Source organism: Acanthopagrus latus, chromosome 4 (assembly GCF_904848185.1).
Source record: "Acanthopagrus latus isolate v.2019 chromosome 4, fAcaLat1.1, whole genome shotgun sequence".
NCBI classification, from domain to species: Eukaryota; Metazoa; Chordata; class Actinopteri; order Spariformes; family Sparidae; genus Acanthopagrus; species Acanthopagrus latus.
The window spans coordinates 25,365,665-25,479,293 of NC_051042.1; the positions used below are offsets into that span (position 1 = coordinate 25,365,665).

Genomic DNA, 113,629 nt, shown 5'->3' on the forward strand with positions numbered 1-113,629 from the left:
ATCTACTGGTGGGAGTGTTCATAACAACATACACTCCTAAAAAGTCTGTCATCTTCCAGCCCTGGACCAGAGGGTCACTCGACACAGCACACATCTGCTGCTGCTCTGGAACAAGACGGGCAGATAGAGAGGTGAGGAGATGGGACGGGAGACAGACGGACAGATATTTGAGAGTGAAAGAGAGAGATTTAGAGAGATAGAGAGATAGATAGAGAGATAGATAGAGAGAGAGATAGATAAGTCATCCAAACACAGTCTGTAAGCCAGCCACATACTAACAGAGAGAGAGAGAGAGCGAGAGAGCGAGAGAGAGAGAGAGAGAGAGGGGGCATCCATTCAGCACCATGGACAGCTCCATGGCTCAGTGTGGTCAGGCTGCCATCTACTGCTCAAAACTAAACTGCAGGGAAAAGACGCCTTTAAGGACTGAGCAGAATGATGTAGAATAGGATGAAGCCCAAGTAATCTACATTGCCAATCATGATTTAGACTGAATTGCAATAAAATGTAATTTACCATTACGTCCCAGTAAAGTTAGGGATGTGAATGTGGCAGCCTTCAGGTTGTTGGCACAATGGATGATCTATGATGAGGAGCAGCTCGGCAGCACAGCGACGGACTTGTTCGCATTCACACCCGGAGCAGGAATCACAAGTACAGCAAACGCCGCCGGGCGTCATGTAGTAGCTCAGGGTCAGGGCCCTGATGTATGTACTGCTCTGGTGGACGCCTCTTCAGAAGTGTAAAGAGGCAGTTGCATTGAGTAAAAGCTGCAATACCCTCAAGGACAGTCAGTTTGCTGTAACTGCATGGCCACAACAGTAATGTGTTCAGGCGTGAGGTGCAGCGCAGCCAAGAATAGTTCTGCCGCAATATCAGATGGATCAAGCTGGAGATCTAACTTTAGATCTGTACTGATGTGGAGATAAGGCAACATATAAAAGTCAGTAACCAAGGAGACCATAAACAGCTTCCTCTAGATACATATATTAATGAAATCATCCATGCTCCGTATTTTGTACTTTATTGAGAGAAGACGAAAACCTAAGTGAAGGAGGAGGACTCATTTGCCCTCTGCTGCAAGGACCTGAGAGCGTGTGGGGGAGAAATGAATTGCAAACCGGCGTCTGCACTGACATTAATTGAAAACGGAAGGCATTTTTAAAGAAAGTATTGCCTACCACTGCAGATATATGTGTTTGTTTTTGTTTTTGACCTCATTATGCAAAAACTGAAAAGTACATCTAGGCCTAAAGCGTATTCTTCTTTAATGATTCTTATGAGGAAAAAAAAAAAGAGAGATCGTTCGCTTTGATAATGGTGTTTGCAACTTTTTCATATGAGGTGTGCCAGTTTTTTCGACTCGTGTATTCATCTTTTAAAATAGAGAACGTTCATGCATCTGGAGATTACATAAAGCAGGGACTTGAATTATTTGTAGCCAAACAGAAGGAAAACAATTATGTCAACAAAAAAGTAAAATATAGGAAAATTGCCTATATTGATATTGATTACTGAGTAAATACAAACACTGAGGATATGATGCCTGCAACCCATTTTGTGATTATTAGTTGTTAGAAGGTATATGACACCGTGAAGCAACACCAGGTAATCTCCTCATTGCCATGATGGAAACATAAGTGGTACATTACAGCAGCTGTGGCTCAGGGGTAGAGCCAGCATCTTGTTATTGAAAGGTCCCTGGTTTGATTCCCCTGGTCTGCACGTTGAAGTGTCCTTGGGCAAGACACTGAACCCCAAACTGCTCCTGATGTGCCGGTCATCTCCTTGCATGGCAGCCACCAGCCATTCAGTGTCTGAATGTATGTATGGATTACCAAGTAGCTTTGGATAAAAGCGTCTGCAATTATCGTTTGCAATAATCAGTCACCAGCAACGTGCTTTCAGTCATTTGCTTCGAAGGTCCCACAGTCCGAGGCTGCACCTCTGCAAAAACCCCTGTTGTGCTCTCTTCTCTTCTTCAGGGGAGAAGACTCTGCAGAGGTTTAGAAATGAAATATTTCAACTTTCAGTAAAGCAGCGCTCTGCATCAAAATGAGTTTTCAATAGTCTCTGAGCAACAGCAGGAGCCACAATCAGCACTTGGCCCCAACATCTGTTTAGAGCTCTAGGAAGATTCACTGTGTAACCGAGGACGAGTCAATAATTGCTGTTTATCTCCTATTGTTTTTGTTTTGTTTTGTTATTTTCTTTTGTTTTATGGAGTGTGTTCTCCACAGACAGAATCAGCAAAGCATGTTGTGTTAACGATTCATATGTTTTCCCAGCTGAACAACAGTGTAGTTTGGTTCAAGATTTTGTAGAAGTCAACTTATAGCGACAGCGCTGCAGTTTGACATGTCCATAATGTAGGTGTCATCATTGCAGACACCAGAGACACGTCCACACTACTCTCTGAAATGGTCAACTTTGTCCCCATCAAATACATTTTCAAAAACATAATGAATCAAATGAACGGATTAAAACGTAATGAATGTACAATGCTAAGAAATATAGCTTGGGCAAAAATAAAATGTCAGCTAACAAATGTCATTTTAATGTGCCATTATCCATTTTTCCACGCTGTAATGATCTCGTCTGACCTCACAGCCCTTCCTACAATATTGCCTAAAATAGCATATGTTGAATTTGTTTGTTTTTGTTTTTTTTTCCCTTCGGAGCCCTTATTTCCACACCACTTTTCGACACAAAGTGACACCTTTCACCATGACACCATCATCTCACATCATTCTCATTAAAAATAAGTTAGTTAGTTGTAGACCTGCACATCAATCCCCAATTTACTAATCTACCTAATTTTCTATCTTGATGTGCTTTCAGTAATAACATACAGCCCAAAAATACTGTGTGTGCTACCTTTCTGCATAAATGCATGCCAAGCACCCAGTCTCATAAAGCAAAATGATGGAGGGAAGACAAACAGCACTATTAACTCCCTTTGTTCAGACAGAAGATCACAGGCAGGGTATCTGTCGCCATTATCCTCCACAAGACAACAACAACAGATGAGAAAAGATGCTGGAACGGGTTCTTTTTTCAGTCCCATGTTCAATTGTCCTTGAATACCCCCGCCTGAACACACCCTAAGCCCTTGCAGTGACACTTGTTATCATCAATTATGGCATGTAAAGGCAAATGTGATGCGGCAAGGACAGTAATCAAATTCTTCATTTGATGCGTAACTAAAAAATGTTTGTGTTAGATCAATCACAGCTTGAATCCTGCATATAGACATAGTAATTAACTCAGACTTGCTGTGGTGCTTCTGTAAAAAAAATCCAGTCTGACAACAGTCTTTCCAATCATCTAAAATCAGTACACCTAAATTTATTTCTACAATTCAGTTGCTTATAGCTTTGTATAATGATCCAAAACAGTTATTCGCCTTGGTTAAAGTTTTAATCAACAGCCATCTTTTGGAGAAACAGTGCCCAAGGTCACTTTGCGGCAGCCAATTGGCCATAAGCTGGCGATCAGACTTGCAGCACGAATGACTGAAACCACAGTGGATTATAACATAACGTGTGATGTGCACACACACAGTTTGGCATTGTGCAACAGTTTAAAATGCATCCGTGGATGCTGATGATCACTGTAGAACTGGCATGCTCAACCAACTGAGACATGACAGCAGATCATGAGCAGAGCGGGTCAGCAGCGGGTCATGCTATGTGCAGTGATTTGGTACTAGATCATCAGCAAACAGTCATGTTTTTTTAAATGAGAACCCATTTTAGGCAGGTGATCACATCTGCCACATAAAATTAAAAAAGATTAAAAACAAACACATAATTGTTAAAATAAACAGATAAATCGATGCTCAGTAGCTTGAACTGCAATAACAGACAAGAACAGTGACAAACAGCAACCTTAGATAAATATGAATCTTTATAATAAAATGTAAGGTCTCAGAAAGGTCTCTGTTGTTTCTCACTGCTGCTACTGATATAAACACCTCTTTTGTGTTTTTATGTAAAAGTTCATGTTCATAAATGTTTGCTCAGCCTTGTTGTTCTTGTTTTTAGCTGTATGTCTATTTCTGTATTTCCTGTAGTTGGTTGATTTTGATTATGATATGCAATGTTTCTTCATCATAACAAATAATGGCAGATGCCATGGCTTCTCATTAAGCCTCTCTTCCAGAAACTTTGGAGTGTGACTGTCACCATGTTTTCTTTTTGTTTTTTTTAAATGAAGAAGTGCAAAAAGGTAAGCGGTATCAAAGGCTTCACAGTTAAACCAGGCTACTGTTATCTACATCCAATTATGTTATACTTTGGGTTCAAGCACAGGCTAAGCCGTGGGACGTTTTCACAATGGCTACATTATGTGACAAAAGCACGACTACAGTATGTTGATTCAAACAGCTCTTTTTGTATGAATCCCCAGGAGAAGTAGTAGACTATGGAGTATCTCAGTGAGTCGGGTCAACGGAGGAGAGCCTTAATTGACTCAACTCAAGTCCCCACAGGTCAAGAAAACCAGCACATTTTAATGAGCACAGGTCTCAAGGTGAGCCACTATATTTATTCAACTTGACAGAGAAATTTTTACAATGTCTCATTCGTATGAGAACAGAATGCTGAATGACTTTCTCGTGCTGGTTACCCAAGTTGTCTTCCAGTGTCTTCCCTTACAAATATAAGGGCCCTCTGTCGGGACGTGAGGTATGTGCTCTGAGAGTATGTGTCTGACAGTATGTGTGTGCATGCATGCATGCGTGTGTGTCTCACTGTGAATTAATAGAGAACACACCTGTTCTCCTCAGAGAGCTCAAAGTCAAACATGAAGCCTTTTAGAGAAAATTACAGACGAGGGGATAGAATACAAAGGACAGGAAGGCAACAAGGCGAAAACACAGACAGAACGACACAGGAAAGTGGAAAGACAAGAGACGGAATTTGAGACAAAGATGAAGTACTATGTTACAAAATGACGTGAGAAGAAATTTAGGGAGGCTGAGGTAGGACAAGACAGACACGGGGGACAAGGGGAGCTCAGTGGCGGAGGAACTGGGGAGGAGGAAAGAAAAAGATGACAAGAGACAGGAGAAAATACGCACTGAAGAAATGTAAAGAAGGTGGAGGAGAAGAGAAAAGAAGTCCATGGGGATTTCGGCAAGTTCTCAACAAAAACATCTGGCTTCCTGATTAAGGCTCCAGCTCTCCATCTCGTTTAGCTTCCCTCCTCTCCAGCAGTAAAATGAGCCTACGGTGACTTTTCAACCTTGGAGACACCTGCTGATTTTAAATACGACATAAAGTCCTTAATTAACTGAAGGAAGGAATTACTAGACCGGGATTGAACTCCTGTGCATATTTGGCACTCCCTGTCGAATCACAGTTGCCCTAGAGGTTTTGTACCATCAGGGTTTATTGGCTCCGAGGCTCCATTATTTAACATCTTAGCTTTAACTGTGTGGAAAAGATGGCCAGGCATGATATTTATCCTGGGCGGTTGTAGAATTAAGCTGTACCGTCAATCGAGGTGAAATCACTTATAATGAAACATACTTGTACCGGGAGTCAAATGATCCATTCATGCAATCAGTGGAATGGGAAAAACAGGAAAACATCTTTGTGTTCTGACTTGGGAGTGTTGATGCATCATTCCAAAGCCTTGTAGTCACAACATTTAAATAGCCTTTTTTATATATATTTTTGCTGGTTTACAAATGAAACTAGATGTAACTGCCAGGGATGGGGGTGTTGTGACCACTCTGCCACAGGCTTGTAGGCACATCCATAGTTCTCTTCACAGACTGCCAAATGGGCGACCGCAGGTGGAGTAAGTGGGGACATTTCAAAGAAGTTGGACCATCTCCAGCTGTTTTACACAAAACCAAGTGATTTTTTTTAAAGGAGACCTGGGAACATTTCCAGACATTTTGTGCCAACTAAAATGCTTATTTTGAACCCAACCGCGATGGGTTTTTTGTGACGAAACCTAAGTACAGCATTGTGACAAGAGAGAAACAGAAAATGTAACCCGAATAAACGTAAAGTTTGAACTTTTTTTTGTGGTTTTGCACAAACATACTTAGCCAATATTTATTCTGGGATTAGGTCGGGATGGAAATGGTGAGGTATAATGGCTTAGATGAGGAGGCGATTATGAAAGAGGTCAAAGAAAAAGAACATGAAACAAGGAGGTTTTAGAAATAAGCACATAAAAAAAAAGAAGTGTAGGGGAGGAATAAACCTTAAGATTGTCGACATTGGGTTTCTCCCAAAGCTACAAAACCAAAGAGCCTGCACTGTTTTGATGATGACAGTAAGAGACAAAGTCTGAACCTGGTCCACTGATAATGAATGGGAGACCGACTTTGTAGATGCATCTGCAGAGTGTTTTGGGGGGACACTGGCACATTTTACGCTCTGAGCCATTTGCACAACACTGGGGAGCAAATGGAAAAAAGGTGTAGAAAAGAAGAAGAGAAGAACTTGCGAATTAGGATGCCACTGAGTTACTGAGTGAGGGAGGAAGGGAGGGAGGGAGAGTGGGAAGCTGAAAGGGAGTGGGGGTGGAGAGAGTAAACAGATTGGGAGGAGGTGGTGATGATAATGATGAAAGCTGTGTGAGCGTGAGGGCTGATGGGAGGGAGAGAAGTACTGTAAAGAGGAAAAGAGGAAAGGGATGCAGGGGAGTGGGGGGGGGACGTGGTAATGATGATGGTGAGGGATGATGAGATGTGGTTAAATGAGAAATGATTTACAAGACGAGGAGGGAAGAAGAGGGAGCAATGAGCTCTTACCAAGAAGGCAGGTTTGAGTATGGAGGAGGAGAGCAGTGGAGGTACTCAACAAAAGGGAAGAGGATGCCGGAGGGATGGAAGGAGGGAGTTAGAGGTGGGGGAGCAAGCAAAGGAAGAGTGGAGGGTAGACGAGTTGTATGAGTGAGTACACACAACGTGCTATTGACTGAAGGCTTTCCCAGTTAATTGCATATTCCCTGTGATTGCACTGTGAAATGGTGAGCTGAATGAGAATCACTTTCTGTCACTCTTCGCTTTGAGAAAGAGACAGAAGGAAACAGGTGGAAGTGAAAGAAAGAAAGAAAGAAAGAAAGAAAGAAAGAAAGAAAGAAAGAAAGAGATTAGGAGACTGAGTCTAGGCGACAAACACTTAATGCCACGGTCTTGGTTAAATAATTTTTAAAAAGTCAGCTCAGAGTTGTAGAAGGCAGAGTGCAGTGACCTTTTCAATATGTAATCAAAGTCTTAACCTTAATCAAGTTTCCCATGATCAACAACTCACTTCTGCATCTTATGGTGCTAAAATGTGCTAACAAGCATCAAGACAGAATTCGGCTGACAGAAATTTAATTGTCCTGTTTTGAAGTCATAAAGAAAAAAAATGTGTTAAGAGTTGACATTTTGACCAGTATATGGTGATACATGAACAGTTAAAGGAACATCCAAGTTATTACTATTAGTTCTGATGGGAGCATGAATGTAAACACCAAGCTTAATGACAATCCACCTGTCAATTTTTGTTGGGGTGTTTCTCATAAAACCAAAACTGTCAACCTCATGGTGGCACTAGAGGGCACAAGGTCATCAAAGTCATTAAGAAAAATCACCTGGAGTCTGTGAATGTCGGCACCAAAGGTTGTGCTGGTCCTTCCAGTAGATGTTGAGATACCTCACTGGAAATGCGAACATTTAAAAGGTGCCAGACCAAGGCATCGTCAAAAGATACTCACATGGGCATCCTGTGCGACATTTCATCCAATCTATGCAACAGTTTTTTAGAATACTTCAGTCTGCTGGACCAACAGACTGACTTTCCATCCATATGCTACACAATGCTAGCTAAGATCGCGAAAATATATTATCGGCTCTTTGAAGCTAACCATAAACCTGCGTTTTCCACAGTACTTGGTCTTATCATTCACTTCACCACTGTTATTAATGTTTTTGATTAATGTCTTTAAAAAAACTACTTAGGTAACGCAGAAAAAGCATCACAGCAAATCAACTGTCTAATATATGCAAAGAAGTGAATTGTTTATGTGATCTACAAAGACGCCTTGCTGACTCTTGCACTTATTAAAAGTAGATTTCAGAAACAAATGGAGAACAGTTTTGTGATTCCGCCCCTCTAAGGTTTCTGGATTTGAATAAAAAAAGCTACATCATGGTGATGGGTGGATGGCTGGGTTGTTGGGAAGAAATCGTGCTACACAGTTTAACCATGAGAAGACGTTTTAACTTTGCATACTACACATCATTTTGCAGTTAGACTGCGAACAGCATATTATTTGCACCAACTACTTACGTGCTGTTGTCAGAATTGATTCTGCGTTTATTGTCTCCCTCCTGAGATGTTCTGTGTTGGAGAACAGCGAGTTGTAAAGGACTGAGTGGACAGGTTAACAGTGTCCCCTGTGCTCCCTCTGATAAGAGAAACAAATCATGCAGTGATTAAGCGTATGCACATAATACTGGAGATACCGCTTGTGATCAGCACCTCCTTTGTGCAGGTCTGAAAGGACCCACGCATCCCCTGGGGAAATGATAATTCACAAGTCATCAGTAGTAACATGCTGACAGGGGAGATTAATATCCTGCTCCTCATGTACGTCAAGTCGACTTGCATGCTTATAAGGTGAGGGAGCCGTTACATTGGCGGGCGCAGAGCAGCGAGCAGATCTGCAGATCACAGTCCAGCTTCAGTTTGTTTTCCATCAAGAAGAAATACAGTGATTGTGTGTGTTGTATGCTGATTTATGTCCTGTGTACTTAAATTTCCTGTCTTTTGTGTGTCATCTTCTGCAAAGAGGCACTGCTTAGCATAAGCATTGTTTCTACTTTAATGACAGGTAGAAACTGTAATAATATACAGCTTATGTAAAAATGAAACCACTGTGTAGCCACAGGAACATGTTTTCATAGAGGGTCATGCACTAAACCTGCCAAATCAGGTCAAAATACTATTGATATATCAATATTACAGGTGACCATCTGTAAAATGTGTGTGATGATTAAAGAAAAAAATCATGGGTGACATTTGGTAAAGCCTTGAAACAAAGCAACCTGGAGGTGCTGCCACATCCTCAACATCCACATTTGCTTTGAGCAGCTGTCAGGCCTCATTCAGACCAGACCAGGCAGCACTCTCACTCATTCGGAGTGTGGCTGGCACGATGGTGCAGACCACAGGGACCTGCCACGGCGAAGAGTTAAATCACTATCAACTTCTGTAGAAACACATCTCAAGGTCACGTCGGGGTGGCCAATAGCAATAAGTCACCAATCAGACCAGCTGATCAACAGTGTTGTTGTTATTGTTATCATAAAACAATGTAGCCTGAAATGATGATGCTTATGTTTTCAGTATTGTCTGACATAACATGTAGGGGGTCAGGGTGAAACCAATAAACCAAAAAAAGAAAAAAACATGTACAAACATTCAGAGGTCTACCAGATAATTCAGAGATTCTATTTCTTAGCGCCTCAAACAACATGGTGCCATTAGGAGCAGCAAGGAAAAACAGTGCGATTTTTACATAAACATTATTTTTGATTCACTAAGAAAAACATGGCAACATCCGATTTGTGAATTATTGACACATAACAGGATATCTATCGTAGGATAGAACACAATTCAGGAGAAGAAGTGAACACAGGTGCTGGAAATGATCTGTGTCACAATGACTCAAACAATCATCCACTTTATAAACATCTGCCTGCAAAGGTATTCTGGCTTTTTAAAAACCAGGTGCTCTGTGTTGAGGGAAAGCTATTCATGCCCATGAATACCTCCAGTAGATTTCTCAATATCTTTCCTACTGATCTCTCTTGTACTGGAGGAATTTGTACCATTGCTGGGTAAGAATAGCTTAAAAACCTTGCAGATAATGAGAGAATTTCTTCATTCGATTTATGACTTCACACGACCAAACAGCCTTGACAGCTCAAAGGCACGGTTAGATTTCAACATGCAGATAGCCGCGCTGATCAATTTCTCTCTCTTCTCTCTCTTCTCTCTGAAAGAGCTAAAGAGGAAATTAAATCCTGCCAGAGTTTAAAATGTTTGACCTCGGAGTTTAAGTATATAAAACTCAATCAGATGGTATGTGACCCAGCAGCAATAGCCATTTGAAAATATTTGACCCCTTACAAAGTCCAAATGCATGTTTTAGTGGATCAGCCTGGTGACCCATCCCTCCCTCCATTATACCTGCGATAAATCACACACACACACACACACACACACGCATACCACACAAAGTTCATACAAGCGTGTGCCTGTACGGTTGCATACACACTTCCTGACATGACAGCCACCGACACACACGGCACCGACACACACTTGTCTCCGAGATCAATTTCAATTCTCCAGTTAGGGAACAAATCAGCAGAAAGCCTTTCATCTCTTCAGCCTCTCCCACTCTTCCTCTACACTGCCCACTTCTCTCTATTGATCTCTTTCACTCTCTTGTTGTCTTGGTTTCCGTCTCCCTCTCCCGCTCCTCCTCCATCCTGTCTTCTAATTCTCCTCTTTTTTTTTTTGCCTGACTGTCCTCCGTTCCGTCTCTCATTCCTTCCTCTTCACCGGTCCTCCCTGCATCTGTTTCTGTTGCAGTCTCTCTCCCTCTGCCTCCCCTATAACCCCCGTGTGAGCTCACTGTGTCTAATATCCACCCACCCCCAGGCCCCCGACATACACACATCTCATTAAACGAAGTTAATTTCCAATCACTGAAAAGCTATTGACCGTCTGCAGAGGTTGCACACATTGTCAAGTCGTATTGAGCAGGGGTATGTCTGAACGTCTCTTTGATCAACTGTCTAACTGACCTGTAGCACGTCCGCGTAAATATTATATGTGAGTTTATTCCCTGATGATGGATGTGGAATTATTTCTGCTTAAGTGTGGTAATCCCTGAGTGTTTTCCTCTTTCCTCCATAATGTTTGCTGATAAGCTGTCACCGCTGTGATGCTGACACTCTGCAAACCCCTTAAGATCACCCATTAGTCAGCACGGGCAGCGTTCACCGATGTCTCGTTCTCCACATATTTTTTCACTGTTGATCCTGTTTTTCTGTGGTGGCTCACGCAAGCGTCAAAAGCAAGAATCAAATGTTTGAGAGGACAAGACTGTCAACGTCTCTGAGCAATACTGATAAGACTCCTTTAATGAACGCAGACTTCATAAATGAACTTCAAATAAAAGTGGCACAGTGTCTGAATGTGGAATGAAAGACAAAACAGTTTGCTCGAAGACTTTCGACAAAAAAAAAATAAATATTACTATTAGCGACTCTGAACGCCCAGGCTTTGTTTTTGGAAGATAACAGAAAGCAGTGTCTACATGCAAGTGTGTGCACATGCATGTTAGTGTGATAGTGAGAGAGAGACTGACGTGACAAGAGACGAGAATAACTAAGACTAAGATGCTGATGGAGAAAGGAGTGAGGAGTGCCAATGACCCTTTGAAAGACTCGACAATGAAACACTAAAAGACAAAAACAAAGTTGTGGTGCATCCGTGATTACACTTTCAACTTTCATAATATCACTATCAAGGGTTACTGGAGTAATTAAGAGCCTGTTTATGCCCAGACTCTTCTACTGCTGCTGTGTGAACCACATTAACATCACTCAAATATTGTGACATGCTGCAGCAAAAAAAAAAAAAGGGGGGGGGTGTTACAATATGTGACTGTGTTTGTAACATTAATTGTTATCCTCTCATTCAATTCTTCATATTCCTCCTATACAATATACAGCAGGCCTGACACAATAATTAGGTTATCTAGTTATAGTGTGTATGGTATCTTATGGAGTTATAGTAGATACGTGTAAACAACCTTGACATCACCTCTTGTATGTTAACATGCAATTTTTGTGCACCGATCCATATGTTTATTTTGTTTATTGTTTAGGTCAAGTGGTTTTGTTCAGGTTTCATTTAATATTTTTTGCACATACTAGTTCCACTGTCTGCATATTCTTAAGAATTAAGATTGCTGCTCTTTGAAAGGGTGTACTGCCATGATTATGCTAGGATATTGTGATGACTATGATTATTATTCTATCAATGGCATATAATACCCTTAAAATGAGAATTATATTGTCAATGCATTTATTTCTAGGGTTGATATGTCGTCCAGCAAAAGCAGTTATCGTGACCGGCCTTTGTGTGTTTAGAAGGTCTGGCAGGTATCATCGAGTGCACACAGGACACTCATGTGTTCTCCTTCTTTTCTCAGCTGTTCTTGTGTCTTTGTTTATTCATGAGATGGCTCATTCATTAATCTAATGATTTTTTTAAGGGGCCAATGTTGATTTATTCGTCAGTTATTTGTTTCAGAAATCAATCTTTGAGACCAAACATTTCGTCTTACTTCGAACATTTCCCAGAGCTCAAGGTGATGTCTTGAGATGTGTGGTGTGCAGCCTACAAACAGACCAAAACCGTGAGCTAAATGTATATAAAACAGAGACAAGCAGAGTATTTCTTCCTTTGAGATGCTGGGATAAATTTCTGAAATCATCAGTTGATATAAAAACTTTTTCAGCTGATGATCTAGTCTGTTAATGAAACAACAACTGTTTTAGCAAAATGAACAATGTATGCAAAGTTTGGAATACTGATTCAACCTGATGCCAAATACCTTTGTCAGAAGAAACTCACCATGTTAGAGACTAATGCATTGAGATTTTTCTATTTTGGATGAAATGACTGTTAACCAAAATAAACACAAGTACAATCCAATACAAAGGATTAAATTGCTTTTCAGGTTGTCATGCTGATGCTTAAACAATATTCAGCTTGATTGTTTTTACAAAGCAATGATTATCTCATTGTTCCTGCCACCCCTGGCTAAAACACGACTGATGAGGCCGGATGATGACACCCTCAGAAAGGAACTGAAAACAGTCATTTAGCAGATTAGAAAGTATAATCTAACATGGGTCAATACACTATTATAGTGATCAATTCTAGACATGGCCAACTAACCCTCCTTAACCTCTTGTGGAGCCCACCACAATCATGTCCCTATCTGATTTTTTTCAATTTATTAGAAAGCAATTTACTGCCTCATATGAAACGGACCTTCAATGGGCAAAAGTCACCAGTGTAATGATGCAGAAGGTCATAAAGTGGTTTTCAGTGGCAAGATAAGAAGCATGTTTTCATGGAAAATAGCAGTTCTCTGAAGCCTTAGTGAGAGTGTTTATTGACCTTTTACAGGTTGGAATTGAGCTGGATGTGAAGAAATTATCAGGAAGGATGAAGGAGTGTGTGTCTGTGTGTGTGTTCGGTTGGTGGCACATGAACAGAGCAAGCGAACACGCAGGTAGTTGACATGAAGTCTGCACGGGTCCCAAAACAGTCTAAAAAACGAAACAAAAAAAAGTCAAATTCTCACTGAATCGTCCTTTCATACAGTTTTTGATGTGCTGCCCCCATTTCCTGAAAAAGAATTTCTAAAAATTAGGTCTGTAGTTTTTCTCTGTGTATCTTTCATGTGCCCTCAGCTAATCATCAAACATTTAGAAATGGCTTGTTAAGGTCCCTGCTGGGTTGGACTAATGGCTCGCGCGCATGAAGTATGACAGCCTTCTAAATTAAACCATTTGTTCAAAAGCAGGTCAGAGTCAAGCATGTGCCTAAACATGACTCGTGTGTCTGTCTTCACGGCCTACAGAGGTCTGCATTTGGTGTCCACTAATGAATGCTGGTTAATATCCCACATATTATTCATTCATATTGCTTCCCCAAAATATCTAATGAATTAACGAAGATGAGTTACTGTTTTCTGCAGTCTAAAGACAGTAAACACATGATGTCTAGCTCAGATGTCGGGGGAGAGCGGGGAGGGCTGAGAGTTTGTATGCGACTGGGCTTATCCAGAAGGCATCTCCAAGCAGATGTTAAAACAGATTTTAACACTTTGTCCATGAAAAATAAGAGAAGTGCACTATTTGTGGATGGTGAATGAAGTTTAATGCCCTACTTATCAAGATTTCTACTCCAGGTGGTCTTTCAGTTTGAGGCCAAGGACTTTTCTTTTCATCTTTGTTTCAAACCAGTTAGCTAACCTTTAAATTGTGTGTTCAGTTCGTACTCTGTCTCACTTTCACAAAGGAGAGAGGAGTGTTGTCATCTTACAGGCCTCGGCCTCGAGCATGTCTTTTAGATAGCCAACCCCCCCCAAACATAACTTAGGGTTAGCCTGTCATGTCTTTGACTGCAAATAGCACTGTGGAGCAGTGATTTTAGGAGAGGGTCCCCATTTTGTTTGTGTCTCGTTCGTATGCATCTTCCTCCCAATGGTTTCACACTATTCCACTGATGTACAGGAGGCAGTGGAAGCAGAGGCAGGGCAAAAGAAGGGTGTCTGCAGGTAAACATGAATGAATGAGTGAATGAATGAATGAAGGCTTTGCGAAATGTGTTGGTTCTGATGAGAAATGCTAAATATAAACTTTCATTGTTTACAAGAAAACCCCACATGGCACCTATAACAGTAGTTTATTTGTTATAACTTCTATCATCATTGTCTTTATACAGTAAGAGAAAGATGTTGATTAACTGAACTTCTAGGTTTTGCACGATAGTCCAATATCAGTGTTCTTTTGACCACAATACTTAATTTGTGTTTCAAAGTTTGTGATAATGATTCATAATTGTCTTTGTTGTGTCACCTGGGCACCTTCCTGAGGTTCAATAATGGCTCCAGGAGCTTTTACCTATACGACTCCAAAAAACAGTTTACAGAGTGCAGCTGGTAAGTTAATGAAAAGTGAAATAGCACATCACGTATATTTACAGGCTCAGCATCTAATGCTCACTGAACTTAGAAATAAACCGTTCTCATATTGGCACAGCTGTCTCTCTCTGTTTCTCTCGCTCGCTCTGTCGTTCTCTTCCTTTTCTCTCTCACACTCCGTCCTTCCTTCTTCCTCTGTATCCCCCAGCGATCTCACATGAGTACATCAAATTTCAAAATAAATAATAAATAATAAAATAATACATATAATCTAAGATAATAAAGAGCCATCCTCTGAATGTTGACCGAGTCGTGATTGGATGCCGTGGCTCCATAACTTAGATGAAGCTCAAACAATGAAATCAGACGCTGTAAATTAATCTTTGCAGACACACTACCTCTCTCACTTCCCTCCCCCCTCTCTCCCTCTGAGTTTCCTTCATTTCCCTCCCTGGTGGTAAAAGGCATACGTGTTGAGAGACTGGCGAAAGGCTGCGCGTACTTATTAAGACAATGAGGGTTGCACAACTCATACTTACGTAAGTTTCCTTAATTAAAAATGTTCAAACATAGAATTCAACCCCTATCTTATGCTCTCAGATAAGGAAGCTGTAGTAAATTACATGATCTGGTTTAAAAGTATTTTTTTTTGTATAATGAAAAGAAAAACAAGACGTGCATGTTGGTTAGAGATTCATATTCATGATGCAAATTTTCATAAAAAGGCTCATTTCGAAATGCCACATTTAAATGCCAGCTGTGGTTTTGATTTTAAAATACCAAATGAAACAGATGACTGTAATTTCAGACAGAAAAAGAAAAAAAAATTAAAAACTGTACTGGTCCTACTTGGATTCATCAGTTTTCTGTCACTCCCTTGTTGATCAGATCAATGCTCCTCCAGTGCTCCCAGGTCTTTTGTATCATATTTAATGTCTGTTTTGTAGTCGGTTCAATCATTGATTTTAATCTGGCTCTCTTACCAGGCTCTGCTCTGTTCTTTTTTTTGTCTTTACTTTCAGTCGATGTACACTTCTTTGCTTGGACCATTGCGCTATTTTGTTTTAAACATTTAAACTTTGCTCAATTTCACGGCTGAAATCTACTGTGCTAAATCCAACGGTTAACAGTGTTGACTTATCTGACAAGTATGTTCTTATTTGTAAAAATTCCAAGCTGACATTTTAAAGAAGCTCAGTTTACTGTCATGATTCTGGTTTTGTGCTTGTGTTTTCCTGTTTTACTTTGAAATCTTGCCCGCTTGTGTGGATTTTCATTTCCTCCCGTTCTGTGACTTTCCCTCCCATTTTCTTGCCGCCCTCACCAGTCTGCTTTCTTCTTCCGCTTTAGCCTTTCCCTCCCTCCAGCTTTTCCAGCCCATCAGCCTCTTCCATGCTGCTTGTTATTTTCTATTTATCTCCCTCATCTGTGTTCTCCCTGATATCTTGGTCAGTTTGTCCTGTGTTCTCCTGTGTTAGCATCCTGTATTATTTCCAGTGTCTTCAAGCGTCTCACTGTAGTACGTTTTCTTGATTTTGTTCCTGGCTTTATGTTTCTGCTCAGCTATCGTGATCATTGGTTTGAATTTATTGTTCTTTGCTCTTGCTTTTGCATTTCTTTTGTTTTTGGGGGATTATTTCAGCTTTAGTCAATAAAGCTGGCTTTTTGTTTCCACATCCTGCCTTCATCCCATGCATTTCTGCGTTTGGGTCCTCGCCTTTTCACAAAGTGTAACATTTACTATCATAAAAGTCCAAGAAAGCTCCAAATATTAACATTTGAGAAAGAGGAACTTCAGAAATGTTGGCATTTTTGCTTTAAGAAAAGAATTTCAATTTCAATTACCAATCATATTGCCGATTAGATATATTAGTTGCCTGACTATACTAAGCTTGAGTATTGGAGCCTCTCTTAAAAGTGCAATGTGTAAGAATTGAATTCATACAGCAAACAGATAGGGGGCAGCATAACACAAGAGTAATTGCTAACTGTTGCTTAGTGTAAAAGCAAAAATTTAGTTTATTGGCAATTTAATCAAGAAATTTTTTACTTTATAAACAAAAAAAATCTCAGAGCCAATGGTACTGTCAAATGTATTGTTTTTGTCCAACCAACAGTCAAAAACCTCAAAGATATTCAACTGGATCCATCAATTGTTACACAAAAATTGACATTGCAGCTCTATATAAAACTAATTCAAACTCAAATATAGTAAATGAAGTTCAATATTGTTTGTGAAAGATCACACTTGAGGTCTTGTAAGCTATGTTTAACGTCAAGAAAAGTTCATTTCTGACCTTGGGAAGACATAACAGAACAATCTCAATAGCGATTCTGGATCTTTCACTTGTATCGGGCAATCTTCATCTGCAGATTGAGTTTTGAGAATAAGCCGGTGAACTGTCTCAAGGGTGCAAAAGCAACTGCTTTTGAGACTGTTCACACAATGTTTGATTAATAAATCTCAACACGAGCGGGGACCACAGGGGGGCAAGCGGTGCAGATTTAGCATCGTATCACCTCCACTTGAGCCCCCAGGAGGAGAGCAGCTCCCCCGTCGAGTGAGACAGAGGGCAGTGGAAGTTGCAGTGGAGACAAAGAAGACAGGAAAGCAAAAGCGAGACAGAGAAAAACGGGGGTAGGCTGAGGACAGGGGAGAGAGAGAGAGAGACACAACAGAGAGAGAGGAGAGGAGAGGAGTGGAGAGAGGAAAGTAGGAAGGTAAATTGACTTTGAGGAGGTTAAACTCTGAGTCTATGCCCAGATGAGACTGATTATGATAAGGAGGAGAAAGGAGAGAGAGGAGACACATATTTCATTAAGGAGCGAGAGGAGGGAGGTGCAGGGAGGAGTGAATGTTGCCTTCTTTTTTCCTTTTCTTTTTTCTTTTCTTTTTTTTTTTTCTTACCTGCGCTGTTAGACAAGCCAATTCGGTTAGCAGCTAATTAGCTTGTTTTGATTCACTAAGTCACCTTGACCCAAGCTTTGACCTATCGGCTACTAACCGAATAGACAAACACTGTCAAGCAGACAAACAAAAGCACACACACACACACACGGGCGTACACGGACGGGCACATGCAAAGACATAGTAAGCATAAAAATAGAGGTGCACACACACAGACACACACCCACACTCACACAAAAAGACACAAACATGCGCGCTATTGGGATTGCTGTATAAGTAGCTAGCAGACAGTTATATTGGATTTGTTTGGGGGGGGTCAGGTCCAATGAAATTAATCAAGTTCTCTTCCACAAGTACAAAAACTGTCTCACTCTCTCTCCCACTGTCTCTGTGTACATCTCCCTCTCTCTCTCTCTCTCTCTCTCTCTCTCTCTCTCTCTCTGTCTGTCAGTGTCTCAGTTTGTAAGTCTGTTGTCCTCTGCCTGTCTCATTCTCTCGCCCTTCCTCTCTCTCTCTCTCACAGACACAGACACACACACACAAGTACAAGCACGCACACACACACACACACACACCCCGACTTCCATGGTGTTGCTTACTGCCTTAATACATTTATAACGTGTAATCAGATCATGTCTTTTTGTAACCGAAATCACATTACACATTATTGTAAGTGGACAGCACACAGGTTGAATTACATTGTGAAAGACAGTTAGCAAACTAAAGGTACAATTATCTATATTTATTACACGGCTCTTCTTAATGCTGTAGAATGCTTCATTCACTTGAATGGGCATCCCCAACGTTTGGCGGTGAATTATTTTTGTATAATGGACTGCTGCTAAGCATATTTGACCGTCGTCAAGGAAAGTGGCCTTTTTGCCTCTGATTCACGTATTTTGTAGCACTCCGCGCTCTTGAATCTTTGCTCCACAAGTAGTCTGGTCACTTATCACCCCAGCATATTCGGTTGCTAAGCAATGTCAGCTGATCTGTAGCCTACTTCATATCGGAAAAAAGGTACTCCTTGGCCACTGGTATGGATGAGTTTCAAATTAACTTTAATATTTTTTGAAAATACAGTGATTTCGAGTCTTGGCAAAAGGCTGAGTTGTCGTCACCGGTCAAGAAAAGAACAAGAGAGGAAAGTAGCAAAGAGGGAGAAGCAAAACGGCATCGGTTTGGCAAAATATATTTCTCTGCTGAAAAACACTATGAACGGGAACAAATAAATTGTAAAAAGACACACTGTGTTAAGTTTTTTTTCATTTTGGCAAGTAGCCTTGTAATAAGCAGGATAATGTAGGTCGGTTCATTCTGTCGGGACTTATTTTCCCGATAATGACTGCCGTTCTATACATCATCCCTTACTTATTTTATTCTATCCCTGAGTATATCCTGAGTGCGAATCAGAGAGAACGGTGACAATTGGAGAGGTGGTGTAAAACATCCGAGTATAGAGCCAGGTGACTGTTCTTATTTTCTCAGTTGATTTGTACTGATGATGTATGTGAAATGTGCAAAAAGTGCAGTCCTGCGCAGAGCGATGATGAATCACCCTTTGTTGTTCTCATGGACCAACCTGGTGATATGTCACAAAGCCCAGAGGAGGAAATGATGAGTGAGTCATCTGACAAGGAGCCGTCAAAGGGGCCACTGCAGGAGTCTCATCCTGACCTCAAGTGAGACTCCTTCTAATTTTAGATTACGTTTATCACTTAATTGTGTCATTGAGTCAGAAATAGCAAGTGTTGCTTCAGTGCTGCTGTGTGCTGCTCAGTGTGTGTGATAGTTGGTTGATGTCCTTGTTTGCCATTTGCCTTGCCTATTGTGGGGAAACAGAAGGAAACATGGAGCAGCAGGATGGAACCTGCATAGAAATAGCGTCAGAGGATATTTGTGAATTCTACTGACAGAGAAATAAAATTTCATAAATATTTTTTTTTTTCTGTAATCACTGTAATGTGACTGCTTTTTATATATGTCTCTTAGGTCTGTGCAACATGTGGGTATGAGCATGATTGACAGGGAATGCAGCACAGAAACAAGCCTGGCTGTAACCTCATACGGAGTGGGGCTGTTCGCATTTTTGGTTGCATAGCTACCAAGACCATAAGGCTACTGAAGCTGTTTGGGCTTCAGCCGTCTTTACCTGTATCAAACCCTGCCACTGTGCAGGCCTGCCAAAATGAGCAGGCAGGCATCATTAGAGAACTGATGGAGACGGAGGTGGGCTAATCGTTTCTGGAGAAACAACACTGTGCCAAATATGGAAACAACTCTCTGATCTCTGACTTGCCAAGGTAAGGTAACGTTATTGGACACATAAATAAGTTGTGAATTTGTCTGGTTTAACACAGTACTATGACTACACTTTTTCTGTTTTCTTTTTTATTTACTGAGCTCAGCACCTGGTGTTGGGTAGAGTCTCTGAAGCGTCTGTGCAGCCAATACATTCTGAGCTATGATTTAACAGTGACAAGTTGTTTTTCCTTACAGTGAATTGAGAAATGTGGCCAGTGTGGGGTTTATATGTCCAGGGGCCCCTGGAGTCATTAATTAGCTCTGTGTGTGCGGTAAAGGTTAACTGTGTTTGGTCCTCACACCAGATGTTTGGAGATGTTCGAGCATATGCATTCCCATTGAGGGACATAGAGATGATCCGGTCAACTTTAGGGGGTAAGGAGTGACATCAACAGAGTTAGGTGATTTATGGAAGATGAGCTATTCCAGATGGAGTGGAGACAGATCAACTCCTCGTTCGCTTATTGGATAGCTGGTCCCTCACTCCACCAAAGTGACCAATTAGAAGAAGTAGGTAGGTGCGGGCAAAGGGACTCTAAAAAGGCCCGCACAGGCAGAGAATGGGAGGTGGTAACTTGTAGATTTCCGAAATCGCAGGTTCAAGAGGATTTCTGGTAGAGCAGAGGGCAAAGCTGTAGGCAGAACTTTGTCAGAATTTAGGGAACACCAGGGTGTAGCCGCACTGGTTAGGACGCAGGCTTGAGATCTGTTTCAATAAAGACTGCTCTATCATTCCACCCAGCCTTGCCTCTGCAAAATTCTTGTATCACCATACTACACACCGACACCTTTGATGAAGTCAGTGCAAAAACAACAACAGTGCAGTGTTTCTTCAGGTGTCAGCTCTGACCAGGTAAGGTAAATTTTCTTATCATAGCGAAGCTGTTGTGTCCCGCACTTTAGGTTGCCAAGTGGGTGCAGGTACGTGTTGTATCCAGAAGAAACAATCCATTTCTTTGACATCGCTGACATATTTGTAAAATTATATATCTCGATGTCTTGTCAAGGTTAGCTGTTGTTCACATGTTCCTCCATTAACATTTTGATTCTGCACTGAAAGAGGTCTCCAGGAGGCTGTGGTCACTGCCACAAAGGAGTGGGAGTTCAAAGACCTGAAGCTGGGGAGGCCAGCGATTATTAACCACCTACACTGGACTGCAGCTCTCACGCATAATGGAAATCCAGATGTGATGGAGGTGAAGCGGGAAAGGATACTTTTTTAGTCTTCCAATCTGTGCTCGTTTATGCTTAGTTTATTTTGGTTCCATCGGGCTCGGATGTAAGACAGAACGTGCTGAGAGGCACTTGTGCCGATTTGTTTTTTGTTTTTTTCACAAATGTACAACCATCTCTGTGTCTGGGTTCATTCATATGTACAACTTCTCAAATGCATAATTCACTTTCTCTACAGTCTTTTCTTAGCAGCCCAGCTAACCCGACCATAACGGCAGCTGAGAGGTTCCTCAGACCGATGATGTATTATGCAGTTCACTACCTCAGGGTTCTGCAAATATGCCATTACGCCCTATCAAGGAGAAGCCGTCATATGGTTAGCAGTGATTATGTGACTCAGTGCACCAGTCAACTATAATCTCGCTGAATGTGATCGAAACTTTTTTTCCTTCGCCTGGCATATGCATTGGCACTGATGGAGTCTCAGAGAGAGCTACCTGAGGTCACCACATGACACTTGCATTGCATTCACAATTTAGCACAGGAAATTAGTCCAACGTCCTCCTGGATCCATTACTATACTTTGTTTAACCATCACTTATTCACATTCAAATGTCTATCTACACAATACTAAGTATATCTTAATGTAGAAACCTGCTGAACAACCAGGATCAATATCTATTTATAACCTTGCTCTACCATGATTTATTTAGATTACACAATTTGTATATAGACAATCAGAAAATCAAAAGAACTCAACAGAATAGTAGCTTACTTCTGCCTAAGCACACTCACATCTGTCGGCCTGCAGAGGGTTGTGCTCCTTCCTGAAGTTCACTTGGTACAAAGGGATTCCGACAACTTGCTTCAAAGCCCAGGTGCTGTGTCAGACATGTTATTTTCTGGTCTCGGGGTGAGATTCTCCACCATGGTCCCAGAAGGCATCCACCTCAGTGCACCACATATTCTCCACAGCTGAGGCCACGGGGCGAGCGTTTCCCAGACGAACACCTATCAAACCCAAAACTTTATCAGGAAATTGTCTCGTCTGTCTCTCTCTCTCTCTCTCTCTCTCACACACACACATCATTTTGATCAATATTTCTTATTATGTTATTTATATTAAATTCAATCAAACTTGGTCGGTATACGTTATATTACGTCCCATCCACATTGTCACTTTTGAGGTGGAAGTACAACTTAAAGCTTCAGTCTGGAGTTTTGGATTTAGTCAGAAAATCTGAGTGAGCACAGCTCCCTGGTCCCTCCTTCTTGCCTGCCTTTGAGTAGGCTTGTAACCACGGTAACAGAGGATGCCACATAACCAAGATGGCACACTCAAAATAACAACAACATAAGCCCTGATTGTTCTATTTCTGACCAATACAACTAAATTACAGTGAAGAGTGCCTCATACAAATCACTGTAGATATCCCGAGTAACAAACAATATTCCTCATATTGTGGTACACGGAGTTACCAGCTAATCATTACTCAGTGCAACGCCACACTGCCTTTATGAAGCATGAGTAATGTTATTTCTCTAAACCAATTAATTAACCAATTCAGAGGGTACTGAACACAAACTAATGTTATAACTGCCCGGTCACTTGAAAGACACTTTTGCTAACCAGTAGCCATAAAGACAAAGCTCAGCACTGGAGTTAGCATACAAGCTAGCAAGCTAGATTTAGCAACAAGCTACGTAGCTCGACTGCAACATTGTACCATCGGCCATATGTGCTATTGCGAGTTTTACTGTATGAATGAAACATATCTCAAACAGGAGTCCTTACTTATCCAGCAGAAAAGCTGCTAACTCTGCTTCACTCCAGTCCTTACAAATCCTGCAGCTCCCTCACCTCTGAAATGAAGCTCCGATATTTATCCTTGTTCTTTGTTTTTACACTGCTTTTCTATGTCAGTCTTTTTACTTCTTCTCTTTGAAGTTGGCAATGGTGGGGCATTTTTCTGCTCTGTTGTCGTCTGTTCTCCGCCATTGTTTACAGTTTGGGCTTGAAAGTATCTGACCAGGTAAGAGCAGGCACTGCGCCTGTGCGGGGGAGGGGCACTGCCCAGTACCCGCTGAGTGAGGGAGGGAAGCTGATGTAGGAGAGTGACTGACACTTCTCAGACACTCACCTTGGCTCTGATTGGCTGTACTGAGCCAATAGCGGTGGATTCTTGCAAATCAAATTACAGCCACTGGGTGGAGCCACAGACAGTGGATTTTTACACAGCTGACCTGTATCTTATTTTACTATCAGATGATGACAATTTTAGCAAACAAAAAAATTGCAGCTTTAACTTACAAAACGAGTCCAGACGTCACTGATGTGCAGTGTACATTCATATATATATATATATTCACGGGGGATATATTCACAGGGGGCCCTATTTATATTCATTAACCCTGTATGGACACATTATTTTGGAAGCACATGTAGTTTCTGGGCTGTTTTCCTCAAAGGTGTCGGCGTGTAGTATGTTGATAAAAAATTCTGCGGAGGCAAGGCTGGGTGGAATGATAGAGCAATCTTTATTAAAACAGACTTGAGCCTAGCATCCGAACAGAGTGTGGCCACACCTCTGATATTCTCCAATCTAGGGCAAAGTAATGCCAAACGTTTTTGCCCTCTTGCCCTATCAGAACTCCTACGCCTTCGATCTTAGGAATTCTACCAAATGCCACCCCCCTTTCTCTGGTGTGGGGGCCTTTTTTAAAGTCTGTTCTCCATAACCGCCTACTTGTCCCAATTGGTCACTTTGGTGGGTTCAAGGTACATCTATCCAATGGGAAAGAAGAGAAGGATGGGTCTGCCTCACATCCTCTATGAAATAACTCCTGTGTGCGTTACTTAACTTTGCTGATGTCAGCTAAAGTGGACAGGATGGTCTCTCTACACTTAAATGACAATGTATACCTTGAGTCAGCTCTTAACCTCTGGTGTGGGCTCCTTCCTGTAGCTTATCTCTGATGCCCACTTCAGGGCTGATCAGGGCTCCTGGTTGTGGGGACCCTCACACTGTCACATTCCCGCAGTTGTCTAAGGAGAGCATCTGGTCCCATCTCATCCTGTCTTCCTCCTATTCACTATTGTCTTAGAGCCCAGGATGTGTAGGAAGCACACAGATACTACACACACCTTATGAACTCGACACTGCAACTCTTTCTCATAATGGCCTGGACAATAAAATGACATCACTACACTGCTCCAGTGTTAAGTTATGTGGGAGGGAGGTAGAGATCATCTATGAGTAATATAAAAACAAAACAAAAAAAAACCTCGCCGAGTATGTTTTTGACTTCTGCCTCGCAACGATTACTACTCACATTAGCCATTTTCACCTGAAGCTAACGTCTGCAGCCATAAATAATGAGGAGGAGGAGCAGTCAACTTTGCCCTCCAACTCTGCAGCAGTCAATAGATGCCTTATCTTAAAGCTGCCATGTGTAAACAATATTATTCTACAATATATATACCATATATACTAAAAAGTTTGTAATGTTTATGTATCGAAAAGATGCAGTCTTTATTTTGTAGACTGCTGTAGTCTGCTTACTGGAATTATTTCTGAATAATAACGGAATTGAAATGATGAAAAAGTGGCCAAGTGCAAGCATATAGATCACTGAGGATGGCATACACTGAGATGCATCATAATCAAATTGTGAGGCCAGTGAAGATTCACACCTCCGCTGAGTGACATGAAGAAAATATTTTGCCATGTGTTTTTGTAGATTGTTCACAACCACACCAGTTGGAAAAAGAGTTGCATCAGCTGCCATGCTCACAGCACAAAATTCTAAACTGAGAGGGAATGAATCTGACATTTATAATGCTGAAACTGACACACACACACACACTCTCATCACATCCTCGGCTCCATTTCCCCTTGTTATGACCTCTCACTTCTATTTTCTTTCTGTCTGGTTTGTCTGGTCCCTTCACAGTGTCAAACATACAGTATGAAGTGTATCGGTGCATGCTGGAAAACTGGAGGCTGGCTTGATGACTCAGAGGAACAGCATGGATGAAGATGTCAGGGTTGTTGACTACACTGTTTGTTTATAAGCTGTGGACCGATTTTTACTGCTGAAGGGAAGCAGGTCATTACGGAGCTTCACGGCAGCATTTGAAAAAAAAAAAAAACAACAACCAAAAACTAAAGTTAAGGAAGGGCAAAACACAGCGGTACTTTACAGGAAAAATGCCAAAAGATATCTGAGTCAAAGATCATCCAATGAGCAGTTCTGGCGACACCTTAAAGCTGTTCTTTAGACATACAGTAGCAATGCGTGAAAAAAAGCAGCCTCCACTTTCATTTCAACGGGACTGCTCTGACCAACACAGAGGGCTCCAGAACAATGGGTTGTCCAGAAAAAAAAAAGTTTGCTTTACTTTTTCTGCAACACAATGCAGCATTATCTGACAACACTCTACGGTAGCCAATAAAACACAAGCAAGTGTACATTCCTGGACGACTACCTTGTAATGTGAGGTCTGTATAACACTGTTCTCCAAGCAAGCGGTGCAATGAATGTTTATTTGCGTGCAATGATAACTTTGTAGGGTTGTAAAATCCTGTCTGACGGTATGATAAACCACTGCAGAGTGCTTATGATTTTTTTTTTTTAACTCAACGCACTTCCCGGATCACGTGTTGTCTTACCAGTAAATGCAACAAAAGACCTTCCGAAGTAAAACCTCTGTCGTTGTTTTAACACAGAGCTGTTTTCTCCCTGAACACCAATCAGAATCTCACAGGGAAACATGCTGAAGGTGGAAAATATGCTTAAAACTCTCAAATAAAAACTAAAATTGCACCACAACAACCTACGATCACTTTAGCCTTATATTTTGTTAGGAACCAGTTTCTTTTTTTGCACCACAGATAGGACACACATCTTGAAAGAACAATGTCACTTTCTTCATAATTTTGTCCCCTAATCTGCTCCTGGACTGGTGCAAACTTCACCATGTTCCAAGTAAGGCCTTCAGTCTAGCTAGAATTCACATTGCCAAAGACGTAGGGGAGCACAGTTGTGTCTGTATCTGAATGAAGGGTGCGTGCTGTAATTTTTGTCTCAGTTGGACCAGCAGATTGTGCTCCCGGCCTGCACTGCTGTGGTCTGTGCTGTTTTATTTAGTCGTGGCAAAAGCACCTGCTCAAAATCACCTCACAAAAATCACAGAAGTCCATTTTTATGTATGATTTATCCACTTTACAGTCGCCTCTTCAACCTGATCACACAACTAAATAAATAACCGAAAACACTTGGCTACATGGCTTTTAAAAGAGGTGAGAGGAGATGGATTAATGCCAGCCCCCAAAGTAAGACCCACAGACAAGTCATTACGCAAAACCCCACTTGGTTCCCGACTGCATCGCAGGTGGACCACGTGCCTCTGGCCTCAGAAATACCAGACATGGACACCTCGCCCTGTGTGATCCCCGCGGTCGACTGCACTTTGCACCTGTGCCGTTGCCTCCCAAAAATATCACGAAGGACCTTGACCGAACTTTCCCCCGAGCTATGTTTCATCCCTCTGTCATCATCGAGTCATCTTCATCATTCACAGTGTCTTCATCACATCATTCATCTTTATGCTGACTGCTTATCCAGGGGAGAGCAAGAGTGAAAAGAAAGGAGAGGAATGAAGTCTGTTGAAGAGCACCTGCTCGCCATGAGTTGTCGAATACTAAATGTTTAATCAAATGTGATTATTTATATTCTTTTTCTGTTTCCTATATAATCGGCTCACACATCGCTCATGACAAGATTCTTCATTTTGATTTTGGTTATGAAGCAGTTTGTTATTATCAAAATGCAGTTTTATCCATATTTGTGTGTATTTAGATGCAATTGTAAAGCCCAGATTGTCAAAGTCTATATAATGTTTGCTGCACATTCTACATTTAGCAGACGATTTTGTCCAAAGCGACTCACAGTAATTCATACATATATTCATACACTGATGGCAGTGGCTGCCATGCAAGGTGCTGACCAGCACATCAGGAGCAGTCTTGGATTCAGTATCTTGCCCAAGGACACTTTGACATGCAGACCAGGGGGACCAGCGACCTTCCGATAACAGGCTCTAACCCTGAGCTACAGCTGCCCTTTTCTAAGAATAGGAGCTTTAATGTTATAAACGTACAGTGCTAAACATCTGAATCTGGTTCCCATCTGGTTTCTTTATTAACTCTCTTTGCTTAACTAAACTGGATTAAAACTCTGAAACCAGTTGTCATATATTTCACCTCACTGATGCTTTGCTGTGCTCATGAAACAATATTCAGGAGTGGACATCTGGGCCTTCGCAGGGTGCATGGTCTCCCGTCTCAGCGTCACCTACAAACCCCTATTGTGTGGTTGCTGTGTCTGGCTGGAGAGCCAGCCTTTTGTATGGTGGACCCGTGCCCTATCCTATACATCATTCCCCGACACCTCATTGTGCTTTTTTCTGTGAGAATCATTATGACAGATTAGATAATTTGCGAAATTCAAGCGCCGTATCAGGTGACTGCAAGTGGTCAGAAATGAATTATGTGATACACGGAGGTCCTCGAATAATTAAAGCCGCAACAGAACACAAAACTGTAGCAGCACGGATATGTTCTATGATGCCGCTTATACTAAACAGGACGTTTGGTGTTGACTCGATGTCTTTGCAAATGTTCTGTCCAAACAGACTTGTTTCTTTTTCTGAAAATTTAGGGTAAGAAATACGTGGATTTGGATGCACTCAGATGAAGAACAAGATGGAACTAGACAAACATATAGCGTGATGCCTCTGTTCCTGTATCACTGCCTAATGAAACACACACGCTCACATACACACACACACACAAAACAAACAGTTGTCTGAAGCCAGGAGCTTGTAAACTGTGATTCAACTTTCAGCCTCGATGAACAAGAGAGGCCTTTCCATCTGATTTCACTCTTTCATTCTGTCAGTCTCTCAGCCTCCCATCCCTTTTTCACCCTCCACTCTTAATTTGTTTTGCTACCGAATCTCCCTCTCGCACACTCTCTTTGTCTCTCAAACACCTCTCCCACTAACCAGGGTCCATACTTTTCTCCCTCACTTGCTTTCAATTAGTCCTCTTGTCCATTTCTTATCACCTGCCCCTTAATTCCTCCATCCTTTCAATTCTTGCTTCCTTTTTTAATTTTGCCCATTTGATTTTTTTTCCCTGTGTTTGCTGGCACAACTCCTCTCTCTCTCTCTCTCATTATCGCTCCTCCTCCTCCTCCTCCTCATCTGCCAGTCTATCTCCGTACCTTCCTCACTCTGTTTTTCATCCCTCCCTGCTTCCGTCCAACTCCCCGTCTGGATTTACAATTCACACATCAGTCTTCTGTCATCCAACCATCCATTTCTCCATTCCCTCCTTTTGTTAATTCTCTGCTGAATACGTTTGGTTTTCTAAAACAAAGAGAACCCTGAGTGGAATTTAAAAAAAAAAAATTGGATTTTTTTAAATCCAATATCGCTGCCGGGCAGCACAGCGGCTCGACGGTTATATCAGGCACCTCACTGCAAGAGGGCCCAGGGACCTCGTTCTTTGCATGTTCACTGCATGAGTCTAAGCATATGCAGATACAGTGGCTGAACTATAAACTCTACACTGTGTGAATGTGGTTGTCTGAACATATCTCCTGCCTATTTTCCCAACGCATGTTTGCATTAGTGTGTGCCCTCTTTGACATTGCATTGTATTTGATATTGCTTCATTGGCTAGTTGCCCAGGTGACAGGCCTGTGGTTACACGCATTACTTCAAATCAGGCAAATGTATTTCAGCTGGATTTTCAATACATACAATCAAAACGGAGCATGAAGAAAATATTGAAAGGTGTTTAAATATGCTATCACCCTCATTTATATAGACAGAGGTGGACAAAAACATGAACATGTTTTAGGATAAAGTTTTCCATTAATAATGCACCACTGACAAAAGCAACATTAGCCATAGTGATAAATCTACACCTGTCTGACAGTACATTCAGTAACATTCAAAGCTTTATAAAGATAGGAACTTACAGAGATGTTTTAGTGTATTGTGTTTGACTATAGATGTGTACCTGTACAGGTCTGCTTTCAGTCACTATAGTCCAAACTAAACATGCAGAAGCAGCATTCAGTTATAATGCACCACATACCTGGAACAAACTCCCTGAAAACTTTTCTATCTAAGCCTATTTCACTATTTCTTAACTTATTTAAATGTTTTGTTTCCTAATGTCTTCCTACTTGTTTTTAAAACGTATCTTGCCTCCAATTTTTAATTTTCTTTTAACATAATTTTGTGCCCCTGCAAAGCACATTGAGTTGCCTTACAGCCAGCCACACCAAACAGTTAACATTACACAATTTGACAGTTTTTTTTTCACTTTAAGCCCTGCATTTTCAGGATGCACACATTTAAGCAGTGTAGGGTTCTGTATAATTTTCTGTTGTATTAATCGTTTCTTACTTTGTCTTGAGTTACCATGGTTGGTGCAGGCCTCTTCCTGGTGGAACAAAAGGCGGGGCTAAAGGAGAGGACTGCTCTTAATTCTTGGGCCAAGCTCGTCAGGCTGGACCACTTCCTGCTGTGCCATGGGGGGGATTTGGGTTTAGTTAGCTTGCTTTGTATTTAGTTATAGTTGGCATTTTGTTTTCCCCTTGTGTATTATTTGGTTTGGCCAAGCCACTATATATGTGCTCCCTAATGTCATTTTGTCAGGTCTGTTCTGTTCAGTTAACATCTCAGTTCTTTATATATTGAGTATACTTATCTTTTGTTGACCTCTTTTATAGGCTTCGTTAATAAGTTTGCCTTGTTTTTTTTTTATAAAAGATTTCATTTAAGCCTATTTCTTAGTAATGAGAGCGAGATGAAGCTTCATGAATCACTGAAGCTTTCCATCCAGTTGGTTCAGTCATGGGCCAAAGCTTCATGGCACTTCATTTTGCTCTACAGTGCCATCAAGAGGACAATAAATGTAAATCAGGCAGGATGATTATAATGACAATATGGCTTTGGTGTGTGAGGCTTTGAATTGAACTGGGCTTCAGTAATAATAAAGATAATAAATACTCATTAATATAGTGTCTGGTAGTGTCTCGTTTTCGTTGCCCCTCATATTTCGAATCGCACACGAAAACCGCAAACCTGAATCAGTCACGTGCTCATGAGGCTTCGAGCGTCACCACATGCGTCATCGACACAAACCTCGGTACGCGCTTCACAAAAATCTTCCCAGACTACTTGACAAACGCTTCGAAGCCTCGACACGGGGGGCACATCATCACCATTTTTTGAATTGATATTCCTGTCTCCTCATTTCCTTACCTTATTCATTTTTTTATATTGGACCCAAAAACTCTCCTGTCATTACAGAATCCAGTTGAGTACCAGCAGTTCTGATCGCTCCATGTGAGGGTTGACATGATACCACCTGAATATTGACACAGTCTGCCTCATAGTTAATTCTCCCATGCCTTCCTTGAATATGATATTCTTATGCTGCAGTCATGGACTTTAAGCAGCACAGCCATTTTGGGATTTGGGCCGTCTGCCCTTAGCTCAAAGAATACTACTCAAAGGTTGGAGGCTTTACAAGTTAGCCTTGCAGCTCTGATCTGTTGATGTGCTGTTGGCTTTATAGCGCAGCGCCATTCAGTTCATATAAAATCACAAGAGCAACACAAAATGTTGAAAATGACTGTTGCTCGTAAAGTATTATCAGCAGCATGGGCAGGAGTTAAATCTGTAAAACTATAATCTGAACAGCACAGAAAGACGTCAAGACTGCTGTCCTATGTTAGCGCACCTGTCAAGTTGCAATTTCCATCCATGTCTGTCCGATACAACCTATATGCTGAACACTTTAAATTAAATTACATTAGTATAAAGTTTAGTGCAATTGATATGTGGAGCTGCAGTGAATCATTTCCGTCTTCCGTTCCCTCCAGGTGTCTCCTGAGATATCACCAGTGGTACATGAGGTTGCAGCAATCTTAACCTTTGACCACGGAAAATGTAATCAGTTCATCCTTCAGTCCGAGAGGAAATTTGGGGGCGCATTTGAAGACATTCCTTCAAGGCATCACCGGAAATATCACATCGACAAGAACGGGACGGACAGACGGACAACACAACCCGAAGAAGGTTATCACCGGCAAGGAGGCATTTAAATAAATAAATCGTAGAGTCACTGCCTGGCAGACTTTTACGTGACTTCAGCAGGTAACTGCTGCAGTGACAAAAGTCAGAGTTACAAGGTTTGCTTATGAAGAGAGAAAGGCAAAAAAAAACATTGTATTTTTATGACTTCAAAGAAAGTATGAAAAGTTTGTGGAGTGACAGAGAATGAGAGCCAGCGGGCAACATCAGACTTTGTGTGCAACATGTCAGGGCTGAAACAATTCGCAGACAGTTCAATGAAAAGCGACAAGTGGAAATTCTTCTCTCTGGTAATTATTCAGTATAATGTCACTTGAAATCCAGATGTATTGACCTCTGTGAGCGCCGACTCTCTGCGGGGATCGGAATACATTTGGCGATGGTTACACAACACTTTATGAATGCGAGAGTTACGGCTTTGTGGGAGTTATCTGACAATTCATCATCAAGGTGAAATAACTCATTCCTCCACAGCCGGCGCGAACCCATCTCCTATTATTTTAATATAGACATGGTTTGTTGAAAATGTTTCATTACGTGATGGAATTTCATTTTTCACAGAGAAAGTAAATCCTCTGACACCGGCTGTGACTAACTTGATCTGAATTTGACATCAAAAGTAATTAAACCTTTGTGGGGGGGGGAAGGTTTCTTTTCTGTGTCGACAAAATGCGCACACCTCCTTGAATTGAGTAAGAAATCAATTTACCCAAGGCCTTTGCTACGCTCATTCGTGTCAAAAGATGGACGCAAGATTGACGAGAGCACGGCGTAGCAACATAAATATCCTATTTGTGTGAATCACGGGTGCAATGATATCATTCATCAAAGGTCCTCAAAGGCAACATACAAATTAATTTCAATGAATGCCGGAAACTAGAAAACCTCATTTCGAACTCAAAAGACAGAAAGAGAGAAGACACAGAGAGGTGAGCGAACAAGATAACAAAGCACAACAAAGGAGCCGCCGCCATCTGGCTCGTTGTTCTTCATTACAGCTGTTACACACACCGCCTGAGCACACCCTCACCTGCAGCATCTCTCTCTCGCTCTCTCCCTGCAGGACGCCAACAGTATTTTAATGTGATTCTGTCCCGAGGTGAGCAGAAAGTGAAATATGTCACTTTGGGATTTGATAGAATTGCAAATGACTGTCGGAGGGGACAGAAGAAAGACACGGGGCCACGTTCAGAACTTGTTCACGACTTGATCAGTTGAGTTCACCAACTGTGAAATTGGCAGGCGGGCCTTTGTTACAATATGGTGCGGTTCACGCCCTCTGTTCTCGCTGGACAGTTCACGCCTTCATGCCGCTGTAAAATACCTGACAAACGCACACCTGTGATACAGTATATTAACAAGAGATACACCAAGTGCTTCATGCGCCTCTCTGGAAGCATCGTCACTTCAGTCATTGCTGATTGAAGTTCTGGGTTTGGAGCTGTTGAGGAAGAAATCTGAAGAAATGTATGTTACATTACAGGTGACTATGTTTTTCTTAATAAGTGTAATATCTAGGTGTGTCTTGGATTCCAAATTAAAATTTGAGGCACATACCAAGACCAGCAATAATAATCTGAAATGTGTTTGACTTGTAAGATCTTGTTACCAAAAAAGGCTACCCAACTATATATATGAAAAGATTTAAATCACATTTACAGTTAACTTAAGGCGAGCTTTATTTAATGATAGCAGAAATCCAAATCCAATCCAATCCAAAATCGCACAGAGGGAGGAACTAAAATGTGACACGTGGCACATGAGGGCACCGTTTCAAAATAAAACAGGAAATAACAACAAAAACCAGAAGCGTGACATAATACTAATTTGTAATACCTCACCATCAGCAAGAAAAAGATTATCTGATCTCAAAGCTTTCAATATTAGGGCAAAACTATGGTTTAAACAAACAAATCAAAATGCATTTTTGTTTTATCTTAGTCACTCTTTTTAGTCATTGTTCTTATTTGTTGGTTTTAGTCATAGCTGTTACATTGCTGTCTGTAGTGGCTGCTTGTCTGTTTGTTTTATTGTAAGTTAATGTCTCTAGTGTCCATTGTTCATACTTATTTCTATCTTAGTGATGTGTCATGTGTTTTATTTCCTAAAAGCCAAACCACGGAAAGTGGCAGCCTGGCTAGAAGCCCTATATATTTTGCATCAATTGCATTTTAATTAGATGTAACAGTGCCTACATGTATTGTTCCTGTCAAATAAACTAATAAATAAATGAATGAATAATGAGATTTTTTTTTTTTATAGAAATTAAGTCAAAATACTTGGTAAGATTTTGATTTGCAGTGAAGAAAGATCTGACTTCCCTGCTGAAAGTGCATGATTGAATAACATATAATTGTTTGCTGACTTACAGTGGTTAATTAAACACATGCCTTGTTCCCAAATGCACAGGCGATACGGTTTACTGTAAAGTGAAAAGTTGCCTCGTGCTGAGAGAAGAGAAGAGAAGAGAAGAGAAGAGAAGAGAAGAGAAGAGAAGAGAAGAGAAGCTCTGCAGCTTGATTACAATAATAACGGCCAACATAACTGATACATTTGCATACTGACACACACACAGTTACTGTTGTGTTCTACGAAACACCATGGGGGGCATAATTGTTAAATCTGTTTCAACAGTAAAGAACAAAGTGAATCTCAGTGTCATGCAGTACTAATGTTATCCATCCTTCCAGTGAGGACGGATGCAGTTTCCATCATTTCTTTTATATCAATTTACCTGTATTTCGATACATCCCCTGGCTTTGCTGATGCAATTGTACTGACCTTTATTTCATTCAACTTCAACTGGGATCCCTTTTCATTAGGCACTTCCCCTATGACCGATAATGATGAAAACTGCAGGGTTGGGGGCCCCTGAAGCGAGGCATGCCAGAAGGGGTTTCCACTGTTTCCTCTCATTACACCACACAGATGGATTTAATCCATAAAATAAGTTGTACCATTGTGGAATCCTTTAAATCCATGTCCATGAGTTATCAAAACAGTTGCTAAAATTGTCTGTGTTTGTCTCTGTTAAACAGTCAGATAATCTTTTCTGAAAAAAAAATTCAGTCTGACTGAGAAAGATAACAGCACTTTAATTTGTGAACCATCAGCCACCGTGACTGGAGAATAAAAAGGTCAGCGTCCTGCTCTGGTTAAGAACCTATTTTGTGATTAACGCATGATTTATGGTCCCTCAGAGAATCAGACACCTCTTTTCTCTCCTGCCTGTGAAATCATATCATAGAAGGCTGAAATACTGTCTAGTGTGCCACTGAGTGGAGAAATTCAATCATGTGTACTTTGGGCTTTGGTCAAGGTGAATTATAGAACCACAGCGCTGGCTTTTTCAGACCAATGGTTCCAAAGGTTCTTCAGTTCAAGACAACATTTGTACATTTACTTTCAGCATACTGTCTGGCAACCTAAGAACACGGAAATCCATTTCCCATACATTGACCATACTTGGGCATGCCGGCCAAGGTATATTTGGTGCGCCATTTTAGTATTTGTGACTTTAGTCAACTAGTCAACAATCTCCCCTCGATCTACCCGCCCAGTTTTACTGCCGTTTGCAGAGAGTGAGAGCTGTTCTTCACTGTGCCTCTCCTATAGACACACAGATTGTGATATTTGATGTAGCTCTATTTATGCCGTTATAACGCAAGGTATTGCGAGGAGAGAGAAACCTAAACCCCACAGCCACAGGTACCCGCTATGCATACATAGACCAGAAAAGCAGAACTCCAAATGCGATCTACATCTGAGCAATACATCAGACCCTTAAATTACATCCTACATTTATCAACTTGATCATATCTGTTTTTTGTTGGCCCTGTTTCAGGCTAGGATCAATGCTGAGTTCACATTCAGCACCACTGTTTCATTGGGTTGCATTGTTTTTCCAAATGTGTTTCCAATATTTTGTCCAATAACAAGTTACACACAGGGGTACACCAAATGTGAGAACAGCCTATCTTTTACAAAACAGTCACAAAAACCGAACAAAGTTGGATCAATACCAAACACGACTGAGCCGGTCTGAGTCACTACAGAACTCAACATGATAGAAATGGAAATTTTTTTCACTGCAGGAATGTTGTTGTTTTGTGATACATACATGATATTTTCAGCGCATCACGTGCGTACCCAAAGACCCGTCTCGTGGACCAGGTTGGGAGGTCTTGTGCTGATCCTTGTAAAAATATCACTTCTCATTTGCTGTAATCTCGTTGCGTGTAATTTTTTACTCCCGAGCCTGCAACCTATATCAAATAAACCGCACAGAAAATAGCATTCTGTAATGAAGATTTCACAGCGCATTTTACATTGCTAATCTAGTATTAGGATTCTGCCAATTATATTATGCCACTTCGTCAACCAATTTCTCTCCTATATTTTGGGATTTGTATGCGTGTCAAGTAACAAGTGTCATGTTAAGTCAACTAAAGCCAATGCCAGATGAAAGGCATTCCTTTTTTTTAAAAGCAGACCGTCCTGATCCACATTTTCAGCTCACAAAACATACAGCCACATCTGCAGAGGGCAGCTCTGAAACACTTTGATGAATTTGATGTCTCACCCTAACAGCACTCTTCCCTTTTTAGCTCCCATTGACAAAGGCTGCTTCGGTCCTATAGAAGTCTATATATAGGCGCTCTGCAATTGTTTGGCCAGACATCAAACTGCACATTGTTCCGTTTTCAGTGGCAGACTGTCATTAAATGTGACACCTGTGTACATCGACTGAAAGGTCAGAGGAAATTGGATTTAAACATTTCCAGCTATTTTTGTTCAACCCACGTGTAGAGGGACACGAATGTGACATTGCAATTAGTAGCACAAGCTTCTAAGAATCGTTCTGTGAGACTTCCCTTTAAATTAGTAACAAGGGTGGCCAGTGAATGAACAGCATGAGTGAGCGCGTGCGTGCGTGTGTGTGTGTGTGTGTGTGTGTGTGTTGGACTGGACGGAGCCTTACCTCAATTGATTCTGACCTAAATATATTCTTTCAGCACAATCAGAGCAGATCACTGCCCTCGGGCCTGTATGGAGCTCTTGCTGTGCATTATTTCCATAAACTCAATTTGTTTCTTTATTTTTCCTTAATGTCCGTGATCAGCAATATTTCCTTTCACATTCATCCTGCTCAGTAGCATTACAATCTTCTCTGGCCTCCGAAATGCAACTGCTGAAACTGCCAAAAGCTTTTCTCCAGTACACATCAACAATAGTTCCGCAGCTTTCATTTCCGACGGCTCGGAGGCAGAAAGTAGAGTTCAAAACAAGCTCACAGCAACAAGCCCTGGCGTGTCCATCTATCAAGTTCTTGCGGACAGCGTACAAGAGATATTCTTTACATTTCAAACTAGGGCTGCAACAGTTAGATACAGCTCACAAAATATTGGCTTCATGGCAGCATGGTATGTGCGGTTACGTGATTATTGCTATAAGTTATAATAACCCATAGAGGAAAAAAAAAACAGAAGGTTTTTTTTGTTGAACAGATCCTTAATAATTATAATCTATGATCTATTATAATATAACAAAATAATACAACTTGACAGGCATAAAAACGGATGTAGACTCCAAGTAGACCATTCAATGTAGAATTCAATACTGTATACTTATCTAAAGTAGCATTATAGCCTTGCCCACAGTCTTATATATGTGGGCTCAACTATACACAGCAGACACAATGAGCTGAAAGTGGCTTGCAGCTATATACAGCGGCAGAATGGGCTGTGACATTGGCAGCAAAGATTACTCAGAACCACTTGATTCACAGTTACAATTCATATTTAAAGTTAATCAAACATAACATCTTCATCATCAAAATAATAACCTCCATCCATTCCCAGCCAACCTTGGGAGTTTCACTTCAACATGTGATTAACTACTCTACTCCTCCCTTGCCATTTTACAGTCTCTGGCCAGCCAATAAATATTGAGAGTCACAAGAGCCTCTCCACGTGTGTCTACAGCAGGTAGCTATTCTCAACACACAGTCCATATGGCTACTAATTATAGTTTGGCATTGAATTAAAATCTGAGCCAGTGATGGGAACCTCTCTGCTGACCTTTCCGCAGATCTGAGAGGCATCAGCTGTGAATAGCGGTAACAATGCCCTCTGTGACATTACCATTGTGATGTGAACAACATTTTACAGATCATGGAGCAGGACTGTCGAGCTGGGATCACTGCGACTGAGAAATGACTGGCACCAAGCTCCTGTCTCACATGGGTTGTGGTGTGTTAGCCAGGCCCTCCTCCTTTCATGAACAAGGGGAGATTTTTTTTTTTCGAATGTTTTAGCTCGCAGATTATCTTCCTTGTGCAATTTACACCCATAAAATCTGCTCGCTCTCTCTCTCTCTCTCTCTCTCTCTCTCTCTCTCTCTCTCTCTCTCTCTCTCCCTCTCTCTCTCCTGGCTCGCTCTCTGGTTGCAGTGTGTGTTAATATTGCTGGGCTGTTCTCAAACTCAACCACCTGAAGGTGGGGGAAGATACCACCGCCATGTTGACCATATGGCCAGCTTATTATGCACTGGCAGAGCATCTTAATGAGAGTCCACAACCTGACAGAGACATTCTTTTGAGCCCCCTCCACACACACACATCATCCCAAATGCACACGCACACACAGACACACACAGGCACAAACACCGGCACCCATACACAACTGTGCAACTACTTGCCACACACAAACAGAGAACTTTTGTGCATTTCCTTCACACACACACACAATTCTGAAATCATTCAAGCGTAGGCACAGGCTAAAATCACAGCCCCGCACTGACACCCAGTGGTAACAGACACGCACTAAATCTGTTCCGGCCAACAAGGTCAGCACTGATTGAAGTCATCTGTTGGTTTTGTGTTGGAAAAGCTGTTGATGTTTTTGACACAGCTCACATGAAAATGATAAAAAACGGACTACAATTGACGAAAAAAGTGATTGTTGATGAAGTGGAGGGCAAACAGCAACACTTTCACCAAAACAGAAAAGCTGATTCAGGTTTGGCTGTAATACCACAACAGAATACTGGTTGCCACGGTGCTGGATGAGCTTTAAGATAGGGCGTAGCTTTACAACCCGAGAGGGAGATAAAGAAGTGATATAAACTGGCATTTCATGCTCCTGTTGAGCATTTGCTCAACAACCCTTTACATAAACAAATCCCAAATATATCTACACAAGTATATGATTCTAGAAAAGCTTTATTTGTATAGTCCAGGTTGCCTCAAAAGGCTTTATGATCTGTAAAGCCTATAACACCATCTATCCTTCGACCCTCAGATTTACTCACACAATAAAAAAAATGAGGCAGCATTAATGTGAAACCGCAAAAAACAATGCCAGGGCACATTCAGGGGAGCATTTTTCATCGCCCAAGGTTACTGTTGGTAGAGAACGCTAATCTAAGTGTTGGTCTGAGTTAATTAAACAGAGACAGAGAGAAAGCGGGAGGGGGAGATCATATTATGTGTACGTGTGTGTGCACGTGCACACACAGCGAGGTCAAAACCTACTTACTGGAACCTGAGTCGAGATTTGTGTGTGTGTCTCTGTGTAAATGATCCTTGTACCTTTTTACTGCCCCCCATAAAAACTTGATAGATAACATTTTTTTGGTCACTGACAAACTTCACACACACATACACAGAGAGAGAGAGAGAGAGAGAGAGAGAGAGAGAGAGAGAGAGAGAGAGAGAGAGAGAGACCCATCTTGGGTGGTTATGGGATCTTAGGCTGATGGTTATCTTTTAGTATCCATCAACCTGCACATACACACTTTGTGATATGCATAGCTTCCATAAAACACACACACGCGATCACACACACCTAAGGGGGCTGAACCTGAGCGTCTGCAAGGGTGTAACTTTCATAAGCTAGTGATAACACAGACAAACAGCTGGACAAAGGACAAAAAAGACTGACAGATTGACGGAGACGTCAGTATAGTTGGACTCCAGTCGACTTCACTTACCTTAACATCTTTACTTTTCAAAATGAAACTAACTTACATACGACCTTGAGCTTCGAATTTCACATCATTTAACTAAGAACCGAAGGTTCTTCGGAGAAGAGAAACAAAGCTGCCTGGGGTTGGATCACTGAAGAGCACTTGGAGATAAAGATCTAATTAACAGGAGAGTTAGAGAAATAAAGGTAAGGCCTCTCTGCTTTCTTTTATTGCAGAATGACTTGAGGTCGATGCTAATGATGACTAATAGAAATTATATTCTTTGTCATGGGTTCACATTTATCTTTAAAATACATATCATACTGTAGGCAATCTGTTAAAATAAATATGACATCTGTTTGCTGTTTAAATATTTCCCCTCTTTGACTCTTCACAGGCCACCAGAAGACGTGGCGTAGGAGAGCAAGATGGAGGAACTGAAAGCCAGAGGAAAGAAAAGAGAAGGACGACATGGGTAAAACTAATTTACAATACTTGCTGCCTTCTGAAGGTCATCACGTTTCATTTCTATTGTATTTATGTGGGTGACTGATGTTACACATGAGAGACAGAGTGTAATATGTGACATGAGAATATGTGGAAGGCAGCCTGCTGAGGCCAGTGACCGCAGTTTGATCTTCACTGTCCAGCCAGATCAAACATATGGCCAATAGATTTCTTTAGTTAGCAAAAGACTGTTTGGTAAACATGTTAAACAAAATTGTTTCTAAACAAAACATATAGATTTATTTTCATTAGGGGTGTAACCAAAACCTACTACATGTATTTGTATTGAAAATTGTGACACCATAGGTCTATTAAGAAGACACAAATTCAATATGGAACCAAACTTCATGAAAGTCTTTTGACCACAACTGTGAGCAAAATGACAAAATGATCAGTGTACCTCAATTACATACATGCTACATGAAACATAATTTGTATTTGAATCCCACCCTCAAAAAGTGAAGGCATGTTAGTTTTATAACTATTTATAGTTCAGGTGAAAATGAAAAGTAAATGACAGTTGTCACTGTTTCAAAAGCAACGAAACACAGAACTGGAAGAGCACCGGGCCGCTGCGTCTGGATGCACTGCCATCTTGGAAATATATATGGAGAAGGGGGTCTCAAGCAGTTATGAAAATCAAGTAGATTTAAGTGAATATGAAAAGAATTTAGATAAACAAAAATGCGAGTACAATGTTTTAAAGCTCAAGCTCCAAAAAACGATCAGATACAAAAGACATTTAGAGTGAATGAAATGTCACTGAAGAGAAAGTTCAAGGCTCTAATCCCCACATGGATCCAGAAATTGCTTTGTTTTCTTGTCTAGTAGAAAAAGTAATTGAAATCTATTGGGGATAAGCCCAATTTATTGTTAGAATATAGAAGTGAAAAAACATTATTTCAAATATTGCTGCACAAATTCAGACACATTTGGATGCTGTTGGTTTCTGTTCAGGGAGTATTTTTGTTTAATCAGATTTGTCTATATCCGTAGTTTCTTTTAGTCAGAACTGACCACTGGACTGTGTGATTGGTCCAATAGGTGAATAGCTTTTTGTTGTACAGGAGCTCTGATGAAGAGGTCTAGGTAATTATTTATAATTTGGTTTCAAATTACTGGAAGTCATAAAATTACATAACAAGTTTATTTCCTTATTCCAGGTGGTTACATTGGTTATCCTTTAACCAATAACACCACAGGGGTGAGAATTTATCATGCTATCAAGTTTAGAGTTGTGTCTCATTGGCTGTTTCAGAGAGACAGATGAAAAGGATATACGTCAAACACACCGTGAAGTTTTGGCAATTCCACTTCCTGTCCGTAGGCGCACAACGTTTATTGACCTCTTTATCATTGTTAGGAGGTTCATTGTAAGGTAGATAGGTATTGGTAATGGGCACTATTACTGATATATCATAAAGTATTGTACCACCATGTTTCTATTTGGTATAATTTACAGTGTGAGGAAACGGTTAATTTCCCTTGTGCACTGCTGTGCTTTCTCTTTATTGCTGTGGCTAATATCATCCCCGCAGATACTGACTGCTGTTAGGGGAGTTCTGCTCCGTTTAAAATGTTAAATACGTGCCACAGTTTTAATCACATTCTCCATACTGGTTCCTCTGAGGTCAAAAGAAGCTGGTTGTTTTTAGTGGTTTAAATTGAAAACTGAATAATACACGCTATCTATGTTCTGCTGTCCTCCATGTGATTAAGAGACCGTTCTCTTGGGAAACAACTTTGAAAACTCTGATATAAGAGATACTGTGTCAAATCAGTATCAGTGAAGTCTGAGTATACTAGCAAATTACTTGATATTTACCATTCATGATTGGAGTCTAACAGTGCATGAAGAGCTGTACAACTGTGATGAATGAGGAGCGTACGAGAGTGACGGTCAACAGTTAAATTCTGTGCGAGTTGAACCGATCTGCTCTGTTCTGAACTGAGCAGCGTCCTTGAGTAGGATAAAGAACTGTGTTATGATACGCATACATCACGGCAGAACCGCATTTAGATTGATGCCCCTGTTTATATTAGTGTGATAAAACACACTACTGCAATAATGAGCACCGGTTTGGACGAAGTCAGAGTTGAAGCTGGCTCTTGTCTGCTCCCGCCTGAGTCAGCTGGTGTTGACAGCCTGCAGATTGATTAACACAGCGTGCTGCTGCCCATCGTTCCCCAAAAGCTTTTTTTTAAAGCTTTTTTTTTAAGTTTTTCTTTTTTTTTTTTTTTTTGATATTTGCAACTGACACTGGTGACATTGTTTTCATGTCGGGCCGAGGGAGACATATCAGTGAATAAGCACAAGAAGACATGAGAGAGTGTGCTACACAACTGCTGTGGCAGATCTCCCCCAAAATGTACTTTTCCTTTCTCCTCTTCTGGCCTTTTCTGTACAAATGTCACAGCTTATGAACCGTGCAAGCAGCTGGTTTGAGTCCATGTTTGTTTTAGGGCAACAACATCCAACAATCATGTTCTGGGGTCGTCTGTTGTTCAGACTCCAGTTTTTAGAATGTCAGAGACCAAAAATCTGTGCATGATGGTGGATGCAGTCTATGTAAGTTTCAGCCAGTGTAACAAGTCGTATTATGAAGCTGAGAAAACAAATATTTACCAATAACATTATGATGGCAGGAGGTCTTCAGCGGCGAGCCTGTAGCAGCATGCGCAAGTTAATGTTAAAATTAGATTCCTTGATTTTAAGTATCTTTGCTCTCCTACATTAAGCAGCTTTTTATTGCTATTTATGCAACGGCTGCTTATTTACCTGAACTCGTATTTTTGAGGGGGTTGCTGTGGCAAAGTCAACGATCATAAAGTGCTATCAACCCGAGGCAGATAACCCACACCCTGATAAATTATGCTGTATTTGACATTAATCAGCCAGCCAGTGGATGACGACAGCAAGGCTGATAGACACACTTGGGTCATTAATTTGGTTACTAAGTCCAGTATGAGTACGAGTGCATTCTGTGGGCTCAGTCATCTTAAATGCCTGCTGTGTTTCATTAGGTTCCCCGGTTAGGAACCAGCCGTCATTAATCCTAACTTGAGGACACCGCATTTCAAACCGACTCGTGACAATAAAGAAGACAGACAGAAAATAACATGCAAAAAACAAAAAGAAAAAAAGAAAATATTCTGTACGCTGATCCGTCTGAGCAAGAGCACAGTGATAAGAGGTCGTTTCTTTCTGTGACTAAGATGAGTGAATCATTATTATCTATGGATCCTTCTGAAGACAGAGTTCAACAACACACCCTGATCCTGACAGACACCAGCCAGTCATCTGCACTATCATTATCATGCTATGATAAACATCTTCATTTGGGAGCATTTGCTTCCTTATGATGTCAAAACTTTTCAGAGTCCAGCATCAGTGAATAGTTCAGTGGTTCTCACTGCCGTGGTGCCATCTTGAGTTTTGGAGTGACTCTCGCCTCAACACATAATGTGGGATAACGGTGATGTAGAGCTGCAACAAACTAGTATTTTGATCATCCAACAGTCTGCTGATTATTTACTTTGTCTACAAAATGACAACAAAAAAAATAGTGAAATGAAGCTCATCACAATTTCCCAGAGTCCAAGATCACAATCTTCAGAGTGCTTCATTAGTCTACCAACACACCAGAATCAAAACACTGCTCATGACCCATCGTATGAGAAAGAAGAAAGCCAGGAAACAGTTGAGATTTTTGCTCAATCAGTAATCAAAAACATCTTGCTGTGATGATAGCTGAAGTCATTCGATGTTTTCATGTGTGTTTCTCAGAGATACATGGGATCCGTTCCAGCTGAACCCAGTCGGTTCTGAGAAGGAAAGCAAGAGACGATGTTTCCAGTTGGCCCAGTACCTGGTGGCTGTTTTAGTGGGGATGGCTGTCATAACCAGTGCTGTTATCGCTAAGGTAGGATATTTTGTATTTCTCTGCCTGTCAGTCTATCTATTCATGAAGTTATTCATCTATCTACCATTGCTGTCAAGCTACAAAGAAAGAAGTATCACCACAGTGTCGCAGGCACTAAATGTGGAGCTTTAAGATAAAAATGTTGGGGTTGTTTTGATTCAGATTGGACTTTTGAAACACCACCAAAATTGCCTTCAGTCATCTTCGATAAAAGTCAGAGTGCCCACAGCCACTTCTCTCAGAAGTAGGCTCTTAAAAACATACAGTATATATAAAATCTCTTCATCACAGTTAACTAGATTCAATTACCAGAGAGTCTTTTTTTTTTTCCTTTCTCTGTCTTTTTGATGTGTGTAATTTGATAAATTGCATGAAGCATTTATTTTTGCATGAATTGCCCTTTTGCATGACAGCGCTTTGATTTGTTGTGCTTTGATTACTTGTCCATCAAATAGTAATCATTGGTTCTGTGACGTCTTTGCTTGGGGTTTTTCAGAATTTCTCTTTTCGTACATGCAAACCTCCCAGTAATTTCCTCACACTTTTAAACACATAGATGATATCTATTTATTTCTTTTTGAGAGGGAAATATAGTAGCCATATAAACAGTATGGAGTGGCACACATCAAGGAAGTATAATAAGGAGTGTAACAGGCAGTTGGAAGCTGCTGTGTGCTGTATGTTGTGTGTCTCTGACTGGCAGCAGTGTTTGAAGTTGTTCCTTGAACAGTTCCTTGTAAATATTCAACCAACCCTTGGTGCTTAGAAAACCTGAATACAGTTGTAAATGTATTAGTGTCACAATATCTGGAATTTCTAACTTTGTGAGACAACACTGAGCGTATACATTTTAGGTTTTTATTAAGATATGAATATAATATGGCTGGTGTACTGTGTGTTAAGCACAACAGCGTCTAAGTTAATTTACTTATGAATAGAATTAGAGGAGTAGAAGGAAGCGGACGGACATATGTGAGCTTAAAATGAATGTTGACACTGTTGTATATGTAGTATTGAGTAATTGTTTCAAAATTAGTTTTTGGTAACGTGATTATAGGTTAAACTCTTATTTTTTTCATCAGAAACTGAATAGTTTATAAAACCATGTGTCTTATCTGTCTCTGCCTTCCTGCCTGTCCACAAACAAAGAACTATACTTAAAATGCCTGATCCCCTTGTACCAAACTCATTTTCTCTCTTTCAATCCTCCTCTCTCTGGTATGCGCATGCATTTTCTGCTTTTGCCTCTGTTCCATTCAGTTCTCAAGGAATTTGAGTTAAATTCCCTTAAATCTTCCACCTTCAGCTTCATCTTTTCTCTGTCTTTCTTGAATCACAGGATCATGCTTGGACTTGATAAACAATGCGTTCCCAAAATGTCATTGTCTCCGTTTTACTACAAGAAAAAAATTTATTAATTTTTAACCTGATGAACTTCTCTCACGGTTTGAGGATAAACACGGACAATAAAGCAATAGGGTGTCCTAGATAGGAGTTACAGTAAGACAGGAGGAGCTGGAAGCAGGAAGGATGCAAGCAAACCCCAGTATTACATATCTTATCTTATCCATCTATAACTTTGAATGCGACATTAAGAGTTGTTAACTTTTTTGGTTTTCTGTCTCATCCGACCAAACCGGCTTTCTTTAACATACTTTGGGTCTCTGTCCAATCAGGGCTCTCTGTTGGTGCTGTCAACAATGTCCAGTCCACACTCAGGGCGCCCTGCAAATGAGAAACAGTTCTACATGCTGATGTTGGTTTTCTGCCTGGTCTTCCCCAACTTCCTGGTGTTTTTGAAATCACTGTGGAGGGTCGCCTTCAAGAGCTTCGTCCAGCCCAACATGAAGACCATGTCATTTGTAAGTTGCTCTAACGGATACTCACTCATCTATCGACGCGTCCTGCATTGCATGTAATTACAGACAAGGTGTTTGATGTTTCATTTGATTTGATGTTGCATTTACAAATCAGCCGTTTTCAGTAGTTGTTGAGTATGACAATATTAAGGTCAGCACAGCACAGTTGAAATATACATCTCGCTTGGGTTTTTTTTTTTAACGGAAGTTTACAGCTATAAGAATCACAGAAACTCATGGCTACCTTCCGATATTATATGGCATTATTTTCAGTAACTCACTGATTACCATAACTGAGTAGGCTGCCTGTTGCACAAGCTGTATGAGTCCAAGTCCGATCTCACGCATTTCTGTAAAGAGCAGAGCTCGAGAAACTTCTAAAAAGTGCAGAAGGGCGGCAGTGAGGGTACACCATGGGAACAACATCACTGCCGTTTGAGAGAGAGGGAAATACATCATAATGTTAGTATGCACTGCTGCCAGTTAATGGGAATATTCACTATCATTAGTTGTGTAAACAGCTCAGTCGGAATATTGTCTTTTTTTCAGAATGAGGGGTCAGTGTCAGTACGGTTTTAATAAATGATATGTATCAGTGTGAGTCTTAGCTGTGATACTTAAATTTGACCCTTTCACCCACCTGTAAGAAACCCGGTAAGCAAACCTAACGGTGTGTGTCTTTGTGTCTCATCCAGATTTGTGCCGTGGAGTGTTTGGTGTCTCTCGGCACTTCGATCCTGGTGCTCATCGTCATGCCTCAGTTTGATGTGTTGACCAATCTCTTCATCAGCGGAGGAGTCTGTATCGTGTCTGCCATCCTGCAGATAGTATACCGACTACAGCAAGAAACATGGAAAATCATTTTCCCAATCTGCTCCCTCACTCTCACCATTACCGGTAACTCTCTTTATATTTACTCTTCATCCGCACAATCTCTGTCAGCCTGTCTGTCTACGCCATTACTGGTAATAACAATCTACAGAAGAATGCAATTAAAAAAGTGGATATCCATCATGAATGATACCTTCACAGACTCAAGATGGATCTCACAGTTCTTTACTCCTTGGACTTAAACTGCACTTCACACACAAAAAAAAGACCTTTTACAGTCTGCTAAGTCATAGGAGGTCATATGTTTAATATCCATGCTAACAAAGTCTTTTCAAATTAGAACTTGGATGGGGGTGAAGCAGAAGCCGACAAGTTCTTCCAAAATAACGTATGCAGTGATGGCAGCTGTCACAGCGATTGTTTGGCTGTGTTTCTCCCACTTGGGTTGAACACATTTCGGTTCATGTCCTCAAGTTTTGACTAGACTGAGGTGTCACTCTAATTATCCGTCATGTCAGTTCTCTCACTCTCTTTTCACCATTGAGGTGTGTGTGTTTTTTTTTTTCCCATGGAGTGTCTGATCCTGTAAGTCTGTCACCCTAATTATGACGGCTGTCTCAGACGAATGATGTAAGATTTGCTAACCGGCATAACAGCGCTGCTAAGTTCTGATCCGAGTATTCAAATACAAGTTGTGAGTAGGATGCAAGCTCCAGGTTTCACTGTAAATTAAATCAATGAGATAAACACTGCAACAGTTCAGATTGTTTTGAAAGCATGTTTGAACACTGACAAACTGTCAGCTGCAAGGTGAACGCAGCCTGAGTATGTTGGTGATTTCTGGTGGAAGCCAAATACTTCCTATAACATACACTGTCAGCCATGTAGCATACTGATTCACGAGGATCAACAATATTGGACAGATACATTAACATCATTACGTCGGTCCAAATCATAACACAATCACTGTTGCCAATCAGTTTTAAAAGTAATATCTAGGACACAGAGTTCATGTCTGAGCAGTGTTAGGGCTTCACAATTAAGTAAAAATGTCAAAATCACAATGTGGCCAAGTGCAAAATTGAATTGGGTATAACTTTTTGATAAAAGCTCAAATGTGTGCCAAAACAGGACTAATATGCAGTAATGTAGTGTTGACTATATTTTATCTATTTTAATTTTTTTTTTACCATATTGTGCAGCACTAAGCAGCATACTTTTAGGTCAACAGCTGAAAAAATATAGAGACAAATAACTGGAAACTGCTTCAATTTTCAGTAATAAGCATATAGTAATAGACAGAGAATAAGAGCCATAACACTAACTGCTTATACACTAAACTAACCAACTGACTGACAAACAGGTTACTGCCTCCTGGGGGTCGACTACATGGTTCGTGTGTCATCACATGTGGACAATCAGAGCGATGACTGCTACTTCTACATTGGACTTGGAATTTTCGCTTCAATCCTCGTCTCCATTTGCTGGTGGGAGAATCCACTGCAGGCTACCAACCGCATGCAGGCATGTTTTACTGGAGTGTTTTCTATTGTTCTGCACTCACTGCACCAATCAGCAAACTAGAACACTACTTTTTTTTTCAAGTCAGCCACCAAACGAGAACGCATCTATGAAATATCGGTTCTTTTGATTGTTGCACTTTTCTTTTTTTTTGATTTTGTAATTGTGTTGCCCACATGGCCAGCTGTCACAGGTGTTTTTCCATGTCCTCCGATGGAGCTTCAGCTGGATGGTGGACTGTTTGTGGTGTAAAGAAACATGATAACTGGGGTCAATGAGACTATTTTCTGATCTCTTTTCTCTCCCCTGCAGAAAAAGCTGGCAGAGTTGGACGGTTTCAGGGACTTTGTGTTTGTGATCAGCAGTATTCTGAGGATAATCGTGATAGGTAAGTGTCAGCCGTCAACAACACTTGAAATGTATTATCATCACCTGTGCTGTGTTCAAAGACACTGTGATCAAGTTCTCATTCAGTGTTTTCAATTTTGTAAAGCTCAACTTCATAATCTGCGCACACACTCAATTTTATGTTAACCAATGCTAACACATTTAACTCCTTTTAAAAAAGTATGTCACACACAAACACATTTTTTTTAAATGTCCAACTGTATATTTTTCTAATAAGATTGTCTCTTCATAATTGTTGCATTCTGTTGTAGGAGGGGTATACCTGTTCTACTATAAAGTTATCAAAAGTGAAGATGATGGAGGCATCATATGGTCGGATTTCAACCTTAATGACGGTGTAGTCCTGAAAATAGGACTGGTGCTGCTTTTCATGCAGGTAGGTAAAAGGAAAAAACTGACAAACAAAAAGTTTGAGACAGTAAGAGGTGAGCAGTAGTTACGTATGGAAGGCATGCACGTATGATCAAGGTTTTTCTTTTCCTTTATTTTACAAATGGTCAGATTGCATTTGTCTGCTGAAGGTTTTGAACAAGTAAAACTGACTGACTTGGACAATAGCTGCAAAGTAACTGAGGGAATAGAAAATCTAAAAACCAAATTAACCGCAGCACCTGATTTATCACGGCCGACTGACCACTGTGGCAGTTTGGATTGTGCACCGGTTCCATCACTGTTTTATCGGACACACACTGAGAAAGAATAGCCTGTTATTTCTAACACGATTTTACAGATTTTCTCTCGGTGGTCTTAAAATGTATTTTTTTTCTCCACTACTCACTGCACAGAGCCATGCGAGCCTAGATCGAATCAGTCAATGAAACACTTTATCAACATACAACTCTTGATAATTCCAGCAGGTTTAACTCGATCACAGAATCAGATATTGCTGATACTATTTTAAATCTGTAGTCTAAAGTAAGTAACAGGCTGAAGTGGAGAAAAAAATGTTTCCACCCCTGACAGTCATTTGCAGTCACTTTAATAAATGCCCTTCCTTCTTCAGGCCTTCTTCTCAGCTGCCAGCCATTGGTTTGGTGTGGTGGCCTGTAAGATTCATGCAGTCAGGATGAGTTTTGCACTGCCCGTTTGTTGCACAGGACCTGCAATCCTGCTGCTGGGACTGCTACTTTTCCTCACTCAGGCAGAAAAATTAGATGGAGCAGCGCACGCCAACATGACAGGTTAGTTAATTTTATCCCCCCATTGACACTGATACTGTTTGTGCTCTGCTCAATGTCATTTAAACTCACTTTTGTTTGATCACTTCCTACCGAGATCCTGAAACATGTCGCTGTGTTTTCACGTTGCAGAGTTTTGTGGAAGCTTGAGTCGTGTGATTGCTGAGAACGAAACCGCCATTTTACTGGAACTTACAAGGAGCATTTGTCGAACTTCACTTGCCAGGTACATGTTTGTGTATGAGTGAGTCAGCAAGTGAGTGTGTGAGGGGATTAAATCTTAGCTGCAACAGTATTGAGCTTGTACCTGTATCAGGTTTATACTATTGTTTATATGTGAGCAGTGCGCCACAATGCATTCAGCCTTTGTGGTTTATTCATGTGATTAAAATATCCTAAGACTGGCCATTTGTATACAGGCATCTACAGTATATGCACAACACATTAAATCTATGTATATTTTGCCTATAATGTGTGTGGGCTATTTGATTGACAGCTACTACTTCCAATGGCCTTTTTCAATGCTGGTTCTGGAAGGAGTGTGTATGTGGTTGGGCTTCGTCTCATGCACCTACCACGTATGGAAGATCAAGGTATGAACATAAACATACACACACATACGCCACCGTGTCTGTCGTTTAGGATAAGCCTCTTAAATTGTCCGTCACTTTGCAATTTGGATCAAGCGACCCCCTTTAAAAGATGAGTTCTGAGATGTTTTTAAGTGCCTGTTTAAATACCACAGCCTTCTGCCAAAGACTGACAATCCCAACATGTCAAGTGGCGCATTCTGTTTAATTTTAGGTCTACCACTAATTTCATCACCTAAATGTCTCTATGGTTACCCATTTCTTAGGTCCAGCGTATCGAGAGAACCTCTCAGCTCTTTGTTCGCCGTCTCTATGAATCTGCTTTCATTGACCTGTCTCTGCTACTCAACACGAAGATGAAGGTGGCGCGAGCCCAAAACGAAGAGAGGTGAGATGGGTGTTAGAAGATTCTTTGGCATAATTCATTATGCAAAAAATAGAAACATCTGTATTTGCATCACCAAGTTAGTTAACCAGTTAAGCTAGTTAGTTAACTGCACGAATATGATCATGAATACGTTTGGTCATAATCTCTCTCCTATCCCCTACCCTCCAGCCAAGATGACATACAGAACTGTGTGATCTATCTTTGTGCCACAATGTGGCATGAGACCTACGATGAGATGCTGAAGATTCTCACCTCCATGTTCAGGTTAGAGACACCGTCGCTGCAGACACCAAGAAAGCGGTACGGGAATCAAGGTGTAAAAAGGCTTTTTTTTCAGTCTCGTTACGGTTGTCTGTTTGTCATTTCAGGTTGGACCGCTATCGAGGTGATCCGAAACAGGATCACAAGGATTGTTTTGACTTTGAATGCCACATTTACGTAGACGATGCCTTCATGACCGAAAAGGAGACAGGAAAGAGGCTGGTTAATACCTACGTCGATGACTTGATCCAGGTCGTCATTGAGGTTTACAGGTGAGATTATCTATCTATCTATCTATCTATCTATCTATCTATCTATCTATCTATCTATCTATCTATCTATCTATCTATCTATCTATCCGTCCCTCCATTCAACCATCTATTTATCGATCCATTCAGGGTGTTCACCAACAAAGAACCAGATGACGTGTCGATCATCGAGGCTCCCTACGGTGGCAGGCTGATGTTTGTCATGCCAGAAGGCAACATGCTCTATGTTCACCTCAAAGACAAAGCCCTCATCAGGAACAAGAAGAGATGGTCCCAGGTATGGAGCATTAGGGGTGTTTTATGTGTTATTATATTCCTGGACATATGTGTGTAAATCCTCGGGGTGTCAAGATTCTCCAGATCAAAGACTTGTTTTGACTTTCATATTAAAGGTCACGATTTGATTCAGTTTTTAAACAAATCTACTATTCAGATTGTAGCTCTGCGTCTAATCGCCGGTTGCGTATTTTCAAAACTGAACATTACCTAATTGTGACTTTCAGATCATGTATCTGTATTACTTACTCGGCTGGAAGGGATACATCGTCAAGAACCCTAAGAAGATCAGTGTAAGACTTTTATGCATTCTGTGTAAAATGTGCACGTAGGAGTTAATTAACGGCGTGGTATTTAAACATGTCAAATATCTATCCTGTTCCGTCCAGCGCCAGAATAACCCATTAAGAGCCAGTTTGGTCTCCTTGGATGGTGAGAGTTACCTGCTGCCTCAGGAAGACAACGACAACAAGAGACGATTCATCTCGGACGACCACACGTACATCCTGGCTCTGGACGGAGACACCGACTTCCAGCCCAAAGCTGTGATTCTGCTTGTTGACAGGTTACTAACGGACAAATTAATCACCTGATTTATATCGCCACGGCTCAGGATTTAGATCGCTTATATTCCAACATCAATCACTGACAATGCTGCTCGACAGGAAATGCCTCATCTAGTTTTGTTTAGTTTATGATTCAGCCAGTTAGGACACTTGTTACAATTGTACAAGAAATGTCTCTGAAAGATGTGTTTAACATATGCATTGTGATTGACAGGTTGAGGATGTATTACAGTGTAGGCGCAGCATGTGGAAGAATCCATCCCACTGGCATGGGTAAGTAGACCTTTTAATAAACTCTCTACACAGTATGTTTGTCTTCTATTCATTTGATACAGTTGCTCAGGTGGGACTAAATAGCAGAAGTGGAGGGTCAGGTGTCTGTATGTGTGTGATGGACGCCCCTGTTCAGCATGTACATAATTACTGTATCCTAAGGACAGACACAAGCTCCCATAACTCTCAACATTAATGAGCAAAGAAAGGGTTGAAGAGACGAGCATTTGTGTTCTGTCTCTCATCTTTTTCTTTCCTTTCTTTTTTTCTCTATCACTTTGTCCGTGTGCCTCTCTTCGCTCACCGCTCCTGCCTTTGAAAAATCCCAGGTCCCATGGTGTGGTACCAGAAGTTTGAGTATGCTGTGGGTCACTGGCTGCAGAAGACGGCAGAGCACGTGTTTGGTTCCGTGCTGTGCAGCCCGGGATGCTTCAGTCTGTTCAGAGGGACAGCCTTAATGGACGACAATGTGCTGAAGAGATACACAACGACCGCAAGCAGAGCTTCGGAATATGTGCAGTATGACCAAGGTTGGCACAGATCTGCATGTTCGCGACCGCTTTTGCTTCGCCCTGGTTTGTCACTCTGTCTCTCTTTCTTGACCATTTCTGTCCTTTTCCTTTGTGTTTTGTGCGTCGGTGTTTCCAGGGGAGGATCGTTGGCTGTGCACTCTGTTGCTGCAGCAGGGGTGGCGCGTGGAGTACAACGCTGCATCAGATGCATACACCAACTCACCGCAGGAGTTCAAAGAGTTTTACAACCAGAGGAGACGATGGGGACCATCCACACTGGCTAATACCCTGGACCTTCTGCACAGGTTACTGTTGTTTATTATTAGTAGTAGTGGGGTTCACAGCCATGACCAGGTACTTAGCTAATTAAAGAATTGATACATTCTGATCTTATTCTATTATTTTCTGGGTTTTCAGAGTCATATCTACAGGCTGTACATCCTAAGTCAGCTGACACGTGGACATTTGCATTGTATTCATGTTAACTCTTCTGTGCTCGTGACTTTCAATCACAGCGGCTTAGAGACAGTGAAGAGAAACTCGTCCATCTCCAGGCTCTACATCTTCTACCAGATGTTCACCGTTGGCTCATCTATCCTTGGCCCCGCCTCTGTCACGCTCATGATAGCAGGTAGGTTCAGGTCTAGTTCTTTAATCTACAAGTCCTTACTTCTTGGGCCTCAATCATATCAGAATGTTTTTGTATTCAGATAAGCTTTGTGAAAATTTTGTCTTTACTCTTAAAGTGTATAATAGATAATAAATATATTATAAACAGACAATTTGCTGATCATAAAACAGTTTAATCTTCATCCTTTGGCTTTCCTCAGAAATCTGAGACACACTTTGATTCAGGCTTTTGTCTTGTCTAACGCAACAGCCGCGTTGCGTCTCTCAGGCTATGCTGAAGTTTACGACAGTCACATGATCCTGACTGTCATATTATTTCCTTCGAAGGCATCTAATGTGAGCTGTTTTAATAATTAAACTGCTGTCGTAAAATAAGTTAATCTTATCTTGAACACGTGGGGACACACCTGACATGCCTCTCTCATGCCTTCTATGCACTGTGCAATCTGAGCAATCCTGAGATGGATGGCTAGTGCTGTGCAGTATACAGAAAGAAAGAAAGAAAGAAAGAAAGAAAGAAAGAAAGAAAGAAAGAAAAAGTGCTTACCTATGTGTTCTACTTTTTTTCACATCATTTCCTAATTAGCTGGTTTCTAAGTACGGCCTCTGGACATTATTGACATTTGCTCGTGCATTTTATTCACTGGAATTAATGGGCCACCATCTTGGAGTACTGTATCTAGTTTTCCTTGAACATCCACAGACTAAACTGTAAACTCAAGTAATGCTTATAGTGTCTACCAGGACAAGCACCTTGCCCCAAGATATCTGTATTAATAACTTGATCCAGGACTTACATCTGTTCTTTATTAGAACCTTCCCTCTATTTCTGTCTTTTTTCCTGCCAGGTGCTTTCCAGTTTGTCTTCAAAATCGCCGGCACAATTTCCATCATCATCGCGAGCGTTCCTCCCGTCTTCTACATCATCGTCTGCTTTGTAACCAAGAGTAACACCCAGATAACCATCGCGGCCATCATGAGTGTTCTGTACGCGTTCCTCATGACAGCGTCCTTCTTCTCTATCATCGGTGGGTGAAAAAAAAAAAAAAAATCTTTGTGAATTTGTGTGACATTAGTAAATGCATTTTAAACCTCTAAATGTCCATACATGCATCACATTTCCCTTTCAGGTGACATGGTGATGCAGGGCACCTTCTTGACCCCCACTGGTGTGTTCTTGGTTTCTATGACAATCATGTACCTGGTGACAGCTTTACTACACCCTGAGGAGTTTGGTATGGTTATGTTATATAACTGTAAAAAAAAAAAATGTATGTTGTGTACATTGTATGTTATATTGCATTAATAGTTTATGTAACGCTGTTTTATGTTATTTTCTCCTCCAGGGATGATTGTCTACGGTCTGATGTATTTCATCTGCATCCCCAGTGGATACCTCCTGCTGACCATCTACTCACTGGTTAACATGCACATTGTGTCCTGGGGCACAAGGGAAACCAACAAGTAAGGCGCTGATCATTATTAGAGGGAGTAGTTGCTCCTTCGGCAGCAAACAAACCCCGCAGTTTCCAAATCTAATTATCCGCTGATCGAAGGACAATCTCTCGCTTAATAAAGCCGGGCTCTGAATACAGGAGTTTTGGGCTGATTTTCCCCCAACTTCCGTTAATTGAAGGAGAAATCTGGTCTGGGAACTTCATCGGCCCAGATTATCTAGAAACGTGAGGGGATTTTGAGATCCAGTCATAAACCTCCTGAACTGCTCACAGACCAGTTAGGGCTGCCCAGATGAATTCACATATATTTAACATGTTTGATATTTAGGAGTTAGAATCTGGATGATTACAACAGTACTGTTGGAGCAAAACATTGAGGGAGTTTGGTCTAAAACAAAAAAAAAACAGGCAGCATAGTGTTTTATTTTTCTGACCGTCCTTCCTTCTGTCTATCCGTCTGTCTGTCTGTCTGTCAGGGGAGAAGAAGTGGTGAAGAAGAACACTAATCTTCTGTGTGATCGAAACTGTAAACTCTGCTGCTGGGACATGAGGTTACAGGTACTGTTGCCCAACTAGCCACACGTGACAAGCCTCCCCACAGATGAGTAGACGGGCAAATTAATGATCTTATCGTCTTGTTTTACAGGTAACGCAGGAAACAGAAAATCTGATGATTCAACAGATCACGAGCCAGATCGCGCAGCAAGCCCTTCCCCTTGCAATCACCAACCAGGAGACTACTAAACAAAGAGCAGCAAAGACGGAGCCTCAAGCCAAAGTCGACAAGAGGATGGAAGCAGATTTGGACGTGTCGGGAGCCAAGACACCTGACAGTTCATCCAGTGATGAACCGGACAGGAAGCCAGTGATTCGCTTCCAGGATCAGTCTAGTGATTCTAGGTATTTGTTTATTCCATTAATCATTAATCTATTTGGCCACTTTGTATCTTAGTTTATCCTTTGGACATCTGTACCTTCATTAATCAATCAACATAGTAAAGTGCTGTTCAAGTCCCAAACTGAGGACACGCGGCTGTTCCTCTTTCTGTTCTTGTGGAAGAAAATAAAAACATACATACATACTACAAAAATGTGAAATCCACACCGCCCAACACTGACAGAAATGTGTGCGCCTGTGTGCAGTGACGAAAATGATGACAAACAATCGAGCATATCGCGGAGCATGTACAGTGACGACGACAATGACTTCAATGAACTGGAGGATGCAGAGGAGTTTCCCATCAGTGGTGAGAAGCACTTCACGGTGTATTTTGTCCTGAATACTTCAAACAATTCAGCATGTAGAAACCAGTGAAGCATGCTATAATAACTTATAATCACTTGTGCACAGACTGGGTGGAGCCTGTGAAAGAAGAGTTCTTGAAGAAGCTGACCTACGCCAACATGAAAAGAAATCTACAAGAACAAATACGGTAAAAAAGAAAAAACGAACCTTTTACAGAGAATTTTATATTTGATATTTTCTTGAGCACCCAGCTTTTGTTAAAACATCCACAAATACTGTGGTGAACATCACTGAAAGCAAATGAATAGTCTGTCTTGTATCTGTTTCTATACACGTGTGTGTATTTGTAAACTTACAGTTGTTGGGGGTGTTTTTTTGGCACCTTTCTTGCCCTCAGATACGTACTTCGTAACAAAAATGAGGATGAAACGTGCGAGGAGCTGGTCGCCTTGTTAACAGACGTCCTTAACAGAGAACTAAGTGGAGACGGGCCTGAGGATGTTCTGTCAGAAAGCCGGCTGGAGGAGTTACGACATGCACTGGAATCCCAGGTAATAACAAACAGCAGCAGCAGCAGCAGCTATTTCAGTTTTCTTTCTGTTAACATTACTTTTCTATAACATACACTTTAAATGCTTTTATTTGTAAAGCTCTCGATTTTATGAGAGACAAAACAGATTAGACTGAATTAATAGCTAACTCACTTTCTCTGTCTCCCAGGCTCGCCATTATCTCAGGAGCGCGAAAATGGACAGATTACTGAAGAGAGTGAAGAGAGCCATCGATAAAACACTCACTGCCCCACAAGTGCAAAAACTAGATGAGGTAAGATGCTTTTTTTAGTCACTGGATCTGTGAGAGGCAAAATACGGTACAACAACACCGAGCAGGGATCAGTCTGTCTACACCGTCAGTACTTCACACCTGGTCGGTCCAAGACAGTAAGGTGACAAAGCCAGGCGTTGCACAGGGTTGATGAAAATGTTTTGGCATTGTTGGCTTTACTGTCGGGGAAACCAAGAGTAAAGATACATAAAAAAAAAAAAGAAGAAAAAAAAAAGTTACCATCCTGAAACAGTATTTCATGATTGTCTTTGTGATGTCAGATTATCAACATTTGTAAAATAAACAAGTCTGTGTGCGTGTGTGTGTTTAGGGTGAGCAGGACTTCTGGATCAAGTTAATCGAACGCTACTTGAAGCCCATTGTTGAAACAAAAGCACATCAGGAGGAGGTCACCAGAGAACTGAAGTCACTGCGCAACAAGGTCGGCTATCTGCCTTTACTGTTTGTGCTAATGTGTTGTTTTTTTTGTGTGTGTTCTGGTGGCATTGGTTGGTAAAAGCAAGTGTGTAGTGTGAAAAGGTCTACTAAAGGAACACCTGCAGAGAGGGAGAGGCCACAGGTCAATCAGAAAAGTGCTGTGTCTCGTTACTTAAGTTTATTGCTCTTCTGATTGCTGTGGCTGACTTTGGACCGCTGTCAGGCCACTCACAAACTATATTCCTATATTGCACGTCATGACATCAGAGCAAGTTAAAGCAAAAATGTTCCTCCAACTGCGCTGAAAAGCCATTTGGAGCTCTTTGGAAAAACTGTAAGAGTTAGAGGAGCTGTTTGGTGGACAAACGGAAGTTTTGTTGTTGTTTTTTCAATCTGTCTAGCTCAGGTGGAAATGGGAATATCACTGAGCAAAGCCTCATGGGATATTTCACAGTAGATCTTTCTGGGACATCCATCTCATCTCTTGTCACGCTAACAATGCAAGGACTCAAGTAGACATGTTGTTTCAACATTTAATATGAAGGCTTTGAAAAAGTATATTTCCTCCCCACAGGCCGTCTTCCTGTATTTCATCGTCAACGTCCTGTGGGTGGTAGCCACTTTCTTCCTGCAGGCCATCGGAAATGACATCATCAGCATCAAGATCCCCAAGTATATACCAGGCAAAAATACTACAGGAGAATACCTTAAGGTGAGACGGACAAACTGGGCTGCGGCATATTTTTAAGTGTCTGCCAGCTCCTGCTATCTGCTAACTGCTATCACCACTTTGTCTTGGCAGGTGGAGCCTCTCAGTTTGATGTTCCTGTTGTCTTTTGCTGTTCTCCTCCTTGTCCAGTTTCTGGCCATGTTATATCACAGGTACACGCACACTCAAACAAACCCACTGAATACTCATTGCTTCAGATTCAGTTTTCCTTGACGTAGAAATTCTACCAACGTTTTTTATGCACATACCGAATGTTTTCCACAGAAATAAAATGACATCTCCTGTAGTTAACTTGGCTTGTTTTCATCTTGGTGTTTCTCTGTTTGCAGGGTGTACACTCTCATCCACGTGGTGTCATATCGCAGCACAGAGAAAGACTACAAAAAGAGAGACGTAAGCAACAACACACGTGTGCACATGCAACTGCAGGGAATTAACTTGTGTGGTGGAGGACTTAGGGAGGCTTGACCACATTAAGGCGTAATTTTTTAACTGAATGACAATAGAAGCTTGAGTATTAGGATATGTCTGGCTTTGCTTTTTGGAAATAACAAAGCTGAGCTGTTATAGTGGCATCTCACTCTGGTTGACATGAATTTGGTTTTCAGCTGTTTTATATCTTCTCGATTTGAATAAGTCTGTTTCTTTAGTTTCACACAACCTCTTCCTGTGCCTTCCCTTTCTCCTAGGACGAGGATGAAGAAGACGGCATGACTTTGGAGAACATCATGGCCAATAAAATAGATACAGACGATGATGTGGTGATGTAGTCAGATAAAACGACCGACGGTAACTGTGAAACCCAACAACCAGCGCACACCAATCAGGAGCTCTCTTAGCTTAGAGGGCTGGCATTCAACTACTTCTTTATCACGGCTTCAGCAACGCATAACTACTGTACATTCTAATGATCAAAAAGCAGAAGGTTGCCTGTGGACGGGCCATGTTTTAATCAGTCACAGAGACAGAAAATCATCTCGTCTTCAGCACTCCTCCAGCAGATGCTTTGCCTCTCGGCTAAATAGATTTGAGTACGATCCAGCTGGGGAGGCAAAATGGCACAAGGGAAATTAACCATAGCAGATCCAATAATCTTTGTTTGACAATATAAAATGAGGAATTATGAAGATGTGAGCTCAGGTTTCTACACAATGGGATATCGAGTAGGAGAGTTTTAATGACGGTTTTATTTGAATGTATTTGCTCTGAAGGCTTGTATTTATTTTATTTCGAGTGTAATTGACTGAAGACAGAGGGTGCATTTCTCATCGAACAATGATTTAGGAGGACTGATAACCAAATTTAAAAAGATTGTGTTCCAACTGGTGTTTGTTCTGTTCTGTTTTCTGCTTGTGTGTCTGTATTAGAATCATGTTTTTGTTTCAGTGAATTTGGATGTATGGAGGCAAATCATGTAATTGAGCTTCTTTTAATGTTTGAATGTGTTGCTGTCTCTGCTCACCCCTCCGAGACTTTATAAATGCGATATTTGCACATGAAATATTGTCAGAAATATTTTTACATTTTATTTTGAGCTTACATGTTATATTCTAGTTTGATGTCATTTACATGTGTTGACTTTTTAACATTATATAAAGACGTATCAGTGTAATTATGTTTACCAATTACGTAAACAAATTGTATGTAAAACTGATTTAATTAAAATAAATATTAAATTAACACAGCATTTTATGTACAAGCTGTATTCATCTCTTATTTATCTTGCTCCTGCCACTGGTTTGTTATTGTGAGGTTACAGGAAGTGAGCCAAGTCTGACTGTTGACTTCACTGAAAGGGATTTAGTGATGTAGTTAAAGACAGAACAGGTAGTGCGACCCATTGTTACTTATAATTTCATTTCTCCTAGTTGTGGTGTTCTCTCCTGGCAGCCCTGAATGTAAAACATCACCATTTTACATTCTACTGTCCTTACAGGGCAGTGAACACTGAAAATTATACTTTAAGCCTTTTGTACTCTGTATATGCGTATTTCACACCCCTTATAAAAAAAAAGACAAAAAAACCAACATCACTTGACCTTTTTTTAATGAAAAGTCATTTCATTCAAATGAATGGAAGAAGTACACAGTTATTAAATAGAGGCAATTGCAAAGCAATCATCCAATATATATTTGGGGAGAGCAGTATGCAGCTGAGGTTAAGGCAGCAGTCCAACAGTATGCACAACTGTAAAGGTTAACAACCATTTCATCACTGTTCTCTGTGCATGAGGAGCAGACACAGTGCCTCAAATGTGACAGTGTCTGTGTCACAGTGCACCTTAATGGTACTTTACACAGATATCAGGTGTAGTCCTGTTACAAGTTGCATGTTTACAAGAAATGTTTGCTGCTGTCACAGTTCCCCAAACGTTCAATATAAAAAGTGTAACGCTTTACCTCAATGAACGACACGTTCAAACTTTAAAGTGGATTAGTCAATTGTTTTGACCCTTTGCCAGTTAACACACGGCATCTAAATAGTGTAACTTTACTGGTAGGAACGTGTCATTTCAAGAGATACAACTTAGGCTGCCAGTGGTGCTGCATGGATATGCAGCGCACAGAAAATCTGATCTTAAATGATGGCTACTTGGAAATAGATCTTATTTTTCAGATAACATGATGTACAAGTTTTGTTTTTTTTAAGAGAACAGGAATTGGTAGTTGAATGTACTGTAGATAAACCTTCTAAATATTTAAAAACTTTCAAATTAGCTTGTTGGACATTTCAACCAGCCATACATCAACTGCGCTCACTGACAGCCAATAAAAATCACTGCCAGCCCTGCTGAGTGACAGTCAGTCTCATCAGTCCACATGTTGGCACTTCAATAATCAAAAGCTTGGCTGAAGTTGCGTTTGTGCCCTCCTCTGTTGTTGCCATAGCCGCCTCTGCCACCGCCACCGCCACCACTGTTACGGAAGCCACCAAAACTCCGCCCCCTTCCACCTCTAAACCCTCCTCCTCTGTTACCGCCACCAAAGCCTCGGTCACCACGGTTATTGAACTGCTTCTCCTCCAGCTCTGGGAGCTCTGTGGCTAGAGTCAGCTGCCAACGGCGACCATCCTTCCAGTTGTCCTATGGAAGGATTAAGTGGGGAGAAAAGGACATTAGGACAACCACAGTCTGTCAATTTCAGCAAGGAACACTGTCAAAATACATATGCTTTGGCTTTTGATTACCATATTTCCTCAAATATGAACCTGAATTCAAATAAAAACCAGGCCTGGAATAATGGTGGCAGGGTCGACATGAACAATTACAGGTCAGTGCCAGATACAGCCCAGAGGGGGGAAAAAAAAAAGTTTAGATAAAATTTATAGTGGCAGTCAAATAATTTGAATTTTGAATTGAATGAATCTAAAACACTCACTGTTTCCAGCATCTTACTGTTCTGGATTACTTGTCTAAAGTTAATGTTAGTGTTTCACAATAAAAGCCTTATTAAGAAAAAACAGGTTTCTGTCCACTGAATGCTAGAGGCCTATTAATTTAAAAAAAGGATACATACAGTGTTACATTTGTATATTGCAGTAACTTTAACAGAGAAAACAGGAGAGGAGAATACAAGGCTTATTTGAGGAAATACGGTACATATTTGTGTTCCTTTAATCTTAAACAGACTATAAAACAGTCCACACAACATCTTAAACCGATGGAGTTTTCCTTGTTCTCACCTGCATCTCCTTGACTTTGTCAACTGGGACATCAAAACAAACTCCCTGAAACAAAAAGAAAAAGGGTGAGATGGTGAGTGTTTCTGTCTCACACAGTTTTTAAGAGGAGTCAGTCTATGTATCTGCTTTGCCATCAGACTTAGAACCAACAACGGGCACAGTCACACCTACAGAAAGACTTCCCACATTTACTCTTGACTAACATGTTTGGCTGTTGACTTGCTGTGGATAATTAGTTTCTTACTATGTCTGGTGTGTCTGTAGCAGCTAAATTTACATAGAAACTTTTTTTTAAAGAATTACACAAGTTTTTCTCTCCATGTGTATTCTGATATACCAACAGGTTACCAATTTATATTTTCATTTGCCACATCTATTGCTTTCACTTATGACATTGTGGGGACTTAATCCAAGTGGGATCCAACAAGAGCATTCATTGGCCCAATCTGGACCCAATTATTTGTATCCTACATTCATGCTTTATAACTTCTGTAATTTCATGACTTTATACACCAGATGTACTGGTCTTATTACAGTTATTTCTCATCACCCTTCTGATAACCTTCAACTAATAAATGTAGGATTTGACAAGATGAATCTAACAAGTTCCACAGTGGCTCCCATACTACTGTAACAAAAATCTTTACAGTGTCTATCAACTAAAGCAGCACTTCACATATGCACACATTTGTGTGTTTACATACCATTTTGCCTTTAAGGAAGGTCATTCTATGAATGTGGTTCTCAAACTGCTCTCCAAGCTGTTCTTTGATGGTTCTCCAGACGTAACCCAGATTGTGACACTCCTGGGAACATACCAACTGCACAGTTGTGTAACCCTGTAAAAACAGAAACAATAAGTTAGGTTGAGTTGGAATTAGGTGCTATAATGCACTTGTTTCTGTGCATGTATCTTTTGTTTATTTTGTTGTTTTGTATGTGCCAAGTGTGCTGTGTGGTGGTTGTTTAAGAAGACAATGAAGCCAAACCAAACTCACAGCATCAGAGTTGAGAAGTGACCTCTGCTCTAGACTTGTGGCTCCAGATATATGGGCCAGGGCGGCAGCTAATGCGTCAACTGCTCCTCTCTCCGCAATCAGCTTCTCTGCTGACACTCTGAAGTAGTCGATAGCTGTAGCTGGAACAGAGTCCAGAAACCTGGACACAATGAAGAAATAGATTCATTGCAATCTGACACTTATTTTGCCGTCTTTCAGGAAATGTGTTTCACATTGACTGGTAACATGATTAAGGGGATCTCAGGAGGGCACAGGCTTCTTGGAGCCACTGTTAAAAGCTTATGCAACAGCCAGGACACCAAGTTGCCTAATTAGTGATAACACTCTTCATTATAAACTAAATGATGTGTCTGACAAAGTCCAAGGTCTCAAACTGTCATAAGTACAGTCGTTTCATTCATCAAAAGCAAACTAAAAATGGCTCCACTCAGCTTTCGTTCTAGAATTGCCTACCTGACAGCATCCTTGCTTGATGACTTGATGATATCATTGGCGGTGGGAACTCCAACTCGTCTGAATGTGATGCCCTGAAATTAAAAAAAAACTATTAAAATGTATTTAGTTTTTTATTCAATACAGAAACATCTGAAGCAGAGTCTCAAGGATCACAAACAGTATCTGAAAGCTGCTTTTTTGTCAATAACATGCAACTTTACACATCATTTCCAACTACAGTGAAAAGGTGAATTTCAGTCCTTTTTTCTATTTCAGCACAGCAGCACCTTCTTTGTATCTGGCCTCTCTAATGAAACACTTGCTACTTTTTTCCTCCCCTTCTTTCTGTACCTACTTGACCATTTTCATCCCGTGCAGCACAGACGTGACTGAAAGTATTGCTTTATATTTTTTCATAGCTGCAACTGAACTTAAACAACACATACCGCTTTGTTTTCTACATAGCGCAGCTGGTCCTCTTCTTTCCTCTGGTAGAAACAGATGCAGACTCCAGTCCTGCCAGCTCGACCAGTACGCCCTGAGCGGTGGATGTATGACTCCACATCCTAAAATCAACCACAGAGAGAGAAACATTTTCAAAGAGTAATCGTGACATGCCGTTATAAATCATAATTTATGCAACACTGACAATAAGAAAGCATGCACCAACAATCATCTGCAAAGAGTTAAGTGTACTGCAGTGGTTTCCATTTTTAACTTTGCCAGTCCTTAAACACATACTTTTGAAGCTAAAATACAATTTAATTACTAGCACGTCCCAAAAAAATGCAAAGATATGCTCAGGTTAGAAAATTGTTGCCGGTTACTGGCATCATATCACACCTTGGGCGGAGAACACTGGATCACTAGATCAACTTCAGGGATGTCTAACCCACGGGCTGCAACGTTCGTGGCAACCAGAACCTCGAAAGCCCCATTCCTGAAGCCCTTCAGCGTCGTCTCTCTCTGTTTCTGTGGAATATCACCATGGAGGGACTGGGCACTCTGAAAACATACAAACAAAATAAAATGAGACCTGTACCCTTGAGGGACAGTCCTGCTCAAGAAATGTAACACAACACAACTGGTCATTTTACAAGCTATACATGTGTTTACGCATGTTTAAGTGTGCGTCTACCTGTTTGAGGGATGAATTCAAGGAAAGCTCGTTGGCATCTTTCTTTGTCTCACAGAACACTATGGTTTTGCCGTGGCTGCCACTGTAAACCTGGATCACATCTGCGAGCACAGCTGTGCGCTGTGACCAGTGACAAGTTATGGCCAGATGCTACACAGGAAACAGAGACAAACAGCAGAGAGATAGAGACAGAGAGAGGGAAACCAGGGAGTGAGAACAGGAGCATTTTCATCATTCCAGCTTGCAGACTTTAACTCTTACTTCATTACAATTCCACTGGTGTTGACAGTGATAAATACAGCAACTTTTACTGCAAATTCACCTGCTTGGCTTTCCTGATGGAGATATATGCAAGTGTATTTATAGTCTTTAACTGTCCCTGCTTACAGGCAACTGAGAGGCCTAAGCCTAAATCAGTAATAAAAAGACTGCTGTTAACACTTGTTAAACTGCACCCAACACACACCAGTTACCTTTTCCACCTCTGCCAACTGATTTTCTCACCCTTACACACAAACTTACTTCCACAGTTGTTGCAGCTTTCTGTGTTTTCTTGCCAATCAGGTCAACATGTTTGCAACCTGGCCTCATGTATTTCTTGGCAACCTCGTAGACCCAGGGGGGGCAGGTGGCCGAAAACAGAAGAGTCTGCGGGTTGGAGTCGGAGTCTGGATACAAGCACAAAGACACAGAAAACATGTTCAATAGTCAAGAATCCTTTTATCGTTATTCAAACTCTAGACCAGACAGGTACATAGTGGAACGAAATTATGTTGCATCTGGCTCAAGACACTTAAAACAAAATTTAAAAGAAATCAACACACAAAGCAAAATTCTAACACTAAGTCCTATACATGTATATGAAAACAAACAGGAACACATACAATTTTCACAGATTTACTTTACCTTTATGATATGATGAGGCCAGAATCTCTTCAACCTGCTCTGCAAATCCCATGTCCAACATCTGGTCTACTTCATCCAGAACGACGTGCTTCACTTTAGAGAGGTCGAGTTTATTGTTCTGGAGGTGGTCTTTAATGCGACCAGGGGTGCCAACCAATACATCGATACCATTACGGATAGCTTCGACTAAACAGGAGGAGAGGAGTGGGAAGTGTCAATACTAATGCATAATGTACATTGTTCACACAGCCAAACAGAAAAAAGACACTGAGCTGAACTCGCACTTAAAAGAGTTAACCTACAAAAATAACATTAAATATCAAAAACACAAGGAAAATAGATGGACATATTCCATTTTTTGAATGCTTTCATAATTGCTGCTATTAAGTACATTTGTATTGTATTTGCATTTTTTGTACAACACTTACTCTGTGGCATATATGAGCTGCCTCCATAGAAACAAGCAATGGAGACTCTCTTGCTAACGTCTTTAAAGTCCTTAGCGACCTGGATGGCTAACTCTCTGGTTGGAGTCAACACCAGGACCTACAGACAAAAAGATAAGAGACTCAGTCATATACAAACATACACAGAGAAAAACTGATAGTGGGACTGATGTTTGTCGTCAGTTATTTGTGTGAAAGTTTGCATGTGTGTCTGCGTGTGTCTACCTTGGGAGACCGGCCTCTGGCAAACTCTGTCATATTTCCTTGAAGCTTCTCCACCAAGGGGATGGCAAATGAGAAAGTCTTCCCTGTTCCTGTTCGGGCTTGGGCAATTACATCCTCTCCATCATATACAGGATTAAATGTCTTCGCCTGAATGTCAAACAGGTAAGAGACTCCCCGAGCTGAGAAAGTGACAGAAAGAGGCTTTAGTGGGGGGCAGAGCAGCAAACAGGGTATTGGACATGTACCAGGGCTTCTCTGCTCTTGAGCCACAGCGGGAACAACTAAGGTATAAATATACATATAGAACTGTTCTTTATCTTGAGTGTAAAAATCTAAATATGATATCTACCTTTAAGTTTATTGATGGTGACTTGGGAGATCCTGAAGTTGGAGAAGGCCCCTTCCTTCTGCTCTGGTGTCTCCTCCTACAGAAATAAACAGAGTTGGTATATGTGGCTGTTACCCTACAGTTGACTTTGAGGAGTGGCTATTAATAAAAACCAAACACGTTGAGGCAAATGCACCAAACTCAGGGATAATGTAATATGAATTAAACACTCAAATCAAATGAAGAGGAAAATATGAGGTGATATCATTTATGATACTTTACTCTAAAAATTACTCTAGCAATCATACCGGTTCTTTTTCGCTGTCGCTAGCTGATTCTTCACTCGACTGCGCCGGTGTCTGGATGGGCGTCTGGACTGGGGTGTTTGGGGTGGAATGTCCGTTGGTTGCTTCTTCTGCAATTGCTTTCTTTTGCTTCTTCTTTTTTTTCTACACGCACAAGACAGAAGTGGAGTCAGTATTAAAAACAAAAGACAGAGTATGACCCTGTCTACACAAGGGCATGGACTGAAATGCTATGTTTGTTTTCAATTGTCTCTATAACTTTTCCACCACTAGGAGGACAGATTTTTCAACACCAACAAACCCACTTGACAGGGAATGAATATAGTTTGTTATCTACTTAGCTATTTACCTCTGAGTCTCCTTCAGTTTTTTCCTTCTTACTCTTCTTCTTTGGTGTTTCAACACCGTTACTGTTGCCATTCATGTCTGCCTCATCTGTGTGGCCGTTCACTTGGTCCTCTGCCAGCTTGTCTTTTTTCTTTTTCTTCTTAGGTGCTGGGGGTTCACAGTCTGGGTCCTCCTGCTGTTCTTGGTCCTCCAGCTGCTGCTTCTTCTTCAGCTTCTTGGCCTCCTTGTTCTTGGCCTTTAATATATATTTTTTAACACATCAACAGATTTGTTACATCATTATTTGAATGATATGAAAGTAAAAAATATTTATTGTTTATAATAAAAAAAAAAATTATATATATATATAGCAACACCATGTGGTGACTTTATTCAGATTTCTTGTAATTACTTTAATTACCAATGAATAATTCCAGGATGAGTTCAAAGTTAAAGCACTGACCTAACCGTACATAATTTTAGACAATTCAACCATTATGTTCATATAATAATTTGACTTCAGCATTACATTTCTTTACCTTTATGTTACTGTAATAAGCGCGTTGTTGTGTATACTTTAACAGCTGACGAGCCCAGCTGTGTAACACGTCATCAAGCCTCGCCCGCAGCACGGGCACAGATCTAAGCAGTTTCCAGAAGGCCTGCACGTTGTCACGCCGCGGATCCACGTGATCTACACATCAGCTCACCAACACATGGGGATGCCATGAGATATTCAGGCTAGGCTAACTACGAATGCTAACATATCATTAGTAGCGGGTCACATGTACATCCTGTGTTCATACTTCTGGTGTTCAAACGATGTTGCTAATTATTACTAGTAATAACTAGCTATTAAACAAACATATCCTACGTTGGTTTCCTAACAGCTATCGTTAGCTAGTCGGTTAGCCGAAGACTCAGTTAGCACGTCCAGCCACATGTTGTCAAACACGGATTATATTCAGTCTACTCGAGGCGTCACGGCCCGCTCTGCTCACCTTCAGGATTTTAGCCTCTGCAGCAGTGTCCACGATGTCCTCCATGGCCTGGTCTTCGGTGTCAAATGTGATTTTTGTCGGCATTTCTCTCCCGTGATGGAACCCCTCAACGCAGACACACAGGCTTAGCCACGGGCACGCGGGCGGAAAGGAACGCGCAGGGCTGCGCGTGGAAGGACGTCCACGAGCCAGACCTAGAAATAGAAGCGATAGAGAGACGCCACAGGGCGGAGCAGGCGAGGACATGAACTACACGCAGACCCGTCGATCAAGATAGATGGAGGCTGTGTGTTATTGATACACTAAAATCAGTATTTCTTATTTCACATCTCAAGGAAAGTTTATTTGTATAACGCAATTCAGACACAAGGTACTACAAATGGCTTTACAAGGACATAGAATTACATTCAATTACATTATAAATTGAATTTAATCTAGACCAGACCACACTTAGTATAAAAATGGTCCATGTCAAAAACTGCCATCAAAAAGTATATTAACTTGCTATTCATTAGTAGTTATTACTATAACTTTATATTAATACCATTTCCAACGTTCAGTGGCTACATTTTTAGATCAATATCATTCCTAATAGTGGACATGATGCCACTGTTTTGTTTGTTTGTTTGTTTGTTTGTTTTGACTGGACTAAATGTGAGCTTTTATCAGTTGCATGAGGTTTGAGTTTTATTATGAGGCAACACCCCCTATAGGACACAAGGGAAATAGCATGTATGGGCCAATGGGCCAAAATGCTGGTAAACTGCCCTATCTAGTGAAAATTAATAACAAATTATCATCCAGGACCACAGAATGAAAGCCTGATAATACGGGGTTCATGGTTTAATGCTGTAATGACTGTAGGATGAAAACAAATGTTTTTAATGGTATATAATTTGTACAACAGTTTTACATGTCTGTCTGTCTGTAATATACACAGTGTATTATAGTGATATAATTATAACAGCCAAGGTTGAAATTTAATAGAAAAACACACACCAAATTGTGTGCATTATGCATTAATACAGCCAAAATAATCCAAAAATTATATTTAATTTAAAAAAAAACATGCATTAACAGTTGCATGAGGGTTAAAATACACAAATAGGAAGATGTCAACAAATGAAACAATGAAACAAGTTTAAAAAGAAAAATAAGCTAAAATAGAATAGGTTCAAAGAAGACAAGACAATAAAAGTTACAGAACAGTTCAAGGTTAAAAAAAATACTTCAACAAAAGGTAGCAGGCAAACACAAAGCCTTGATTTGAAAGAGGAGAGAGTTGGAGCGGACCTGCGGTTTTCTGGGAGTTTACTCCAGACGTGCTGCATGATAACTGAACTCTGCAAATAATGAATACTGTTGCTCCTCATGAGAATAATTATTGTAAAAATCAGACTGATGAGCAGTAAGGAATGTGTGTCAGAGATACTGAGAGCTCAACTGAACATGGTTAAAAATGTTTTATCTACTCAGCTGATAAGCTCATGGAATCACAGCAGAACTCACACTGACTCTTTAATAAGAAGATTGCAGTGAACATCAAAATAGTAATGGCTGTAACTGCCCAGTAGATGGCGCACTCTTTCTTTACATTTAAAATATGCTTTCAGTTTGCATGTAGGAGGCCTTCTGATGATGTAGTCCACTGAGTAGAACCACTGGGCTGGTAAATCTGTTAATCTTTACACTTCAAGTCCAACTTCAATAATGTTTAGGGTGCATGTTTTTAAACGGCTCTGTAGATCACATTTTGTGCATTCCTCAAATAAGAAAACTCATGATGTAAATTGATGTTAGCTGACAACTTAACTTGTTTTTACAAACCTTTTTAACCTTATTGTTTAAGCAGGGCCGTAGACAGTAGACAGGATTCTATTCATCCCTTTTATTGGGTCACAGGGTTTTTGCTGGAGCCAATCTCAGCTGTCTCTGGGTGAGGGGAGGGCACCCTGGACAAGTCACCAGCTCATCGTAGGGCCCTCATTGATCAGTGATCACTTAGAAAATCATGTCAGTGCCAACACAAAGATGAAAATTAGGGTCGCCAGCCATTGTATCAGGGTGGCCATTGCACACTGAGGTAGCTACATGGTAGCTACTATTGTGTGTAATGTGAAGGACAAGTAGAACCCTGATAAAAAAAATTCAACCAGTGCTTTTCTGCTTTACAAGTCCTGATTGGTTTTCTCAATAGCTATGAACCTGTATTCAAGCAACCATCTTGTTTTTCTGAAAAATAGATTCTGTTTGTGCAAATTATTACTCGATTTACATTTTAGCAGATGCTTTAGTCCAAAGCGACTTACAGTAATTCATGCACTGTTGGTGGATGCAATGCGAGGTGCCGACCAGCACATCAGGAGCATTCTGGCTTCAGTATCTTGCCCAAGGACACTTTGACATGCAGACCAGAGAACTAATCCAGCAACCTTCTGATAACAAGACACTGGCTCTACCACTGAGCCACAGCATAATTCAGTGTAAAACAGTTTACAACAAAGTGCATACAGTCTAAGCTTGAACACATCAAGGTAACATGTGCCATCATTTAATTACCTTATAACTTGTAAATAGATGAACTGAAACAATTTACAGTCCGTTATTCAAATGTCTGCTGGAAGAGAATGGAGCCTCCATCTCAGTATCACAAGACAACATGTTAGAATATCTGTGTCAACTAGAGACACTGTCACTATATCCTGAGATAATGCACTTTGGGGTATATTCAGATGAATTACCGTGACAAACTCACCTAAAAATGCAAAATCTCTGTAAGTATTCTGTGAACAAAAATCCTTCATATTACAGTACAGTCCAAAATTACAGAAACGTACAAATGCAACAAAAAGGATCAGATGATACACAATAAACACATAGATAAGTTGAGACATTACAGAACATTCAAGGTGAAAACACACTTCTCAAACTCATTTTCATGTTCAACAACAGTGACGTCTTTGACTTGACAACATGAATGCTGCTGCACAGCCCCATCAGGACCAAATCACAATAAATTATGGACAGATAAGCTTGAGCGATGTTATCCATCCATCCTGTAAGATATCATCACAAGCCTGTTTTTATATTTTACTAAAAAAAATTATGTTACAGTGCACAGAGTGACAGAGACATAGTCCGTCTAGGAACTGAAATGATTGAATATTGTCTTTGAACACAATTTGAACATCCTAATAGACTGAGACATGGGCACGACTGCACCGCTGTGGGAACATGAGAGGGAGATCAAATACATTCCCAGGTGGTGGTCCAACACAGTGGATTGTGTCAGGGACTAGTTGAAGATCTTTGTGAAGATTCCAGTCCTTCAGTACGCGTCTCTGGACACCATCAGGAACCAGCCCTCTCCCTCAGGTTGACGGTCCGCCTCTCATTGCCTCTCATTCTGCTATTAAAATGTTTAAAAAGTAAGCATAGCAACTTATGAGGCAAGTTCATGAGCTTCATAGTTAACTCTTGTTGAAAAAAAAGTTTTGATTTTTCCTCACATTTTTCTATGAACATAATGTAAATATAGGCCACATGCCTGTATTTTTTTGTTAAAAATTAAATGCAACTTAAAAGTGATGGTGTGATGTTTTTTAAAGCAAAGGCTAAAACTTGATTAATATGCCAAAAATACCTAAATAAAAGGCTTTAACTCAAAAGTATTTGGCCTTTTACCTCACGATGCTCCGATAGGTAGATCTTTCCTTTGTTCAGGACTGTTACACCTACCCCCTGACAGCACTGCTGGTCTGGTGGCATGCAGTGAGCAAGGTAAGAGAGACCAGAGCCTAATGTCCTACACCCTCTTATTGGATATTCCCTAATCAGCCAGACTGCTATCACCTGGCAGGCAAGCCAATCACCAGCCATGGTAAAACATCCTGGCTAGCAGAGAGGGAGCATGTAACAAGGACTGAGGTCAGGGATCTTAGGCTTAAAAAGGTTGGTGACCACTGCTCTGAATGATCCCAAAGAGTCAATATGCTGCGCTCCAACTCGAGGATCCACATTTTTATCTTTTTTGTATTTCTTCTTCTCCTTTTGGGGTAAGCCTTTTCACTCATTGTACTTCACTTCTACATCTTGCTTTTATTAAACAAACAAAATATGTATTTCTGTAGTTCTAAAGGTCTTTTAAAAATTGTTTTACAACTAGGCAAGGCAACTTTATTTGTGTAGCACAATTCAGACACAAGGCAACTCAAAGTGCTTTACAGGGGTATAGAAATTACATTGAAAAATGACAATACATTTAAAACAGGTAGGACAAGAACTACATTCAAGATGAAGTTTTTTTTATATATATAATTAATGCTCATTTAGGCATATTGATCATCTTGATAGGCTGGTCGAGACATTCTAGACTGCGTTTCCTTCATTAGCTCCGGACAGTTTTTGGTGGGAGGGACGGGGACAAAAATGGCTCTTTTGGTAATAAACCTTGCTGACCTTTTTCACAGCAGTCATATTATCATGAAATATGAAGGTAAACACAGGCTTAGTTATTGAGCCACATGCAAAATAGCATCACCTTGACTTGTACATGGAACAGAATCCTAATTAGTATTATTGGTATCACCTGTGTTCACTTTCTGACAACAAAATGGCTGCTGTGAGAACAAACTTATTAGCAGTAGACCAGATGACTCCACAATGCAGTCAGAGACAGGACGCAGGTTTATTCACCAGTGTCAGTGTGGCAGTCTCACTGATCTGGTAACAATACTGATCACAATGGTCATGCACTATTATCTGTTTCCCAGTTTAGGACCCTTTGTCTTCATATTTAGTGTATTACCAAATATCATCGACGTTGTCATGGTATCGTTTACAGTAAGGGTTGTGTCTCACGATCACTTTCTTACCAGTTTATCTAATGTTGAGGCTTCATTAAAATGTCAGAACTGTTAGCCAAGTTTGCACCTGTAACTCCCCGTAATTCTGACTCACTGAGGATTTATGCAAACAAAATTCAAATTATTGGTATAGGAGAAGCTACATATCTCTATTGCACACATTACATAGCTTTTGTACTCTAACATAACAGCCTCTAAATCATTTTGATGGTACAGTGTTCTTTATGTTCCCTGGGGTGGTAACTAATGCTGTATACACTTTTACTGGCCGTTCTCTGGTTAACTTGTACCTGTATGTCTTCACAGGGGGATCTATATTGACTTGGGGTATGACTCCTCCACCTTCAGGTAAGCCTTCTGCAAGACTGAAAGTACATATCAATTCAAATACACGCAACAGAGCATGAAACTAACCAACTCACTAAAGGAGATGAAGCCATTAAACTGTCAATTCAAAGAGAGTATGCACGGATTCCAGCAAAACAAACACACACCCACTTGTCACAAGTTAACACAGCTGCTGACTGGAGTTAATGTAAAGATACTTTTTTCAATTAAATGCACTCTTTAAAGTCACTTATTAATCCTGTCACTCCCTAAAGATTTATAGGGCAGGATTTTGTCAAACTACACACAACTTTTTTTTTTTTTTTTTCCACTTTAACGTGAATCCTGTCATATGAATGTTGTGTTTCCTTTTTAAGCTTGTGCCAGCCATGTAAGGAAGGCTCAGAGCCAGATGTGAAGGACATAATGACAAAGGTTATGGATGACATAGTGGGGCCACCAGATTGCCAGGAGAAGGGCAGCTGGAAGATCGGAGACCTCACAATGCAAAATGGGTGAGAGTGCTAACAAAGAGAAACAGCTGGGCCAAATACACCTCCAGTTTACATTTGCAGTGACTCAGGTTCACACCTTTGCCCTGTAAATGGATCATCTACAGGGTCATAAAAGTAAAAGATCACAAATACAGTACGAAGCAGAGAAAGCATTTGTTTTGGGAGCCTTACTTGTTTCTGTTACAGTCGACAGACTTTACTGCACCTCTGCTGCTGCCCCCAGCTGCTGGCTGCACAGCTTCACTTCCCTGGATATTACCTCAAAACTGAAAAACCTTTCTACAGTGCACTCGGGAGAAATTGGATATTATTGTACAAGGGCAGCACATGTTCAGTGCAGGTGGCGCTTCTGCCACACAGAAAAAAAACAACAACCTTCTAAGCTGCTGCTGCCCTGCCCATGAACAGTAAGTGGAGGGATGGATAAATGGACAGTACATGCAAATAACTTTGTAGCTTCATTAGAATAGTCCATTCCATTTGACGAAAAGAAAACAAACAAGCGGCTCTATATTGAAGAGAACCGGGCATAAACAAGCAATATTTATTGAACAATTAATCAGGAACCAGTTGTCAAATAGTTGTACAATGCATATCTAATACACTTAGCATTTTCACACTTTTGGCTCCCTTGTCTCAGAGTTTGGGTTTTTTGAAATGAGGTCTGTGGTTACCACAGGCTTAAGATATTAACATGTTTTGTAAAATACATAAAATACATAATTTGATGTCCCACAATTTACATCAGCCTTTGAACTGCAACTGAATTTAAATCTTTAAAAATCACAAAAGTGGTCTTCATCTGTGAAGATTATCTTGCTGAACATGTGTAATGTGTGAGTATCATACACTTTGGTTTGTCACAGATTATTTTCAACCAAAATAATCAAAAGTCCAATTTTTAAAAAAAAAAAAAAAAATTCCAATACATTGATAGTCGATGGAACAAGGACTATGCCTCCAGGCATAGGGGGAGGGAGGCCCTTAACTCAGGTGGACCCTTCCCAACTTGCATAGTGTGCGTACCGTACAGGGCCGAGCGGCCGGTAGTTCAGGAACACAGCACACAGCAGGTCTGACATGACACGGCTCCATGAGATGACGATGCTTTCCTCCACCGTCTGGTCGTCTGGTTTCATGTTATGGGTCGTCTGTGTTAAGTGTTTTTTTTCTTCAGCCCATTAATTTTCTGTATCTCTTGTACTTTACACTGTGTATTTCCTCTTTCGTTTAACTAGGTTAAGTTTGATTAGATCTTTTCTCTTTTTTTTCAGGGTGACATATGCTCAGCCAAACACACAGCAAGGGTAAGTTATTAAAACCATATACTGAATTATTCTGCTGGGAATAATCCCTGTGATGACATTTTATTAAAATAATAGACATTGAACGTGTCTCTGTGGCACTTCTATCATATGTTTTAAAGAAACAATGATGTTCAAACCATCTTCTGTAATAAGTTTGTGTCCATGTACTGTGAAGTCACTTTTGGTGAAACCTTTATAGCTTGTTGTTGCACAGATTTTTTTTGTGTGTGTGTGGCTAAAACGGATAAAACATTTTGAGGAAAGTTTAAACTTACCTCTAGATGCTATGGGCACATTAATGGCTACCATAAGGCCACGATAACTTTCTGATTGATCGGGTAAAGACACTTAATTAATTAATAATTACATGTAGCTTGTGAGCACAAATAAGCAAATCTGGCCCTCTGTTTCAGTGAACTGTGGCTAGGTGCCACAGCTAATTGAATGTTGCACATATGGAGCCAAACTAGAGGAAAGAAAAGATTTAATCACATAAAATGTTTTTAATCCACAATTTCTTTGTTCTCCGCAGACGCACTGACGTGAACTCTGTGACAAACTGGAACGTTCCTCTGGTTTGGGAGGGAACCTTTGATCCAGTGGTTATCGATGCAATCTATAAGAAAATGGACCCAAGAATTGCTGTGGTGGTGTTTGCTGTTGGCAAGTAGGTGCACAGGATTTTTCACACATGATATGGTGGAAAGTGAGGTTTGACCCGACCCACTGCTCCAAGCTGAAATCTTCATCCTACAACCGTAAATCTACTTCACATGAATGCATCTTATCTTCTTGCTTCTAAATAAATGTCTTATCCTTCTGGTTTGCTTTTTCCTACCCGACCAGATACACACGCTTCCTGGAGGCCTTCCTGCAGACAGGTGAGAAGTACTTTATGGTTGGCTTCAGAGTCACTTACTACATCTTCACAGACCATAAAGAAGAAGTCCCTAAAGTGAGTTATACTTTTGCATGTGTAAATTATTGTCCTTGAAATGATTGTCCTTGAACATACACCATCTAACAATACATGCCACAATATAATTTTACTTCATAATACTTTATAATAACAATACACTTTACCGAAAACATCTGGCTTGGCAGGAAAATAACAGGTGTAACTGATGACATTAATGTCTCAGTCACAGTAGCTTTTTCAGTAAGCCAAGGTGTGTAAATAAAAGGCCAGACAGGAAATGGCACACCTCACGCAGCATTACTAAAGTTGTGTCGTGTTCAATATATGAGATTTGAGATGGGAGGAAACACATTATGAAGTTGTGGGAGAGATTAACTGAGACTTCAAAAACCAATTTGACCAGAGACAAATAACAAAAAAAACTATGCAAGAACAAAATGTATGATGATTTTGTAATGGCAGAGAAGACGGGAGGGGATGGTGTGCCATGATTTTGTGTTTATTTGAATGCAAATCACTTCACTCTTTCGATAAAACAGCTATCATGTGTGTTTAGCTTCCTTTGTTGCAGTAGTGAAGGGCTCTGAGGAGCAGCATCTCAGGAAACATTTGAGGAGGCTAGACTTCAGGCCGATGTACGGGACAACTCTGAACTTAACAGTGAAAACCTAAGAAATTCTAAGATCAATAAATTGTTTTGCCAACCATTGCTCTGTTGTGACACAGACACCTCCAGGCAGATGAAGCCACCGTAAAGAAAGAGGCTGATGTTGTGCAAAAACACATAACTACTCTTCAGAGTTCAAAATGCAGTTTCATTTGTAGGGTAAAGTACACAGGTTGTGTATATTATCACAGTGAAGGAGAGGATGTTGTTAAAACTACCACTGACAAGAGGATGTAGAGAAGGAAAGGAAGGACAGAAGTGTTCTATATAATGGTATAGAAGATTCATGGCGTTATGATTACCTTTTTGAATGCAGTTTAATCTGCATATTTGTGAAAAATACACTCAGACAAAATTTTAAATTTTTAAACAGAATTTATTTGGTTGTTGCCTCAACATCTTCTGGCTACAAACACATCAAATTTAACAATGCTTGAAGATTTGTAATCAATCCATTAAAGTTTTTATATGACCTGTCAGATTGATCTTGCTGAGGGGCGGAAGATCTCAGTGCTCGATGTCCCCAGTGCCACCCGCTGGCAGGACGTAGTACTGGGCAGGATGAAATGGGCAACCATCAACATTGACAAGCAGGTAAGAAGTTAAAGGTGAAGATGCTTTAGGATCATCACTGCTTGGTCTTTACTAGCTAGTCAACATTCAGTTCTTACATAGAAAAAAACAGATGACAAAAACGATTCAACAGCTCTGTCATCTTATTTCTTGTTAATATTGTGTAATCACAAATGTCATCTGTAATATTTGCAGATCCGTAACGAAACAGACTATCTATTTATGATGGACATTGACAGTGTCTTCTACAACCGATTCGGAGCCGAGTCTCTCAGTCGGCTGACTGCTGTTCTCCACCGTCTTTACTACAAGGTTTCACTCCAAACATGATTTAATGACGTGTTTTTTAACTTCTTTCACCTTATTTTATGCTGCTTGATGATTGATTGTCGACTGATTCCTCTATTAAGCCATGTGTTCATTTTCATTTTTTTAATTTATTTATATTTTTGCCTCAATCTGATCACATAAGTTATTTCCCACAATTTTCTTTCTCAGAATTTTGATAGGGATCAGTTCACGTATGAGCGCCGAAACCTGTCCAGGGCCTACATCCCTCTTGGTGAAGGAGACTATTATTACACTGCTGCTGTGTGGGGTGGATACCTGGAGGACATGTACAAGCTGGTCAAGTAATCAAAACCAAATGACCTTTTCAGTTGTTTCTGTGCTTCGTTTCATTTCGTTGTCTTTCCGCTTGTCCGTGAGGGTCGCGGGATGTTGCCGTTTCCCCCTAAGGGGCTGCGGGGCTTACTGGGGCCAAATCCAGTTCACACAATGGGCAGAGGCCAGGGTACACCCTGGATGAGTTGCCAGCTCATCGCAGGTCCCTTACTGATGGCAGTGGCTGCCACACAAGGTGCCATCTGCACATCAGGAGCAACTTTGGGGCTCAGCCTTTGTCCTCTGGACCCTGTGCATGCTTAAAAACTTAAGTCAGTATTTTCTACTGTATATGGTCTCTAATGAAAATGCTGTGTGACTTTGTTTACATCGCGCATAACAACTGTGTCTCATCTCAGAGTTTCTCCCTCTTTTATTTTACAAGATACTGTTACATGCAGTCGGAGGAGGACGCCAAGAACAACATTGAAGCTGTGTGGCAGGAAGAGAGTCACCTTAACAAGTACAGTTTAATTCCCTTGTTTTTTTTATGATTCTTATCATCTGTAAGAGGACAGTTTACATCTTATCTACAGCATGTTCCAGATGTGTTATAAAGTATAAATGGCTTCTCTGCCCCCCTGTCTCTCTTTCTCTCATGAAGGTACTTTTTGTACAACAAGCCAACCAAGGTGCTGTCTCCAGAGTACTTGTGGTCAGACTACAATCAGATACCAGGGGACATTAAAGTCGTCAGGATCTCCCAGTTGGTCAAAAATTATGCAGAAGTCCGGCCCAATGGTGGCCAATGATGTCAAGATGAGAGATTCCTGCCATGAAAACTACATTCTTAACTACTATAAAAGGTTACATGTACTCCATCTGTGTTTGTTTGTTTTTTGTTTTTTCTTCTGTTAAGGTGTATAAGTAATTGTATTGTGAGCTATGTAGATAAATTTTCCTGCTTTTCAAAGCTGTATAAATTCTCATTTTGCCCCCCAGTGATATTGTAGTGCAACTGCGTCATCTGGATTCCCTGGAATTTGCAACTCAACTCAATTTGAGTGTATGTGTGAGACCATTGCACACACTCATGTGGGACTTGGGTAGAGTTAAAACAACTCTCACATTAAGTTTTTATGTGAACTATTTCATAGAGTTAATAGTTAACACTGACTGGAGTTTATATTTCAAAACACTTAAGAAGCATTACATTTATCATTCATTTAACAAATCCATACAGTGTGTTCAAAACTACATGCAAACTACATACCATGCATGTATACAAGTATATGTATGTATACGAGCAACAAGTTACATTGTTGCTGTCTTTAGTACCAGTGTAAACACGTAACAGCAAACATTGACATTTTAAAACAACCTGCTATCAGGGCAGCTTACATTGTGTGGTCCATCAGAAATGGATGTTTCACTCACATGGAAGCATGGAAACAGGTTTTTATGCTCAACCAAAACAAAAAACAACTTTACCATCCTGCAAAATGACAGAGGTTATTTTGCTGAACACCAGCATATTTTCATCAGTGCCTGTGCAAATGAAGAGGCCAACACGATGGTCAACTCCATAACATTTTACCCAGTTTTTGAGGCTGACAGTGGCTTGTGACTCAATATGAAGATATGCAGATATATCTTCTGTATATTCTAGTGTTTCAAATAAACACATTTTAACTGGACCAGACTCAATTGCTTTTAAAGTCGAGCGTTGAGTTCTTCACACAATCTTTGAAAAACTTGTGTTTGGCTTCAATTCTCATAGTCCAGATATGAATGAGTGCTCCAGTTGTTCGACTGCACCTTGGATAGTGGACCAAGAAATGATGTTTTGGAATCAAGTTGTTGGATGGGTACAGTTCTTTGAAGAGTTGATGTTCAATAATAAGGTGCTTTAAATACACAGCCATCCCTTCTGTGATAGAGTATGAGAACACAGTGTTTATAATGTTAAGCATCAAGCGCATCAAGTGCCAGTGCAACTCATCCTCTGATACCAGGTCGCCAAATATCAAAGGTACGTTTGAGATCAAACACAATGTTTGTGATGCAGTTAGTCCTATTCCATGCCTTCCACAGTCACACTTAATATTTGTTGGCTTGTTTTCCCTTTGCAAATAGCCAAAATTAAAAGCATACATCCTAATTAACAAGCTTTCTTTAGAAATGAAATGTTCAATCAAATAGCAATTTGAGGTCAAATCGTGTGATGTTGATCAATTGGAACTGATCATCTTAAAGTCAAATGTGGGTCATCTCCTGAGAAAACTGAGCTAAAGATTTATCAATTAAGCAAAATCTACAGAATTTGTACTAAATGACTCTGAGAACCCAAGAATGTTATACATACCAGTGGTGTTGCTGGTGACCCTTCCCTGAAAACACATGAAAACACTAATATTTTCATGTCCTTGACTAAGGGTTTCAGGGAGCGGCTGGGGGGGTAGCTCAGCAAGTTGGCCAGTGGTCAGAAGGTTGCCAGTTCAAATCCCAGCTCCGGGCTGAGCTGAGCTGCATGTCAAAGTGTCCTTGAGCAAGATACTGAACCCCAAATTGCTCCTGATGTGCAGGTGACAACTTGCATGGTGGCCTCTTCCATCTTCCTGCGATGAGCTGGCGACTTGTCCAGGGGTGTACCCGCCCTCACCCAGAGACAGCCAGGATTGGTTCCAGCAAAAAAACCCGCAAAGGGATAAAACTGACAATAGATGGACGGATGGACCAAGGGTTTCAGTATTTCATCAGTTCCGTATTTCTTAGCATCTTGTGCATGAAACAATGATACCAGATGAATGGTCAGTAAGGCAGAATTTACCCATGGGGGATGAAGTAAAGGCAAACAACTTTGTGTATAACTTTTTTCAACCTAGAGGACAACTGGATTTGGAGGCCAAATGTATTACTCAGAAACAAAGGATGACTTTTTTAAACTACGTTAATCCCAAGTTAGGAAAATCTTTTTTTCCACTCACATTACACACAGGTGTGCACACACACAAACATGCATGCAGTGTAGAGCAGATGAGTGAATGGGCCGCCAGACATGCTACAGCACCCAACAAGCAGTGTTAGGGTTCAGTGCCTTGGGGCACATGGTCGACAGGAGAGGCTGTCTGCATTTGTGTGGCTCTCACCAGCTCTGTGGTGTATGGTGAACTGAGAAGGCTTGGAGCTGTTCAGTCCATCTAGCAACTTGTCCTTCTGGCTCCTTGAAGGACATTAACCATTTCAAAGCTGCCTGGTTAGTGCAGATTGTGAATGGGAGGCTGCAGAGGATGTGCTTGAAACGGTTTACTGCATCGATCACTGCCAAAAGTTCTTGGCGAGTGACACAATAGCTATTCTCCAACTTAGCCAGGGTTCGACTGTGGTAAGCAACAACACGTTCTCCACCGGGAGTCAGCTGCAAGAGTACTGCACCAAGGCCTGAGCTGCTAGCATCAGTGTCCAGGATAGACGGCCACTCCATGTTAGGTGCAACTAGCACTGGGTCCTTACATCAATGTTAAATCCAAATAAAAACTCTAAATCTAAATGTTAAATGTTGAATCTAAATGTTAAATTTAATGCTAAATGTTGAATTCAATTATAAATGTTTTATTTAAATATAAATGGCAAATCTGAATCTAAATATTACATTTATATCTAAAACTTAATGTTGGATTTGATGCTAAATCTAAAGGTCATGGGTGAAACTAAATATTTTGCTACTATACTAATTTACACCGCCTGTCACTGGAAGTACCAAAATAAGCAGGGAGGCTGCTAGGGGTGGAGGAGCTGTTGAAAAACAGGTTGAACTGGAAGCCGGTAATCTCTCTTATCCCACTCTAGCCATCCGTGGTGTCATTGTTCTCCAGTTTGCAGTTTCCCTCTGTAGTTGCCCTTTCTCTCCCTTATGTTGTTTAGAACAAGTTTTTCTGTCCAAGAGGCCTCATAATTTATAATCCGTTTGTTTTGCTGGGCTCTTTCTATAAATATGTGCGTCAATGGACATGATATGGAAGGGTAACATAGAACACATCAGCTAGCTACCCTTCCATAATCAGAGGGGCCCTGTGAGACTGCTGCAAAACACTGTGGTTTGCTAACAAGTCAGAAGTTTGATGTAAAAGAAAATGGCAGATTGTTGCAGAGAAAACTTTAAATATTTTATTGATGATAGGTAAAACACAAACTAATGCTGCCATTTATCTTAAGCCGTTGACCTGCATCTTAAAACAAAAGGTAATGTTATAAAGAAACATGCAAGAATATGAGTTAAGTCCTGGCAAGTGGTCGTTCAGTAACATTGGTTTCAACAGTTATTTGCCACCAGTATTCAATCCAAACAGGGTTTTCCTCAAAATGAAACAAAGGAAACAATAAACTTTAAGTTGAGTGTTTACAATCCAGGAAACATTAACTTCTCTGACAGACATGTGACTGCCATTAGTGCCCCACCATCAGAAGGAACCATGTAACACCAAGTGAACACCCTTTTAACTTAGATAGTCTTTTCTTCTGAGTCCAAAGGGTAACACCCTGACTTGACCCAAGGGAGACAGTCTGCTCTGTCTCAGGCTCACTGTTGTGAGGATATGAGGTGCCAACACGGGGGTTGGGACCCTGTCAAAATAATAATTTGATGACTGGATTAAACTCATCTAATGTGTCTGTATCTTATACTGGAATACATTTGTGCTAAGTTTCAGCTACAATATATACTGTGGTATTCTGGTATCTCCTAATAATTAATGCCTCCACAGTCTCACTATTGTCAACGGGGCTAACAATTCATGACTGTACTCAGGGTGTTATTGAGGTTGAACTCGCCTTGGTTCAGTGACTACCTCATTTTCAATACAAATTTCCAGAATATATTTACAAGCAGATGATCATACGCGTGTATGCTGAATACTGGACCTGAATTTGACCTGGACCCACCTACCTGCTGTAAGGACACTCCCACACAGAGTTTAAAGCCTAAAACTCCCATCCAGTTAGATAGACTTGAGGGACCCTTTTCGATAAGAGGTGAAGCATCATCAAGAAACTGAAAAACCAGTTCAGTTCCCTACGATATAGCACTTTGGATGTGCACTAGGGTTTCAGTTACAGATACAGGCGTATTCAGTGCCTGTAAATGATCAAAAGATTTAATATGCTGCGCTCCAACTCAAGGATCCATATTTTTGTCTTTTTTGCCCTTCTTCTTGTCCTTTTGGGGTAAGCCTTTTCACTCATTTATCTTCACTACTGCATCTTATTTTCAAAGGGGGGAGGCAAATAATAAGTTTAATAAGATAAAACAACAAAATATGAATTTCGGTAGTTCTAAAAGTCTTTTCTAAATTATGTTACAACTAGGCAAGGCACGTTTATTTATATGGCACAATTCTGACACAACGCAACTCAAATTGCTTTACAGGGGCATAATGATTAGATTAAAAAAAGTACAATACATTAAAAACAAGTAGGACAAGAACTACATTCAAGATGATAGTTTTTGATTTAAGCACAAATTATTGTTATTATTACTATTGTGCTTCATTTTCAGGATTTATATTTTGCTCTGCTTTGCTTGTCATCTTCTCCTTATTTACTGGGTTACAATGTCAGCTGCACTGAACCAGAAAGGGACTAAAATGTAAAACCTTTAACAGCAGCATAGACCAAACCATTCATTCTTAAAGCGTTCTCGTTGTATTTATGTAATCGAGTTTTCCAATAGTTCTTTCAATAGTCTTTTGAAACTTTGATTAAATTACTAAAATTAGCTTTAGGAAGGCACTGACATCTGCAGTCATATGACTCATGGAGGGTCCGATTCATAGACTGTGTGCCTCTTAATGGGTTCAATGGTAAATTATTATGTCCTCCACCCAGTCAGTTGCTGGTTATCCCATGGCTTCAAAAGTACCTGCAATGTCTCAAATCATGTTCGTGGGCCCCGCCTCTTAAAATGAGATTTTCAATGAGCACAGTGAAGATTTACACTTCTCACCAACAAATATGAAAACTGACCTCTTCAGCCAACATTTGAATTTTGACTTTTGAAAAACCTCACCCTACTAAACTCATTCAGGCCTGGTTCTTCAATCTATAATAAAAGCCAAACACATTGAACCTGAACTCCTTCTTCATTACTCAGTCCTCATTAGGATGTCTACAAGTGGCAACAACTGCAGCAGCTGGGCTGTTAACAAATACTTGTCTACAGTCTTAAATCAGCCCAGTCCTTGTCTCCCTTCATGACTTCCAGTAAAACATAGAATCACTATCAAAATGTTATTGACTGCATACGAGGAATTATGTGGCCTGGCACTTAACAGAATTACTGAGCCCTTATTCTAGCAGTCATCCTCTCCAATCATCTGCTCGTCTGCTACTTTTTATTTTGTACTTTTTCACAAACACAGGGAGGACTGTGAAGCTCTGCATATATAGTTTTGTGTTGCGGCCGTATGTCTATTTACTGTAGGCTAGTTCTTTCATAAACGCACCAAAACATGGCATCATTGAAATGGAAATGCAAAGTTCAAGTACCTTATACTGTAAGCATAAGTAGCCCACTGTAGAGTAGCCACATGATGTGAAAATATAACTAATACTCATTTAGGCCTATTAATAAACTTGATAGGTTAATTGAGCCTTTCTAGACTGTGTTACCTTCATTATAAGACACAATTATGTTTTGCGGCTCCAGACAGATTTTTTGGGGAGGGACGGGGGCAAAAATGGCTCTTTTGATAATAAACCTTGCTGTTCCCCTGCTATAGCCATTTTTCACAGCAGCCATATCATAATGCAATATGAAGGTAAACACAGGTTTAATTAATGAGCCACCATGCAAAATAGCAGCATCTTGACTTGTACATGGAACAGAATCCTAATTAGTATTATTGGTATCACCTGTGTTCACTTTCTGACACCAAACTGGCTGCTGTGAGAACAAACTTATTAGTAGTAAACCAGATGACTCCACAGTGCAGTCAGAGACAGGACGGAGGTTTATTCACTAGTGTCAGTGTGGCAGTCTCACTGATCAGGTAACAATACTGATCACAAGAGTCATGCGCTATTATCTGTTTCCCAGTTTAGGATATTTAGTGTATTACTAGATATCATGGATGTTGACATGGTACATTTACAATAAGGGTTGTGTCTCACGATCAGTTTTTTACCGGTTAATTTAGTGTAGAGGCTTCATTACAATGTCAGGAGTGTTTACCAAGTTTGTGCCTGTAACGCCTTGTAATTCTGATTCACTGAGGATTTATGCAAACAAAATTCAAATTATTTGTAAAAGAACATCTACATGTCTCTATCACACACACACACACACACACACATACACACACAGTGTCTTAAAGTAACATTAAGTAATAGGGTAGGGTAGGATCACAGCGTTACATACATGTTTACTTCAAGTTTTTGCACACATAAAAGTTCTAATGACATGATGAGTTTTGCTTGTAGTTAGCACATATATCTGAAAAAGTGTAACAGACCTTTGGATTTGTATTTACAACAGTGGTGTTGCACTCAAAATTCCAAATTCTTCATAATGTTGCTTTAAAGAAAAGTACAACATGGCAAAAGTAACACCAAACTCATCACAATTCAAGCTTAAAGAAAAGCATTGTGAGACAAAATAAAACATGATAATCCTGATCTGATTTTGGACAGATACCTCCCCAGAGAGAACCCTCAGGAGCTTTAATCATTGTATGTCATGTCCCACCAGGGAAAACAACACTTGTCCGCTCATTGTGATGGCTCTCTTAAAAACACCTTCAAATTGATTCCACTCCTCCTGCTGGGCTCAGCAGATCACAATAATGTCAGTCTGGTTCTATCATACCATCGTCAGAGGGGGAATGTGTCCTCTAGAAACTTAAAGCTGTAGACAGAGAAGCCACATTGACATGGCAATGTTAAACTCCTGTCCATAGGATCCACCTGTACAGTGAATAGTAAACAATGGGTGAGGTTCAATAAATATATAAATATACAAATAAAGGTGGTTAATGTAGTAACAAGTAACTATATCATTTGCATGTTTTTTTATGTATTGGTCTTTAATCTTTTTAAACACATTTACGTATTTTCATCGTGTATTTATGTTTTCTGGGTGGTAACTAATGCTGTAAACACTTTTACTGGCTGTTCTCTGGTTAACTAGTACCTGTATGTCTTCACAGGGGGGTCTATATTTACTTAGGGTATGACGTCTCCACTCTCAGGTAAGTCTGTTGTAAGACTGAAAGTACATATCAATTCAAATACATGCAACAGAGCATGAAACTCACTAAAGGAGTCAAAGCCATTAAACTGACAACTCAAAGAGAGCATGCACACATTCCAGATAAAAAAAAACACACACCCACTTGTCACACATTAACACAGCTGCTGACTAGAGTTAATGTAAAGCTACTTTTTCAAATTAAATGCACTCTTTGAAGTTACTCATTAATCCTGTCACTCCCTAAAGATTAATATGGCAGGATTTTGTCAAACTACACAACTTTTTTATTTTTCATTTTAACATGTGAAATTGTCATATTATTAATGACTGTTGTGTTTCCTTTTTAAGCTTGTGCCAGCCATGTAAGGAAGGCTCAGAGCCAGATGTGAAGGACATAATGACAAAGGTTATGGATGACATAGTGGGGCCACCAGATTGCCAGGAGAAGGGCGGCTGGAAGATCGGAGACCTCACAATGCAATATGGGTGAGAGTGCTAACAGAGAGAAACAGCTGGGCCAAATACACCTCCAGTTTACATTTGCAGTGACTTAGGTTCACATCTTTGTCCTGTAAAGGGATCATCTACAGGGTCATAAAAGTAAAAGATCACAAATACAGTATGAAACGGAGAAAGCATTTGTTTTGGGAGCCTTACTTGTTTCTGGTGTTACAGTCGACAGACTTTACTGCACCTCTGCTGCTGCCCCCAGCTGCTGGCTGCACAATTTAAGCTTCACTTCCCTGGATATTACCTCAAAACTTAAAACCTTTCTACAGTGCACTTTTGTTCTACAACATCGTTATACATCAAATACTGCATTTGATGTTCCACAATTTTAATGTAGAACACGTATGTGTCTTACAAGGGGCATTTGGTAACAAGTGGCTAAATGAGACGACAGAAGCTGTCAGAGACAACAAACACCGAACAGGGAGACTCACTAGTCCGACTTTACCGGCTGACTTTAGTTGCAAGCTAGTCTAATTCTAACAATCAGTTTATTCTAATTAGTCTGTAAAAAATGTGTATGTATTTGTGTAGTAAGATGCTTAGTGGTGGTGGTATTCAAATCATGAGATGTTGTCTGTTTGTTGCCTTACATCAGCTTTTGTACTGCTGGCAATTTAATTCAAATCTTTAAAAATCACAAAAGTGGTCTTCATCTGTGACGATTATCTTGCTGTGTGAGTATCATACACTTGTGTTTGTCGCAGAGATTGTTTTCGACCAAAATATTTGAAACTCCAATTACAACAATTCCAATACACTGGTAGTCGAAGGAATGAGGGCGATGCTTCCAGGCAGGCCTAAAAAACGGTGTGTTCCCTGCACCAGTCTGTGTAAGTCGATACAAGCACTGTGCTTAATGTGGATCTGCAAAGTAACAATGAACTAAATGTAACAAACGAGTGTAGGGGAGAGGAAGTACAAAGTAGCAGAAAATTGAAATTTTCAAGTAGCCACCTGAAAATTTTACTTAAGAACATTATTGAGTCAGTTGTATTATGGTTCATTCCATCACTGGTTGTTCAAATTTTGACACAAAGAGTTTCATTTTTACTGCAAATTAATATTGAACCTTGACTGAGAGACAAAAGAAAGTCCTTGTCTTGTTTTTTGACATTATGTACACTGAAGAGGTGTGTCATTAAGCCCATATATTGTCTGTTTATGAACTCTGCTGCCTGGTGGTTCCTATCAAAAGTAATAAATCGTTTTATTTCACTCTCACTTCTGTTAAGCACAAAGTCACAGAGCAGAGAAGACATGCACTACATGGCCCAGTTAACGTTAGCAAGACAGACAGACTACAGAGAGTTTCACTAGCGCTGCAAGCTAGCACACATGAGTGTAGATTACCTGACTGCTGTTCATGTAATTCACTCTCAGATTCTCAAGTTATGCTCAATTTTCTTATCTTTGAGTTGTCTACATTGACATGAGGGGGAGGGAGGCCCTTAACTCAGGGGACCCTTCCCAACTTGCGTAGTGTGCGTACTGTACAGGGCCGAGCGGCCGGTAGTTCAGGAACACAGCACACAGCAGGTCTGACGTGACACGGCTCCATGAGATGACGATGCTTTCTTCCGCTGTCTGGTCGTCTGGTTTCATGTTATGAGTCGCATAGACATATAAAGAGTAGACGCCGCAACGGCTGCCGGGCAGGGAGAAATGCGGCGGCCATCTTGGGGCGGTCATTCTACTCCGAGTTGAATGAATGTAGGCTACTAAGAAGAACGAAGAAAGAGGCATTCCACTTCCTTCCCGTCGCCATTTGTTATCCAGGTTTTGTTTTAGTCACTCATGATTCTCTCTCTCTCATTTCTCACTCATTGACCTGATATGAGTTATATTGATACTCTATATATGATTTATATATATTTTCATATTCTCTGATATATAAATGTATCTATCTATCTATTTATCTATCTATCTATCTATCTATCTATCTATCTATCTATATATATATATATATATATATATATATATATATATATATATATATATATTATATTATATTATATTATATTATATTATATTATATTATATATATGAATCATATTGATACTCTACATGATTTATATATTTTTCATTTTCTGATATATAAATGTATCTATTACATATATGGATAGATATATATGATTTATATTTTTTTCATATTCTCTGATATATAAATATATATTTTTAATTTTCTCTGATATATAAACGTATCTATAATGTGTGTGTGTGTGTGTGTGTGTGTGTGTGTGTGTGTGTGTGTGTAAATATATATATATATATATATATATATATATATATATATATATATATATAGAGAGAGAGAGAGAGAGAGAGAGAGAGAGAGAGAGAGAGCCTATATGATTTCTGTTGTGTTTATAGTGTTTGCAAAATACCTATCATACAGAACAAATACTGTATCATACATCAGAATATTCTATTACTGTTAATCCATTTATAATGAATAAAATACGCCAGCCCATGTGTCCTGTGTCATAGCTATAATGTATGACGTTTACAGCAAAAAAAAAAAACGCGTGAAAATCAGTTTCTATATCAGAGTTACGATTGATTAAATGCGCTGACACCTAATCGCGCCTGCTGAACAGATTACACTGAGTGGAACGGGTGACCGCCCCAAGATGGCCGCCCCAATTCTCATCAGCGCCAACAGGCAGCAGCGTTCGACGCGGCGTCTACTCTTTATATGTCTATGATGGGTCGTCTGTGTTAAGTGTTTTTTTCTTCAGCCCATTAATTTTCTCTATCTCTTGTACTTTACACTGTGTATTTCCTCTTTTGTTTAACTAAGTTAAGTTTTATTAGATCTTTTCTCTTTTTTCCAGGGTGACATATGCTCAGCCAAACACACAGCAAGGGTAAGTTATTAAAAACCATATACTGAATTATTCTGCTGGGAATAATCCCTGTGACAACTTTTGATTAAAATATCAGACGTTGAATGTGTCACTGTGGCACTCCTATCACATGTTTTAAAGGAACAATGATGTTCAAACCATCTTCTGTAATAAGGTTGTGTCTGTGTACAACTGTGAAGTTACTTTTTACATTTTTACATGAATTTTTTGTGCCCGTGAAGCCCAGGTGCAAATATTGTGTGTATTAAAAAGGACAGCTGAAACAGATAAGACATTCTTAGGAAAATTTAAACTTACCTCTAGATGCTATGGGAATGTAAATGTTCACGTAATAAGTGGCACATCAAAATAGCTACAATAAGGCCACGATAACTTTCTGATTGATCTGCTGACTGCATAATGGCGACCTGCCTTACCATATATGACAATAATTACATGTAGCTTGTGAGCACAAATAAGCAAATCTGGCCCTCTGTTTCAGTGAACTGTGGCTAGGTGCCACAGCTAACTGAATGTTGCACATATGGAGCCAAACTAGAGGAAAGAAAAGATTTAATCATATAAAATGTTTTAATCCACAATTTCTTTGTTCTCTGCAGACGCACTGACGTGAACTCTGTGACAAACTGGAACGTTCCTCTGGTTTGGGAGGGAACCTTTGATCCAGTGGTTATCGATGCAATCTATAAGAAAATGGACCCAAGAATTGCTGTGGTGGTGTTTGCTGTTGGCAAGTAGGTGCACAGGATTTTTCACACATGATACTGTGGGAAGTGAGGTTCAACTTGACCCACTGCTCCAAGCTGAAATCTTCATCCTACAACCGTAAATCTGCTTCACATGAATGCATTTTATCTTCTTGCATTGTATTTTTCTCTTTGTATTTTCTTGTCCTAAATTAATGTCTTATCCTTCTGGTTTGCTTTTTCCTACCCGAACAGATACACACACTTCCTGAAGGCCTTCCTGCAGACAGGTGAGAAGTACTTTATGGTTGGCTTCAGAGTCACTTACTACATCTTCACAGACCATAAAGAAGAAGTCCCTAAAGTGAGTTATACTTTGCATGTGTAAAATATGTTTATTCCTTGGACATACACTATCTAAAACTACATGCCACAATATAATGTTACTTCATGATACTTTACAATAACAATACACTTCACAGAAAACATCTGGCTTGGCAGGAAAGAACAGGTGTAACTGATGACATTAATGTCTCAGTAACAGTAGCTTTGTCAGTAAGCCAAGGTGTGTAGGTGCACACCTCACACAGCATTACTAAAGTTGTGTTGTGTGCAATATATGAGATTTGAGATAGGAGGAAACACGTGATGAAGTTGAGGGAGAGATTAACTGAGACTTCAAAACCCAATTTGACCAGAGACACATAACACAAAAACTATGCAAGAACAAAATGTATGATGATTTTGTAATGGCAGAGAAGACAGGAGGGGATGGTGTGCCATGATTTTGTGTTTATTTAAATGTAAATCACTTCACTCTTTCAATAAAACAGTTACAGTCTGTGTTTGGCTTCCTTTATCTCAGTAGTGAAGGGCTCTGAGGAACAGCATCTCAGGAAACGTTTGAGGAGGCTAGACTTCAGGCCGATGTACGGGACAACTCTGAACTTAACAGTGAAAACATAAGAAATTCTGAGATCGGTAAATTGTTTAGCCAACCATTGCTCTGTTGTGACACAGACACCTCCAGGCAGATGAAGCCACCGTAAAGAAAGAGGCTGATGTTGTGCAAAAACACATAAAAATGCAGTTTCAGTTGCAGAGTAAAGTACACAGGTCATCTATATTATCACAGTGAAGTACAGTATGTTGTTAAAACTTGGAGGAAGGAGAGAAGGAAGGGTGAAATGAAGGAAGGACAGAGGTGTTTTGTATATAATGGAATAGTAGATACAAGGCGTCATAGTTTAATCCACAATTTGTGAAAAATATATTATAAAATATATACACGATTTACAGATTTGTTACAGATCTTCCAGCTACAAACACATCAAATTAACAGTGCTTGAGGATTTCATTTATAATCAATCCATTAAAGTTTTTATATGACCTGTCAGATTGATCTTGCTGAGGGGCGGAAGATCTCAGTGCTCGATGTCCCCAGTGCCACTCTACAACCGATTCGGAGCCGAGTCTCTCAGTCAGCTGACAGGTGTTCTCCACCGTATTTTCTACAAGGTTTCACTCTCTTCCATACAGTATATTCATTTCAAGTTATTAAAAACATGATGTAATGACATGATTTTTACTTCTTTCACCTTATTTTACGCTGCTTGATGATTGATTGTCGACTGATTCCTCTATAAAGCCATGTGTTGTGCATTTTTTTGTTTAGTCTCAATCTGATCAGTCACTACATCTGTAAGTCTGTATTTTGATTCATTTCCCACCATTTTTTTCCTCAGAATTATGATAGGGATCAGTTTACGTATGAGCGCCGAAACCTGTCCAGGGCCTACATCCCTTTCGGTGAAGGAGACTATTATTACACTGCTGCTGTGTGGGGCGGATACCTGGAGGACATGTACAAGCTGGTCAAGTAAGAGCAGCCAATAAGAGGACCAATATTCAGTTGAACGAGATTGTGAGATGCTCTTTGACTTTATTTACATCACACATAACAACTGTGTCTCATCTCAGAGTTTCTCCCTCTTTTATTTAACAAGATACTGTTACATGCAGTCGGAGGAGGACGCCAAGAACAACATTGAAGCTGTGTGGCAGGAAGAGAGTCACCTTAACAAGTACAGTGTGACATTTCATTCCCTTGTTTTTTTAGGATGTTCAAGATGTGTTATAGAGTATAAATATCTTATCTGCCCCCCCGGCTCTCTCTCTCTGTCATAAAGGTACTTTTTGTACAACAAGCCAACCAAGGTGCTGTCTCCAGAGTACTTGTGGTCAGACTATGATCAGGTACAACCGGACATTAAAGTCGTCAGGATCTCCCAGTTGGTCAAGGACTATGCAGAAGTGCGGCCCAACGGTGGACAGTGATGTCAAGATGATCATATTCTGGCCATGAAAACTACATAAACTAAAAAAACTGGGATAGCTGGTGTCCATAAAAGGTTATTTACACTTTGTATCATCTGTGTATTTTTCTTCTGTAAGGTGCAGAACACAGAACAAGGATTTGTATCATGAACTCTGTAGATTTATTTTCCTGCTTTTCAAAGGTGTATAGATTCTCATGTTGCCCCCCAGTGATATTGTAGTGCACCTGCATCATCTGGATTCCCTAGGATTTATGGCTGTCTCCAATTTCATTGCCTGGTTCTCTTCTCCGTATTTTTTAAGCCTTGTGTATACTGTATTATCTGTTAATGACCAGAAATGTAATCCCACTGTACACTGATTTTAACTTAACTGAATTTAACTTCTTGTTTTTATAAAGAAACTGTATTAAAAAAGAAAAAAGTTGTTGAATAATAAAGTTTACTCTAACCTTAATCATGACTAATTACTTGACTGCATGTGCAAGTATGCAATTTAAGAATATCACTATAATATTATGTGAAGATGGGTGTTTGTTTGTTAAATATACATATAATTTAGCCTTAGGAGTAAATTATTCAGCCAAAGTGATTAAAACATTGACCGACATCTCAACACAAACTTTTTATTCAAGAACCTGAAATACGTTTGAACAGTTTATACAAGTTGAAAATTCGAGGCTGGTAGATTTTAATCATATATATGATTTCAAATCTGACACTTGAAAAGTGTGACATGCGGGCAACCTTTAATTCACTAAAATTTAATTTAGTGAATGCATTTAGTGAATGTAATATTAAATCAAAATAATAATATACCAAAATAGTAATTAAATGAATTATAAAGTTTTCATCTGGGGAGAAGTTGGATTTGGTAAAGATGAGTATAATATCAACCCTTGTTTTTTCAAGTATTTCTGAATGACATTTCTGTGAATAGAACCAAAAGGCAGTAGAACGGAAACAATCTGTGAAAACATGTTCAATAATTTCTCCCTCACAATCACAAAAAGCACATCTGTTGTTTGTGTCAGGGAAAAAACAACAAATGCTGTCAAGACATGACTTGTTCTTACCTTTTTTTTCCAGCCCAAACGGCCACCTAACGTTGCGCTGCGTGATTACAACTGTGTCGTAAAGTGCCAGTGTTAAGGTTGGAAATTTGACCAGTCGTCCTCTGAGCTAACAGTATGACCCTGTCTACACAAGGGTGTTATGTTCAACAATTTTAGGTGTCTGTCTGTAATATACACAGTTTTTTATAGTTATATAATTATAACAGCCAAGGTTGAGATTTAATAGGAAAAACAATAACACACAGCAAACAGTGTGCATTAAAACAAATAAGAAGACATCAAAAACCGAAACAATGCAACAACTAGAAAAAAGAAAAATAAGCTAAAATAGAATAGGTTCAAAGAAAACAGGACAATAGTTACAGAACAAGATATTGTTCAAAGCCTTAAAACGTCCTTCAAAGAAAGGTAGCTGTCAAACACAAAGGTCTTCAGCCTTGATTTCAAAGAGGAGAGAGTTGGAGCGGACCTGCGGTTTTCTGGGAGTTTGCTCCAGACATGTGCTGCATGATAACTGAACTCTGCAAATAATGAATACTGTTGTTCCTCATGCGAATAATTATTGTAAAAATCAGACTGATGAGCAGTAAGGAATGTGTGTCAGAGATACTGAGAGCTCAACTGAACATGGTTAAAAAAGTTTTATCTACTCAGCTGATAAGCTCATAGAATCACAGCAGAACTCACACTGACTCTTTAATAAGAAGATTGCATCAAAACAGTAATGACTGTAACTGCCCAGTAGATGGCGCACTCTTTCTTTACACTTGAAATATGCTTTCAGTTTGCATATAGGAGGCCTTCTGATGATGTATTCCACTCAGTAGATCCACTGGGCTGGTAAGTCTGTTAGTCTTTACACTCCAAGTCCAACTTTAATTAATGTTTAGGATGCATATTTGCAAACTGCTCACATTTTATGCATTCCTCAAATAAGAAAACTGCCAATGTAAATTGACCTTAGTGGGCAATTTAACTTGTTTTTACAAACCTTTTTAACCTTATCGTTTTCAGGGCTGTAGACAGGATTGTTGAAATACCGAGGTGATGTGTCGTAGTCCTGCTAGGCTCCCCACAAGAATAATTTACAGCATGAGCATGAATCTATGCAGTTTATTGTATTTTCAGAGTCCATCATTCCATCATTTAATTAAATTATAACTTGTAAATAGTTGAACTGGCACAATTTACAGTCCGTTATTCAAATGTCTGCTGGAAGAGAATAGAGCCTCCATCTCAGTCTCACAAGACAACATGGTTAGAATATCTGTGTCAACTAGAGACACTGTCACTGTATCCTGAGATAATGCCTTTTGGGGTATATTTAGATGAATTACCATGACAAATTCACCTAAAAATGTAAAATCTCTGTAAGTATTCTGTGAACAAAAATCCTTCATGTTACAGTACAGTCCAAAATTACAGAAACATACAAATGCAACAAAAAAGGATGAGATGATACACAATAAACATGGCACACACTAAGTCAAGACATTTCAGAACATTCAAGGCGATAACATACTTATTGAACTCATTTTCACGTTCAACAGCAAGACATCTTGAAGGCCTTTGGCATTGCTTGGCACAACTGTGGACTGTAACTGAATTTTGCCATCTCCTGCTACAGTCTAATTGTCAGCCATGTGCCATATATTCATAAAACAAATATGGCTTCGAGTCCAGGAGGTTATATTTTGACTAAACAACATGAACGTTGCTGCACTGCCTCATCACAGTAAAGTATGGACAGATAAGCTTGAGTAATGTCATCCACCTTGTCCGGTGACATAACTTTACAAGCCTATTTTTACATTTTTTCTAAACTAACAAAACAATGTTACAGTGCACAGAGCAACAGAGACATAGTTCATCTAGGAATTGAAGTGATTGAATATTGTCCAAACACAATTTGAACATCCTAATAGACTGAGACATGGACACAACTGCACCGCTGTGGGAACATGAGAGGGAGATCAAATACATCCCCAGGTGGTGGCCCAACACTACACTGCTGAAACTTGATTGGGGAAAGTGGGAGGTTTGGAAAAAGGAACACAATGCAGGTTTAATTGCATCAAGTCAAATCTTCAGATTTATTCATAGACTTATTTTAAAGCAGATTTGTATAGCATGCATGATATAGTACTAATGGACATGGGGACTTCAGCCAGGCCATGGTGTTCATCCAGTTGTCTGCTCTCTGCTCTGCCTTACAGACAAATACACACAAAGTGAGAAACATTCACTCCCACACAGAGATCTGGGTCCTGTGTTTCGTGGTTATCAGCCCTTTCATGGCAAACTGAAGCTGTCATAAAATATTAACTGACTGATGGAGGGTGAGGCTCATGTAAATCGAGTATCTTCCCTTATATGCATACACGCCATTCAAGCACATTTAAACAGGTGCACAGGAAGAGCTAGAGACCAAATTGCCCCATTATAAGACTCATTTGCCTTCAAATGTTTTGTTCAAAGTTTGTTATTTGTATGAACACTTCCTGTTCTTTGCAGCTCTCATCCCACCTTTAGATGGAGAATATTTCTAGCCTTACTGCATCAGTTTGCAATATTAAATCAGCCTGGTTCCTTTTTTAATCAAGAAGGGGTCCTGGCAGAACGTACCTGCTTGCTGGATGTGTGGAGAATGAGGCAGGGAGGCGTCAAAGCTTGAGTAGCATTGACAATACATTTGTTATGTAACCAGTACATTTTGGCTTGTGGCTTTCTCAGTAACACAGAACATTTAAATAGGGTGGCGCACCTCTCTCCCATGCATCATGCGGGATTGTTGTTTGCTTTACTTGTATACATAATGGCAACATATTTTCACCATACAAAACAACAGGAGGTATATGGGGCGCCAGTTGTATAGTTGCACATGTTAAAACAAACAGCAAATCTAAATGTTAAATATTAAATCTAAATGTTAAATCTAAATGTAAATATAACATGTTAAATGTTACATTTAAATATAAATGGCAATGCTCAATGCTAAATGCTCAATGTTAAATCTAAATGTCGCAGGTGAAACTAAATACTTATAGTAATATGTAAATCTAGACTGCCTGTCACTTGAAGTACCAGAATAAGCAGGGAGGCTGCTAGAAGTGGGGGAGCTGGAGTTAAACCTGTTGAAAAACAGGTTCAACTCATTTGCCAGTTGTTCATTTCTCTCAGCTGTTCCTCCACTTTTCCAAGAAGCTGGTAATCTCTCTCATCCCACTCCATACGTCCCTGCTGTCGTTGTTCTCCAGTTTGTACTCCAGTTTCCTCCTGTAGTTGTCCTTACTCTCCCTTGTGTTGTTCAGAACAAGCTTTTCTGTCCAAGTGGCCTCATAATTAATAACATTTTGTTTGTTTTGCTGGGCTCATTCTATGAATATGTGTGTCAATGGACAGGATAGGACAGGATATGGTAGGGTAGCATAGGACACATCAGCTAGCCACCCTTCCATAATCACAGGGGCCAACAATATATGACTGTACTCAGGGTGTTATTGAGATTGAACTCACCTTGGTTCAGTGACTGCCACATTTTAAATACAGTTTAAAACCAAGAGATTCAAGATTCAAAGTGTTTGCTGTCAAATGCACAGTAAAGAAACATGTTCTCAATAATGCAATGAAATTCTTCCTTTGTTTACCACAGAATGCCAGCTGTGGCCCTTTTTTCCCAGAATATATGTACATGCAGACGTTTTGCAATTCACAAGCTGCCAGACACAAGATGTGTCCAACTTCACTTTAAGGTCCATTCTAAGCGCATGTGTCCATCATACATGTGCATGTTGAATACTGGACCTGAAGTGGCAACTCAAATTGCTTTACAGGGGCATAACGATTAGATTAAAAAAAGAACGATACATTAAAAACAAGTAGGGCAAGAACTACATTCAAGATGATAAAGTTTTTGATTTAAGCACAAATTATCATTATTATTACTATTGTGCTTCATTTTCAGGATTTATATTTTGCTCTGCTTTGCTTGTCATCTTCTCCTTATTTACTGGGTTACAATGTCAGCTGCACTGAACCAGAAAGGGACTTAAATGTAAAACCTTTAACAGCAGCGTAGACCAAACCATTCATTCTTAAAGCATCCTTGTTGTATTTATGTAATCGAGTTTTTCAATAGTTCTTTCAATAGTCTTTTGAAACTTTGATTAAATTACTAAAATTAGCTTTGGGAAGGCACTGACATCTGCAGTCATATGACTCATGGAGGGTCCGATTCATAGACTGTGTGCCTCTTAATGGGTTCAGTGGTAAATTATTATGTCCTCCACCCAGTCAGTTGCTGGTTATCCCATGGCTTCAAAAGTACCTGCAATGTCTCAAATCATGTTGGTAGACCCTGCCTCTTGAAATGAGATTTTCAGTGAGCACAGTGAGGATTTACACATCTCACCAACAAATATGAAAACTGACCTCTACACAGACATCATTATACACAAAGGGGCTCAAACTTTAGACTGCAGGAACAAGAACCTGACAGGTGTGGTTAAGAATGTCACACGTCTGGTATTTTTTGCTGAATCCGGCTGGGCAGGATAAGCGATTTGGATCACTTCATCACTCTTCGTTCTGGATGTTTGTTGGTTTTGTTCACTGTTGCCAACTCCTCCTCCTAAAATTCGCTATGAGTCGTTTAATGACGAAGACCGCAGCGTGGGTCCTATCTCCTAATGCTCTGTTGCGTCACGTCTGTAGGTCTCTCTGTGTGTCTGGCTGTGAGTGTGTAACTGTCTCCTCCTTTTTCCTAGCTGTTTGTTTTACTGCATTCTATCCCTGACCACTGTCCTGTGAGGATGTATCTCGCTCTCTGATTTCCCTTTCAGATTTCTACGAGGGCAGCTACCTCAATGCACAAATGATCATTTCCATGCTTGTTCCTTTCCCTAGCTTCCTCATCCTCTACCTCCCTTTTGTTTAACACTTCTGGACAAAGGGTTGGTATGTGTGATCGAGTTATGTATTCTGGGAGAGGTACTTCAGTCGCTAAGAACATTGCACAGAAGTTATTTGGGGACGCATTACTTCTGTTGGTCCTTGGATGACACGAGCCATATTAAATAGAGTTTATGCAACATTAAAAGGGAGATTCAGGTTACATTTGGCTATCAATAATAATTCATTGTTATCAGGGATAATTATTAATTATGATGAATAATATGATCCAGTTTACATTAGATCACCTCGGGACACTGCCCTTGAAGAAGGGAAAACATAGCAAATTTACCAAATCAGTCTCATAAAAAGGCACTAAACTGTTTAGTGAGTGTTAGTGACTGTTTACTGGGTTCTTGACAGTGTAGAAGTCAGCAGCATTCACTATTGAACAATATTAAATGGTCAGCAAGAAAGTTCAAAAGTCTTTATTCAACACAAAGATGAAAGCACACAATCTATACAGGTCTGTGGTGTGTGTGTGTGTGTGTGTGTGTGTGTGTGTGTGTGTGTGTGTGTGTGTGTGCGTGCGTGTGTGCATGGCAAAACAAATGTGGTTGAGATATGCTCCAGGCTCAAGGAATGTGTGTGTGTGACGTGATGCCATGTTACAGAAGATAGTTAGTTGCATGCAGAGATTCTTGGTCTGTGTGAAGCATGATTCAACTAACGTCCAATTAGACGTCTAGGAAAGCAAACTACTAATGACTTTTTTGGGGGGGGGTTAATTGTTATTCTGAATATGCAAATAGAACACCCTGATTGCTATTTAACAAATTATTTGCACAACATCATATGAAAGTCACAATAATACCTAAACAGTGAACAAACACATAAGTTGAACCAGAGTTTGAAGTCCTGTGCTTAGCCATGCTATGCTATGCTATCTAAGCCCAGTTCAGCGTTAACAGTCTTTGAAGAAAAAGTGCTGGTGGTTGCAAGAGAAGGTTGGGATTCCAGTGCTGAACAATGCTGTTCTTGCTGTGCAAGGTCTGATGAAATTCAGCAGAGTAGGAAACAGTTCAGAAACACCCAGTCAGTTGCTGGTTATCCCATGGCTTCAGAAGTACCTGCAATGTCTCAAATCATGTTCGTAGGCCCTAGTGCCTCAATGAGCACTAGGGCTGCCCAACAAATTGAATTTTCATCATCATCGCGATATCAACATGTGCAATAAACACATCGCAAAAGACTGCCTGACACGCGATGAATACGAAAAATAATTTTGTTTACATGCGCCATGCATTCTTGCAGCCAGCGACACCACGGAGCAATATGCATTGTGTGTGTGTGCATTTGCGCTCCCCACAATTAGTGATGGAGCTGCTATATGGACTTATTTTTGATTCAGGAGAGACAACATGTTGCAAACACAGGTAGCACCTGCAATACAAAGACCTATATCAATATATAAAGACCTACAGGGACAATTCAAAACTAACGTTAGCCTGTATAGTAGGGATGCTCCGATCAGGGTTTTTTGCCCCCGATCCGAGTCCGAGTCCTTTGACATTTGAGTATCTGCCGATACCGAGTCCCGATCCGATACTCTTATAATACATTTAAAAAATGAAAAAGATCGAAGAAAACTATCCAAGGTGTCCCTTATTTATTATTATATTTTAATAAGTAACACACACAACACATCACACACAATTTTGCATGCAAGCAGTGCTTGAACATTCTCCGGTCGAAACAGAAAAAATACTCTTCACATTAGAACATAGTGCAACTCATCAAAGGTGCTTGCCAGGCTGCTGCTTCCTTCACGACGTGGGGACTTGCTCACTGGCTCTGCTGCCTCTGGCTCTTTGCTGGTGGTGGCCCTCCTCTCCTCCATCTTCTTTGCTACCTCCTCGATGAGGTGGTCTTTGGCATGCGCCAGGTGGGCTGACTTGGTGAAGAAACTAAAAATAGATAAATAGATAAATTACACACAATTCAAAACAACCTAAGAAAGACACACCACATAGCACAGCATAGGCAATTAAATTACAGATGGACTCAAATATATAAGTAAAAATCTAACAGTAAAACTCTACATTGAAAGGGAAATAAAGTATTGGCTTAATTCTAGTGTGTGGTGATGAATTTATAGTGATCACATGTTGCACAAAAGGTCCATTTTAATTTAACTGTACTTGCCCATCTTTGTATCTGGGGTCGAGTAGAGTTGCCATGTAGAAGAGTGGCTCTGTTTCCACATTTGCAAAGCGTTTCTCCACTGCCTCAAGGAGAGCCCTCTTCATTGTCCTGATTCCCTGGTCTTGCTCTTCCTCTCTCGAGAGAACACGTCTGAATGAATGAAGGGATGATGGTTTGTTTCAACTAACAAAAATGTTACAATTCAAAATGATAAATAAAAAATTACCTGTAATGGCAGGCAACACGTCAGCTGCAGATGCAGTCTCTCTGCTCACATCCCTGGTCAGCTCTTCAAAGGGAACAAGCACCTCTGCTGTCTTCGCCATCAGCTCCCACTGGTGAGCAGTCAGTGTCGCTGGTAGAGTGCGTTCAGCAGCATACACACTGAGAGCCCGTTTTTGTTCTAACAGACTCTGCAGCATGTAGAGGCTGCTATTCCATCTTGTCTGCACATAATAAATATAAGATATCATTAATCATGTGCTTTCATTCACTTTATTTTTGTGCAGAGAACTATTATGGCTGTGCAGTGGATATACTCTAGCTTGGCTATGGGGTTATTATTTATTAGTATTCAGCATTTTGGTCAACTGATGTAGTTTTTAAATGTGCCTTATAAATAAAGTTGACCATGACTATAACAAAGAAACAGTGTTGGCAAGACAGGTGCAGAGGTATTTATTTATTACTAAAAGTGCATGGAAATAAATAATAGAGGATTAAAAATAAATATACAAATGGAAAGAGGAATCTCACCTGCACATCTTGCTGCAGACGCTTGACACCCATGTTCAAGTCCACCTGGATATCTTCCAGACGGGAGTAGGCCAGAGGGGAGTGCTTGAAATGGCCGACTATCTTTCTTGCGTTTGCCAGTGTGTCTGTGACGCTGCGCTGGGATAGCAGTCCCTCGTGCACGACAAGTTGTAATGTGTGCGCCACACAGCCCAGACTCTGTACTCCCATGTCCAGCATGGCTCTCTTCATATTTGCGGCGTTATCACGCAAAATGACATGAACTCGTTTTTTTTCTATTCCCCAGTTGTTCAGCATCTTCTCAATCTCCTGCTGGATGCGCTCAGCTGTGTGGGAGCCTCGAAATTCATGCGCGTGCAAAGTCGCACGGCATAACACAAAGCTGGAGTTTATCCATTGAGCAGTGAGGCTTAGAAGGGACATGGGGCACACAGACGAGCTCCAGATATCTGTGGTGAATGCGACGTCAGGCACATCTTTCAGTAGGACAATTAACTTGTCGATAATTTTTTTCTGGAGCGCTGGTAGGGCCTTTTCCGTCATGTGGCGTCGAGACGGCATTTCGTACCTTGGCTCCATGTACTCCATAAGCATTCTAAAACCCGGGTCGTCTACCAGGGAGAGTGGCTGGTCACTCATTGCTATCATTTCAGCAATTTTTTGGGTTAACTTTCTCGACTTTTCGCTGTCATGGGGCAGTTTCTCCTTCCTCTTAAAAGCCTCTACCACTGTGAGCTGGTGGCTAGTTTTCGGCTTGATTGTTTGCATAAACTCCGCATGTTCGGCCGGGTGTTTGTTTTTTAAGTGCCGAATTAAGTTTGTGGTATTAAACGACGCTTTGTCCTTACCACCCCTCGATATTCCAACTTTGCAAATTTGACAGTTTGCGACTGCATCGTTCTCCTCACATACTTCAAAATACTTCCACAAAGCAGACATGGTGCGCCACAACTCGCCACTCCGCTTCAAAACAAACTAGCATGCTGGTCTTCTGCACATGCGCATGCCGTAAACGGTGGTAGTAAATACTCATTTTATTTTTTATTTTTTTGAATCACCAATAGCCCATATATCAACAATCTAATACAAATAATGACTAAATAAATATATATAAAACCGATCTCTGATCGGGTCGTAACGTCCGAGTCCCGATCGAGTCTTCAGTTGCGTGATCGGCCCCGATTTCCGAGTCACGTGATCGGATCGGTACAACCCTACTGTATAGTAACTGTATAGTTAATAATATGCATACTAAGTATTTGTTTATTTATCGCAAGTTATATCGTCATCATAATATTGAACAGTGTTATCACACATCGCAGATTTTCCTCATATCGTGCAGGCCTAATGGTATAATGGTATATAATATCAGCAGCTGAAGCAGAAAGAAACTCACCAAGGTGTTCACCAGAATGTAGCTCAATGTGGTCTCTGGAGGGATTAAAGACTCCAACTGTAGTTGTGCCATTTTTAACTTCACTGAGTGAATGTGCCACAACGATGTCACACAGACAGATGTTTATTCACTAGTGTCAGTAGCTGACACCCATTTAATTTGCAATATAAATCGTTCCAATCTGTAGCTCTGATAAGAGATTCAGCTGTGAGAATACATATCAGTCCAGATGTTCCTAAATGCTTTCTGTTTAAGAACCATTGGATTATGGTATATTTATATAACTTGAATGGAACAGAGCCATTGTTAATGTTATTTATAACACCAGTTTCCAAATTTGATGAAATATCTGCTTTAAATAGACCTAGATTAATAACTGGTGGTCAGGGTGTCCCACAGCATCTTGGAGTGACATGAGAATCAATTAAAGTGTCAGGGATTAAGACCAGATGTGTGATATCACATAGCAAAGGTCATGCAGGACGTTATGGAAGGGTAGCTAGCTGATATGTCCTGCGCTACCCTACCATATCCTGTCCTATACTGTCCACTGATACACATATTCATAGAATTAGTCCAGCAAAACAACAAACACAGTTTTATAAATTATAAGACCACCTGGACAGACAAGCTTGGTGGAGGAACAGCTGAGGGAGACGAACAACCGGCAAATGAGTTCAATCTGTTTTTCAACAGGTTTGACTCCAGCTCCCCCACCGCTAGCAGCCTCCCTGCTGCTCCTCTACGCAACAACTTAAGGATTTTTATTTTGTAAACAAAACAATAATAACTTAAATTCAGCAACAACTTGTCTCAGCGTCAGTTATGCACAGCGTCAGTTATGCACGGCGTGAGTAAACTATTTACCCGTCTGGGTGGACATACCTTCCCGGCCAAAAGGTTGTTTCCTACTTAGAACATTTGTGCCAATTACAACAGCGACACTTGATAACATAAGTGACATTGTGAACAATATTATGGCTCCTACAGATTTTGTTTTGTGTAATTGAACATCAAGTACAGACTTATAGAGACATGTACATGTTGGCAAGAGAAGACAGATGGACTGAAGGAGGAGTAAAGGAATGCATCTATGTCAAACTGGAATGACTGTCTTTGAGGAAGGGATCTAAAACATTGCCTATCACCTGGCTACCTGCTGCAAGGACGCGCCCACACAGAGTCTGAAGCCTGAAACTCCGCTCCAGATTTAGATGGGAGGGGCCCATTTGGATAGGAAGTGAAACATCATCAAGATAGCGGCAAACAAGTCCAGTTGCCTGTGATAAAGCACGCTGGATGTGCAGTAGAGTTTTAGTTACAGATACGGTTTCAGCATTAGCCTGTAAATGATCAAAACAGTTAGTATGCTGCGCTCCATCTCAAGGATCCACATTTTTGTCTTTTTTGCCTTTCTTCTTGTCCTTTTGGGGTAAGCCTTTTCACTTGTACTTCACCACTGCATCTCATTTTTAAGGAGGGGAAAGATAAAAACTATTAAACTATTTTTTAAACAAAATTTGAATTTCAGTAGTTCTAAAAGACTTTTTAAAATGACTTTACAACTAGGCAGGGCAAAGTTTATTTGTACATCACAATTCAGACACAAGGCAACTCACAGTGCTTCACAGGGGCATAAAGATTACATTAAAAGAATAGAAAATGTACAATACATTAAATACAAGTAGGACAAGAAGTATCTTCAAGATGACACATTTTTTGATTTAAACATATAGTTGAAATATTGTGCTTCATTTTCCATCCATCCATCCATCATCTGTACACATTATATGTACGCCGCTTAATCCTCTGCAGGGTCGCAGGGTGCTTCATTTTCATGACTTATATTTTGGTCTGCTTTTTTCTCCTTATTTACTGAGTTACAATTTCAGCTGCACTGAACCAAAAAGTAAGTTCTCTTGTGAGAACAGTAAATAACAGCCAGGCCATGTAAAAGTAGTGTGAGCTGTTGACATGGTGTATGAGGACACACAGATTTGTTTAAGTGAACTCTCTCAGCTTCAGGTTGACAATGTCTATCCATCTTTTATTGGGTCTGCGCTCACATTCGCTTTTAGCTTCTGGTATCAATAAAATGTAAAATGTAAAACCTTTAACAGCAGCGTAGACCAAACCATTCATGCTTAGTGTCCTTGTTGGATTTATGTGATCAAGTCTTTCAATAGAAAACCTCAGATTAAATGACTAAAATAAACTTTAGGAAGGCACTGATAGATTTACACATCTCACCAACAAATATGAAAACTGACCTCTACACAGACATCATTCTACACAATGGGGCTCAAACATTCAGCTTTAGGAACAAGAAGAACCGGATAGGTGTGGTAACTAAAGTCACATGTCAGGTATTTTCCGTCTACATCAGCTTTTGGCTGTGCAGGATGAGCGAGGCGGATCAATTTAGCTCTCTCCATCCTGGGTGTTCGTTGGTTTTGCTTTGTGTAATTGAACAACAAGCATTTGATACGTGGTAACAGTGTTACCACACCATTTTTCTGCCCCTCAGGGTAGATGTAGATAAAAATCATGCAATCATATCACACTGCAATATTCATATCAACAACTACATGTCTTCCTCTGCTCCTCTCTTATGTGGGGTTCCTTAAAGGGTCAATACTGGGTCCAATCTTGTCATTGTCATTGCAACTTTTCGAACGATCAGCCTGTGACATTTCTTACTAGTTGTACTTCTTGTTTTAACCTCATAACAATCTTACTAATAGGATGTCTCAAGATTTCCGCCATCTAAATTCTGATAAAGCTCAGGTCATTGTGATCAGTCCTAATTGTTATAGTCAGGAGGACATAACAGCCTTCCATTTTGATGGAAAAGTGTCTTGTAATAGAGTGAATGGTATCTCTGTCTCAGCCACTCCACCCCCATCACTTGTTTCTGCACTACGTCACTTCAGTGAGAGGGCAGGATCACAGCATTACACACGTTTACTTTAAGTTTTCCACACATAAATGTTCTTATGACATGATGAGTTTTGTTTGTAGTTAGCACCTAATCATGTCTGACAAATTGTAACAGACCTGGGATTTGTATATACGACAGTGGTGTTGCACCAATTCCAAATTCTACATAATTCAAACAACATTTCAAAAAGTAACACCTAACTCATCACAATTCAAGCTAAAGGAAAAGCATTGTGAGACAAAATAAAACATGATAACGCTAATCTGATTTTGGACAAAAACTTCCACAGAGAGAACCCTCAGGAGCTTTAATCATTGTATGTCATGTCCCACCAGGGAAAACAAAACAAACAGACAGACAATAGACATAGAAGCCACATGCCAATGTTAAACAATGTTGAAGCTGTTGACACGGTGTATGAGGACACCAAGCAGGTGTCTCATTTGTTTAAGTGAACTCTCTAAGCTTCAGGTTGACAATACCGTCTTTTAATGACTCTGCAGTCACATTCGCTTTTAGCTTCAGGTATCAGTCTCTCAAAGGACAAACACAAAAATGTCCTCAATGAGGTCTTGCACATATTTTTGGCTAAGTTTGTGTTTGTACCATGCGTTCTGTATTTGTTGAGTTCTAAACATTTCATGTGGCAGGTTATGTTACGTACTTGTTACTAAACAAATTTACATTAAATAAATAAATTAGTAAAGGTGGTTAACGTATCGGTCTTTAATTTTTTTAAACACATTTACGTATTTTTATCATGTATTTATGTTTTCTGGATGGTAATTTACGCTGTATGCACTTTTACTGGCTGTTCTCTGGTTAACTTGTACCTGTATGTCTTCACAGCGGGGTCTATATTTACTTAGGGTATGACGTCTCCACTCTCAGGTAAGTCTGCTGTAAGACTTAAAGTACATATCAATTCAAATACACGCAACAGAGCATGAAACTCACTTGTCACACATTGACACAGCTGCTGACTTTAGTCAGTATTAAGCTACTTTTCTAATTAAATGCATTCTCTGAAGTTACTCATTAATCCTGTCACTCATGTCACTAATCCCGTGTCAAACTACATGTTAAAATAATTTTGAGATAATTTAGAACTGGGGGAAGGAGATCAGAATCAGCTCAAGGTTCAAACAAGGTTTTAATCTTGTACAAGAGGAGCATTCACAGAGCAACACGCAGGTCTGTTACAAAGTAAAGACTCAGTATGTGAAGACAAGAGCATGGTATTTATCCCTCTCTGTGGGTGTGTTTTTCACTACAATAGTTCCTAATTTATGACCTGCACTTAAAGGGATACTTCAGAGAGAAGGAAGTGATAAGCTCCAGTGGTTACTCAATACCAGACATAATTAATAAAACGGACTAAAACAAGGTCACAAGTTACAGGTCATGTTAAACAGCTACATTGAACATTCCTGTGTAAGACCTCAGTTCACATCTTTGTTTGAAATACAAAATTTCCATCACACTACACACCTTTATTTATTTTCCATTTTAACATGTGAATCTTGTCATGTTATTAACGAATGTTGTGTTTCCTTTTTAAGCTTGTGCCAGCCATGTAAGGAAGGCTCAGAGCCAGATGTGAAGGACATAATGACAAAGGTTATGGATGACATAGTGGGGCCACCAGATTGCGAGGAGAAGGGCAGCTGGAAGATTGGAGACCTCACAATGCAAAATGGGTGAGAGTGCTAACAGAGAGAAACAGCTGGGCCAAATACACCTCCAGTTTACATTTGCAGTGACTCAGGTTTACATCTTTGCCCTGTAAAGGGATCATCTACAGGGTCATAAAAGTAAAAGATCACAAATACAGTATGAAGTGGAGAAAGCATTTGTTTTGGGAGCCTTACTTGTTTCCTGTGTCACAAGTGACACCCATAGTGCTTCTAATATAATCCTCCCTTCTTTAGAACAGTACATTTCATCTGATGAGAAACAAAAAAAACAAGCAGCTCTATATAGAAGAGAACTGGGCATAAACAAGCAATATTTATTGAATAATTAATAAGTAACTAGTAGTGGAATAGAAAGGTGCAATTATTAGTCCTAATACATTTAGCATTTTCGCACTTATGGTTCCCTTGTCTCAAAGAGTTTGGGTTTTTTCAATGTGTCTTTGGTTAAATGTATGAAATGAGGTCTGTAGTTACCACAGGCTTGAGATATTAACATGTTTTGTTCTACAACATAAAATACACAATTTGACATCCAACAATTCAAATATAGGGCGCTTATGTGTCTTGGAAAGAGGCATTTGGTAACAAGTGGCAAATGAATATCATTTAGTCAGTCTCCTTAATTTCTAATAATGGGTATTGGCCCTTTAATAGCCATATTGGTTGACCCAAAATTTTCACAGTGTGGTTTTGGTACTTTGGTACCAATGTTTTGGTACAGATGTGAATAATTTTTCCAAACCCGATTGAACCTTTACTGAGAGACAAAAAAAAAAGAAAAGAACACAGAGAGCATGTCACAGAACGAAGAAGCTATGCACTGCCTGTCCCAGTTATCGTTAGCAAGACAGACAGATTACAGAAAGATTCACCAGCACTGCAAGCTAGCACACATGAATGTCCATCCATTCATTGTCTGTAACCACTTTATCCCTTTTCATGGGGTCGCAGGGTTTTTTTTGTTTTTTTTTGCTGGAGCCAATCCCAGCTGTCTCTGGGCGAGGGCAGGGTACTCCCTGGACAAGTCGCCAGCTCATCGCAGGGCCAGCCAGCAACTTCCGATCGCTAGCCGACCTGTTCTACCCGCTGAGCTACAGCCACCCACACATGAATGTAATAGTTTCTAAATAGTTAAGTTTACCTGACTGCTGTTCATGCAATTCACTCTCAGATTCTCAAGTTATGCTCAATTTTCTTATCTTTGAGTTGTATACATTGACACGAGGGGGAGGGAGGCCCTTAACTCAGGTGGACCCTACCCAACTTCTGTAGTGTGCGTACCATACAGGGCTGAGTGGCCGGTAGTTCAGGAACACAGCACACAGCAGGTCTGACATGACACGGCTCCATGAGATGACGATGCTTTCCTCCACCGTCTGGTCATCTGGTTTCATATTATGGGTCATCTATGTTAAGTGTTTTACTTCAGCCCATTAATTTTCGGTATCTCTTGTACTTTACACTGTGTATTTCCTTTTTCACTGAACTAAGTTAAATTTGATTAGATCTTTTCTCTTTTTTCCAGGGTGAAATATGCTCAGCCAAGCACACAGCAAGGGTAAGTTATTAAAAACCATATACTGAATTATTCTGCTGGGAATAATCATGTGTTTTAAAGAAACAATAATGTTCAAATCATCTTCTGTAATAAGTTTGTGTCTGTGTACAACTGTGACGTCACTTTTGGTGAAACCTTTATAGCTTTTATAGACATTTTTGCATAAATTTTAGTGACCCTAAAGCCCAGGTGCAAATATTGTGTGTGTATTAAAATGGATGTCTGAAATGGACAATACATTTTATGGGAATATAAATGTTCATGTAATATCTGTCACATTATAATAGCTACCATAAGGCCACGATAACTTTCTGATTGATCGGGTAAAGACAATTTTGTTGTTTGACAGACAAATCACTCCACTTACACCGTCTGCAACCTAAAGACTGTAATCTTTGACGTTGACTACATAATGGCGACCTGCCTTATCATATATGACAATAATTACATGTAGGTTGTGAGCACAAATAAGCAAATCTGGCCCTCTGTTTCAGTGAACTGTGGCTAGGTGCCACAGCTAACTGAATGTTGCACATATGGAGCCAAACTAGAGGAAAGAAAAGATTTAATCACATAAAATGTTTTAATCCACAATTTCTTTGTACTCCACAGACGCACTGACGTGAACTCAGTGACAAACTGGAACGTTCCTCTGGTTTGGGAGGGAACCTTTGATCCAGTGGTTATCGATGCAATCTATAAGAAAATGGACCCAAGAATTGCTGTGGTGGTGTTTGCTGTTGGCAAGTAGGTGCACAGGATTTTTTACACATGATACTGTGGGAAGTGAGGTTCAACTTGACCCACTGCTCCAAGCTGAAATCTTCATCCTACAGCCGTAAATCTACTTCACATGAATGCATCTTATCTTCTTGCATTGTATTTTTCTCCTGTTTTGTCTTTTCTTGGCCTAAATTAATTTCTTATCCTTCTGGTTTGCTTTTTCCTACCCGAACAGATACACACGCTTCCTGGAGGCCTTCCTGCAGACAGGGGAGAAGTACTTTATGGTTGGCTTCAGAGTCACTTACTACATCTTCACAGACCATAAAGAAGAAGTCCCTAAAGTGAGTTATACTTTCCCTGTGTAAATTATTGTCCTTGAAATGATTGTCCTTGAACATACACCATCTAACAATACATGCCACAATATAATTTTACTTCATAATACTTTATAATAACAAAACACTTCACAGAAGACATCTGGCTTGGCAGGAAAATAATAGATGTAACTGATGACATTAATGTCTCAGTCACAGTAGCTTTGTCAGTAAGCCAAGGTGTGTAAATAAAAGGCCAGACAGGAAATGGCACACCTCACGCAGCATTACTAAAGTTGTGTCGTGTGCAATATATGAGATTTGAGATAGGAGGAAACACATTATGAAGTTGAGGGAGAGATTAAATGAGATTTTATGCGGGCAGAGAAGACGGGAGGGGATGGTGTGCCATGATTTTGTCTTTATTTAAATGTAAATGTACTTCACTCTTTCGATAAAACAGTTACAGTGTGTGTTTGGCTTCCTTCATCTCAGTAGTGAAGGGCTCTGTGGAGCAGCATCTCAGGAAACATTTGAGGAGGCTAGGAGGGAAGGAAGTGTTTCAGACAAAATTTTGACCATTTAAACGCAGTATTTTGTTGGGTTTTGTTGTTGATCATCAAATTAACAATGGTTGAAGATTTCACTTGTAATTAATCCATTAAAGTTTTTATATGACCTGTCAGATTGATCTTGCTGAGGGGCGAAAGATCTCATTAGTCGATATCCCCAGTGCCACCCGCTGGCAGGACGTAGTACTGGGCAGGATGAAATGGGCAACCATCACCATTGACAAGCAGGTGAGAAGTTAAAGGTGCAGATGCTTTAGGATCATCACTGCTTGGTCTTTACTAGCTTTTCTTTACATAGAAAAAACAGATGACAAAAATGAGTCAACAGCTCTGTCATCTTATTTCTTGTTAATATCGTGTAATCACAAATGTCATCTGTGATATTTGCAGATCCGTAGCGAAGCAGACTATCTATTTATGATGGACGTCGACAGTGTCTTCTACAACCGATTCGGAGCCGAGTCTCTCAGTCAGCTGACAGGTGTTCTCCACCGTCTTTTCTACAAGGTTTCACTCTCTTCCATACAGTATATTCATTTCAAGTTATTAAAAACATGATGTAATGACATGATTTTTACTTCTTTCACCTTATTTTATGCTGCTTGATGATTGATTGTCGACTGATTCCTCTATAAAGCCATGTGTTGTGCATTTTTTTGTTTAGTCTCAATCTGATCAGTCACTACATCTGTAAGTCTGTATTTTGATTCATTTCCCACCATTTTTTTCCTCAGAATTATGATAGGGATCAGTTTACGTATGAGCGCCGAAACCTGTCCAGGGCCTACATCCCTTTCGGTGAAGGAGACTATTATTACACTGCTGCTGTGTGGGGCGGATACCTGGAGGACATGTACAAGCTGGTCAAGTAATCAAAACCAAATGACCTTTTCAGTTGTTTCTGTGCTATTTCTAGTATTAAGAGGACCAATATTCAGTTGAAAGAGATAATAAGATGCTCTGTGACTTTGGTTACATCACGCATAACAACTGTGTCTCATCTCAGAGTTTCTCCCTCTTTTATTTTACAAGATACTGTTACATGCAGTCGGAGGAGGACGCCAAGAACAACATTGAAGCTGTGTGGCAGGAAGAGAGTCACCTTAACAAGTACAGTGTGACATTTCATTCCCTTGTTTTTTTAGGATGTTCAAGATGTGTTATAGAGTATAAATATCTTATCTGCCCCCCCGGCTCTCTCTCTCTGTCATAAAGGTACTTTTTGTACAACAAGCCAACCAAGGTGCTGTCTCCAGAGTACTTGTGGTCAGACTATGATCAGGTACAACCGGACATTAAAGTCGTCAGGATCTCCCAGTTGGTCAAGGACTATGCAGAAGTGCGGCCCAACGGTGGACAGTGATGTCAAGATGATCATATTCTGGCCATGAAAACTACATAAACTAAAAAAACTGGGATAGCTGGTGTCCATAAAAGGTTATTTACACTTTGTATCATCTGTGTATTTTTCTTCTGTAAGGTGCAGAACACAGAACAAGGATTTGTATCATGAACTCTGTAGATTTATTTTCCTGCTTTTCAAAGGTGTATAGATTCTCATGTTGCCCCCCAGTGATATTGTAGTGCACCTGCATCATCTGGATTCCCTAGGATTTATGGCTGTCTCCAATTTCATTGCCTGGTTCTGACCAGAAATGTAAACCCACTGTACACTGATTTAAACTTAACTGAATTTAACTTCGTGTTTTTATAAAGAAACTGTATTAAAAAAGAAAAAAGTTGTTGAATAATAAAGTTTACTCTAACCTTAATCATGACTAATTACTTGACTGCATGTGCAAGTATGCATTTATCTGTGTGTGCCTTTAGTTTTATGGGGACTGTTCAGTGGATGTTTCTTGAAGATCAACATTATCAGCAGTATTAATGTGTCTAACTTAAAAACAAATGTTGAAAAATCTCATTTACTTACTGTAAGACACTAATAAACATTCATTTCCATAATGAACAACAGGCACTGTTTAACAGATACGAAACAATACAACACGGAGACAATATAATTTGGTATTAGAAAGAAGAGATTAAGATGGCATAATAGAATGATATCATTTTCTGGCTTTGGCACATTTGGATTTCATCAGTTTAAGAATATCACTATAATATTGTGTGAGGATGGGTGTTTGTTCGTTAAATATACATATAATTTAGCCTGAGGAGTAAAGAATTTAGTGATTAAAACATTGACCAATATGTGAACACATTCCACTCTCCCCTCAGCACAAGCAAACATCAACAAACAAAACAAAACACAATTTAGAACATGGAGGTCTGCTAATTAAAAAAAAAATTTCTTTTTTTTCAGATTTAAATTTTATATATGATTTCAAATCTAGGGCTGCACAGTGGCCCAGTGGTTAGCACTGCTGCCTCACAGCTAGAAGATCGCCGGTTCGCGTCCCGGTTGGGACGCCTGCGATCTTTCTGTGTGGAGTTTGTATGTTCTCCCTGTGCAAGCGTGGGTTTTCACCGGGTACTCCGGCTTCCTCCTACAGTCCAAAAACATACTGAGGTTAATTGATTATTCTAAATTGTCCGTAGGTGTGAATGAGAGTGTGTGAGAGTGTTCGTCTCTATGTGTGGCCCTGCGATAGACTGGCGACCTGTCCAGGGTGTCCCCTGCCTTCGCCCTAAGTCAGCTGGGATAGGCTCCAGCCCCCCCGCGACCCGCAGAGGATTAAGCGGCGTACATAGAATATGTACAGATGATGGATGGATGGATGGATTTCAAATCTGTAACTTGAAACGTGTGACATCAGGGCAGTCTTTCAAGCCGTTAGATTTTGTGAATGTAATATTAAATAACAATAATGAAATACTATAACTATAATTATATACTATAACCATAATTAAATCAGTGGTATACTTTTCATCTGGGGAGAAGCTGGATTTAGTAAAGACTGTAAAATATCAATCTGTGTTAGAGTGACATCTTTTTTCAAGTATTTCTGAATGACATTTCTGTGAATAGAACCAAAAGGCAGTAAAACAGAAACAATTCGTGAAAACATGTTCAATAGTTTCTCCCTCGTAGTCACAAAAAGAGCATCTGTTGTTTGCATCAGGGAAAAAACCACAAATACTGTCAAGATTAATGTTATTTATAACACCAGTTTCCAAATTTGATGAAATATCTGCTTTAAATAGACCTAGATTAATAACTGGTGGTCAGGGTGTCCCACAGCATCTTGGAGTGACATGAGAATCAATTAAAGTGTCAGGGATGTGACCAGATGTGTGATATCACATAGCAAAGGTCATGCAGGACGTTATGGA

General features: G+C 40.2%; 5 protein-coding genes, 2 long non-coding RNA genes and 1 pseudogene across 9 annotated transcripts; 4 read left to right on the forward strand and 4 right to left on the reverse strand.

Annotated features, from left to right (window-relative positions):
* Nucleotides 1-1,008: 1,008 nt before the first annotated feature.
* LOC119017739 lies at nt 1,009-29,684 on the reverse strand. Of its 3 annotated transcripts, none has more exons than XR_005074539.1 (4): nt 29,619-29,684; nt 21,929-22,144; nt 8,301-8,418; nt 1,009-1,996 (listed from the first exon to the last, which is right to left on the reverse strand). It is a non-coding gene; the product is annotated as an uncharacterized LOC119017739 (long non-coding RNA). The 3 variants fall into 3 exon arrangements; XR_005074540.1 differs by lacking the exon at nt 29,619-29,684 and adding an exon at nt 22,995-23,149; XR_005074541.1 differs by lacking the exon at nt 29,619-29,684 and adding an exon at nt 22,285-22,420.
* Nucleotides 29,685-39,217: 9,533 nt separating this feature from the next.
* On the forward strand, nt 39,218-59,654 carry chs1 (chitin synthase 1). The gene is made up of 35 exons (XM_037095277.1): nt 39,218-39,487; nt 39,679-39,756; nt 43,576-43,711; nt 45,388-45,573; nt 46,266-46,467; nt 47,765-47,925; nt 48,235-48,310; nt 48,582-48,706; nt 49,334-49,511; nt 49,641-49,734; nt 50,005-50,101; nt 50,365-50,486; nt 50,655-50,750; nt 50,855-51,019; nt 51,146-51,293; nt 51,520-51,585; nt 51,682-51,857; nt 52,073-52,131; nt 52,461-52,661; nt 52,780-52,948; nt 53,159-53,274; nt 54,122-54,301; nt 54,404-54,508; nt 54,620-54,737; nt 55,207-55,288; nt 55,377-55,630; nt 55,874-55,977; nt 56,082-56,163; nt 56,374-56,527; nt 56,697-56,801; nt 57,133-57,243; nt 57,814-57,951; nt 58,042-58,121; nt 58,299-58,362; nt 58,659-59,654. Exons 2-35 carry the CDS (start codon nt 39,710-39,712, stop codon nt 58,737-58,739), a joined length of 4,278 nt encoding a protein of 1,425 aa, XP_036951172.1. The 5' UTR covers nt 39,218-39,487; nt 39,679-39,709; the 3' UTR covers nt 58,740-59,654.
* Nucleotides 59,655-59,998: 344 nt separating this feature from the next.
* ddx21 (DEAD (Asp-Glu-Ala-Asp) box helicase 21) lies at nt 59,999-67,967 on the reverse strand. Its single transcript, XM_037095279.1, has 16 exons — nt 67,782-67,967; nt 66,803-67,036; nt 66,457-66,597; nt 66,170-66,245; nt 65,821-65,999; nt 65,578-65,695; nt 65,150-65,335; nt 64,766-64,911; nt 64,244-64,393; nt 63,949-64,110; nt 63,552-63,671; nt 63,124-63,197; nt 62,650-62,809; nt 62,356-62,490; nt 61,652-61,696; nt 59,999-61,052 (listed from the first exon to the last, which is right to left on the reverse strand). Exons 1-16 carry the CDS (start codon nt 67,863-67,865, stop codon nt 60,801-60,803), a joined length of 2,262 nt encoding a protein of 753 aa, XP_036951174.1. The 5' UTR covers nt 67,866-67,967; the 3' UTR covers nt 59,999-60,800.
* A 2,329-nt stretch (nt 67,968-70,296) lies between these two features.
* Nucleotides 70,297-71,618, reverse strand: LOC119018541. The gene is made up of 2 exons (XR_005074780.1): nt 71,466-71,618; nt 70,297-71,190 (listed from the first exon to the last, which is right to left on the reverse strand). It is a non-coding gene; the product is annotated as an uncharacterized LOC119018541 (long non-coding RNA).
* A 31-nt stretch (nt 71,619-71,649) lies between these two features.
* On the forward strand, nt 71,650-78,562 carry LOC119018539 (globoside alpha-1,3-N-acetylgalactosaminyltransferase 1-like). Its single transcript, XM_037096289.1, has 11 exons — nt 71,650-71,836; nt 72,953-72,994; nt 73,351-73,488; nt 74,763-74,795; nt 75,328-75,462; nt 75,642-75,750; nt 76,862-76,975; nt 77,150-77,266; nt 77,453-77,586; nt 78,003-78,080; nt 78,222-78,562. The coding sequence occupies exons 1-11, from the start codon at nt 71,772-71,774 to the stop codon at nt 78,367-78,369; spliced, it is 1,113 nt and encodes a 370-aa protein (XP_036952184.1). The 5' UTR covers nt 71,650-71,771; the 3' UTR covers nt 78,370-78,562.
* Nucleotides 78,563-84,505: 5,943 nt separating this feature from the next.
* LOC119018540 lies at nt 84,506-92,661 on the forward strand (annotated as a pseudogene).
* A 7,163-nt stretch (nt 92,662-99,824) lies between these two features.
* LOC119017791 (zinc finger BED domain-containing protein 4-like) lies at nt 99,825-102,291 on the reverse strand. The gene is made up of 4 exons (XM_037094825.1): nt 101,132-102,291; nt 100,602-100,821; nt 100,376-100,525; nt 99,825-100,137 (listed from the first exon to the last, which is right to left on the reverse strand). Exons 1-3 carry the CDS (start codon nt 102,068-102,070, stop codon nt 100,476-100,478), a joined length of 1,209 nt encoding a protein of 402 aa, XP_036950720.1. The 5' UTR covers nt 102,071-102,291; the 3' UTR covers nt 99,825-100,137; nt 100,376-100,475.
* Nucleotides 102,292-103,830: 1,539 nt separating this feature from the next.
* Nucleotides 103,831-111,974, forward strand: LOC119017795 (globoside alpha-1,3-N-acetylgalactosaminyltransferase 1-like). Its single transcript, XM_037094829.1, has 11 exons — nt 103,831-103,959; nt 106,318-106,359; nt 107,031-107,168; nt 108,691-108,723; nt 109,336-109,470; nt 109,682-109,790; nt 110,450-110,563; nt 110,726-110,842; nt 111,070-111,203; nt 111,368-111,445; nt 111,551-111,974. Exons 1-11 carry the CDS (start codon nt 103,877-103,879, stop codon nt 111,696-111,698), a joined length of 1,131 nt encoding a protein of 376 aa, XP_036950724.1. The 5' UTR covers nt 103,831-103,876; the 3' UTR covers nt 111,699-111,974.
* The last annotated feature ends 1,655 nt before the right edge of the window (nt 111,975-113,629 follow it).

Bases quoted from the DNA above. Each gene is read 5' to 3' on its own strand.
- LOC119017795 (XM_037094829.1), top strand. From the start codon at position 103,877: ATGATCAAAACAGTTAGTATGCTGCGCTCCATCTCAAGGATCCACATT. The intron at 106,360-107,030 runs GTAAGTCTGCTG...TTCCTTTTTAAG, and splicing joins TATGACGTCTCCACTCTCAG to CTTGTGCCAGCCATGTAAGG. The intron at 110,843-111,069 runs GTTTCACTCTCT...TTTTTTCCTCAG, and splicing joins TCCACCGTCTTTTCTACAAG to AATTATGATAGGGATCAGTT.
- LOC119017791 (XM_037094825.1), bottom strand. From the start codon at position 102,070: ATGTCTGCTTTGTGGAAGTATTTTGAAGTATGTGAGGAGAACGATGCA. The intron at 100,822-101,131 runs GTGAGATTCCTC...TATTATGTGCAG, and splicing joins GTCTGCAGCAAGATGTGCAG to ACAAGATGGAATAGCAGCCT. The intron at 100,526-100,601 runs GTAATTTTTTAT...TCATTCATTCAG, and splicing joins CGTGTTGCCTGCCATTACAG to ACGTGTTCTCTCGAGAGAGG.
- ddx21 (XM_037095279.1), bottom strand. From the start codon at position 67,865: ATGCCGACAAAAATCACATTTGACACCGAAGACCAGGCCATGGAGGAC. The intron at 66,246-66,456 runs GTATGATTGCTA...TTATTTCTGTAG, and splicing joins GCGACAGCGAAAAAGAACCG to GAGGAGACACCAGAGCAGAA. The intron at 64,111-64,243 runs GTAGACGCACAC...GTATGTTTTCAG, and splicing joins TGAATTCATCCCTCAAACAG to AGTGCCCAGTCCCTCCATGG.
- LOC119018539 (XM_037096289.1), top strand. From the start codon at position 71,772: ATGCTGCGCTCCAACTCGAGGATCCACATTTTTATCTTTTTTGTATTT. The intron at 71,837-72,952 runs GTAAGCCTTTTC...ATGTCTTCACAG, and splicing joins TTTCTTCTTCTCCTTTTGGG to GGGGATCTATATTGACTTGG. The intron at 72,995-73,350 runs GTAAGCCTTCTG...TTCCTTTTTAAG, and splicing joins TATGACTCCTCCACCTTCAG to CTTGTGCCAGCCATGTAAGG.
- chs1 (XM_037095277.1), top strand. From the start codon at position 39,710: ATGGAGGAACTGAAAGCCAGAGGAAAGAAAAGAGAAGGACGACATGG. The intron at 43,712-45,387 runs GTAGGATATTTT...CTGTCCAATCAG, and splicing joins CCAGTGCTGTTATCGCTAAG to GGCTCTCTGTTGGTGCTGTC. The intron at 51,586-51,681 runs GTAAGACTTTTA...TGTTCCGTCCAG, and splicing joins AGAACCCTAAGAAGATCAGT to CGCCAGAATAACCCATTAAG.